The sequence below is a fragment of the Wolffia australiana genome, chromosome 4, assembly GCF_029677425.1.
Source record: "Wolffia australiana isolate 7733 chromosome 4, ASM2967742v1".
Taxonomy (NCBI): domain Eukaryota; kingdom Viridiplantae; phylum Streptophyta; class Magnoliopsida; order Alismatales; family Araceae; genus Wolffia; species Wolffia australiana.
Genome location: NC_135838.1, coordinates 17101080 through 17245258, shown reverse-complemented (window position 1 = coordinate 17245258; position 144179 = coordinate 17101080). Strand labels below are relative to the sequence as shown.

Here is a 144179-nt window from a genome sequence, read left to right as displayed (position 1 = left end):
CTTGCCAAGTAGCATAGACGTAATAGGTGTGAGAACGTATTGCATAGTTGCTGAGGGCATATGTTGTTTTATTAACCTCTTGCAGTTGGTGGTGAATGCTCATGAGGCGCATGTGATACTACGTGATGTCTCGCCATACACATTGGAGATGCCACTGGGAACATGAGCTTGCACAGAGCATATAGACTAAGAACTGTGAGTCTGATTCTATGACAATACCTTGAAGGTTTAACTCCTCACAGAGGAGCAAGCCATCATGTATTACCATAGCCTCGGCTAATGTGTTAGTCTGAACTCCATAGAAATGCGAGAAACCAAACATGATGCTCCCTGTGTGGTCTTGAAGAAGGCTACCTCCACCAGTTGCGCATGGGTTCCCTTTGGTCACACCATCCACATTAAGCTTGAGCCAACCCATTGGCGGTGGGTGCCAATGGACAATATGTACTTGAGTGGTGATGCGGGTCAAGGATGCCCCCAGTGCGTTGTGTCACACGTAGGTAGTGAGTGTCGGGCAACATGTGGTACGAGGTGATTGGTTTGTTGTAGCTATATGCTTGACACGACTCATGACATCATGTGTGCTCAATGAGATTATTTGGTTTATTACTGAACACCACTTTTTTATAGGTTAAGATGGCCACATTTTCTAGTTTATTTTCATCAAATTGATTATATATGTGTGTTATCAAGCCCCAAATGAATAAATATATTTTAAAACATTTTTTAATTTTGTGAATTTTTAAGTATTATAAGGGAATTGTATAATATTATTGTCTGTAAGAAGATAACCTTTCGAGTCTGACTACAATTTTCATTGAATTGTTTGGCTTTATATTCATGAAGATTTGATTTTTGAAAGTCAGAAAATATATTTATGTATATTTAATTGAATATGAATTCATTATTTATGGGTTTTTTTATGTGCCATGTATCATCATTAGACTCATTATACGGCGACAAATAATTTATTATCATTAATTTTCAGCATCAACCAATCATTTAATCTTGTTATTGATTGGCATCATCCAATCGTTGAAAATATACTATTATGGTAAAACGTGGCACGATGGAAACCATAGATAGTGGATGATACAAGAGCATATGAGCCAATCATTGCATCTAATGTGATGCTAAAGACAAAAACCATAAAAATGATGTGATGGTGATAATGAGGATGAGGAGAGAGAAATATTTAGATTACATCAACCGCTAGGAATTGTCGTTGAAGAAGGCTGATGGAGCTGAAACTTTGAGGGAAACTTTATATTTTTCTTATCTGTCCATCCATACAAATGGATCTATAAATTGAGCCCCACATCATTGTAAAAAAATATTTGATATGACTTCCTGTTAGAGAGTCAAATAAAAAGAGAATGAGGTTTTTTAAGGTCCATCAAAGTTATCTTGATTGCTTGGAGGTGGTCAACAGAGAAAAGGAGGGGCTGATCTGCATCAGAAAATCTCCATGATTTTCACAGAATGTAGGGATCTAACGTCAAGTCCTGTGTCTTACTTCGTCTTTCTCCATCGCATACATTAGTAGGATCCATATTACCTACATCATCACCTCCACTAGAATTGATTATCATCCGTCACCATCCATAATCATCACGCATCTTCTACATCATCACAATCGCATCCCTTGTTCAATCCTCCATTTAATTCATAAACCTAAACCCGTATCTTCCTCTATTCCTCTTCTCATTCATCTCCTACGTAGACCATCTTTCCCCTGTCTTTATCTCGCTACCTCAATTCCTTTCAACCTATTCACAGCATCCTTCCTACTTCCTTTGTTAAGTATGGTCACACCGTAGTTAAATACTTAGTACCACCCTCTTACTCTTTACATATACCTTATCATCATACTTGAATCACTAACTAGAGATAGTCACATCCTAAAGATATGTTCCATGTAAAAACAAGCCATACTCATCCACTAGATAGAATCATTACATGAGTATTGGTTTAAAAAGTTTATTGATTAAACTCAAACTAACAATGACATAATTTTAACCCCAAATTTGAGTTTATCTACGACCTACATTATTTTGTGTAGTTTGAATGCACTTATTGTCTTATTTTTAAATAATGAGGTATGTATATGAGAAGATATTTTAGAAAAAGTCAAGGAGGCAGCATGAACGAAAATATGATACATTTGAGAAAGTTAATTACTATTTTTTTGGGTCGATAAACCATTTGAATTTATAATTCAAATGGTTATTCCCGAAGTGGGAAAAATTTCTTCTCTAAGATGAATATTCCAATCTGTATTATGGCTCATGTATAAATAAAATATAAATAATATTAAGATAAAATAAATTACGGTACATAGTTTAATAAAATGTCGTTGCTTTCTCTCACTGTTGGGAAGTTCATTCTCTATTGATCATACTCTTGCTTGCTCTAACGGATGATCTCCTTGCCTAGTATTATTTTTTCTCTCTTTTACAATCTGGATTTCTAAGCCATTCTCCCTGAAAGGTCTCTCTCTCTCTCTGCTATTTTTTTAATGACCTAGCTCTCCTTGTCTCTGTTAATCTTGAAATAATGATCTCTCTCAGTTATCCTTAAAAGAACGATCTCCCTCTATGCTATTCTTGAAAGACAGATTTATATAACTGCTATTGGATTTTTTTAACAGTCTAGATCTTTCTGAAACTCTTTGAAAGTCCTGCTGATTGGAAAAATAAAATCTTCCTAATTCTCTGTCTATCTCTATGACAATGTTCCTGAATGCTCGGCTGAACTCTACAAAAAATCTTTGTGAATTCTATGTTGGTTTCTCTGGAAATATTGTTGAACATTGATACGCCTAAAAACGCATGTAATTTTGTCGTTGATTTGACGTTCAGACTGATACAATAAAATTTATAATTTCCCTTAATCACTAAATATAGAGAATATAGAGCAAGCAAGGGGTCGAACTGGAGGCAAAAAATATGAATTTTAATCCAATTTTAATGAATTAATTCAAAAATGAATTAATTTTGGAATTTATAAACCCTAATTATATTTAATTGTGTTTTAATCAATCAAAATTAAGTAAAAACTTAATTTTGATTTTAAATATTTTCGGTTAACACATTCAAGATAGTAATATTTCAATTTTAAGATCAGACTAATTCGGATTATTAATTTTCCAATTATTATGAAATTTTAAGACAATTTTCATGAATTAAAATTGGGAATTAAATAATCAAGAAAGAGATTTTTAAATTGGACTTCAAGATGGATGAATTTTCGAATCAAATTTTATTTTTAGGTTTTTTTTATATAAAATTAAATTCCTAAATAATAAAAATCGAAATCTAGAGTGATAAGATAGACAAATTAACCTAGAGAGAGAAAGTGAAGAATTTTGGGAAAAGATGAAATCCGATCGTAAATTAAAAATCTAATGATGCATAAATATTCTAAATTGATGTAGAATTAGAGATTGAAAATCAGATCTTGAATCTGAATCAAAATGAAGTGCTAATTTCATTCAAAACAAACTTCTAGGGCATGTACATTTCGCCCATGCCTTGGCCTTTTAGAATCGTTGAAGAAGATGATTGAAATAAAAATCAGAGACTTACAAATTTGAGTGCAGAAGCAAGATCTGTCGACTTCAAGAACCCCTCCTGTGTCCTTCCTGGCCAAATGCTTGGGGAGAGCCTCCAAAAAGTGATTTTTCCCATTTCTAGACCTATATTTAAAGATCCAACCGTCTAGATTGTAGAGGGAGAAAAGACAAACCTACCCTCAAAATTTCAGCCCAATCCGACGTTTAGATCTCAAGATATCAAGGTTTTAGTGAGGATAAATCTAGGCCGTTGGATTGTTTTATTATCTAAAAAAAACCAATTTTTCTGATTGGCTAAGCATTCTTTATCATTTTCCCCCTTATCGGATCACGTGTCGACACATCGTTGTCCGCATCGCCTGCCCGCCATGATTGGAGAATGATTAGTCTCTTTGGATGGTTATGATGATGCCACATCGCCCCTTTCCTTTTATTTTTCTAAATAAAATAGAAAACTACAACTAGAGCCGCCATGTTTGACTGCGTCATCCTTTTAAAAAATAATAAAGGAGGTAAGCTTACCATCATTTTTTTTTATAAAAAAAGCTCACGCGGAATCAATTACCGCGTGAATTTAATGCACGCGGCGACTCGATTCCGCGTACGAGGAATATGCCTCGCCGCCCGTGCTGCGTAATATATATATATATATACATATATATAAATATTTCTATCTAATGATTGGCTTTTTATGGCATCGCGATTTGTGATTTAGCCAATAATAGTTATTATTCTCTCTCTCTTTATTATTTAATAATAAACATCCATTCATTCGCCCGACTTTCGGGCGAATGACGTGGGTGCCCCTTAAATATATATATAAATACATTATAAAATGCCAAATAAATTAAATATGTATTATTTAAATATATAAAAATCATTTCTTGGCTATATAATGGTCAAAAAATTATATAAAAAAATGGAAAAATTCCATAAAAATTAGAAAAGCTCTTACCAACCTTTAGCCAAATATTCAAGGCCCTGCAAAAAATATTTCTTCACTAAAATGAGGTTAAATTCCATGTGATAAATGATAAAAAATCAGAAATAATAATAAAAGGAAAGTGTAAGTGATTTATCTTTATTTTAATTTGATAATGTACAAATATAGTCATTAAAACACATAAATATAATGTAAAATTCATTAATTAATCATGTTAATTTCAAGTTATAAAACATACTGATGATATTTCTGGTATTGTTCTCGGACAACCCAAATGATATCTTATCATTCTTCTTGAACAACCAATATATCTCTAGAAGCTGCAAATCAATGCTTCATTGGTGATTCAAGATCACTTTTCCTGAGTGTAAAAACTTGACGTGTGATCTCTCTAGAGCCATCACATTCAACTTCTGAAATAAGTTCCTCCATCATTGGTTGATCCTGATATAATTCTTGCATTTTCAGTTCACAAACAAATTATTATCAGTGTGACTGTAACTCTTATTTTTTTGTATGGAATTTTGTAGAGATTCGTCGAAGTTTTTCAGTCCATAATTCAGAGTTCAAATCAGACTCTATACTCTGAAATTCTTGATTCGTGTTAGTCATTAATCAATCTTGACGAGTTAATATCTTGAAAAAACAAAAAAAAAATATATGAAACTTCCAAAACATCCTACACTAATAAACTTTTGAAAGTAGAAAACATTACTTACTTTTCTCTCTTACTATGTAATTTCCTACAGAAAATTACATTGAATCTCTCTACCCTTTTTCACAGCAGACAACATCAAAAATTTCAGCATGTAATTTCTTTAGCACCTGATACAATTTTTTTGAGATCTACATCTTTAATAGATCGAATCTATCTCTCTGAAAATTTTATACATTTATAAATATAAATATGATATTTCTCTGCAACTCATTCAGTTTTGAATTTACAATTTATTAAAAAATTTCTACTGTTGACACTCTTTATTTTCTCTTTACCAAAATTCTCTATAGTAGCTGATAATTTTTTCTAGAGATTTACAGCTTGAATAAATTGAATCACAATTTTCTGAAGCTATTATACAGAAGAGAATATTGAATAAATTTCTGAAACTTTAAACATCATTGAAATTAAATATTTCTTCAATATTGTAGTGTCGTAAACTTATGTGTTTCTATGTATCTTTATTCATCTTTGACTCAATAATTTTACTAGACTTGAGCTAGCACATTTGGAAAGGAACCTTTTGAAAAATCATAGGAGATCACTAAGATGGCTCTACCAAGTAACCACAGTACTAAAAATTCCATATTGAAACACTGAGGCTGGGAAGACCTATCTAAGAGAGTATCGGACAAAGTTTGGACGCATAAGATCTTCAGACACCTGTTAACATCTTGAGGAAGAAAATATAAGTTAAAGGTGCTAGTAGAAGAGTCCGAGGGAAGAGCTGAGGATGTCTCCTTGCTAGAGATATTCAGATAATATTGTGAGGTGAAAGTGCATAGAGTACGGATTAGAAATCTGTAATATAGATAATCTTTTGTCCTTCTGGTTAAGGACCATCCAAGGTCTTAGAGATTCTTTTTGGCTGGACCACAGAACCAAGTAGGTTGGTTCCTGAACCAGGGTAAATTTTTTTTCTGAGTGAGCAGACTAGTGAACATTAATCCAGGAATATAAAACTGAACTTAGAAAAATATAAGAGAGTATTTTCAAAACACCAATGCATACCCTTCTTAGTATTTCACTATCACTGGTTATTTTGTTATCTATTTTTTATCCTTTAGTTTGTAAGCGCAAACATAGAAAAATTCAATCAATAAATGATAAATTTAAATTATATATAAGAACTTTCATAAGTATTGTGTGCATAATTTCATTCATAGTTTTTTAGTTAATGAGATTTAAGTGAGATGGAAAAATTCAATGATATGATTATGTTAAAATCGTATGATTAGAAATATACAAAATGACAACAAGCATTATTTGTCTGTACTTATTTCACAAAAAGATGATGAATATGGAAAAAATGTACAATGCTATGCACGCTATTACACTGTCAATAATACATTCTTGAATATAATAATAAATGAAATTAGTTCACATGACATGGCTACTAAATGTTCACAGATAAAATTCTTTGAAATGAATATACCTAATTTTTACTTGTAGTTGAGTAAAAAAATTATTCTGATAGCTAATAGAATTTAAATAATTTAAATATCAAGCAAAAAAAATCATGCCAGAATAAATGTGCCTATAAGTATTTTGAAATTTTAGACATTTTTAACTTTCAATCGCTTGAAAAAAATTGGTCAATCCAGTTTAGCTAAGAAACAAAATAATTATTAGTTCTAATAAATGACATGTATATGCCCTTTAAAAATTTCATATTTTTCATTAGATACACTTTTAACTAGACACAATTTTGCTTATAAAATAACCTCATTTTTCGTAAAAAGTCAATATGTTAAGTTATAAGTTATGAAAGATTGAATTATGATGCCTGAATGTATATTTCTCTACATGTGGTATTTTTTCCTGACCATAACTATGTCACAACTATTGTATTGTTCTACCATGACCCAGAAATCAAAGCCAAAAGTGACTATTAATATATCACAACTTTATGGAGTCATAAGTGCACAGGCTGATATCTATTGTTTTATTTGCATGAAGGAAGTCTGCAACCTATAAGATTAGTGTTATATTATATGTTATGATTATAATTAATTACATTAATTCATCAAATTATATATTCATAAAAATGTCTACAGTTGCTTTCATGTGAAACCAGAGCTATTATGTTCATGACATCAATATGAACATGAAAAAGTTCACCATAAATCACCATACACTACTAAAGCTTTAAAATTATGATTTTATTAATTAAAAGCTTCATGATAAAATTATTAAACTTTTATTATAAAAAAATATAGACGTGGTATCACAAATAACACTGTTTATTACAAAGAATCAATGCCATGAACAGATAAATAACAACATAAAGTTATATTTTTATAGTGACTCATAATTTTGTGTAAAATAATTCAGTGTTCGGTAATTTTAAAAAATAAATTGTATCCATATGATGATTTAAGTTCCATTGTCTATAAGTGGTAAATTCCAATTATACCTTTGTTTGGAACTTTATTGATTTCATATTAAATTATTTTTCACATATGTAACTCTGGTTTAGATGATATTCACTGTTTAATTAAATATGTATTTTAATAGTTATGGAGTAGATATTTGAAATATCTACTCCATTCAAGGCCAAAGCATACATACTTTGAATTATTATACTTTTCATAATAATATATGGATGAGTTTTTTATTTCTCCATTTTTATAGTGACTCCATTTTTCATATTGGCAAATATTGTTTTAAATATATAAATTTACATTATGATATCATATATACTTTTTGAATTTCAAATTTATTGAACATTAATAGAGATATCACTTTTAAATAGTTGAATTGTTATATTTTCCAAAATCAAAGCATGCCGGCTTTTTTCATAAAGTATATCCATAATATCATGTCTATGCCTTCATTAAATTTCTCTTAGGTGTATCTATTTTCATATATCATACACAAAAAAATCATTAATTGTTTATGAATTCAATAGTTTTAATAATAAAGAAGGAAGATAAACCCTGTGTAACAAAATAGTGGGACATGTCAACATAAGAAGTATGCACAATGGTGTGGATCTTCCATTAATATCTATTTAATATTTTTTCCTGTTGGAATATTTATGGTATTTTGTCCTGATTGGAGATGTTTTTATATAGTGTGAGGTACTCATGAAGAGGAGTGATTTTTTTCACAAAACTCCACCCTACATTAAATGGAAGATTATTATCGGATATTGTTTGCAACTCACAAATATATAGGAGATAAAACCCTCCTTTAAAAAAAATACCACTTAAATTTAATAAATTTAGACCAAATGAAAACATTAAGCGGCATCCACTTTTTTAAGTTTTAGAATGGCAAAATAGTTTTTAATTACGATTGCTCATAAGTTAACATAAAGGTTGTATACCTCCATTTTTATCCATATAATTATTGATCAAATAAATACACAAAATAAGCAGCAAGACTTAATCAAAATTTAAGCAGTAGTTAAAATAAATCACATAGAGTATTGAAAATTTATAAATGTACTGAATAAGCACCAAACCGTTTGACCTATAATCTTTGTAGTAAATTTTCATGTAACATGGTTCAAATGACAAATTTATTATTATATACAAAATATTACATTTAATTCTCCTTAAGTTGAAATGTTATGCTATGTTTTCTCAATGCTTTATGGTTTTACAGAAAGTTTGCCAATAAAATGATTAATCAGATTCCACATGTAACTTTATATATAAAATAAAATCAAGGTATAAATAAAATATTCAAGAAAATTATCTTTTCAATCATTATTTAAATTAAAATCTGAAGTAAATCGGTGTTGTAACAAAAATATGAAATAATTAAAAGGAAATGTTATAAAATTTTAAAATATTGGATAATACAGGATGAAAGATATACTGAATAAAATACTGAACAAGTCATTGTGATAAATAAATTAATAAAATGACTACAAGATAATGTACCAAACTTGGGGAGAGACACGGGAGCAGAATCACTCAAATTAAAACATATAAATTTCTAGATCAAATTGAAGGTTTACAAAGAATTGAATAGTCACCAAGTAACTAATTCAAATATAAAAATACACACGCCACTTTATGGTTTATTTATAAAAAATTATTTTTTTAATAGCTAGGACTCTAATTAGTTTGTCATTTTAATTCTAACTTCATACTTTCAATGACCTATTTATTGAGGTAGGATAACATTCAGGGAATAAGTGGTTTTGTATTTGATTTGGAAAATTTTAATTTCTGAAATAAGAAAACAAATTATAGGATTATTAATAATTTTTGTTTAAAAAATTATATCCCAATTTAATCTCAATTTGGTAATACACTAAGATAACCTAAATTTTTATTCAAATATCATAATGTTGAGCACATAAGAAATTTGATTAGAGATCCTATATAAAGATATGAATAAAATTACAAAAAAATTCAAACAAAAAATTTAGCGTGACATATGGTGATATCGATTATAATCTCCAAAAATTCTCATCACTTTAGGTTTTCCAAGTTAAATTTCAGTCTTAAGTTGTGATTCAAATTATTTATCATTTTTTAGTTGAGATGAAAACTCTGATTGAATTTCCTAAATACATTAAATATAATTACAAAAACGAGCAGTCTAGAAATGCCGCATGACATAGATGAGCTTTTAAAACCTCAACTATGTCAGTAATCCATGATCCCAAGCACTCTTTCATAAATTCATGTCCGAAGCAAAGAAAACCCTTTTAGAGATTCCCACCATTCATTCTCGCAAAAGTTAAGGATAACTCATACAGTTTTTTTACCAAATTTCTTTAAGGAGATTTCAAAGTCTGCTACTTCACCACCGATCAAGCACAGAAGGAAATTCAAAGTAAGAATGATGAATGACCTTGGATTTCGTTTTTTTTATGATTTTACACTCTAGTAACATGTGTTAACCTTTTGTTTGCTAAAACTACAAAATTTTTCCACGTGTTAACACATGATATGGATATATGAAAGAGTACCATTGTTTTGAAATCAATCATACACAAGCCCAAAGACCCAAATAATTATGTATTCATGCATTGCAAAACATGTATTTAGCATCATCTCATAATATTATATAATCAAATGTTATGTAATTTCATATCATAACTTGTATATAAAAATATAAATTTTAGTGCATATGATTTGATATATTTAGTTTACCCAAGTTTTATTATATTTTTAACCTGAAATTTGGTTAGTGTTTAGACACTTTTTTCATTTCTTAAAATTCCAAATATTTAAGTCAACATTCATATTCAAATATCACTAACTTTTGCCTTATTTTCATATGAATAAGAAAAAAAATGGTTTGTGATAAGCTCAAGCAGTATGAGTTAAAGATAGCATTCGCCACTGCCCACACAAGTTGACAGGTCAGGCAAACCTAACCAAAGCCTGCAAAATGGGGCCCCTCAAACGATTTGTGGTGCCTTGCGGATATGCCAAACAGAGGACCTGGGCCCATCGCGTGCCTGCCTTACCATCTGGCCATGTGACTTTTAGATTACGTTTTCTTAGAGGACCAATATTTATAGTGCGATACACATTTCATTGATTTTTAAATGGGATTACTACATGGCTATAAAATAATACGGGTCAACCCCCTCGTGATTTCTGGGGTTTTCATACTCGACCCCAATGACAGACGATGGTTGGGAAGAAAATCTACAAAACCCCCTCCATGACTAATCACTAATGACAATTAAAAGTGGCACTAATTTTTTTCTTATATTTTTTTATCAATATTTTGAATTTATTGATATTTTTTAACATGGCTTAGTTATAAAATATACAATATAAACTAAATTTATTTAAATAATTTAAAATGAAATTAGTATTTATGTTTTGGAATGGAAGTAAACAGGCGTATTATTCATGAATTGAAACCCTCATAAACATAAATTATCCATATAAGTAACTTTTTTTCGTTTTCATTATAAACATATTTGTGGCATCATCACAACATTAATGTTATGAACATTGACATCATCATCCATTTTCAAGAAGGTTAATTTATAAAAATAAAAATAAATCAGAATATGGATTGAATGATTTGATTAGTGAATGCTTTGTTAGTCATAGTGCCAGCACATTCCCATTTTGGGTTACAAAAATAAATGTATTCTTTTTGGGGGTCAATAATAGAGATACTGGAATAACAAAACTACCCCAAAATCTAAGTTTAGTATTTTGAGAAATTCTCAGGCTTGGCTAATTTCTGTTCAGTTATATGGGATTTCCTTGGGTGAAACTACAGCAATTCATGCAATGTAGGGCTATGAATGGAATAATAATGATATTCAAGAAATATTTATCAAATTACATGTGCATGAATCAGATTTTTGGTTTCTTAGCTCCTAGACTGAGATGTGGTGATCCTCTACATGTATCCACCCTATCCTTAGCATCTTGGATCTCATCCATTTTGATGAGCTCTGTTCTCACTCCAACATATCTTTCTGTCATCCCGATAGAATGGGGAATGGAGAGGAGAAAAGAGGATAAGGAGAATGAAATTAGGGCCCTGAAAATTATGGACTGGGTGAATTTTTTTAGGGTCTTCCCATACTTATACAAAGTAGGAGCTTCTGTTGATCACCACCATAAGATAATCATGTCTTATTCATAATCACTAGAATAAACCAAGTATTAGTTTATACCCACATTATTTGAGTCATCCAAATCTATATCTCTACTCTCATGTCACCAATGTGTACTTCCCTAACTAGCAGCACCTGATACCCCCCCCCCCTCTTCTTCGATCCGGAATTCCCAGCAAATCCTTGGCTCCTCAATACAATGGGATTTAATATCATGGTCCCAAAACATCACTAGGTAACCTGTCATAACACTATGTCTTGTGAAATCCCTATGTTGATGTTCATTCCATAGGTGTAACACAGGATCTCAATGTGCCCACCATTAATGAAGCCTTCTAAAATTTTCATGCATCCTCTACCACTCCGAGTGGTAAGTTATATGTTGTCCAGATATCATAAGAACTTCAGAGGAAAGCTACCCATTCCCACGTGCTAGGAGACTTTTTCCGCATGACCTAATTCTTTATAATTTTAAGTAAAAATATTTAGGATATTAATTATCAGCCTCTCTATGCACCAGCCCTTACCATGAGTTTAATATAATGTATTATAGGCTAATTATGATCAAAATAATCACTAAAGTAACCCAAATAGGTTTTATCAGGCACCCATTAACCTCCTCTCACTTGCATACTAAGCCTATTAATCTTCTACACAACCTTGTACATAGTTTTGATAAACTTATTAATTATGAACTAATTAGAATCAAATAAATCATTTGTTTAGGAATTAATTAATACTGATAAGCCTAAAATTGATGTGTAATTACGTCATTGTTTGGGCTTTTAGACTTATACAATAAAATTTATAGTAACCCTTAATCACTAAATAATATATATATATAGAACAAGCAAGGGGTCGAACCACAAGGAGGCACTAAGCACTAATTTTTATCCAATTTCAATTCAATTAATTCAAGAATGAATTAATTTTGCATTTAATAGACCTTAATTATATTTATAATTAATCAAAATTAAGTAGAAACTTAATTTTGATTTTAATATTTTCGGTCAAGACACTTTGGATAGTATAGTATTGATTATTTTATCAGCTCAATTTGGATTACCAATTTCCCAATCAAAATAATTTTTATAAGACAACTTTTATATATTTAAAATTGGGAATTAATAAGCACAAAATGGGGTTTTCAAATTGGACTTGAAGATGGACGATTTTTTAATGAAATTTTAGATTTAGGTATTTTTGATGTTTAACTGAATTTCTAAACAATCAATTTTGAAATCTATAAAGAGAAAATAGGAGATATAACCTAGAGAGAGAGATTAGAAGAATTTGGGGAAAAAATTAAATTCAACCCTAATCTAAAGATCGAAAATTGCAGAATGGATCCAAATCAATGTAGAACTAAAGATTAAAAATAAAATCTCAAATCAAAATCAAAATGCAATGCTAATTTCATTTCCAAACAACTTCAAGGGCATGTACATTTCGCCCATGCCATGGCGTTTAAGAATCTTTCAAGAAGAAGTTCAAAATAAAAATTAGAAACTTACAAATTTCAATGATGAATCAGGAACTGTTGACTTCCAACGCAACTCATGTGTCCTTCCTGGCCAAATCCTTGGAAAGAGCTTCAAAAAGTGGATTTTTCCTTCTTCCTGACCTCTATATAAAAATCCAACCATCTAGATCGTAGAGAGGAAAATGACAAGCGCGCCCTCAAAATTTCAGCTCAATCAGACGCCTAGATCTCAAGATATCGCCATTTTATTGACGTTTAATCTCAACTGTTGGATTACTTTATTATTAAAGAAAAACAGATTTTCCTTATTGGCTGATGCCTCTTTTTCGTTGTTTTTTCCACCTTGGATCTCGTTCTGACACGTGTTTGAGCGCTTCCACAGGCCACAATCATTGGAAAAAAGGTACTTCATTTACGCGGAGGAGAATGCGCCAAGTCGCCCTGTTTTAAAAAAAATTGCAAAAGACAAAAGATGCTTTTTGTTAGAAATTATTACACACAGAGTCGATTGCCGCATGTAATAAATACAACGTGGATTCTCTTATTCTTTTTTTTTTTCCTTTTTAAACACATGTGTGTTGGTTGCCGCGCGCAACAAATGCACGCGGCTACCCAACTGTGCAAACAACGAATAATCATATGTCATAAATGCATGCGGAGATAAATTCTCTGCGTGCATTTATTACACAAAAAAATTAATAAGAAAAAAAACAAAAACGTACCTTTTTCCTCGCCGACCGCGCCACATAGCCTGCATGTATTTCTTTCGAAAACGATTGGCTTATTATGGCGCTTCCAATCATTCGCCCGAATTTTCGGGAAAATGACGTGGACGCCATAAATTTAATAAAAATCATATTTTAAAATATTAAAAAAATCATAAAATATAGTCTTTTAATTCTTAAACTCATTCTTGGCTAAATACTGGTAAGAAAATATTAAAAATATGGAAAATTTCTGAAAAATTAGTAAAACCCTTACCAACCTTTAGCCAAGTATTTTAAGCCCTGTAAAAAAATATTTCTTCAATGCAATGAGGTTAAATTCCATGTGAAAAATATTTTAAAAATTAGAAACAATAATAAAATCAAAGTGTAAGTCATTTATATCCATTTATATATGATAACATGCAAAATATGGCCATTAAAACACATAAACGTAATGTAATATACATCAATTTAACATTATAATTTGCAAGTTATAAAATACCCAGTGTTTTAAAATTGAAATTTAAAACATAAAAATAGATAAAAAAACAACTTTTGTCGATAAAAATATAAATACTTCTTCTGTGAGAAACCATATGAACTCCATAAATCAACTAATTTATAAAATGGTGACAAATGGTATTTAAATGTTTATTATCAAGTAACTTTCAGCTATTGCACACTGTTGGGATATATGGCATTGATTGCAAGGAAACTTAAATGATTTGTGCAGTGAAAGATGAATAACAAAGTCGTCACGACACTCCAAAACCTATGATTAGATCATTTGTGCATGACAGATCCACGATTTCTTGGTACCTTAAAATGAGACATGTTGAGATAATCATGTCTCCAACCTCTAGATGTAGCAATATCTTCCCTAACTCATCATGTGCTCAAGGGTAAATTATAAATTTTGTGTCATAGACGTTCCCTAGCAACGGTGCCAGTTGATGACCAAAATAAGGGTTAAAATATGTCGTTTAAGTCTTTGGGTTTATGCAACAATATTTATGATTATCCTTAGGAGCACAAGTTGAGCAAGGGTCGAATCTCCAAGGAGGAAATATTAAATGAGTGAATTTTATCTTTAATTTATATTTTTTATTCTACTTCTTTAAGGAATAGACGTTCCCTATCAACGGTGCCAGTTGATGACCAAAATAAGGGTTAAAATATGACGTTTAAGTCTTTGGGTTTATGCAACAATATTTATGACTATCCTTAGGAGCACAAGTTGAGAAAGGGTCGAATCTCCAAGGAGGAAATATTAAATGAGTGAATTTTATCTTTAATTTATATTTTGTATTCTACTTCTTTAAGGAATTAAATCTAATTTGATGAAATGAAAATAGTGAAAAGTAATTCAAAATAATGCAAATAAGCTCATACATTATTAATCCTATTTAGCCTAACCTATTCAAATTTACAGAATAATTTCAGAAATTTCATATAAATTTATAAATGATAGCACTAATAATTTAATTAAATACCTTAGCTTGTGCGTGGAGTCAAACAGATGAAAGAGATACCATGCTCGTTGTGGCAGAGATAATGACAGATATGTGTCGTCGAGCAGGGAAATTGCAGGTGGTGTGCGCTATAGAGGAAACCTAGGAAAAATGATGAAGACATGAGTTAGAAAAAGATGTAGATGATTCTAACGAAATCGTCGCCTGACCTACAGATGGAGTTCTGGTTTTCTTCACGTGTCTTCATCTAAACACCCTTCCTTCAATCCTTCACTCTTGGAATGCAAGAACAAACCCAAACGAGATTTTGAATGAGCAAATCACTCTGCTAATTTTAATTAGGAAAAAATCCAAAGGTGCATTTTTTACAATGATATGGGTTCTATTTTTAGATACTAGAAGCGGGAAAGATCGAACTACCCTCAAATTTCAGCCCAAAATTTTGTCCAGATGGTTAGATATCATCATCTCAATTTGGAGCAATGTAATCCATTTGATTTTCTTTCCTCTGATTGATGTGGCAGATTGCCAGTGTGGCACATACTTCTAGGACCAGAGAACTCAAAAAAAGTAATTAAAAATATTTAAATAAATTCAAATATTTAATTTTTTTAACATTTAGATTGCCAGTGTAACACATACTTCTAGGCTTGTATATTTTTTAATTTATGAATTTAATGTCTAAACGTCCATATAAATGCTAGAAAATCCATAAAGCAAGAATATCATTTTTAAAATATAACATACCTTTAATTTATTTAAGTAAATATAAATAAATATATTTTTTATTTTAAATTTATTGTATTCATGAAATTAATGCCAAAAAACTACGTCAAAATAGCATAAAAGCAAGAAAAATAGGAAATGTATTATAATAGTGCAAAAAGTCATTTTAAGCATTGATAACATGCCTTTACAATCATTTCTAGGAAAATAAGCACATGAAATACGTGAAATTATTACGAAATTAGTGTGATATTCATGATTATAAAATATCCCCAACTTAATCATTGCTAGGCCCGTAGAAATACATTTTATGTTCTCCTTAGGTTGTCCACCAACCTTGAAAAAATGAAGCTAATAATTATTTTATCCCCTAATACATTCTATTGGTTTTGGCCTTGGTCAAAATGCATGGTATTCAATTTTTCAACCCCCTTGCACTCTCCATCTTCATGATCATAAGTTCAACAAAAATAAAAAAAATTATGATGTTTTTATTCATTCTTTTAAATTCTAATTGATCATTAAGATATATCTGAATTTTATCTAGTTAAATTGATGAATTTTCTTTGAAATAACATTTCTCAGAGTTAATACATTCTTGAAATATTCTAGAGAGTAAAAAATGAATATCCTTCTCTGAACCTGTGATTTCAAAAAGAGACACTTCTTTCATGTTAACATCGATACTTTTAAGATATTTTCTACTCAAATTTTGAGTGACTGGACTTTAAAAAGACAACAGGACTTTTAAGTTTAGTTCTCACTCCAAAATAATCCTTTTTCATAATTCATCATTTTCAAAAGAATTTTCATGAAAATAAACTATGTTCTGAGTTGTTTTGATGACAAATTATGAGAGTGATAGTCATAATGATTTTCATAAAACTGTGTGGAAGAAACTTTCTATTGATAGGCTCATAATTAGAATGATTTTGCCCAAATGGCTATTGACGTGAAAAATAAGAATCATGATTTCCTGTGCTCGAAGATCATAGTATTTATAATTTCTTTGACTTAAACAAGAAATCATTGAATTTTAATAAAATAAAATAATTAAAGGACAAATTGTGTAGATATATCTCTGAGTTCCTCCATTAAAGAGTTTCTACACTCAGAAAAATGAGAATGAATAACGAAAATATAATTCACTAAGTTAATGACACTTGCTCCCCCAGAAACAACACCAATCGATGAACCATAAATTAGGGTTACAAATGTCTTTTAAGGCTTCTGTTTTATGAAACCATATTTATAATTTAACTGTGCTCACCCTGCGCTTGTAAGAAAAATTATAAATATTTTTGCATAAACCAGAAGCCTTGAACAAATTTTCCAGCCTTCATTTAAGTTTCATCATTCTCATCGTTCCACAATCTCATGATACGATGTCCTTAAAATTTCAACCTCTAAAAGTAACATTTGTGTGACGGTGACACTTGTTTTTGTTTGAAATTGTTACAGAGATACTATTGAAAATTTTAGTTCATAAATCAGATTGTACATTAAGCTATATAGTCTACTATTTTTATTCATGTCAGTCATCATTCAATCTTTAGGAGTTAATATCAATGCATTTCTTTACTAACCTAAAATTTCAAATCTCTGTAATTTTCAACTGTCATTCAACTGTTTTTGAAGGTTTCTACTCTATTAAACTTTTGGCAGTAGAGAATATTAAAATTCTCTCTCTCTGTATTTCCTATAGTAGAGTATATTGAACCTCTCTAACATTCTTCATAGCACATTAATATGCATTTCTCATTCTGCAGTTATCAACAGTACAAAAGCTGGAAACTTGAATTTCTCTGAAGTTTCTGTTGTTGTGATTCTTTATCATCCCTCTCTTTTAAAATTAGCTACACTACCGACTACATTTTTTTGTAAAGGACTACATAGTTTAAATATTGAATCTCTCTCTAAAAAAATGACAGTACTAAATCTTGATTCTGAGATCTCTCTGCAACTCACTTCATTTATTAGTCTAAAATTCCTTTGAATATTTCCACTTTTTATATTCTTTATTCTCTCTCTGAAAATTTGTGCTCTATCATATGCGAGTTTTTTGCTCAGAATTATAGTTTAATCAATTCAATCATAAGTTTCTGCAGCCGTTACACAAAAGCGAATGTTGAGTAACTTTATGAAACTCTAAAGAGCAGTGATATTAAATATTTTCTGAAAATTTAAAAATCAGTGATATTAAATAATTTCTGTAATTATTTAACTGCAATGAACTTAATTATTTTTTTCTGCAACTTTCTCCAGACTTGACTCTACATATTTTTCAGCAACTTTAAATTTCAGTAAAAATTTTTGACTATCTTGATGTAATTTTTCCTACAAAATTAACTCATAAATTTTACTGAAATTCAATTTTGAAAGAAACTAGGATAGCTGTAGCAAAGGGGCTATAATACTAACATTTATGGATGGAGCACCGAGGTTGGGACGACCTATCTAGGAGTGTCTTGGATGAAGATTGGATATGTATGATCATAAGATAATTTTAACATCATAATAAATAAAAAAGTAGTTAAAGGTGATATGGAAAAGACTGAAAGGAAGAGTTGAAGACAACTCAATCCTTGATATCTTTAGATAACATTGTGATACCAGAGTGCAAAGAGTACAGATTGGTTTTTTGCCAAACTATTAACAACTCTTTTTGTTTAGATAACAGATCCAAGTAGGTTGGATCTCTAACAAGGGTAAAAAGTTGTCTCGAAGTGAGAGGAATGACGAGTGTTAATCAAGAAACATAAAAATAAAACTTAGAAAAAGATAAAAAATAATATTTTAAAACACTAATTCAAAGATAAGAGGTAATGTTCCAACATTAACAAAGACATTAAAATTTTATAAATTTTGATGAGGTTGACAAGTTAATGTAAAAATTAAATTACAAAGTCAACTTGATGGTTATGTTCACAAATTTCCCTCCATCTGCCTGATAGGGTTTTAACTCGTCCTTGGTAGTTGAAATTATTCAATAAATATATAAACCTGTACTTAGTACTATTGAGCTAGTGATGGGTACTGATCATTTCCACAAGGAACGATGATTAAGGATTCAATAATCTTACTATAATGATTATTGAGACCAGAAGAGATAATGACGTAGGCGAGATGGTGATATTGAGTCAAAGATTGTATATAGTTATAATTCAGAACTTGAAGTGAACAAAGAAAAAGATAAATGAAAGTAGAATGATGCGAGGGGGGACAGGAGTTAGGTATAGAATGTTAGGTTACCTGGGTTCAACCATGAAAACATGGTTCTCATGATGCGAAAGCGTGTTATCGATTCAAAATCGATCTATGAAATCATCCATCGTGTGTACCTTATGGGGAATGATAACACCCAAAATTATGTGCTTAATTCCAGTAATTAGGACAATTTTATGCATTTAAAAAGTTTAAAATAGGGTTCTGATCATAGATTTACATGTTAATTAATATTCTATATAAATTCTGATTTTACCCTAATTTTCAGTAAATTTATAAATTGTATTTAATTTATTTAAGCTTGGAATAACTCTATTTGAGTGGAAGCTCCAAAGATGAATTTTAATGCTAATAAATGTAGCTATGAATTACTGAACTTTCTACATTTTTCTGGAATTTATTTGATTTTTTTGGGAATTTATTCAAATAAGAATTACAATTTTAGGTTGAAAAAGGATATAATTATAAATAAAATAGTATTTTAAATCAATTTCTAAAGGCAGAGGGATTTTTCTGAAATTTTGATTGCAAATATGCCCTTAAAATTGCTCTCGTTCGTGGATTGCAGGCATAAAAATTTAATAAAAACATTTTCAGGATTTCACTGACTTTTTTCTATGATTTTTCTATGGTTTTTTTAGAGAAATATGAAGGAGAGAAAGCGGAGGGGTATATCGCCAATTGTTTTTGGGCGGTGTCCGTTTGCGTGTGGGAATTCAAACAGGGATTTTTGTGAAAAAAATAAAGAAATTGAATTATGGGGCCACGTGGCCAAATCTCGGCCATCAGAAGAGAATCTGACGGCTTAAATGTGACTGGTAGAGGCATCGTTGGAGGGTGGTAAGTGCACCGCCCATGTTGTGCATAAAAAGATACACACATAGGAGGTTATGTGGCGTCATCTGACTGGGGCCGGCAATATAAACGTACAGGTCAGTGTAAATAGTCACGCATTATATTTTATTCTCTTATTTCCAGGATGGGATACGTGCTGCACCAAGAATGATCCCGCCAAAACAGTTATAATCATTTATTAATAAATTTTAATCCTGAAGTCAGGTTAAGCTCAAATTTTATGGGTTTGCTAGTCTCGACTTCTCTTTCGATCTATATGGTTGGATCAAGCAGATCGGCCAACATTGATGGATAAAAAATAATTATTTATTGGGTATAAAATGGTATTTTTATCATTTAATCTAAGTATAAAATCAAATATTCAAGTTGAGGAGGTTATTCTGGAAGGGGCTCTTTCACTGTTGCGAGGCAAAGAGGAGAACTAGCCTAGATCATATGAATCTGGTATTTTTACTTCATTGTAATTGTATTTGAATTTTAGTGCAATTTGGATTGTGTTAGTGAATTTCTTTGTTATTCTTCTTGATCTTAGTCTGAAACTCTAAATCACTTGGCTTGAACGGCATTTAAAATCCCTTACAAAGGTTAAAAGGAGTGATTGTTGAATTCATCTAACCATTCCACTTGTGATTTAAGAACAATAAAATAAAATAAAACTAAAAAAGGAAGTTTAATTTCAAGTAGATTGTGTTTATGAGATAGTAGTGAGTAAATTTGGATACCCAATTCCCCCCAAAAAAACTGAAACCAACTTTTCTTCTTAACCCCTATACTTGAATCCTTTGATCCTTTTTATTGGATCAATGAAGTCAATTTAGAGATCCCTAATTCTTCCATTCTTCCCATCTCTTCTACCATCCTTTCTAAATTCTTAATCTGATTGGGGTGATTTTATCTTAATTAAAGGTGAAATTAACTCTAATTAGGGTTAAATATTCAAGTAGATCACTAATTGAAGTGCCTTACTAGCTTCCCTTGGACAATACCCATACTTATCACTATACATCTTAAGTTAGGGTTTTGTAAATTTTATTGTATAAGCTAAAATTAACGACGATAAGGGATTTCCATTGGATAATTCACCCCTATTGTTGGCTTATCAGGGAACTTGTTCTTGGATCGTCCACTTTGAGATCATTTTGCAGGTGTTCACATACCCGACCTCTAGAGGTATCCGCGAGATCACATTGCTCTTGGATCTCCACGTCTTCTTCTTCAACTCTCCTCGAAAATCCTGAAGATTTTCTCACCATGAAGACTCTATCCTTCACAGAGTACAGAAGAGAGCAGAGTGGAGAAATGGGGGCTCTCAATTCTGGTTGGTCTAGGTGCTTGAAATGAGTGTCCCTTCACTATTTATATTTTACTTAAGTTTTTTTCTCAAAAACCCTACAAAGTAAAATATTCACCAATGCCTCTATGATCTAATATGTGTGACCCTCTAGGCCCATGTATCATTCTAGTTAATAACTTTAGTGGCCCAATAAAAATTATTGGCCAACCTTATTAATTAACTATATTGACATATAGATTAACTAATAGGGATCGATTTAAGTGAACTGATTGGTTAAGTTTTCAGCCCCTAGTGTGCCAAGCTACACCTCATGCTCTAGAAGATACTGAGTAATGTTTGAGCTCTCTAATGGAACCTTTACCATCATCGGTTACTGTGTATGTATAATCCATCATCTGCGTGAGACTCTCGAAAGACTTAGGGTATGGTTTATCGTCAAACCCTAATTCGTCATTGATAACATGCAAATTAATATACTTAATTACTGAATTATACATTCTATTTATGTGTTTTAATGGTCATATTTGCATGTTATCATGATAAAATACATTGAAATCAGTTAACATGTCGTTTTTCTATTATTTCATATTTTTTATCATTTTTTACATGGAATTTGACATTGTTTCAGTGAAGAAATATTTTTACATGATTTTATTTGCTTGGTTTAAGGTCAGTAAATCATCTCCTGATTTTTCTGAATTTTTCCCATATTTTTATGAATTTTTCTGAATTTTTCTGACCATTATTTAGGCAAGAAATGATTTTTATTTAATTAAATAATATATTGATTATTTATTTTGCATTTTAAATGCATTTTAAATGAATATCCACGTCATTCGCCCGAAATTCGGGCGAATGAAGGGATATATTAATTAAATAAGAAAGGAGAGAAGAGAGGAGAGAGATAGGAAAAGTCAAATAGAGTGATTAAAAGAGAGAGAGAAAAGCGGAAATCGACGCCGACCATTGGCGTTTATTTAAAACAATGATTTTTTTCTTTTTCTCTCTCTCTCTCTTCTAACCAAGCGAAAAAAGCACTATTTTGTCCTTTTCTGTTTTCTTAAAAAGCAGCGAAAAAGTGCGGCCCACGCGGACAACGAGGGTGCACGTGTCCCGAAACACAGAAAGCGAGAAAATCAAGCCCAGCCAATAGGAAATTCCGATTTTTTAGAGAAAATAAAAGAGATCCAACGGCCCACATTTGATCTCACTAAAACTGCGATATCTTGAGATCTACAACTTCGATTGGGCTGAAATTTTGAGGGCAGGTTCGTCTTTTCCTCCTCTACAATCTGGACGGTTGGATCTTTAAATAGAGGTCAGAAAAAAGGCGAAATTCACTTTTGGAGGCTCTCCTCAAGCAATTGGCCAGGAAGGACACAGGAGGCATTCTGGAAGTCGTCAAATCTGGATCTCTTTATCAAATTTGTAAGTTTCTGAATTGTATTTGATCATCTTCTAGAACGATTCAAAAACGCCTTGGCATGGGTGAAATGTACATGCCCTAGATTCATGTTTTGAATGCATCAGCACTTCTTTTTAAAAAAATATTTGATCATCTTCTAGAACGATTCGAAAACGCCTTGGCATGGGCGAAATGTACATGCCCTAGATTCATGTTTTGAATGCATCAGCACTTCTTTTTGATTTGGATTCGAGATCTGACTTTTGATAATTAATTCTTAATCATTTTAGGACATTTCTGCTTCATTACATTTTTAATTTAGGGTCGAAATTGGGGCTTTCCCCAATTTCTTCACTTTCTCTCTCTAGGTTAATTTGATTTGTTTCTCTCTCTAGATTTTGGCTTTTATTGTTTAGGAATTTAATTTAATATATGAAAAACCCAAAAATAAAATTTGAACCGAAAATTCATCCATTTTGAACTCCAATTCAAAAATCACTTTCTTGATTATTAATTTCCCAATTTTAATTCTGAAAATTATTATAAATTTTATTAAATTGGGAAATTAATAATTTATATTTTTATGAGCTTAAAATAATAATAATATTCTTATCTGGAATTATCTGACCGAAATCAAAATTAAGTTTTACTTAATTTGATTATTTTAAGAATATTATTTAATATTAATTGAATTAAATATTGCAAAATTCAAAATTACTTGACTTGATTCATAAAAATTGTTTGAAAATTCTGAATTGTTGCCTCCTTGCGGATCGACCCCTTGCTTGCTCTATATTCTTATTTAGTAATTAAGGGAATTATAAATTTATTGCATAAGTCTAAAAAGCGCAACGACCACGTAATTTTACGTGATTTTTCGGCTTATCAGTCATTCGATTAATACTGATGTGTAACGGGGAACGTTGGAGAACGCCTTATCCAATATCCTCACTACCTTGTCCAGGGATTTTTTGCATTGTCTTCCTTGAGTCAATCTCCTCTTAAACCAAGGGCGGGTGATCCACTCTTGACCACACAATCACCTTCGTGAGCTCCTTACTACACCCGAGCTCTAACTTGTTTAAATCCCATGATTAGAGGCCCGTAAGTCATAGTCAAATTGTAGTCATCCATTCACGAGAAGTCCTTGGTATCTCAAGTCAATGGATCACATATATAATCATGACATGAGTCAACATGATTGACGTTTAGGTATGATACCATTTACTGAACTCTTTCTCCAAATAGAAACCACTATATATCCTTTGTGTTGCCACACTAATATCCACGATCAGTTATACTTATCGTATAAGTAGGACTAGTTAGTGATATTTTGTACGGATAATCCGATGTCCATCTCAAATATCCATCAAATAGGAATATTTAGAATACATGTTTGACGACTAGGGATCGATGTATTATGATCTCACCATAATTCACTAGGTCATTGCATGTATTCATGGACTTCATAATAAACATCACACTAGAATAATAATGAACGTAATATATAATCCAATGAACTTAAATAATATGGTGGTGTTCTTTGGCATGATGGCCACATAATATCTATCGAAGAATGTGTCAGATACGATAATGATTTAGTAAGTGAACAATATGATGATATAGAGATGAGATATGGGGATGTATAGGGGTGGCGTGACAGTAAAAGATGATCGTAGAATTGAATTATGCTATCGACGGTGTCGGCAAGAGCAATGTAAGGCGAAGACAATTACCATAGATCCTTATGATCCATCAGGATCACGATGATTTATGAGTGACATCAAGCTCACTGTGTTCTCTAATGCTTCTTCCCACACACCCAAGCCACCATGAACACACTTGATGGATCTCACAAACTCGCTATCTTTCAATCACCCACATGAGTAGGAAAAAAAATTCAGGATGATTCTCACAGTGATCCACATCTCTAATTATAGATCAGAGGGTATGGATTGAAAGAGGAGGTAGAGATGAAGCAACCCTGAGAATTTCAGCTCAATCAGACTTGTGCATTATCAAATATCGCGATTTGAATTTGGAGCAATCCTAGCCCTCATTTTTTTCTCTCTCATCATCATTGACGTTGATGCTTCATCTTTTTTCTGTTTCAGTTGAGCTGTCAAATCATCTATATTCCACATCACCTCATCTTTCGTGCTCATGCCCTTCAATGCCGCCGCGTCGACATGTAGGGGAAAAAGACAAAAAATCCTTTTTGATTGTTAATCGATTATTTCATGACATGATGTCACAATACCACGTGCCACATCATAGAATATTCTCTTTTTATCTTTTTAAGTGAATGACGTGCTGACATGCATCATTCATGTTAGAGAAAAAGGGAAGATTCCCTTGTAAGTATCTGACGTTGCACATATTTCTGTGTATCTCGTCAGCATTTTTTGTCTTTTTCTCTTTTTTAATGATTTGCATCGATACACATGGTGCACACGCCATGTGTATTGCCACAAATTTTGACTTTTCTTTTCTTCTTTTTGTATCTTTTTATTTTCTCAATTTTTTGATAGCATTTATTTCAACTTGGCAAATCATGATGACAAAAATCATGTCAGCTAATGACTCTTAGAACCAATCATTGGACGAAAAGTTTAAAATTTAATCATAACATGTGGTGGAGTTACATAACTAGGGTTGGGCATTTAGAATTTTTGTCGCCACCTGTGCAAAAAATGTCAATGTGTTAGATAATGATTGGCACATTATGGCATCGTGATCCATGATGCCATAATTGCGTCTATTCGCAATGATTACCGCAGATAATCATTACAGAAGTCTGTGATTGGTCACCATTTGACGAATTGAATGCCGACACGAGGTAGGTGCATTTTAAATTTGAAAAAATTTAATAAATTCTTTTAAATAATTCTAAGTCATAAAAATATAATAAATAGATATTTCAGCTTAGAAAATTGTTATCTCTTTGAATATACACCCAACAATTTTGTAAAAAATATATTCTGCATTATAAAATAAAATTATTTCAGAATATGATGTTGTAAAAATCCTCAAATTATACTTTAATCCACAAAAAATCATAATATTTCTCTTAAATTAGATTTAAGTCTCTTAAGCTTGATAACACACATGTTTAATTATTTTAATGCATAAAACATGGAAATATCATAGAATTAAAACTTTACTTTGTGTGTTATCACCCTCGCTATCTCACTCCCTAGGTCTTTCTCCCTCCATATCTCTTTTTCTTCGTGGAGAAGTGTCAGAGTGAATAAAGTAGGAAGAAGTGTTCAATAGAGGAAGATGTTGCAATGGGCTCACCTTCATTAATAGCCAATAGTTTATTTCTGGTTCCGGTCATGTTGGACCCTTGGACCTAAACTTGCTAGACCAACCAATTCAAACCATTTTGACAGGCCCTAGATCCTAAATGCCCAACCCTAGTTATGTAACTCCACCAAATGTCATAATTAAATTTTAAAATTTTCGTCCAATGATTGGTTCTAAGAGTCATTAGCTGACATGATTTTTGTCATCATGATTTGCCAAGTTGAAATGACCAATCAAGACCGATTGTTATCTATTAAGGATGCAGAGACACATGTGGACAGGAGTAAATTAAGTGCAAAATGTTAGATTCATATTTTTTATATACTACAATAGAGAATTTTGTGCCTTTTGTGTAATAAATACACATGGAGCACTGATGATCTAGTGTGATAAAGAAAATCATAATTATTTTTTCATAAATGTAGGTCAGCCCTCGATGATGTGGATCAATCATAAAAACGAGAGGGATATTTAACCGTATTTACTGAAGATTCAAATGTTAAGGTCACTAAACTATGTGGGGTAATGTGATTGGAGAGAAAGATAACTCTATTTAGTTATCTAACAGCCATTAATTACGGTCCAACTACACAAGGACATTCATATGTATGGATTTATGCCAACATGACAAAGTTGAATTTGTTTGTCAATCAAGGCATGTCTTTTGGGAAAATCAAATGCAAACCTGGCTAGTTGGTGGTGGCATAGAGGAGATATCTAACAATTTGACCTGAAATATTAAGGGTAACTCCATATTTTTTCCCTCTTTCCATTCATGGAGAATTGTCTTAGGCTTAATGGAAAATGGGAAATTTTACTTCGGAACTTGCACCATTATTAGATGTCCTGGAAACGACACCAAAGAGCTTATGAAGTTAAATTTTGTGGGATTTCTTGGATTAGCCTTGTGATTTTATTCTTGTTTTCTTAATATATTTTTTATTTCTGTTGGCCATGAAAACATATTGCTCTTTAATTTAATAGATATACCCTAAAGTATATGTAACTGTGTATATATCCGCATCTTCCTTTTTACCATTGTATCTATAAATAATAAAAACACAGATTACCCTTGCAGGTAGTGGATCCAACCATAATGTATAAAGTTAGGGCTTTAACCCAGGAAATAACATGTCACGCTTTTTCTTCATATCTACTTTTCTCTTCAAGCTTTTCTGTGCAAGATCCCTAATGCTGGTTCAATTTTAAGTAAGCCTGCTACATCGATACTCATTTTTTAGATGTGGCACACTTAAATATTTGTGTCTCCAAAAAGCCAAGCATGTTCAAAATGTACATGCACCAGCATAGGGTAATTTATCAAGAGAATCATAATCTTCTAAGAGTGCAAAAAACTCTTTAAAAAATGTAGGTACTTATGTTGAAATATTAGTCCTTAAAGATTTAGAATTTTTATCCCTGATTTCCTGTCCTTTTTGCATTTCTGGTATATTTCTCTCTAGAGGAGCAAGATCAAGAAGATCCAACTCTCTCATCCTCATCTTCCTCTGCTAGATCTTGATATGCCAAGGAAGATCCATGTCTCGACACCCCATCTATTTTATTTTTCATTTCAGGTTTACCTAGGTCCTTCAAAATAACATTGGAATTAGTTCAAGATTCCCATATTAAATTGTACTCACTATCATATTCTCAATCACTCTATATTCCTTCTAAATTACTATCACACAGGCACTCACTCTTTTACTCTTAGGTCTACATTTTGGACTTTACACATCCTACTTCCTGTGCATCAACCCCTTTCACATCCAATATTTTCTTTAATTTTAATAGGGAAATTTTAAATAGTATTGCATGTCTAAAATATGACACCTTTAATTCACATACAATTGAACCCATTTTAGTCTTATCTCTTGTCAACCCTTTGTCAACATCATTTGATATCGATCAACTCATGATCTGAAATGGGTATTTCAAAAAAAATACAAACACGTAATCTCATATAATTGAGACAATTTTATATATTTAACATGAATAAAATTATGTTTAGTATCATTCTTCTAAGGTATAGACATGTATAAATGTTAATAGCAGCTGTGACGCATCAATCAAAATTTCAATTCACAGATTGTTTAGACCTAGTGCATTAGCATGATTTCCTTCCTACTTTTATAAGATACAGGACTTAGAATGAAGCCGCTGTTGATTGTATTGATTATTTAATCAAGTCACCCAATAATTTCCTGGAAATCCATGCGAAATTAGAAGTATCTCCATATGTATGAAGGTACTTGATATTTAAATATACTTAATCAAGTTTGAAATTAAAATTTATGTGATGCGAAGTTAAATGCGTATGACTAAATTTATGTGTATTTATTAAATATAGTATATTATTGAAATACACCAATGACTAAAATAATACTGTATTATTAAAAATACACCTATGACTATAAAAAAAACACCTATGACTTTAATACTGTATTATTTTTTTAATACGCCTATGACTATAAATAATACTGTGTTATTTTTTTTATACACCTATGACAATAAATAATACTGTATTATTTAAAACCTACAACTATAAAATACTGTATTACTTTGAAAATTACACCTATTACTATAATACCCTTCTATTTGAAGTCATAGGTGTATTTTTTATAAACTAATTGCGGTAAGAGTGTCTGGTCAATAGAGCCCATTCGCTCATTCAAACTGCAAAGTTGATTATCATGGTCATAATTATATATTTATTTATCAAAGAATAATTCTTTCAAAATCAATATTAAGAAAAAAGCACATTATTTTGTTCATTTATGAACAAGTATTTGTATATTTTGGTTACTAGAAACTCAAAAACACTTGCTTGGCATGGATGCATTTAAATTATCAAGATTTTATCTTTCACGTTTTTTTTTTACTTAAGAAAAAAATTCAGTGACATAAAAATATCTTTTAGCCATTTAATACTGTGTTGAACATATACATAAAGTTAGGATTTGATGTATGCATATAATTAGTACGAGTTTGCCCCACTTAGTAAATAAGATATATTAATGCAGACCCAGGAGAAATCACCCCCTTAGTCCCTTACGCACATGCCCACTTCATCATATTTCTCTTCATTTAAAATCCACCAATAAAAAACACCAGAATGGAGGAACTGAAATGAAAATTCATCAACATCCACTTTCAACGGTCGAGCGATTCCGTTGACTTTGTCAACCATCTGTCTATGGACGGCAGGTGTCAGAATGCAGAAGTGGACAACGGTCACACATCACTTCTTAAAAGCGAAGCCGCCGACCGTCAAAACGACAACGTCATCTTGATCGGACGGCTCAGAACAAACGACCCAAATGAGAGAAGCAACACCCTCCAACAAACGTCACACTCACGACACGTGCCAGACAAACGTCATATCTTCCCACCGTACACTGCGTCATCGACTGAGATATCGACACGTGTCATGCCAGGTCTGTCCGGCCACTATATAAATCTACTCCCTTTCTGAAGTTGGATGATTCCAAGCCGTTGATTAATGGAGCAGATCGATCTCAGCCTCGGGCTGTCGCTCGGCGACCTGCAGCGGTCGTGCTCGTTGCCGACGAAGAAGAGGAGGCCGGCGAATTGTTGCAGCAGCGACGACTCGTCGTGGTCGTCAGAGCGGGGATTCGGGTGCGAGTTTACGAGGGAGATGATGGCGGAGATGCCTTGCGTGTCGGTCGTGGGGGCTGGGGGGAGGAGAATAGAAGGGTTCCTGTACAAGTTTGGGAAGGATGAAGGGGTGAGAATAGTGTGCCTCTGCCATGGTCGATTTCTCTCTCCTGCAGAGTTTGTAAGGCATGCCGGTGGCGGTGACGTCAGCCACCCTCTTAGGCATATAATTGTTGGGTCGGCTTGTCGGGGCTTCTCTTGAAGGGAAGTTTTTTTTGTAAGTTTGCATGGTTTTCTCATGTCTTTTTCCTCATGTAAGAGAGAGAGATGAAGAAAAGGAAGAAAATGTAGAGAGTATGCGATAGAGGGAGGAGAGAGAGATGGAGAAAAGGAAGAAGATGGAGGGGAGAGAGGTAAAGAAGGATAGGGAGTTTTCTGTGAATATTGATGGTTTCTGCGTTAGGATTTGGGTAGGTTTCTGAGGTTTTTTCCTTTTATTGGGAACAGAATAGGAGAGAGAGAGAGATAGTGAAGAGAGAGGGATGATGGGGTTGAGGAGGAAGAAGTAGATATAAATGGAGAGAATGCCATCGAGGGAGGGAAAGAGGGATGGAATCATGGAAAATAAGACAATGAAAATGAGGAGAGAGAGATAGAGAGGACAGGAAGAGAGATAAATTCCTTTCTTGGGGAGACAGAACGCTATAATCAAACTGGAACATGACGAAACATCCTGACTAAAGACGAGAAGATAATGAGGTATTTATTTTAAAGGAATACTTTATGTCGATAAAAACATTCCTAACAAATTTAATACGTTCTCAGGGGATTTTTTTTACTGTCTTGGGTTTAGGACGCCGTCCTGTCTTAAGCCGAGAAGATAATGAGGTATCTAATATAAGGGAATACTTCATAATGATAAAAACATTCCTAATAAATTTAATACGTTATCAGGGGATTATTTTACTTTCATGGGTTAAGGCAAAGTAACTAATTGGCGTAGTTTTAGCGCATATCGACAAGCTGATAACTAATCGACATATGCGATTAGTATTTTTAATTCGAACCATGAGAATAATTCGATGTTTTGAGTTAAATACACTTAAATATTCATCGTAGTAAGTAGTTATTGTACAAATAATTGATCTACCAAACTCCGTAGTGACCTACTATGTAAGGTAAATAAGTACTGAAAAATTATAAGTAAATCTTATGTGCCAGCTACTAAATATGGAAGACGTGAAAGAAGCGTCAGTCACGTGATCTTTTCTTAGTTTTTTTCTAATATAACACAGCTTCAATAATCATACCTTATCAGCATTTTAAGGTTCCGAATCCTCAACTGTGGGAATAAAGTTGTTTACAACGTATGTGATGAACGACAACTATAAATATTATTAAAATCCAGATTGCTTTGGGAGGTTCCATGTGCATTCCAACAGAGGCTCTTTAAAAAAAATGAAGTTTTTATACTTAACATAGTATCAATGGCTTAAACTCTTTTCATGGCATCCTTAAGATAAAAATGAACTAATACAACAAAGCAAGGCATGGCCGTGAAAAAATATTCCAGACATAATCGATATTTATTTACTGTTTTTCATAAGAGTCGTGAGACATTGTAGCTACCAGAGCATCAAAATTACAGCTTAAGTATTTTTTGAGACATTATTTTTCATATATTTGGGACGATGAACGTATGAATTTTAAAATCATAGAATAATGATTAAATGTGCTTAATATATTTTTCATATAGGTTTTGGTATCTATGCATTTTTCTAATTTTTCTGTGCCATTTTTTGTTTTTGTAGAATTATTTATGCAGGAATCAAGAGTGAACTCAGTTCCAAAAACTAAGCACAAATGGTGAAAATGTTTAGGCCACATGTAGTTATGTGGGCCAACTGTGCACAGACTAGTTGGTCAACTATAGCACCCAGATACAGCCTATGCAGAGTGAGAAGATTGCTTTAAAGTTAATTATACCTTAATACCTTTATACATACGCCAATATTATTTTATTCTCACATATGTGACTGTATTTTATCTCAAGTTCTTAGGGATTGGTCCCTTTTAAATGACGGCATCGCTTTAAAAGTATTTCATCTGCTTTTGACATGTTTTCAAAGGTCTCATGTTTCAATTCATGTCAGGAAGACTTTTATATTATCTTTTCTACAGGAGATTCTTCCAGTTTTCTCTGGAGTGAAGTATTCTTCTTTGCAATAATAAACCATCATTTTAACATCATACTTTGCAATAATAGATCGCGATTATCAATGACTGACGGATGGATGGATAGACAGAGGACGGGCGGAAGGAGGGAGACAGGTACTGACAGACAGCACAGCGAAAAGACAAAGGGACGGGTAACCGGATGGACAGACGGATATAGTTCAGGGACATGAACATGATGATTTTTTCGTCCCGGGACGAAAAAATCGTCCCGCCTGACAAATTTTGGGACGAAAATTTGTCCCGGGGACCACCGGACGAGACGGTTTTTATCCTGTGGGACGAAAAAACTGTCCGTCCAGAGGTCTCAGACGATGAACGGACGGATGTGGGCGAGAAACCGCCAGATTCACATCCGACGACTGAGATCTCGCCATGTGGCATCAAGGTCCTTGTGTTTTTTCACACGTGCAACCTCACGCCACTCAGAATTAATTGTACATATGTCCATTTGCATTCTCTCTCCTCCATATTTCCCTTAAAATACTTAGAAAAATCTATATTAATATATAAAAAATATAAAATGGGTTTTTTTGTCCAGGACAAATTTCGAGGCGAAAATTTGTCCCAGGACGACTGGACAGAACAAAAAACTGCCCCGAGATTATTGGACAGGACGGTTTTCTTGTAAGTGGACGAAAAACCATCCCGTCCTTCATCCCTGAGCTAACGTCGGACGTAGGACAAGATGAAATTCGTCCTGTCCCGTCCTTCGTCCACATCCGGGATGATCCAGAACTATACAGCCGGATGGATAGAATATTAAGTGAGAAAAGGATGATAAAGTGAATAAACCTCAGTTCTCTATACACAGAAGGTGAGTCACAGATGTGAACAAAAAGAGGCAAAACTGCAGGCACTCGAAACCGACCTCGCACGGCATCATCAATCAGTAACCAACCTTCTCACTGAAACACCAGATTAACACAGCATCAACAATTAGAGACCAACCTTGTCACTGTTCAGCAATCCCTTGGGCAGCTCCACTACATTTTGACGTACTTGTCCACATACCCCTGAAACAGTCAAACCAGGCCGGCTAAGCACATACCAAGGGAAGTTAGATACTAAGAAGAGTTGGCATACCATCACAAGCTTGGTCAACTTTCTCCGGGATGACTCCACGTAATGGTCTATCTTGGCCTGAGTCCTGGGAAGATGGCGACCGGACACCGAGCCCGAGACCTTGTCCACGGTCTTCTTAACAATGGTCTTGAAGGCCTCCTTGCTCATCGTCCCCTGCCGCCACGATGGCTTCAGAATCTCCTTCACAAAGTTGGCCAGAGCAAGTCTCAGAAGCTTCATTGCCCGCTCCGAGTCCTTGCTCTTCTTCCCATTCCCTGGGGATCCCGCCAAGTCAACCGGGCTCCCTGGGCTGTTGTTCTCCACCGCACCCACCTCCGCCTCTCCCGCAGCCGCCTCGCCAATCTCGTCGTTTCCTGCAGCCGCTGCCTTCTCCGTCTTCTGTTCGATGCTGTCGAAGAGAGGGTCATATTGGTCGCTGGGCGGCGGCCCCAGTGGCTTGTTCATAGACGAAGACGCTGTATTAGGTAGACTTTGAGTGTGGGAGAAAGAAGAGTCGTAGTAATGGGCTGGCAGTGGAAGCTCAGGTAAGCGAGGACGCAGCTCGGTCTCTGCAATACCCTTGATCGGCAAGAAGCTATCACTCGCTTGGGGTTGGTAGTACGTCAAACCCACTGACGAAGCACCGATGTCATCTCTGGCAGAGCCGAATGGCAGAACTTGAGGAGATAAATTATGAGGGACGGGTGGAAGGGTTGACTTTGGCTGATCCACACCGGTGATAAAGTTTCCAATGAAGGGTGCAGGCCTTTGTGAGAAGTCATTAATGGGGTACTGCTCGTCAGCAAGACGAGGCACTTGCCGGTGCTCGAAGATCAAATCACTGCGACTGGAAACCACTGTTCTGTTCTGCTGGGTATGTGAGAGAGGAGCTGTAGCCCAGAGATTATCAACAGATACCGGCTTCGGAGGGACCGCAGCAGGACGATAATCGATTGGTCCAAAGCCAGGATGTCCGGTAGTGGGAGGAGGCTGAGGCAGAATATCCGCTCTTGGTGCTTGCCAAGAGCTCTCCAAAGCTGGTCGTGGGCCATGCAAGTATGAAAACTGAGGACCATATCCCACTGGCGGGAAGTACGGTGGCGGGTTTCCTTGATACGGCGGTGCTGGAATCTGAGGTTGATGAACACTCAGGCCTCCGGTCATAAAACTCGGAGATGGAACTGACGGAGGCGGGATCAAATGGCTTTGTTGGTTTAACTGAGATGAGATTACTGGGCCTGGATCAGGATGTGTATACACAGGTCCAGTAGGTGGTACCTCCGCAACGAGGGGTTGACTGGTATTTGATGGAACAGCAGGTGCTTCCACGACAAGGGGTTGAGCAGTAACCATTGGACTCTGAGAATGTGATATCTCCTGGGAAGAGAAGACCTTTGGAGGTTCTGAGACAATCGGTAGAGCAGATATAGCTGATTGAGTATCCACTGGAAATTGGGGATCGGCTTGAGCTTCTTCATGTTGGGGCTTCTCTCTTTCAGGCGCTGGCGAATCTTGTTCTCTTAAGTCAACAACTGGAGTTCCCTCCAATTCTACCGGTTTTGACCCAGGCGACAGGTCCATCACCTTCTGAGGGGCCTCATTATTCTCGTTTACTTCACCACTTGACAAAGTATCATGCCCTTCGCCGTCCTTCACGGAATCCATACTGCTTTCCCGACTTAGACTTCCACCTTTAATACTAATGCTTGAAGTTAAATCTGCTTTCTGCTTCACCATTGAATCCGTTCTCCTCCTCCTATCAGGCGGAAATCTCTCGCTCCTGGGATTCCATTCCCCTCGAATCTGCCGGGAATCATGGGAGATGTTTCTGAAGTCTGGCTGTCTATTCTTCATACGCCCCAGGTCATGGTGACTATACCGGCATGATGCACCACGAAAACACCTGCCCCGGAGGAAGTGGAAGCATGGCGGTGGTGGCTGCCCGCGGCCTGGACCTCCTCGTCTTTGAAGATCCCAGGTTCTGCTGTGCCCTCTGGGCGACCAGCTGAAAGAGATTTAGGCCACTGAGAACTTGCTCATGGTGAACTAACAAACCAAAAATTGAGGAATCCGAATATTATCAACTCTGTACCTCGGGGATCGGCTTCGTCTTTCCCTCTGCCACCGAGGACTTTGCGTTCTTTGCCTCCTCTCTGGGGGTGACTGGCTCCGGCTCCAGCTCCTATCTCTCCTCACGTACCGTCTTTCGTGGTACGTCTCTTCAGACCCACTGCTACTTGCATCATCTTTGACCCTCCTCCCAAACTCATCCACTTTTAATGGAGAATCTCTAGTCATGTGTTTTCTCGGCGAAGATTCGCCATCCTGGTCATTACGATGATCTTTATCCTCTTCATCTGTATCACTAAAATGAGAAGCTTCCCGCTCTCGTCTCCTATCAATTTGCAAAGGACGTGTATTCAACTCCTTTTTGTCGTCGGATACAGAGTCATCAGATCCATATTCTTCTACCAAACCATGAGGGCTTCCGCTTTTGATGTCAACACCAGACTTTTCAAAGTTGGCCGAATAAACATCTTCAGAGGGCGGAGTAGACCTTTTCTGCAGGCCCTCACTTGGGATTGTTGAAATGTGATGACCCGGGGATCTTCCAACATCTGGAAAGCAGTAATCTTACGTTATAAGAGATGAAGGTGAAGAACCACTAGCTGATGAATCTTTTGCTATCACAATTTAAAACAGGCAGTCCTGGAATGCTATAATTTGGACATGAAAACAGCTTTCCAAGCTGTGATGCTATAAAACAGTAACTATGAAGTATTTTCTTGCAAAATTAAAACTCTCATACGAGTATGAGAACATAAATTCGTGTATGAGTATGCAAATCATTCTCGTACGAGTTCTCCGCTCAAAAAATGATGATATTTGAATTTCATGTCCCAGAGCACCATTCTATCAAGAGAATCAGTCTTATGAAAGTCCACACCAGCCAAACGAAACCAGATATACGAGCACCAGCTATTACTGAGAATACCACTAAAACAAAACAACAGTATAAGAATCTGGAGGTAATGTTAATCTTAGGAAGCTACTGATACGATTTCCAAACCTATATGGGGTCTATGTTATTCCAGCCCACTAGACGTACATTGGATCTGTTCACTTCCTCTGTGTTTATGTTTAAATAGGGTAGTTCTACCTTCAGGAAAGCAGCCACGAAAAAACAAAAGTTTAAGTGGTCATTCCGGTTCCCCTATCTTTCTTCGCCAGTAAAGCCCATTCTTCACGGATCCCTTCTGAGGCAAAGTCCATTCCGCCACAATTAACTCACCCAGTTATGTTCATTCATGCAGGTTCCCCCTTCACTCTTCCCTTTTCTCTCTTCAGTTATTCCTCAACTTCTGATAAAAAACTCCTAGGTTCTGATCAGTGGTATCAGAAAATTTTTCTAAAAGATATCAGTGGTATCACATACTCACTGAACTGCCACAACACATTGGAAGCCCAAAGGTTTCACTTGGGCTCAGATGCAACGACAAACTAGGTCCGAAAAAAAATTAGGAATAAATATCGAGAGACGATAGATAACTGGAAAGAGAGAGAGAGGGAGGGAAGGGAGGGTGGGAGGAGAACAGGGAGAATGAACATCGCTGGGTGAAGGAATAACAGCAGGATGGACTTTACGGGTGATGGGTTCGTATGGCTTTGATGTGGAAGAGAGATAAGGTAATGCGGATGACAATTTCAACTTATGATTATTTCAAGGCTGCTCTCCTGGAAGGGGTCCCTATTAAACAGAAAAAAGTGAGAAAGGAAAAGACCTTAAATGCTCCCCTGGCGGGCTGAAATAGTAGAAACATCCCTAACAGGGGTTGGGAATCATCTGTCAAATGAAGTTTCCACCGCTGTCTTCCAAAAGAAGACAAAACGGCTTGCACATAGCTAGTTATGAGTAAATTATTATCTCATTAACATAACGAGAATACATGCAAATAAGATTTAAAAATATGAGATTGTGTAAAAATAGTCCAATCATTACCGTGTTTTTGTCGATTAGGAGAAGAATTCGGACCAAACGGAGAGCCACGAAAAGGCTTCTCGGGTATTTCTCGATTAATTTTAGTGGGCGCACATGACTGGTCTCTTGACTCGTGTTTTCTGGCGACTTCTTTCAGTGATTCCTTTTCCCGATCAGAAAATTCTAGCCCCGTCTCAGGTTGGCTTGCATCATCTATTCTCACAAAAAATGAAAATAATTAGATTAACATTGTTCTATGAAACACAGATGCAAGAAAACAAAGAGCATCGGTCATCAGTGATTCAAATGACCGACTATGCTTGAGCCCTTAAATAACTTGTTTCCATTCACAGGAAAAAAAGATGGGCAAATCGATGTTAAGTGCTAAAGCCAAGTTGAGAAAAAGAACCGATGAGATCAAGCAAAATAAAATAGAAGAAAAGATGAAAACTTCAGGATTCATAGAAAACTTAGAATCAACACTACACACCGATGTTTCTTGTGGTTAGGAGACCATAATGCTCTCATCGCTGGCATCGGAAATCGAGCACTCGTTACAGAAAATTGGAGATTGAGGTAAATAAGTTTAAACTGAAGAAATATAGGAGAAATTTGACGGGAAAATACGTGAACTATTAAATCGTAACTGCTTCTTCGGCGAGCAAAAAAACTGTGGCTACAAGGATGAAAGATAGATTCTCAAACTCTCTCCTATTTGTGAATTAGCTCTCGCCCAGAAGGGTTGTGCCTCGGGCAGTAAAGCTTGCCGCACTGAATATGAACCAGTTAACTCGTCTTGAATGTAAAAGCACTAGAAAAGAAAATGTTTCACATAAAACGCACACAAAAATTGCCAACGTGCAGGATGTTGCACTCCTCTCTTGCAGCAACTCCTCCTTCCATCCACTGTAGGGCGAAGATCTCTCTCGAATAACTCATCTCAGCGGCATGATATTCCAAAGAGGTAATATATCTAAACACTGGATATAATTTACTATTCCGACGGGAGCTTAAATTCAGAAGAAGTCATTTTTAGGCTGTAAATCTGATGGTTTGATGGAAACACCGCATACGATGGAACTGGAGAATGTACTTAACAATGTAACTTAGCGACGGTTATCTTAAGTGAGCACAGAAATTGAGTTCAACTCATAAAAAATGATGAATGTGTATGACATGCATCAAGAACCTCATTAACTGATAAAAATACATATCATCGATAATCAGAAATCCTCGAATTTATATTCTACCAGTTCAGAGCAAAAATGATGCGATAGTTAACTCATACCATCCATATCCATGTCAGATTCTGATGGCGTCAACGGTTCCATTTCATCAGGATAAGAGCTCACCGGCTGTTCAGACATTTGAAATGAAGGTTCAAGAGCGGAAGGATAAGATTCCAACTGATGCTGTTTTTTCGCCTGCGAACGTTCTGCATAAGCTTCTTCAACTCGTTCATCGGCAAACGGAGCACAACCATCCAGACTGCCTTCTCTTCCTTGTTCAAGAACGGTACAAACATCTGGCTTCTGGGTCTTCACAGTTTCTTCGTTTTGCATTTCCCGAGGTTCAATTGACAGATGTTCTTCCAATTTCGAATTCGATGTAGGTGAAGGAGAAGAAGGGGGAGGAGAAGGAGGTGGTGGGGGAGGCGGAGGAGGTGAATCCGGAGGCAATGAAGGCAAAGGTGGCTCGTTGACTGAACTATGTAAAGTAGGCTCGAAAGTAGAACTTGATGAGACAAAATTAGATGGGGGAGGGGGAACTGGAGGATGTGCATGATATACTCCTGAAGGGGGTATCTGGGGATTCCTGTACATAAACTGGCCCGGAATAGATCCTCCAAATGGTGGCAATAATCTAGGGGGAGGATAAGCAGATGGTGGGATGATATGGGCATGTATGTTTCCTGTCTGATTATGACCAAAATTTGAAGTTGAAGCGTTCAAATGCACCGAAGGGTGTCCCATGTCGATCATTCCAGTGGGTACTTGGCGGGTTTCTTGAGGAGGTGGAAGGGGTTGAGAGTACATTCCTGATTGAGGCATCATTCGAAGATGTTGGCTTGATGTCGGGTGTAAAAGACTTGGTTGAACAGGAGGTTGCGCTCTCACTGGAGGGCCTGGCTGGAACGGAGGCTGTGGTGATGCTGCTGGAGGAAGATATGGCGGTCTGAATTGAGACCCATGATTACCTGGTCCATACATCTTGTTCCAGATTTAGGGTTTCAAGAACTCGCTGCAATTGAACCGCCGAATATTAAGTTAGCATTTCACTGAACAGCAATCAAATTATTTCCAGATAACGGATCATCGGACGCAGCCAAAAACACAAGAGAAACGCAACTTGACGATTACCGTGAATAGAAGCTAAACCGAAAGATAAAACGCAGTAATCAGAAGCGAAATAAAAATGGCCAACAGGAAGAGAGAATCAGCGATTATGGGATTTGAACAAGCAGTACGCTGTGAGCGAAGAAACAGATTGAAACCTTCATGTCGGGATGAGATTTCTACCTTCCTTGGGACAGCAATTGGCAGAATCAAGCTTCTCCGGGCACCTCGACGTTCTCAAGCAGCGAAGAAATCGCAGAATCCAAACCCTAGAAATTGCTGTACTTCTTCCTGCGAACAATATCAGACTATACATTTATAATTTCACAGTTTATTTGCACTTATATCAACGAACCGCGAGCTTAGAGAGAGAAGGGGGGCCACTACTCGATCGAACGGCTGAAAATCCGAGATAGAGAAGAAGCTGATCGTGACCGTCCGATTAAGATCTGGCGCCAACTGATCTGTCGTGGTTTAATGGGCCTCTTGTGATTTAATGGGCCGGCCCGGTTCATTGTAGCTGACCCATTAGTAATAACAAATAAATAACAAAATGAAGCGAGACCCTAATAGAGAGAGATTATGGTTGACCCATTAGTAATACCAAATAAATAACAAAATAAAAAGAGACCCTTATGGACAGAGATACTGTGGTTGACCCATTTGTAATCCCAATGAAATAACACAATGAAGTGAGTTCATATAGAAAGAGATATATTGCGGTTGACACGTAATAAAAAAAAAGAAGTAACAAATAATGGGGTGAAACCTTGAGAGATAGAGATTGTGGTTGATCATTGATAATACTAGTAAAATAATAATAAAAAGTGAGACCACAAGATAGAGAAAGATTGTGGATGACCCATTTTGTTATGGTTCATGTTGTCCTGACAATAGCATATCCCTAAGTGAGAGAGAGATGCATACAGACAGATGGAGAGAAAAATAAAGGAAGACAGAGATAGATCCTATTGAATTGTTAGACGTCCCCTGGATATAAATATACCTTAAAGATAGGCAACTCAACTTAAGAGAGAGTGTGTGTGGTTGACCCATCTGACAACATATACCATAAACCATGTGAGAGAGAGAGAAAAAAACATATAGACAGACAGACATACAAACAGATAGACAGACTGACATAGGGAGGCAGATATATAGGGACAGAAAGAGATCCCATTGATTTTTTTATCCCCCAGATATAATTATACCCTGCGTATACATAAGTAACTTTACTTTTTTGACCAAATTCCCAGGGGTGGTAATTTGGTCAAAAAGTAAACTTTCTTTGATATTTCTCTCTATCTGGTGTTTGTTGTGTCTCTCTCTTGTTGCTCGTCTCTCTATTATCTCTCTCTTTTGTTTCTCGTATCTCTCTTTCTCTCGCATTCCTCGTTGCTCTCATATATATGTCCCTCACGAATCGCTCATCTTTCTTGTCTCTCTCCCTTGTTGCTCATTTATCAATTGTCGATCTCTAATTTGGTGCTCATCTATATTTCATTTGTTGTCTCCCTATCTCTATATATTATCTCACTCTCATTACTTTACTGTCTTTAATCATCTCCCCTCGTCTTATCTCTATTTCCCTCGTTATTATCTATCTCGTGTTGTTTCTCTCCTTATCTCTTTCGCATATCGTCTGTCTATATGACATTGTTAAAGTCTCTCTTGTTTATTGTATGTCTCTCTCTCTGTTCATTTATCTCTCTTATTGATCATCCCTCTCACAGATTTATGTATTCATCTGGATATCCATTTTATATATCTCTTCCATCTGGCATCATCTTGCCAATTGAGAGATGCGTAATTTTAAAATCTCAATCCATATAAACCATCACTGGTCTAACCTTTTTAAAGAATAAGATTTTGAGAAATACCCTTGTAATAACATGGCATACACATCATTAATAAACTTATATGATAAATAATAAATGAGAATAATATTTTCATTTTTTGGAATATTTAATAAAAAATAAAATTCATGATTTAATGGGGGAGTGGTTGCTTTGAGCAGATGATAAGTTTTAAAATAGTAATCAAAATGGCCGAATGGCTTGAATCTTAAACATTATTTTAAAAAATATGTATTCTTAAAATCATTAATCATTTAACCTTGTTGAACGCCATATTGGCCGTTATAAGTATTAATTGGAATGGGCTGAGAGCTGAGACTGAGACATTTCAACTTGTATGATTTACTATTATGGGGGGGGGAGGACGAACCCATGATGACATGCAAATTATTGGGTTATTTCTATGCAAGTAGTTAACGGTATTTCCAAATTATTGGGTTATTTCCATTTTGATATTTTTGTATTTAACGGTATTTTATAGGCTTTTATTATGAAATAAATTATTTTCAGGCTCGTAATATATTTTTATGAATTCATTGACGTTTTATTTGAGGATACAATGCTCTTTCTAATTGTTGAAAATTAAATTTATTGTTTTTAATGACCTAATATTTATTTTATAAGAATTAATTATATTTTCCCCATCTTAAAATGACATCCACACACTAGTCTACATTCGATTCAACCTAGTACCAGCTAATCAAAAGCTTCTTCAATGATTAGATGCATATATCACGGTGAGAAGGTACAATTGTGGTATCACAACTCGTAATGCTGCAATTCCCAATCATTGATTGACAGTTTTTCTTGATTTTTTCGTTGGGGTGACATGGACCAATAAAAAAATATCAGATTTAAAACATTATGAATATGATTCTATTATCATGAGAATAAATAAAAGGCCCAATAAATTAATAATTGAAAACTCAAAAGTTACACGGACCCAGTGGTACCCACTTGTCCTGATGCAGTTGGTTAAAAGTTAGAATGAATGTGTGATGTGGTGCACGCATAGGTGTCGCCATGTTACACATTCAATGGGCATCTCTTGTTTATTTTGGGAATCAAATGGTGTGTGTCTAAATGTAATTTAATAATAAAAATGAAAATAAAGGAGAAATGAGTGATGTGACACGTGTTGACTCGTCACCACATCACAACATGATTAAATAATAAAAGAGACTTTTGTCCTCTTCGCCTACACTGGGACACACGTCCGCCTCATAGTTGGTATTTGTGAGAGATGAACGATCCATGCCAATTATTGAATAAAGTACTATTTAAGATTATAACTACGTGGAAACTGAGGAGGCGACATCACTGACGATGTTGATAGATAAAGAATACACGAACAATGGTTCTCCAATTTCAAAATTTGATTTCTGACAACTAGAAGGTCGATCATGCTGAAATTGTGAGAGTCACTTTGTCTTTAAAAAGCTGATCTATAAAATAGATGTATGGAGCTCTGTGAAATTTATCATTGCTTCATGTGGACTGATTGCAAGTCAATGAGTTTCTGATATCCATCAAACTTGTTATTTGTATATTTGGGTACATGAGAAGAGGCAGCCAATAAGAAGGGGAGCTCGTGTGCACTTGCAAATCACTGTGATCACGAGCATTGCATGGTTTATTTTTAAAATCATCATTAGCTTGGTTCACTTTCATCTTTCCCTTCTACCATAAGTTATAGTCTTTGCACCTTCAATCATGTTTTGTGTGTCACCATCTCTTCATCGTTTGACTCTTCATCCCTCTTTTACGACTCATTAAAGAATATTAAATCCTTAACTACAGTTCCTCGTGGAGACGATCCGCACTCATCACTGGCTGAATTTGCTTAAGCGACTACATGTTTATAATTTTATTGATTAAATTTTAAAATACCAGCAATGAATTAAAACCTTAATGTTGAGTTTATCAACCCATGAACCTGAATTAGAATGCTATGGTTTCTATCACAGTCTATTCTTCTTACTACTTAAGTAGGCTTATTTGCGAGGGGTGAAACCTTCGGGGTATCATCATAGAATCAGACTCACCGTTCTTAGTTGATATGCTCAGTGCAGTCTCATGCTCTCAGTGGCATCTCCATGGTGTACGGCGAGACATCACGCGGTGTCGCACACACCACACCAGTATTCACAATCAATTGCGAGAGGGGAATCAAACTACAGATGCCCTCGTCAATAATGCCGTATGCTCTCGCACCCATTCCTTTTGTACTACTTGGCAAGATCTTCCACAAGAGGCCCGAGGCAGCCATCACGTTGAGAGACTCGGCCTGCCAGCTCTCCGCACACGCCTGATTCTTGTGTCCGACGACCCCACAAGTGGCGTATCATGTGGAATGTTGGACGCATGAATGCACAACATCCCGCCTAGACGTTGTACCCTTTGCGGATCTCCAAGATGATACCTGATGAGTGCGAACATAACACCTGATCCACGCATGGCCAATATGATACTTGATGAGCAAGATGATATCTAATGCAGGGTATCACGATTGTATCTTTTTCGATTGTTCCATTGGTGTGGGCGAGTGGGGTCTGTGTGTAATTGAGATGTTTACGCTCGATCCACACCTATAAACTCTTCTAAACATTCAATCTTACATATATAAAATCCTCCCTATAGCATCTATGACACGGTTCGATTGGTCTACGAGCACAACCCTTAGGTTGGTCATACCCGGCACCATGTTTTTGCTAATAAAAAAGTGGGCTTCTTAGTGGCTCTTGCTTGCCCGATGGTCTGATGCCCCTGCCCTTCTATCTTTCTTTCTTTTTCTATATATCCTCTCTCTAGTTTTCTCTCTATCTCTACCTATTTCGTCATCTTTTTTTCTCTCTTTCTCCATCTCCCTTACTCTTCTATCTTCCTATTCTGTCTCCCCCTCTTTTTCTTTCTCTCTTTCTGTCTCTCTCCCAATTTTTCTCTCTCTATCTATATCTCCTTATATTTATTTTACCCACTATCTCCCTCTCTCTCACTCATATTTTTTCTTGCTCTTCTGTCTCTCTATTCTCTCTCTCTCTCCCTCTCTCTCTATCTCTCCACATATATTTTTCTCTCTAATTGTCTCTCTATCCCTATCTCCATATATTTCTTTGTTTACCCACCCTCTCTCTCTCTCTCTACATTTCTCTCTGCTTCCCACTGTCTTTTTTCTCTATATCTCCCTCTCTTATTCTCTCTGTATCTCTCTGCTTCCCTCTCTCTTTTTTTACTCTTTCTATCTCTTTCCTCTTTTTTATCTCTCTGCTTCCCTTTCTCTCTCTATCTTTCCTCCCTTTCTCTCTTTTTCTCTCTCTATATTTTTCTCTTTCCCTGTCTCTCTTTCTCTCTTTTTTTCTTTCTTTTTCTCTCTCTTTCCCTTTCTCTCTATCTCCCTCTTTGTTTTTTCTCTTACTCTACCTCTCTCTCTCTCTTTATTTTTTCTCTCTCTATCTTTCTCTATTACCTTTTCCCTCTCTCTTATTTCTCTCGCTGTCTTTGCTTTTTCCTCTCTTTTTATTCTCTCTCTCTCTCTCTCTTCCTCCATCTCTCTCTCTAGCTCATAGGGGGAGCGGAAAGGCGAGGTGGGTCGCGCCGTAGTTCCATTTTTCTCTTCGATCGGCGGGCATTTACTGTAAGTTCTCGAGATTTTTCTGGTTTCCTTAAAGCCCACGGCACTCCGGTCGAATTTCAAATTCATCGACCCGTCTCGGCAAAGTTGTGATTTTTCCGAGTTTCTCCGGCGAAAAAGTTGTGCTTCCCGCAGGAAAACCTGGTGAGATTATACAGATCTGTTGACTACTGGTTTAGATGTTTAGTTTTTCGTCAGCGGACCGGCTTTGATGTTTTCCCGTGTAATATTTTGAATAACAATGCTTGACGATCTCGGTTCTTTCCCACAGATCCGAAACAAAGCATGTTAATTTTCCTGGATTTATCGGTTAATTTGGATGCGGTGACCATTTTTCATTGATGAGCATTTCCCGTCTCTTGCCTCCTGATCAATGAAATTGCAAAATATTCACGCTTAGCTGTCGGATTTAGGTTTAAGGCCTTCGGGTCCATCACTTGGTTTTGTAGTTCTTCCGCTTCTCCTCTTTATTTACAGTTTCCTCCAGTCCTGATTGAATCTGTAGCTGCTTTTAAACTATATTCGGGAAGATCAAGAAAACAAAAATTTTAGTCCCATCGTTTTAATAATATTCCTGCTATGATAATGCATATATCTCCTTCGTCCTGTCGCATAGATTCCTATCAGTTGACATGCGCATGATTTCATTCTTATTGTGAAAATATTGCTGCAAATAATGAGGAAAACTGTCCGACAAAATTCATAGCGTCATCAAATTGTCAGCGCTCAATCTCCCGATGTTTCATCACAATGCACATGCATTCTTCCTCTTCTTCCACTGGATATTTTATCGGTTGTTACTCTTACATATATTGAATCATCGTCGAAACAAATCATTGAAATGAGTCCAATGATAAGGAAATGTTAATAAGTTTGTGAGTAAACTGACAAACTTATTAACATATTAACTTCGTGAGTCTGAACAAGAAAAATCCCTACTATTACTGTTCGTCGGTCGGAGTGAATTATTCAACAGAATCGACACTGATGTCGAAAATTCATTTCCTTGTCGATTTTTTTTCGTCTGTAAATTCATCTGTTCTTATTTATTTGCCAAGTTGAACATATTCTTCTCTGTTCTAGACCAGGGAATATGGGTCGTGGCGTTAGCAGTGGAGGCGGTCAGAGCTCGCTTGGATACTTATTTGGTTCTGAAGAACAATCCCCCAAACCTCGTCCTGCTGAAGCAGAAAATCAAGTAATTGCCCAGAAGCCCGCCACACCTCCGGCGCCAATTAAGGAGATTCCAGCTGGCATTCAAGGAAATAATGTGAACAATTACTTCCGCGCTGAGGGCCAGAACACCGGCAACTTTATCACGGTCTGAAATCCAAAAACTTGATCTTTTTCATTTATTTTATTGCAGTGCAGAAAACTCGTATTTGGTGGAAAGTGTACTGCTTTTTGCTCCTTTATTTTTATTTTTTTTACGATGTTATGATCATGGCTTGCAGGATCGGCCTTCGACTAAGGTGCACGCTGCCCCGGGGGGCGGATCTTCTCTGGGTTATCTCTTTGGCGATGGTGGGAAGTGAGCTTTTTCATCGTTTCTGGTTAATGCCATGTGTATGATGGAAAACCCTAGATTTCATGAAATGTGATCTATTATGCTCTGCTTGACCTCTGTTTGATCAGATATGCTTCTAATGGGAATTGTGTAGATTGGGTTATTCTATGTTCGCTGCTACTCTTTTGTAGTCCAATTTTCTTAACCCATGCCAACTTCCAAGGTTCAACTTTCTTACCAACGACATAGTTGACTTCGCTACCGTCATCATCGTCATTGTCATCAATGTCAACCAGAGTTCAATAGTCTGCTGGAGTAACCAATCCATGTCTATGAGGGACGATGACGTTGATTGGTGCCGAACCCAACAAACTATAATAAAATTTGCATCATCGATGCCATGAATTAAGATCATAACACTCCTCACATGCTGAACAAGTCTTTTGCAAGTAGCGGCCATGAGATCTTCATTTTTTTTTTACCTTTACAGCATTTAAGTACTCACAACAATAATCCTCTACAAGGAGATGCTTCGGCTCTTGATAGAGTCACTATCCCGTCCAAAACTTTATTGTACTGGCTCATCCACCAAGTCAGCAATCCCTTCTGAAACAGTATCTGATGCAAGAAAATGATAAAAAAGTTAGCCAAAATAAAGCCGAGAGTAACTTAGTTGCCATTGTTGTCAATTGGACACCTTGACATGGTGGCCAATATTTAGCCAAGAGTAATTTATTTGACATTGTTGTCAATTGAACACCTTGACATGGTAGCATGTGATGGGCCTGTTCAGAAATAAGAGGGCTCTTCTTGAGATCTTCTTCCTCGGTGGGTAGTGTCTCAATGTAGCAATGACTTTCAGGCGAGGGCGACCCCAGTCCCAGTTTCTAGCCAGGAAAAAATGAATTTTTATTTTACTTGGGAAAATAGAAAATTTTACCTTTGGCTCTCCCAAATAAGAAAATCTTACGGTCTTGGAGTGAAGACCAATGTTGGCCAACTGACGGTCTCGGGCATTTCTGGCTGCCTTTGATTTAAGGCGGCGGCGCTCGACGTTTGATCTGGCATGATTATTTACTCCCGTTTCCCTGAAAAAAACAGGCTGTAAATGGAATAGTTCCTTCCTAAGAGAAGAGAAAAAACAGTCAAATAAAAAACCCCACTTGTTCTCGTTGACAAGGAGAAATCTGTCAGAGTCAAAGTCAGCGCTGCAGGACAAAAGAACACCTCGAAGGGGTTGACCGTTTATGCTGGTTTCCACAGCATACCCATTGGGAAGTCTATTCACAACTCTTGCCTGAAAAGTTCTCTTTTCGGCTGAGTTCTGGTGAAGATTCAACATCCCTGTAGTTTCAAAGGCAAAGGAAGTTAACCAAAATACTCAATAGAATAGTTTTTTAAGAAAAAAGTCAGAGAAAATTACCAGCCTGCAGAGCCACAATCGTAGGAGCAATCTCATCGCTACCTTCTTGACTCTTCCTCTTTAGTTCCTTGAAAGACAACTTCTCATCCTTTCTGTCAGGAAGATCCTCATTTCCCACCAATATATCTACCGAGAAAGAAGAAACTTTCGAATGAGCAGGATAAGGCTTGGAAATTTTAGTTAATCACACATCAAAATCAAAATACTGTACCAGTGTACAAATAGTACATGTCGTCGAGGGCCTCCAGACTTCCATTACACCCACCGATTAGAACAAGAATACCACTTCTCGCATCTACACAGTCTCCTGCCGCAGAAAACCGAGCTGATGGGCCCTCATTTACATTTGTCACTCTGTTCCAAATACCATTATCTACACAAACCTTATGAATTTGAGAATTGGGTGAAAGACATAAGAAAACTATGAAAGGGAGTAGATGAACACAGTAAGATTACTGACCCATATTCAGCACATGAAGGTCGTCATAAAGATTCCTGTGATCTGTGAATCCACCAAAAACAAAAAGGTTTTTTCCAAGAGCCATGGCGCAATGGCCGGCCCGGGGCGCCAGCATCTGGCCCGACGTGCTAAGCTCTTTCCAGACCATCGAGTCTGTCAGCACAAGAAAAAAAAGTTATCCAAAAAGTCCAAAGTTTTCAGCTAGGAAGAATATTGATTTTATTTTAACCAGTTGATTTTTCAGATGCAGTAGGCAGAAGTAAGAATATGAATGGATCAGCCTGTATGATGGGCTTATTCCACGGATACCTGTGTCAAGAACGAAAACATCGGAAAGATAATAGTCAGATGCATCTTCTCCACCAAGCACAATGAGTTTATTTCTCCACGATGCACATGTGTGGCTGTCGCGTGCAGATGGTGGGGTACCCGCAGCGCTGGCTCGTTCCCAGACGAAGTTCTCTGATGATTGAGATATGTCATGTGCAAAAGAACATGAACACATTAGTAAATCAGCGAAACCCATGATAACGTTATTACTTATTACATGAGAAGGATAACACATGTTGCTTTTCTATTTGAAAAAACACAAAAGTATGCCCTTACATTAAAATTTACAGGGAACAAGCAGCAACCCAAAATGAAAATGAGATCAAATCGGTGTCTCCATCGACTGAATGTAAGATCGTCGAGGAAATGTGTGAGATCAGAACTGTAAGGTTTCAACTTGAACTGGTTATGATGGGAAGAGACAATGCCAGAGTGGAGCATTGCAGATGGGGAAGAGTTTGAAAGCAAGCAAAGAATGATAGAGGAAACGAAGAAGCTCGCAGGTGCGCTTCCAGCGTACCGCCAAGTTAGGCACGACTGCCAAATCAGCAATGTTTGTAACTGAATCTTGAATACTTGAGTTCTCGCCCTTGCTTGTATTTATTGGTTCCTCAGCATGTCTTCCGGTGCACATGGGCTTCTGCTAGCCTGGCAGTCCTTACTTTCTTCCTTTGATAAGTTCTTTTAAATAACTTATCAGAAAACCAATAATATTATCTTCATACGCATTTTTAAAAGAAATGTTAAACTGCTAAATTCCTCAACAATCTTAGTCTACAATTTGAACTATGTATCCAAGCGCAATTATGACCAGTATGAACACCCTCTAATCCAGACATAACCTTCATAAATGTTGACAAAGTCCTGGCGTCATCTATTCTTTACTGACAGAACTGGACTGGAAAAGACCATACTCCAGTGCTACCTAAATCCTGGTGAAAAAAATTACTAAGTTAGATCGGCCTATGTCCAGTTTTCTTTCTGATGATAGGAATTTTAACAAGAACAAAGCTTGAGAGGATGAATTCTGCGGAGCGTTTGAGCCTCATGATCCACTTCAAAAAATGGGATAATCGACACCAAATCAAAGTCTAATACATAACGAGGAGTGTATCACCAAAGACTTCTATTTTTCTATGTCTTTATAAGCAGGATGTAAGTGAAGACGCCATCCATCTCCTGCTCCTTCCCACTCTCGGTTTTCTGTCTACCTAACATTTATAGTTCATCTTGCTTCAGAGGTCCATTGAAAGTTTAATCTTGATTTTCCGTTAAGGTTGGAGTTGGTTGACGTTATGATCTACTCCCTCTAGTAAGCCCTCCAGGGGCATTATCGTCTTTCCCTTTTATCTTGGATTTCCCTTATCATATGTAGCCCTCCTCGTTGGAGAGCAGGACATGAATTTCCAAGTTAGTGTTTCCTCTTGGTGGCTCCTCTTACTCTCGACGACGTCCACTCCGTCAAGCCCATTCCCTCTGGTGACACCCACTCCGCCACTGCCCTCGTCTCCTCTGCGTCACCCATTCTGCCAGGGCCAGCGCCTTCACAATACGATCCCCGGCTGGGATCGTATCAGTTGATAAACTATCAAGCACTTCCTAAAGCTACCACAGCTTATACCAAGTATAACAGCTGTAAGTTGTAATATCCATTTCTTGGAGAAAAATATTGTAACTTCAACAAGTTGAAAGCTAGCGCAAAGATTAAAACACAGTTCAATGCAGACGTTGAGGTTCTTGTTTCCCTGCTCTATAAGTACGGGTGGTGCTATCTCCCAAAAAAAATAGAATGCAGTTCACAAAGAATTCGGGAGATTATTACGACTCACAAGCAGAAAGGGCAAATTGGTCATCATTGGATATGCGTCTAGATTCTATTAGTTCTGAGGAAGTCTTGGGATGAATCTTGTGTCATTTCTCCCTCTCCCATCCTTCTGAATTTCTACACTGCGCTCCCCTTAAGGATCAAGAATCCTACTAATTGTTATACAGGGGTAATCGATGGTATCAGACAATAATATTCGCGCAAAAATGGAGCTTTCTGGTGGAGAAGAGATGGATAAACCGGACACAAGATAGGTGAACTGGATGGCTTGGCTGGAGTAACCTGACATCAGGCCAGCTCGGATAACCGTTACCCCGGTTCTTGATTTGCGGAAGGGTATAAAAAAACACAGAATATGGAATATCAGAAGGAATTTTGATATCATTGTCTGTTCAGGGAAAGCTGCATTCAGCTTCTTGGACAGGATTTCTACACTGGTAGTCCTGGGTTGTTCTTCGTCTTCCTGTTTTGTTCTTGTTCATGCCTTCTCTATTTCTCTGCTCCATCTTTCTCCATTGTTCGTACTGCAGGGTCCTCTAACTTCCATCATTGGCATCTCTTTGATCATTCTATTTCGCATGGCTCTCTCACTCCATACCTTCGGCCATTCTTGTTTACCCTTAGTCTTCATCTTCTGAGAAGGGAATTATATCAATTGGTATCAGAGCCCTGCTGCTTTGCATTCATATGAGTAGTGGCCATGTCATCAAGGAAGCAGGACGGGTCCAACGCTCAAGAGAGGATGAATTTCCATGAAGCTGTATTGGAGCGGCTCCGCCAGAAAATGGACTAGTTATCAGAACATGTGCAGAGTTTTCCTGGAGAGCATTCACAATTGGGGCCGCCGATCAAGCACAAGATCCTTTGCTGATGGACAACGACTCAGAAAATAAGAGGGAATGCAATCGGAAAGCACACTTTCTGTTGGTTTGACATTCCAACCTTCGTAGACGACAATTTGGAAACCTGGCAAAACAAGGCTTGACACCCGAGCTTGGAAAGACAAAACACAACATAGTGGCCAATCACTCTACAACCGCTTTGGACTGGTTTCTATACACGGAAGAACGATTTCCTTTCCACGATTGACATATGTATAAGAATCATCAGGATGCAAGGTTTGATTATGATACGAACCTGCTGGTTTATATCGAGGAGAAGACGAGAAGGGAGGGAGAAGACGCCGGGATGGTCGTCGGTGTGCCGGAATGGACTACGGCAGGATCAGGGCAGGCGGAATGGACGTCACCTACGAGAGGGGTCTGGCGGAATGGATGTCGCCGGAGGGAGCCAGACACATCTTTGTGATACTTCTTGGTTACCCTCCTCAAGGAGGGCTGCTCTATTTAAAGGGATTACAAAAGGTCCAATTGACCTAAATGCCCCTATTGGGCTGAATGATGAAAGACCCTAGATACGTTGGGGTCGTATCAGATTAATCCTCCAACAACAGTCCATACCACCAACTGTTTAATCTGCAGCAATCCGGAAAGTCATAGATTACCAAAACAACTTCAAGTGACTCGTCCTGTATAAATCGGATATTTCGAGGGAAATATTTGAACACGTTTATCTGAAGGTCTAAAGCCAGAGATCTGGTCTGTGCTTATACTCTAACGGCCATTAGGCTTCATAGAGGTTTTGGGTGATTTGGTTCGGGCAGATTTCCATCCGAAAAAACTACGACAAGCCTGGGGAATTGGCTGGACGCTACATAGTTCACCAGCAATCACCCTGACGACATATTTAAAGCAGCGTCAAACTTCTCCTGAAGGTGAATCTATCCTTGTCAATCTTGGGGAATTGTCCTCAGAGGCGTCAACTCCAACTAATTGAGGCAGAAATTCAATCGCATGGGAAAAAAAACTTCTCAGACGATCACTACGGCTGGAAGGAGTTAATTATATTTGGTCATGCACCTACAAAGATGATGGAGATCGAAGAACCTGAGACTCACGAAGAGGTACGGGAGGAAGAAGTCTGCCCACTGGAGACTGCCATAATTTCATTATACCCTCTTAGGTGTTCCACAGCCATGCATCTTGAAGATTCAGGGAAACATCTGTCAGCGTCATTTCAACATATTGGACTTTCAAGATCAGACGGATCGGACTACAGTATCTAAAGATGGAACCTCCTTCCAGCCCGATGACTTCCCCCCACCCTATTTTTCATCATAGAAAATCAAAATGGGCATGTACCCAACCCAGAGTTCTCAGTGCCCAAGCCCAAGATGACATCCATGTTGCCTTATGCATCAGAAAAGAATGCATCTGAATCACCATATACTTGCAAATTCCTGGCCCTTAAAACAGATGATCATTTCCCATTATAGTGGAATAGCTATTTCACAGAGCAGTCAACAATTACCGTCGATTAGACATCTTATCTAATAAGAAAATGTGAGTGGCTATCATTGGTAACATTGGTAACTGATTTCTCAAAGGATCTGACCGTCCCGAAGCCCTTATGCCAGTTCGGCTACACTGGTAAGAAATAGCAATAACTGTAGGAGGTTCTATGAAGACTCTTTTTGAATGCAACAATTTCCGGACAAATTTCCCATTCTTGTTTTCAACAACCTCTTCAAAGAGTTATATGGTCGCAAATATTTTCCTAGCTTCACCTCTAATCGGCCTATCATCAAATTTGGATGAGGGAATCTAATATTTGAGGAATGATGTTCAAAACCCTTGGCGGCCACTATGAAATCACCATTATTCCTCTTGGATTGATACCACACCAGAAACCTTCCTGGTGCTGTGCTAATGACCTTCATCTTCTGGCCCCATTTGCAAAGCTCTTGGTTTTCGTTGACGATATATTTAATTACAGATGGAACTTGGAGGAACATGGAGAGCACCCTGGCAATGTCTATTATAGAAAATCAAAAATTCAACTCAACATTAGGGACAAGAAGGTCAATTTTGGCAAGCCAAATTGCAGAACCTAGTTCACAGGATATTCGGGTGGCCATCATTCTCGGCTGCACTGCTCCAAAGGATGTCCAGAAACCTTGGAGCTTCCTGGGAGTCCACTTTTGGCTGATTGGAGGAGTGATATAAGAGACAGGGAGACAGGAGGAGCCCATCGCCCTGGGAGCAGGGAAATAAACTTTAAAAATCCAGTACAAAGGCTTAATGTCATCCAGGTTCTATCAGCCTTAAATAGGCAGACGGACTACACTTATAAATAAAGCTAGCAAATAAATTAGGGAGCAACATTTTAACCCTGTATTTGATCTCTGGGTGTGATGAGGTATTCTTGGCGGTTAGTTAACAGTAATGTCACCATCAAGTGGTCAGAGAAAAGTTTCTAAAGAGAAGGATTTCACCTGGCCGGAAAACGAAAATTCAGCATTTGAAAGTCATAAATAGTCCCTTCCCACAGCGTCAGTTCTTGCATGGCATATTTCTCTGAGGGATTCATGGTTGAGACTGAACTTTGGAATATGGCGTCGAGGCTGTTTTACTTCAGATGGAAAATTTAATTGCCTCCTTCAGTCACAGCCTTCCTTCGCCAGAGTGCATGAAATCTGCCTATGACATGGAGCTTGTGGATGTCGTTCCCTTGATGCAGAAATGTAGACAGTACCTTTTCTTCTAGCCCTTCACAATTAGAACCCATCATTTGCGTGTGGAGCAATACTGATCATTGCTCTACATTAGTCTCTTATCCCTTGTACTCTACTCATGAGGAAGAGGGATCAAGGAAGGAGAGATGGGAGAAAATGACAGAATTGTTTTGCCTAAGGGTGTTCCTAAGGTTTCTAACAGAACCTCCTTTTCCAAACTGGGAAAATGATTTGTATTCTCGTAATGGTAATGAGTTATTTAAATAAAAAACTGACTAAATGAAAAACCTTGATAAAAGGAAAGATAATTTTGTTGTAATAAACATTTGAAGGATTGAGAACAAAAATGCAATATTCTTTGGACTTTCATGGTGAACAATACCTGTGTCTAGTATAAACAGATCGTCGTAGTAGACTTCCTCAAAGTTGCTTTCAGATTTTCCACATCCCCCAAAAATAAAAAGTCTCGTGCCCACCAAGGCAGCACTATGCCCTTCTCGTGCATCTGGTCTCTTTCCACATACACTAGGAAGCATCCAAGTATTTGATGCTGCACCAAAGCAAGAAAAGGATATTATCCTTTGGAGAATTCAGCGATCAGATGCCATACTGAGTTTTTTAATAGCATGTCATCATGATAACCATCACCGTCTTCAAACTAGCCATTGTCTTTTATCATTTCAATGAGACATCAAAGAGCCAAACAGAAACAAATTAGGACAACAGAAAATTAAACTTATTTTAAGAATAGAGAATTAAAAAGAGAAAATTATTTATCTCACAAAGCTACTACGAGGTTTCAACATTTTTTCCATTGTGCAGGAAAAGAAAAAATGAAGTGCAAGGCATACATGTGTCAAGAACATAAAGATCCTTCAATGGGTTTTTCCCATCCGTCCCACCAAATACAAAGAGTTTATTTCCGACCGTTGTGCAGGTGTGGCTGTCCCTTGGAGAGGGAGGAGTGCCCTTCATCATAGGTTTGCTCCACGTCTGCTTTGCTACAAAACATTTAATCAAAGCTTTAGTAAATAAAACGACATTTTTTTCTGAAATGAGAGCGTTGTGAAAGAAAGACATTCCAAGGAAAGCCACAGTTAATCTTTGATGATACTAATCATAAAACAGATATACCGTAACAAAAAGTAGAAAAACGTAATTTCAAATTCCTAAAAAAAGATGGTACAGAACAGAACAGAAACTTTCCGTTCATTCCGGCAATAAAAACATTGAGACCGACAGCAAAAACAGATCTATCAAACGGCATTCAGTGAAATCGAGGATTAGAGTAAGCATGAGTAATTTGATTCATCAGCTGTGAAAGTTGCGTGAAGTGATCTTTCTGTCCTGGGAACTAAGTAAAAAAAAAAAAATCCGAGGAATCCCAAGTCCTTAAGAACAATGCGAAAACAATGCGGCCAGCAAGAAATCGATCAGAAATAACTATTCCAAGAACCATTCAGCCTCATCTTCGGCCGAAATTGAAGAATCGAAAGAAGACATCACCAGAGGGCTTCCCACTCACCAGTATCGAAGACGTGAACATCATTAGTCTGGCAATTATCCTCGCCATAGCCGCCAAATACATAGAGAAATCTACCACCTTTGACAGCATTGCAAGTGTGCCCCCACCTCCTCCCTGGCCCAAAAACCCCTCCTTTTCTTCCCACCGACTTCTTCCCCTCCCCCGTCTCTCTTATCTTCGCGTTCACGAGCACCCTCTCCCACCTCATCTCCCCAATTCGCAACTCTAACGTCAGAAACCAAGAACAATGCCACCGAGAAGAAGAGCCATGAAGAGAAATCGAGCGAGCAAACCTCACTGGTTCGAACTTTTAGGGTTCGTGCCAGGTGGGTTTCGGAATCCCGACAATTTCAGCAATGGGTCGTTGATTTTTCGCTCGATCAACGCTCCCCTTCACTTCTTCTCCTGCCGCGTGGCTTTCAAAAATCTGCGGAGGTGGGCCGGCGCTCGTGGGCAGAGGACAACAGTGGTAGAGCAGGCAGCCTGCAGAGCCATAATTATGCGCTTTTATAGCCTTGGATCCAGCACGAGGGTACAGAATTTCGGCTAGAACATAAAAAAAAGTTATAAAAAAGGATCAACTTTATGATAACCACGAATTCTCTCAATCGTGAACGAGCAAAACTTGTTGAGCCCATCAAGCATTATTCCTGGACCAAGGTTATCGGCAGTAATCTTCGGTTTTTAAATGTAGATGGAGATTAAACTTGGGTTGAATCAACAGTAAAAGTAAAAAAATGAAGCGACTTTACGGCCACCCAGTTATCATCCGCCCCCTTTTCCTTCCTATCTCTAAATCTTGGGTTGAATTAGCAGAAAAAATTAAAAAATGAAGCAACTTTATGACAACCCAGTCATTATCGGCCTCCATTTTCCCTGCCTTTATCTCAATCTTGGGTTGAATCAGCAGAAAAGTATCAAAATGAAGCAACTTTATGGCAACCCAGTTATCATTGGCCCCCATTTTCCCTGCCCATCTCTCGATCTTGGGTTGAATAAGCAGTAAAGTGAAGAAAGGAAGCAACTTTACGGCAACCCAGTTATCGTCGGGCCCCATTTTCCCTGCCTATATATCTCAATCTTAGGTTAAATCAGCAGAAAAACCGAACAAATGAACAGTTTCTGTTGAATCAGCAGAATTTAAGAGCGATTGTACACAGAGAGGCCATCAAATAGAAGACCTGGGCCAAGGTTAACGGGTTCTCCCTCTATTTTTCTTCCCTGTATAAATACTATCTCTCTCAAATATATGTATATATATGTAGAGAGAGAGAGAGAGATAATGGAAGATTGAAGGTGAAGCGGTAGTAGAGCGGCTGAGGATGGAGAAGTATTTCGGAAATCCTTACAGGGGAGACCCAGGAGTTCCTCACGCCAATCCTGATAGTTTCGTCAACATATGGATTGGATCCTTTGCCTTCTCCGCACTCACTTGGAATAGCCCTTATCTTTGGCAGCTCTCCAACCAGTTCAAGTGAGATGTTCATCCTCCTCCTCACTTTTTTCTTCATGTTCTTCCGAAATTTGTGTTTTTCCCGTCGTTCAAGCCAGATTCTGGGCTTACCCAGTAATTCTAGGATTTTTTCTTCATCGTAGTCGACTGGGTTTCATTGAGGGATTCTTTTGGGGACGATCCTCTTCGTGATTTTCATTGAACTGAAACTTGTTTTAGGTCAGTCATAACGTGAATCGATCGTATTTCTGAAACCATTGCGGAAGTGAAATCCTTCCATTGGGGTTTTATTTTCTTCTTTAGATTCTATTCCTGCACGATTGTTCTGATGTTGTGATTCCTATTCGGCACTAATTGCGATTTCTCTAAGCAGGAAAATGAGTTTTTGTTGTGGAACTCTTGCGCAGATTCGTATTTTTTTCATTGCGCCACTGTTGTTTTCCTCATTAGCTTGATTGCCCAATTTGCTCCTCTTGTTGTTGTAGCTCAATTTCAACCTGGAGAAATCAAGTTTAGCTTTGATTATATAATTCTGACGAAAGGAAAGGGAAAAGAAACTTGACTTTAGTTCTTCTGGGCTGCATATTCTATAGCTTCATGACTGAATCCTGGGTCATCAATCTTGCATAAACTATGATTCTTATAATTCTATTCATCGATCGGTTTTTCATGAGATTTTAAAGCAACAGGCTTTAGCTAATTTCTCATAATTTCCAGTATCCAGCGTTTGGGAAAAGAAACTAGGTAGGATGATCTTAATTGAGTTTTGGTATGTGTCATATATAAAACATGCTTATTCCTCATGATTGCTTTTAGTCTCACTTATGAACGGAAAATATGTTATTACCATCAGATTAATGTCGAGATGCCTCAAATTTTTTGACTGTGTGCAGCTGGCATGATCGGGCCATGATGTTTGAACATCACCACTGGAAGAAAGCCATGCAGAAGAAGCAACCCTACGATTTTAAGGCAATTTTCTTTCTTCCCTTCTTTAAATTTATCTTTTATTTTCTGTTTATATTGTCTTACTATTGTTCTTCTATTTTTCTTTTTCTCTTATAGTGGAACAAGCATATGGACAGACCCACGCGCGAGTCTTATTACTACAACTGGCCTGTCTACTTCGCATAGTGACGTTTAGTTGTATCCTTCCCTCAGAAAATAATCTTTGTTTGTCATAGAATTTGGGGATAGTACTCATGGGTTGGGTTATTCCAGCTAATGTTTTTTAAATCTTTGGTTTTGCAGACAGTCTCAGTTTAATTTGTTGACCAATTATTTCTGGGCTAGAGAGTTAGAGGTAGGGATGGTCCAAACCGTGCGAGCGATTCGCGCTCATGCGGTTGTGCAAACCGCACGCAAAATTCGCACACCGCACCGCACACCGCCCAAGGGTCGGTGCGGTGCGGATGTGCGAATTTTTTGAAGGTGCCACCTCCCCAAACCTCTCTCCAGCTCCCCTCTGCCTGCGCCCCATCCTCCTCCCCCCGCCGCCGCCACCCCCCGCGCTCCTCCCCCGGCCGCCGTTCTGTCTCCGCCCTCCACCTTCAGCCCCCCTTCCCTGGGCTGCCCGCGCCCACACACCCCCAAACCAGCAGCTTTGCACCCCCCTGCCCTCCCCACCGCTGCACCCCCTCCGCAGCCTCTCCCGCCCCCTCCCCTGCCCGCGGCCCACTGCCCCCTGCCCTCGCTCGCTGACGACCGTCGTCGGCGGCCTCGCCTTCCTACTCACCGTCGATGACTGCGCCCCCCCACCCTCTACAACGGTGTGCGAATAAGTGCGTTGTGCGGCGCGAATTTCCGCATGAAACTGCACCGCACATTGCACAGGCCCTTTTGTGCGTGCAAAAATTTGCACACTCGGTGCGAATTTGCGCACCGCACCGCACGACAAACTCTAGTTAGAGGTCTATGCAATGTGTTTTATCTCACGAAGTGGGGTAACACATCTATTTGATTGAACACTTTAGGTGGTGATATACTTGATAACTCAATTAAAGTGATTCAGCAAAAGTTTGTTATTGAGGCGTTGTTCTTGAGGTTATGGGAATAATTGTGCATAGAAACCCGGTGAAGTTACACATGTTGTGATGGGTTCAATCACATTTTGCAAAGTCTATGTTTGCATTATCTGGTAGAGAAATTGTTTTGAGTGCACCATTTGGTTCTAGAGATGACATTGTGTTCTACACAATTAAGAAATAATTACCCATTCAATGATCTCTTCAGATAAATCAATACTTTTATCTAGGTTGCGTAGGTAACCGGGTAGCTGAAGTGCCACTACGGGTTATATCAAGTAATTATGTGCATTATATTCTTGAGAATTCTTGTTGATCCAGACTGAAACAAGAATTTGTTCAAACTTAATCCGTACTTAGCTTGTCTACTGTTAGTATTGAGCTGATATTCTCTGTACTAAGATGAACATATTTCCAAAGTAACCTTTTGTCTCTAAAATTGTCCATTGCAAATAATAACACAGCTATGTGCGTATTGTTTGTGTGGAAAGTAAGAGTCTAGACAAAGAATTTGTACATTTGTGATGGTAATAGTGAGTTTTGATTATATTCTCTTAGGTCTCTTCATTTGAGTTTTCCCTGGGCCATGAAGTGATTCTTTTGTGAGGTTTCTGTATTTGTTTAGCCTCAATTCTTTAATAAATGTAAGCATAACTTTTAATTTCAATATGATGAGCAATAACAGGAAAAAATTAAAGTGAGAGGAATTGGTGGGCCGTTGTCCAGATGATATTGTCTTCGGCTGTGCTTTAAACAATCCAAAACTATAAAAATTCATCTTTATTTGAGTAAAAGGGGGATTTAAAAAATAGAGAAGTCCACATTGCACCAGTTGATGGCCAGGAAGAGTACTAATGTAAAATACTTGAGAGATATATAGTTCTTGAGGAAGCAGCTTGGACTTAATTTCTTATTCACGAATTTGAATATAGGAACTATAAAGAAATTTGAGCTGCGATATGTACTATTATGTATCTCCATTGTTATAGTAGGTATAAGTGCAGAGTCAATGCAAGGAAGTGATGGAGTGCTCCCAAACGACATTGACGGAACGTCATCGCAGCCATCCGTGCCGTTCACAACATCACTGTCAGTCCATGTCCAGCCGGACTAGCACGTTAAAGCATCTGTGAAGATGCCCCAGGTTTAAATACCCCGGGTAATGCATGTCCGCGCATGTGCTCGTGTTTTAATTCTCCGTTTCGTTCGTTTGATTTCATGTTTCATGTTCGTCACGGCTCTCGGTGGTCCGTATCGTTATGTTTTTCCGGGTCCGTATCCATTCGCATCGTTTATTTTCGTATCCTTTTAATTTCACTAGTTCTATCTATGTTGTAAAAGAGGGGGTCATCTAATGGGCCTCCTTAATGGACTCCTTGTAAGGGGCCCATCATGGCCCTATATAAGGCCATGATGGGCACCACATTCTTTTTTAGATCTGTAATTTCTTTGTGGCAGTTATCATTGTCGTCCAGGTCTCACCCCAAGAAGAAGAAGAGCAGGGAGGAGGAGGTAGAGAAGAGGAAGAAGACAGAAGATGCAGAGTAGAAGATATAGTGAGAGATCTGAATAGTGCCTTGTCCAGTAACGCCTCTGTCGGCTCTTCTCGCACAAAGCAACTCTGCCGTGAACAAGACAGGCCGTCTTCTCTTAATAAGAACCTATGAGAATCACTGGTCGACAGCATAAAGCCATAAAGTAATGCCTAAGTGAGGGATCTCAATCGCGCACCAGCGATTCGACAAGGTGGTTGATCCTTCCTTCCCCACCTCACAGTGTTCGACGATCGTGCTGCGACTCACTGCCGAATTTCATGTGAAGTCTCTCTCTGCGGGCAAATAGATTCTTGGTCTGCCCATTAGCGTTTACTGACTGTGCGGCGCCCTTCTACCCGACGTACAGTGTACTTGAGGGGTGTGAACTTTGCCCACTCTCTTCTACGACCATGCAACCCTTTGTGTGCAATCTCAGAAAATCTGAGGACAACTCGCAAGCATTGCCTCAGACGTTTTCTGGCTCTCGATGGTCTTCTCCAATGACCGGCTGCTACAACGCACCCGCGGCGATTAGTTGACCCCCGAACTGACCGGCAGTACGTGGCCCCCAAGGAACGATGTCGATCAGGTCTGATCGAGACCAGGCACCCCTGAACACCGCCGTGCATCTCCAATATGAAATATGTCTGTTGATTGTTTTACAACCATTCAGTTTCTTGCCCGAGCATTGTCATTGATGAGCCGGTCTTCTTAATGCTGTCGATATCAACCCACACATTGAGTGAACACTCATCTGTACAAGACTCCTCTGCACGATTGTCTTTGCTTGATCAGTTGTGTTGGCGCTGTCATTGCTCGTCTCTACCACCCACCAGAAAGTAATCAACCGTCGTGCCATCGCTCGTCTCTCGCCACCGACGTTCGCTCAGTCAGTCCTGACTTCCTCTAGAGCCAAGCTCGCTGAGGTCAACCAACGCACGAGTCATGTGGATGTCGGTCGTCTCTATTTCCTTGTCTCCGCCTGAATACCGCTCCTGAACTGCATTGCCGTCGCAAGTTTAGCCAAGCTGTGTCTGTCCTTGGCATGCCTTTGCCTATCGGCCCGTATCAAGCTGTGCATAGACGAAGACATCGACGAAGAGGACCACTACCAATGAGGTATGTCGTTCCCCTTACTCGCTCGTTAAATTACGTTTTTTAGTATATTTTTGGCTGCACTCTACCGTACTCGGGTTAGATTAGGTGAGAGAATCTTATTGAGAGAAGATTACAAATTGAGTGTTTCCCTAGACACGGGCCAAGCTCGTTCGTTATGTGCGAGCCCCTACGAAATTATTCTGTTTGGCGCCGTAGTCACCTTCGTCACTCCGACGAGGGTCAGAAGGTCACCATCATCATCATCGGTCGCCCGCCCAGAGCTCGGAGCTTGGCGAATTCCAACAAGTCAAACCTGCACTTCCACCCCACCTAGGGTTTACTCGCATCACTTAGTTACATTCATGGCAGTGAATTACCTGTCGGACGACGCCGTCGACGACGTCTGACATCAGGAAGTATATTTTATAAATTTCATACTCATATTAGCTCAAAGTTCTACATATGGAACTGTTGGAATAATTTACAATATAAAATAAATATCACCTTTTTTCCAAAAAGGGAAGCTCGAGGACAAAGGAAATTTCAACGGTCACCAGATTCTATTGTCTCACTTAAAAGGAAGCATCATGAAGAAATGTATGTTTTTTAGCAATAATGGAGGATAATAAGAAGAAAAATGTGATATATTTATTTGAACAATATTGTGGTAAATTTCTGACTATTTTATAGCGTCATTACTAAAAAATATATGATGGGATTTCATTGCTACTAATTAAGTGTATTAGTAGAGAGGTACCTAAATCCTCTTAGGGAAAGGAAAGATTATGTATTCATCACTTGAGGTGATTATGTAAATATATAATCCCATTTGTTTTTTTAGTCATAGTATCATTTGTACCATCATTTGCACAAAACTTGATATACAATAAATTTAAAATATAGGGCCAATAGATCCAAAATTTTAACCATGTATGATAACTTTTAAATACAAATGAATATATTTGTTTATTTTGAGGAAGTAAGTAAAGTAAAATTCAAATTTAAGTTCACTAACTTCTATTTACCTGATACTATGTCTTATTCAGCAAAAAATGAATAAGCTTTCTTAGATCAACACATACCTCTTTGAGAAGTAAATTGAAAAGTAGGTTCCTATTCATGCCATGATAAAACTCCTTGTGAGCGTTGGACGTGTAAAAACTGTTGGGTTCTAGAGGCCTAGATCTGGATGAACAAAACAAAATGATGCTGAGCGGAAGACTTTTGCAAATCAAATGGCATCAACCAAAAACATTAAACAAAGTACCTTTGCATGAGTCTCATTCCTGATTTCTTTGATCTTGGAGTGAGACGAGTCGAGCTGCTCAAGTGTGCAGTCTCTAGACGTATCCACGCGATCCTCGGCACTTCGGATCTCCTCCTCCTTGTTGACGAGCTCCGTCTTTCTCCGTCGGCATCGCTACGTCGTCTTGATCACATCAGGGATGGAGAGGGGGTGTGGGGAGAGTGGAGAAGAAGGGGAAAGGCCCCTGAACAATTCTGGCCTGGGTGAATTTTGTTAAGGGCCTTCCCCTATTTATACTAAGTGGATATTTTTCATAAAACCCCCAAAACATAAGTATATCTTCTAACATCCAAAAGACCATTTGTGTGTGACCCTCTAGGCCCATGTATCAGTCTAATTAACGACTCCAGCGGCCCAATAACCTTTATTGGCCATCCAAATTAATTAACTATATCATCATATTGATTAATTAACGTCGAATCGATTTAACCCAATCGATAGGTCGAGACTCTGACACGTGGGGTGCCAAGCTACACCTCGTGTCCTAGAAGATACAAAGGAGTGTGTGTCAACTTACTCATGGAACTTGCTCATCATCGGTTACCGTGTATGTATAATCCCTCATCCACTTGATGCTCCTTGGACGACTTAGGGTATGGTCAACTGTCAAACCCTAATCGATCATCCGAGTTAGTACTGATGCATTCGAAAATCATCGGAGAACTCGTCTCCGATATTTCACTACCTTGGCCAAGGACTTTGTTGCATCGTCTTCCTTGAGCTGTCACCTCTTATACCAAGGGTGGACGATCCCATCTTGACCACTCAATCTCCTTCGTGTACTTCTTGATGCACCCGAACTAAGACCGTTTAGAATCCCATGATTAGAGACTCGTTGGCCATAGCCAAAGTACAACCGTCCGTCCACAAGACATCTTTGGTGTCTCAGGTCTAAGGACCACTTACACAACCATGACGTGAATCAACCTGACTGACAGTTCGGTATAATACCATTCAGGGATTCGTACGGATCAATTCCGTGAACTCTTTCCACTAAAGAGCACCCACTATCTATCCTTAGTGTTGCCACACTAATGGCTACGGGACCAGCCATACTCATCATATGAGTGAGGCTAGTTAGTGCTATTCTATCCGAATACTTCGATGTCCTTCTCGCGTATCCTTCGAATAGGAATGTTTAGAACACATGCTTTAAGACTAGTGATCTCCGCATTACGATCTCATCATAATTCTCTAAGTCCGATCATGTATTCATTGATGGGGGACATCCGCAAGCCGAAGCACAAGGTCAACCCCTGGCGACACGTCAGCAACCACGTCACGACGCCCGAGCTGACGAGAAGGACCCAGAGTTCAAATACACGACGTGACGAGGAGGCTTCTCCAATTTATTTTCCTTGCGTTTTCTTGAACTTTCTCGTTGTGTTTTTTTTTTTGGGAGGGCCACCGTGTTTTGGCTCTTCCGTCGCACTTTGAACCATGTTTTACAGCTCGATTAGGGGTTTTCCTTAATTACGGGTCAACCCCTAGGGTTTCCTCTCTCCCCCTATAAAAGGAGAAGAGATGCCCTAGAGGAGACGGAGAAGTTTGAATTGTGTTTTGTAGTTTTTTAGAAGGAGAGACCCCTTGAAGGAGAAGAGGAAGCCGCCGCCGGAGCTCGCCGCCGCCGCCACCGAGACGCCATACCTCCGCCGCCGCGACTGCCGACTCCAGCGCCCTACAGCCACTGTCGACGCCCAACCCGGGTGCCCGCCGCCGCGGCCTGTCTGACGTCTTCAGGCATCGCCGCCAGATCCCGTAGGCGCCCTTGTGCCCTTGTGCCCGCTCCGATCGCCACCACCCTTCAGCAAGCGGCCGCCAAGGTGTCCGCCACCGCCGTTCGGCCCCGGCCTCCCGTGCGCCTGCCGGCCCAGCGGGTAGTTGGTCCGTTTGTGGGCGTCTGCCCGTCTGCCGCCGGGCGTCACCCCTCGGCGCGTCCGCCCTCCAACCGAGGGGGAACAGCTCCACCCCAAAGCCCTCACCGGTTCCCCCAATCGGCACCGCCGAGCACCGCCCGCGACCTGGCCTCGGACGCCCGCCCGCCCTCCAACTGAGGGGGAATAGTTCCGCCCCGAAGCCCTCAATGGTTCCCCCCCTTGACCGGCGCCGACGAACACCGCCGGCGATCCGGCCTCGAACGCCCGTCCACCCTCCACAAGACCCGCGCCATGGCCGGCTGAATCAGTTCGCCCGATTGGCGCCCCTGAGCGCCGCCAGCGATCTGACCCCCGGCGCTCGTTCGCCTTCCGTGAGGGTCATGCCCTTGCCTCGATCCGTGGCCTCCTGCCCTTGCTTTCTGATGCTCCCCAAGCCGCCGCTGCTTCATGGTGGACGGCTCTCCAGGAATCGCCTGCCCCCTTCGGCGGCCAACGCCGCCCGCCGCCGGTTGCGCTCCTCAACGCCACCTCTGCCCAACCACGGTGCCACCTCATGCGAGCCGAGCTTGCGCCGGACGCCCGCCCAAAGTCCTCCGAGCTGAACCGGGCGTCGCCGACGCTACTGCCCCTCGTCGCTCTGACGTCATCGGCCGACCACCTCAACTCGTCTTTCGTCTCGCCGCGCCGGACCACCACGCCAATTAAAACTCAGCTTCGACCGCCGCGACTACCGAACCTTAGTCCGCTGGTCACAACGTTAACCCCTCTCTTGCGTATTATTACCTCTTGCAATATTTTCTCACGTGCTCCGCCATCGGGCTTCGCCTTTCGCCGTTTCTTGTACGTTGGGTCTTGGGTAGCTACCTTCCGTCGTTATCCTGTCCATTACTATTTCCGGGGATAGATAGTTGGATCGAGGATACCCGCCTGATGGAGGACCATCCAGCGGACACCAAACCCGGACGTCTCCAACCACGACGAGCTGCTCGCGTCGATGCTCGCGACCCGGAGTTTCCGCGTAAAGCATCTTATCTTCCCTTTTATTTGTTTGTTTTGTCTTTTTCGTTCTTGCATTTCATGAACTGGGCCGGTGTTGGGCCTTGTCTTTGTCCTGTTTCTTTATTTTCATTTTATTTTCAATTGTAAGAAGAGGCCGAACCACATCTTGCGATGGTTCATCCTCCCCCATGTTCTCACTTGGCACCTATCCTCATTATATAAGGGGATAGCATGCCCAAGTGAAGGTTTGAGTCATTTGTTGAAGAAATTTTCCAACTCTTGTCTCCACCATATCGTAGTTAGCGTGTAGAGAGGGTTGGCTAGCCTTGCCCACGTCGAGATTACTCCGTGGTTAGAGCTCGCGTCGTCACGTTGAGATCACTCCATGGCGTCGTGTTTCAACGACCCGTCGAGATCACTCCGGGTTGCTTAAAGATTCAAGAAGCAGTTCTTTTCTTGAAGCCAAGTAGCCCTCCGTCGAGAACACTCCGAAGGGTCTCAAGGATTCAAGAAAGCGTTATCAAGGGAGAAGCGTCGTCAACCGTCACCGTAGAGATCACTTCGGGTACGCGTCGCCGTCGTTCCTCCCCAAGATTCCACCAACCGCCTCCAAGAACCACCCCTCTGCAGACCAAGAACGCCCTCTCCTTGGGAATCTTGGGTCGTTTGGCCCCAAGAAATGTCCAAGAAACCTCTTCTTGGAGGCTATCGTCCCCGCCGCCATCGTCGTCCACAACCGCGATCGGCCTCCACCAAGATCCAGCCAAGATTCGCCCAGAACTCTCCAAGATCCCTCCAAGAAGATCAAGAAACGCCCCTCTATCACAATCTTCTTGGGTGGTTATTTTCAAGAAACCTCTTCTTGGAGGCTATCGTCCCTGCTGTCGCCGTCGTTCGCCGCCGCCATCGCCCTCCGCCAAGATCCATCAAAGATTCGTCCAGCACTCTCCAAGATCCCTCCAAGAAGATCAAGAAACGCCCCTCTATCACAGTCTTCTTGGGTGGTTATTTTCAAGAAACCTCTTCTTGGAGGCTATCGTCCCCGCTGCCGCCGTCGTTCGCCGCCGCCATCGCCCTCCACCAAGATCCATCCAAGATTCGTCCAGCACTCTCCAAGAGCCCTCCAAGAAGATCAAGAAACGCCCCTCTATCACAGTCTTCTTGGGTGGTTATTTTCAAGAAACCTTCCACTCGGAGGTCTTGCACCATCCGCCGCCGCCGCAGTCGTCCGCCACGATCGTGCTGTCGACTCACCTTCGTCCACCGGTCAACTACCCTGCTTCCCACGCCATGGACTATCGTCAAATCAGGTACCTCTTCTTCTCCCCTCCATTACTTCCAGTATTATTACCTTTCTCCAGTGCCGTCTTCCGTTATCTCTTCCTCTGCCCTGCTTTATTCCGACAATCATTATAGGATAGCCACCATCATCGAGAGATAGGTTTCTTCTTTGTGGTTGAAGATTAATCGTTGATCCTTAGGCGTCGAACATCTACGGGCCGTCAAACGCCCCTCGCTCGTTAGACGTCTTAGTTGGTCCAACGGGTCATTGGGAGTTTAATCCGGATCAATATCTCATTTAGTCATTGGTATCGACTTCCATCCCTGTCCGTGTTGTCCGAATATTGCTCATTTAAGGAGAACTCTCTCAACTTGACATCCATTCATTTAACTACGAAACCACTCATCGTCTTTTTTTCCTGTGACGTAATACGAGCTGATCGATCCCGCCCGTCGTCGTATTACATCACCGCCCCTACGGCAACCTTCGATTGATCTATTGGGTCATTGGGAGTCGGATTGTACGTGACACGTACGGGAACTCTTCCAGGGCGCCACCCTATTTCGGTTATTGCCGTACTTCTCGTTATCTTTACAAACGTGCATTCCCGCATTACATACCGACTTTCACGCTCATTCGTCTCCGCCCTGTGTTGCAACGCGCGCCTTCGATCCCAGCCGTACGTGTTGCATCATTCATGGACTTCATTATATGCATCACACGTGCACTATAATGAATATGTTCTATTAATGAACATGGAACAAGATGTGGAATGTGTGATTGGCTTGCCGGCCACATATATTTCCATCAAAAACCCTATTAAGATGGATTTTTAAGTCTGGGGTTCTCCAAAAGAATCAAGAAATTATAAAGAAAAAATTATTAAATTTGGGATCTTCAAAATTAATTTCCCATTCTACTTGATTTCATAAAAGGTTGTTGACTGATGCCATCAATGACCTTGGTCTAAAGATTACCATTTGGAGATTTCTGCTCCATAATCATCATCCCATATGATGCAACGTTGAAGAAGCTATGAGGGGGACAATGCTGGACTCTAAGAAGGATTAAATCGACATCAGCATACAAGAGGAGATAGGGGTACCAAGAAGGGAAGAAGTATCATAGGAACACCAATCAATGGAAAAAGGTGAATGAGGAGAACAATGCAAGGGAAACCAACAAATATTTTTATTTTTTAACAAATTAAACAGGTTGTAGAAAGAGAAAAAGATAAGCAGAGATAAAGTGATCCTACTGGAAGGCAATATAGGGAAAATGAGTAGAAGATGGATAAAAGGAATGAAGACGATGGAGACGGATCAGATTTATGTTCTTAAGATTTGGATGGTCGTCTCTTGGCCTCTCAATGTCTCCCTTTCAACTTGGATCCCTATATTTTCTATGATCAGAAAATTTTCACATAAAGGAAAAGGTGACCAATGAGAAATCAATTAAAAATATTTACATTAACCAGGTTTACACCAGTCCAAATTCAAGGTATTGGTAGTTGTTGTGTTAATTCATACTTAGCCAACAACTCATTGTATTAAAGTTTGTGAAAATGTGAAAATGCATTAGCTCTGACTAGTTCATGAGTAACCAAAGTTTGACCAAGTCAATAAGGGGTTCCCTTTGGACTTGTGGGCCCATCACTGAACCCCACACAGTCCAGTGGGCAGATCACTACACACGATCAGGTTCTGTTATAGGTTCCTACAGTCCACATAAGCACATGTGGTAGCGGCTGACGGTGTGACGCTAATTTTCATTTATTTTTCAGAGAGAAACTAATATACAGGAGGGAGTTCCTACAGTCCACATAAGCACAGGTGGTAGCGGCTGACGGTGTGACGCTATTTTTCATTTATTTTTCAGAGAGAAACTAATATGCAGGAGGGAGTTCTAAAGATAGAGGGGCAAAAATTATAAATTGATGTAGTGGGGACAAATAAAAGATACTGTAAAAACATAAATAAGTAATGAAGGCAATGTAGATGGAGTTTGGCAATGCAAATAATCATTTTTTTTTGACATTATAGGGATCTAAACCAGGGATAGGGGTAAGGTTGAGAGAGAAAAATAGGAAATTCTAGAGAGGTAAGAAACTGTTAATATAATGTAATGAAGGATACATGGATGGAAAAGAAAATGAAAACATAGAGGCGAGTTTCCAAAACAGTCAATGATCATATCTCGAGCCCGTACATTTTCTCAATTCTGGATCATTACACTTAACCATGATCAATGGCTTTCAATGTCAGCGAGATAATAGATTGAAGGCAAACGTCAGAAAACTGACTTTTAGAAAGTTGAACAACCTGGATCCTAGAGAGCATTCTGCTGCTCGCCAATGTCTCCCGATGTATGCTTAAACAAATGGAAAAGAGATGGCTATAATATATGTAAAAAATGAATAATGCCTCTAAAAAACCAGACATTAGTGTTAAATATGTCATTAAAGTCTTCTGGTTTAGACAACAATATTTATAATTTTTTTTATGAGCATAGGGAAAGTACGGGTTGAATCCAATATATCAAGTATTGAATAACTGGATTTTATCTCTAATTTCTATTTGTTGATTTTTAAATATTCATTTTGATTAATTTAAGCTAAATTAATTAAAAAAACTAGAGTAATTAAATTCAAAATAATTCTAAGATGATTATAAAAATATATTCCTAATTAACATACTTTAGATTTTATGGAATAAATTTGATAATTTTAGTATAATTTTATAGTTTAAAAATACTAATAAATTCTAAATACCATATTTTAATTTTAGTATAATTTTAAATACCTCAGCCAGCACTTTGGGAGCGCCGGGTGATGGTAGACGGAGATGGAAATGAGTGGAGTAGAGCGAATGAAAGAGATACCATGCTGGTTGCAACGGAGATGATAGTGGAAACATTCAAAGGAGCAGCAGATCAGGGGCGAGTGATGACAACTATACTTTTTGTGGTGCGATGGAGATAGACACTGATACGTGCTGATGAGAGACAGAGTTGAAGGTGGTGTGCGTGATAGTGGAAACCTAAGCTACCGGTGATGATAACATATTAAAAATGACGAGAGGTGAGTTAGAAAAAGATGAAGATCATACTAACCACGTTGTCATGCACCCAAGGAGCATAGCGGTGTTTTCTCTTTATGTGTCTTAATCTCAACACCACTCCTTCAATCCTTCGCTCGTGGAGTACAATAACGAACCCAAATAAGAATTTGAATAAGCAAATCACTCTGCTAATCGCAATTAGGAAACACATCTAAGGGTGCCTTTTTTTACAATGATGGGAGGGTCTACTTATAGATCCTACATGATGGATTAAATATTTTTGAGTTATAAAATTATTTTCTTTATGAATTAAACTTCAAAAAAATTCAAAAAATACTAGAAAATAAAAATAAATCAGATAAAATTTTTAAATTATAATAAAACTCTTAAAATATTTAAATAAATATAATTACATATTTTATGAATTGTAAAATTATTTTATTCATGACATTAATGCCATAAAATTATGTTAAAATACCATAATTTAAGAAGTACTGTAAATTCATTTTAACAATTAATAACATGCATTTAGGATCACTTCAATGAAAATAAGCATAAGAAATGCACGAAGTTATTATTAAAAGTAGCATTATATTTGTGGTTATCAATCTTTGCTTGACACTATTTGATAACTTCTCCTTTTAATTTGCATGTGCAACTTATTAGGAAGTATTTGTGAGCTAAATTCTTATGTCTTCTCAGGACCTAGACTCCTTTCATTACCCCTTTGAAATCAAAAATTTGTATTTGATCCCTTTTACTTTATCTAATAATTTATCTCCCAATAGATACTAATTGCGCATTGATAAGTCTTGTTTGAATAATTTGTACACACATTAAGCTAAAATGTATTTTTCAATTATAAATTTTATTGATTTAAAAGAAGAAGGGTTAATTAAAAATGTCCAAAATTTGCAGACATTAAAAATTATAAGTAAAGTGTAAGCATTCTAAATCAACACAATTAAAGGGGAAAACTTTAACATAAAAAATAGAGCACATGCCATAGCACTCTTGGATATCAGGTTGAATAAAACTAGGAACGTTAAGAACATATCATTTCATAGGATATGCATGAACATCTGAAGTGGATATTGTCGAGGGTTAATAAAATGAGAAAGGTTATTAAGGCATGTGACATATGGTTGAATGCACCGAAGTCTCTGATTCATCAAATCAATGATTATGTATTCTATATTCATCAGTCTGTATATATGAATACCTATTTCCTATAATTAATTATTAAAATAAGGTACACGTATTATAAATTAAGAGTTAATTTATTCACTTTATTGATTTATGAGACTCACACCACTGGAGTTCCCTCTAATCAATTGGATTATTCTTAATGTTTTGTTTTTTCTGTGATAACACCCTAATTTCTGTCTTTATTTCATGTTATTAGCATGATTTTATGCATTTAAAGAGCTTAAAATGAGGTTGTTATCATATATTTACTTGAAAATAGTGTTTTCTAGTGATTTCTGATTTTTCCCTAATTTTCTGTTAATTCTATGAATTTTAAAGGATTTATTGAAGCTCAAAATAATTATTTTTGAATGAAAATGGCATATTTAATATTTTATTTCAACATTTATCAGCATGGGAATGAATCAGTGAATTTTTTAGAATTTTTTACGAATTTTTAGGATTTTTCTGAGATTTATTTGAAGAGGAAATGTATTTACTTCAAGGAAAAAAAGTATATTTATAATAGAAAAAGAAGTATTTTTATTATTTTTGAACATTCAAGGGCTTTTTGCGAACTTTCGTTGCAAAAAGACCCTGAAAACAGCTCTCGATCGCCACTGCAGGCGTAAAGATCCAATTTAAAATTTTACAGGGTTTTATTGCAATTTTTAATATATATATTTCTAATGCTTTTAGGAGAAATTGGAGGAGAGAGAGTGCGTCAGGGGCATATACGCAATTACTTTTGGGCGGCGTCCAAAAGCAATTCCAGGCTTTTTAAGGACTTTTCTGCAAAAAAGAGGATTCAAAATGCGCCAGCGAATGAGAGAGCAACACGTCATTGCGCGTTTAAAAACGAAATTAATAAATAAATAAATTTTAAATCCAATGGATTAAATTGGTTTAAAATTGATTTATTAATAACTTTTGATCCTGAAGTCTGATTGAGATGATTTTTTATTGATTTGTTCGTCTTGATCCCCTATTTCTATCTGTATAGTTGGATCATTCAGATCCAGACTACATTGATAGATAAATATTAAGTACTAAACGGGGGTAAAATGGTGATTTTTACCATATAACCTAAGTATAAAAGCTAAATTTCGAGAGGGGGAGCTCATTCTTGATGGTTCTCTATCACAGCTGCAAGACAGAGAGGAGTCCCACCCTGGATCAAGTTATCTGGTACTTTTTCCTTGATTGTATTTGGATTTGTGCATTTTGAATGAGATTAGTTCAATTTCTTGTTTCTTCTTCTTGGTTTTGATCTGAAATTCTAAATCGCTTGGCTTGAGCGGCATGTACAAGCCCTGATTAGGATTGAGAGGAGAATTTGAGGGATTCAACTAAGCATTCAACTGCATTCCAAAGAAAAACTCTAAAAAAATTAGTTTTAATTCTTAGGAGATTAAATTACCCCCATTTCAGTTCTGAATTATCAAAGTTGCAAAAACAAACCAAACTCAAATTAAAAATTCCCTTTTAACCTCTCTAATTGACCTCTTGGATCCTTTTATTAGGATCAAATAAGCCAATTTAGAGCTCCATATTTCTTCTATTCATCTCAACTCTTCTGCCCACCTTTCTAAATTCTCATCTAATTAGGGTGACTTGATCCTCATTGAAGATCAAATTCAGCTTAATCAGAGTAAAACGACCAATACAATCACCAAATCGAATTCCTTACTAGCTTCCCTTGGACGACACTCGTACTTATCACTATACGTCTTAAGTGGAGTTCTTATAAATTTTATTGCATAAGCCAAAATCCACAACGACAAGGGCTAAAAATTGCATAGTTTTTACCCCTATTTTCAATCTGTATTGAATTATTATATTAAAAAAAAGAATTTAAATTATAGGTGTAAATGGGAAATAAGAAAAAGCTGAAGCCACATTTTGAACCAGAAGAAAATGACAATACTCAGGGAGGAGTTAAAATCCAAATTAAACCCATCTTGAAGACCAAGTCAAAGGGAGTAGGCTTTGTGGAACTGGAATTACAATCCTTGTGAAACCCATATTGAAGACCAAGTCCAAGGGAGTTGATAACATGCATTCTTAGTAGGTTAATATGATGATATTTACATGTTTATTCATATTATATCAATTATGTACTCATGTTATCAAGATTAGAATGATTAATTTGGATGATCTAAAATAAAATAATTTTCTGAGTCAAAATCTGATTTTTCCTGAATTTTTGACATTATATTCATGAACATATAATTTTTATAAGTCAATATATATGGATTTATATTTTTTGGGCTTATATTTAAATTAGTATGAATTTCGGAATGTTTTTAAGCCTTTTATTTCTGCAATGCCATGAGCTGCCATTCAATTCGATGAATGGTGATCAAACCAGTTTAAGGTTAATGATTGGTGCGAGCCAATCATTCATCACAAAACATTATTGCATCATGATTCATGACGCCATAATGTCATAAAATACTTAATGGTTTTTCTTTAGCTTTTAAAACACAGGGGTGATGTGGTCCAATAAAAAGGTATTCTTTTTTTTTTCACAATAATTGCTACGTGGAGACCGAGGAGTAAAGACATACAAAATTATTTTTCTCTTTCTTGTCTGGTTAAAAGTTTTAACTTTCCTTCATGTCATGACACATGGTGCCTCGTATAAACATGGCACGAAGTGTACACGTGGCGCACACATGTACACGTGGCACACATGTGTCATTCTGTTAGTGGTTGTGAAAGAAAGCATGCTGAAGTGTTGCGTGCTGATGCACTGACACGTCAGATGCAAAAATAAGACTAATAAATATTATATTAAACAATTTATCTTTATTCCTTTTGTATTTTCTCTAGAATGCGAAACATGTTGCAATGGGATCCATCCATCGTGAATGATGAGGATGAATCTGAGCCAAGCATCACATTAAGTGTTACGATGAGGCAAAATCGTAACACAAAGATAAGATGATTCTGAAGAGGATGAGGAAGAGAAATCTTTTGATTAGGTCAATGACTAGGAATCATCTGACTTCTATACTTGATATCTGATTATCCACAACTTTGATTGACCTGAAATTTTAAGTGCAGATGCATCTTTCTTCCTTTAACCATCCAAATGGCTGGATCTATATATTGAGCTCCCAATCTTTGTAAAAATATAGTTAACTTCACTACTTCCTAGAGAGGTAAATTGAATGAAAATGAAGTTTTGAAGGTCCATCATGGTTGTTCTTTGTGTCTCTATTGCTTGGAGAGGGTCAACAAAGAAGTGGGGAGGTTGATCTGCATCAGAAAGATGCCTTGATTCTGGCGGAATATAGGGATCTTAGGTTGGCCTCTTGCCTTACATCGATTATTCTTCAACACATTTAGGTTGATCATTTACCACTCCCATCTATCACCCCATCCATTCTCATCCATCATCATCCCTATCTATCATCACGTACTGTCCACCTTGCGTATCACCTTCACTATTATGTTCTCGTCACATGTTCCTTCTTCTTTTGTTTAGGAAAACTAAATCAATCTCTCCCCCATTTCACTCCTCTACTCCTAGTTCACAACCTTCTGTGCATGTTTGTCGTATTTCACAATGTTTCCACTTTTTCTATATTCAGAATTTTGTGACATCATTATAACAGATTTTTAGGTAGCTCACTAATAACATGCATGTTTAACGCTTCAATAAGATTATATTTACATGTATATTTGCATTCAATAACTCATATTTGTATGTTATCAAGCTTAAAATGATTAAATCTATTTTTAGAATGATTTTCTGTATTTTATTTATTTTCTGAGATTTTTCTTACAATATATTCTAGAAGAATATAATTTTTGAGACAGAATATGATTTTTCTGGAATTTTTTGACATTAAATTTGGAAAGATATGAATTTTTTGAGTAAATATATATATATTTATATGTATTTTTTGCGCTTTTATTTTAATAAATATGAATTTGCGCCACCATGTGTCGCCGTTCGATTCATCGAACGACGACAAATAAGAATCGAATGATCAACGACAACCAATCATTTCATCACGCAATCATCGCTTTGCGATTCACGAAGCGATGATTGCAATTAATGCTAACAAATTACTTTTTGAAATTCTAACGCAGGAAGCGATGTGGACAAACGAGAAAAAGATGGGATTTTGGGTAATAAATGCTATGAAGACCGAGGCATAAAGGACAAAAAATCTCCTCTGATTCTGACATCGGCAATGTGGCGCGCGTGTCCACCAAATTTTTAGAAAAAAATCATATCACAGTGACGTGGCGTGCACTGAGGTGCCTCCATGTCAGCCACGAATCTTCTCTTTTCTTTTTATTTATTTGTTTTTTCTGCCTTTTCTTTCTCCTAGGTGCACGTGGCATGAAATACGACAAACATGCACAGAAGACAAAACGGCATGGAATCTCATGGGATTGGACTATTTAATGGAAATGGAAAATGATGACGATGATGAAGAGAGAGAAAATTTTAAGGGCTAGGATTTCTTCAACTTCAAACGGCCGTACCTGATGATCTATAGCTCCGATTGAGCTGAAATTTTCAGCTCTGCTTCGTCTCCCCCTCCTCTTTCCATCCATATCCATTGATTGTGAAATTCATCTTGAACTTTCTTCCTATTTGTGTGGGCTGATTGAAAGATAGTGAGTTTTGAGATCCATCAAGTGTGTTCTTGGTGTATTGGGTGTCTGGGAAGAAGCATAAGAGAAAAGGGGGAACTTACCGTCACTCGCAAATCACCGTGATCCTGACTGTTCATAAGGATCTAAGGTAAGTGTCTTCGCCTTACATTGTTTCTCTCCCGACATAAGCGTTATCATAATTATAGTTTTTTTATCAACTTTTCATTTATCATTTCACTTACTTAAATCCCCATTATCTCGTCTCTCTATCCTCTCCATTATACCACTCTACATCCAATCACTATCCTCGTTCATACCATCGACCATCCTCGTGTCCGTCGCGTTCGCTTACTCTTTTCTTTAATTTAAATTAACATATAACTTACATCTTTTTACTCGATATCACTACCTTGCCTAATCTATTCTCATATTTATCTCTTCTTATACTGATAATCACTATAGTGGTAAAATTAAATACTTAATCATCGTTCCCTGTGGAGACGATCTGTACTCCTCACTAAGTATTATTAAGTACAATTAAATATAATTTTTATTGAATAATCTCAATTAGCAACGACAAATTAAAGGCCTAAAATTGAGTTTATCACCCAACTATTATTAACATTTAGGGATATCTAAGAAATAAATTATTTTAACTTCCAATATCTTTTTGAAACAATAAAAGCCCACTTGAATGCATTGGCCAATGACAAAAGGTCAACACGGGCCATGTCAAGATGGACAAGGTGTTCGGTTCTGTGCATTGGTTCAACCATGGAAAAACTGGTTCATGATGTGAAAGCATGAATCACTTCTCAATCGATCTATAAAATCATACATCACATGAATATTATGGGGAACTTGTTACACCCTTGACCTGCTCTGAATCAGATCGTTCTGAAGCCGTTCACGTGTCCGGCCTCTACAAGTATCTACACGATCACATGGTGCTCGGATCTCCACCTCTTCTTCAACTCTTGTTGAAAATCTTGAAGATCTTCTCACCATGAAGACATTCTCCTTGGTTCAATGGAGAAGAGATCAGAGTCGAGAAATGGGGGGCTCTCAATTCTAGTTACCCTAGTGCTTGAAATGAGTGGCCCTTCCCTATTTATATTTTACTTTTCTCAAAAACCCACAAAGTAAGATTTATTCACCAATGCCCCAATGATCTTATGCGTGTAACACTCTAGGCCCATGTATCATTCTAGTTAATAACTTTAGTGGCCCAATAATCCATATTTGTCAACCTTATTGATTAACTATATTAACATATAGATTAATTAACTAAGGATTGAATTAAATAAATTGATAGGTTAAGTTTCAGCCCATGGGATGCCAAGCTACACCTTGTGCTCTAGAAGATACAAAGTAGTTTTGAACTCTCTCATGGAACCTTTACCGTCATCATATAAGTATAATTTATCATCTGCGTGAGATGCTCGAATGACTTCTGTGGGGTTGATCGTCAAACCCTACTCAGTCATTTGATTAGTACCGATGCCTTATGGTGATCAATGGAGAATACCTTCTCCAATATCCTCACTACCCTGGCCAGGGATTTGCGGCATCATCTTCCTTGAGTCAATCTAGTCTTGTACCAAGGGCGGATGATCCCCTCTTGACTACTCAATCACCTTTGTGAGCTCCTTACTACACCCGAGAAATGACTTGTTTAAATCCCATGATTAGAGGCTCGTAAGTCATAATCAAAATATAGTCATCCATTCACGAGATGTCATTGGTGTCTCACGTCAGTGGATCACTTATACAACCGTGACATGAATCAACCTGATTGCCATTTAGATATAATGCCATTCGGGTATTCACACAGATCAATTCAGTGAACTCTTTCTACAAAGTGCACCCACTAATTGTCCTTAGTGTCGTCACACTAATAGCCACATGATCATCTATACTTATCATATAAGTAGGATCAGTTAGTGCTATTCTTTCGGGATAATTCAATGCCATATTGACTATCCATGGAACATGAATATTTAGAATACATGTTCGAAGACTAGTGATCGCTGTATTATGATCTCATCATTATTCACTATGTAATTGCATGTATTCATGGATTTCATTATAAACATCCCATTAGAATAATAATGAACATAATATTTTATTCAATGAACTTAACTAAACATGGTGGTGTGGTTTGGCTTGAAGGCCACATAATATCCATCACACGGCTCACCTAAGCGGATCCATGTAGGCATATGTGGGCCTTACTAATGATGCGAAACTGAGGAATTTGGACAAGAGAAGGTCCTTTTGCACGACTGGTGCAATTTTGCTGCAATGTTTGGTGTAGTTCAAACTTCAAACGACACATCCCCCATCTGTTAGAATATTTGCACTGGACATTGCACATAGGCTTGGCAATACGAATGTGTGGTTGTGTGCAGAATGTTCTCTCACTCCTCTCTCTCTATTGAGCTTCTTTCTCACTCACTTCTCTCTCTCCCTCTCACATATTATATCTTTTATATCTCTCCCTCTCACTTCTATCACTCTTCTCTCTCTCTCTCTCTCTTGTTCTTCTTTCAATATTGCTTCTCTCTCACCCTCGCTCATTCCTCTCTTCTTCTTTCTTTCTCTCTCTCTCTCTCTCTCTCTCTCTCTCTCCCTATCGCCACTAGCACCCTCTCACTCTCGCTCGTTCCTCTCTCTCTCTCTCTATTGTTATTCTTTCTGCCTCTAGCACTCCTCTCATTCTCGTTCCTCTCTCTCTCTATTGCTATTCTTTATGCCTCTAGCACTCTTCTCACTCTTGCTCATTCCGCTCTCTGCCTTTCTCTCTCTCTCTCTCTCTGTCTATTGCTCTTCTTCTGCCTCTCGTGCTCCTCTCTCACTCTCACTCACTCTTCTCTCTCCCTCTTTCTCTCTCTATCTCTCTCTATTGCTCTTCTCTCTGCCTTTTGTGCTCACCCTCACTCTTGCTTGCTCCTCTCTCTCCCTCTCTCTCTCTCTCTATAGCTCTTGCTCTCTCTTTCGTGCCTTTCTCTCTCTCTCTCTCTATTGCTCTTGTCCCTCCCTTTCATGATCTTCTTTCTCTCTCACTCATTCCTCTCTCTCTCTCTGCCTCTCGTGCTCCTCCCTCACTCTCGCTCACTCCTCTCTCTCCCTCTTTCTCTCTCTCTCTCTCTCTCTCTCTCTTTATCACTCTTTTCCCTCCCTTTCGTGGCCTTCTTTCACTCTAATTCACTCCTCTCTATCTCTTCCCTCTCTCTAAACTGCTCTTCTCTCTCTGGCTCACTCTTCCCTCCATCTCGAGTATGTAGCTCACTCCTCTCTCCCTCTCTCTTTCTTTATCATTTTTTCTTGCTGTCTATTCTCTCTCTCTTGCAATCATTTGTGCAAATTTGTGCCATGTGCGATGCGAATTTCCCTGCAAATTTGCACCCAAAATGGCACACGAATTTTGGTGCAACCAAAAAATTTGCTCAAGTGTGCAAACTTTTGGACCGCACTGCATGAGCTTCTTTAATTGGGACATTGCCCTCCTTCCACAAGGCTGATACCTTGTGGATACACAGATCAACATAAATTAGACACCCAAGTTTTTTAAGTCACCTTTAACATTGGACTACACCTTTCAATTATGTTTTTTAAATTTTCCTGCAATACGAGACTCATCATTGGCATGAATAATCAACTATGGACAGAATAATAAAAATAAAGCAAATCGTACCTTTGGAAGAACCTAGAAATGTAAAATTTAATGGTTGTTACATCTTTTCTTATGAGATTGAACAGAGTTCAAATTAGGGCGAGGCTTGTGATGAGATGGATAATATCTTATACCATTCTGTATTTTGAAAATAGGGGTGATATTGAAAAAGTTTGAAGATCATGAAAAATGATCAAATTGAAGGTTAACTTTGTATTTTTATTGAAACTGCAAAATTTTTTTTTGAAAGAAAGTTGAAACTACAAAAAGCCCAAGTTGGTATTGTCAGGTGTTTATCAATGTACTACCAGTCAATATGTATATAATGCCTTATGAAGTGAATAACCAAGTTAATAGATCAGATTTATATTATCTTGAGACACATTTAGTTTTAGTATGCACATTAATACTTAACCATATGTTCACCACATCTAAAAGGTGTCTTAAGTAGAAAATGTTCATGAAATTAAGATAATTATATCTTGATGTCTTATTAAGATGCATAATCAGTTATAAAAATGTCACTGCAAGTATGTTGATTGGCTCAATTTTGACTAAATAATAAAATGTTAATAATTTTTACTCATATTTTTATTCCAGTGTAAACATATGCATGATTCTTAGAATATTGAGGAATTCATTCCGTGAGAAAATCATATTTTCCTAAAAAATTATATTTATGAATTCTAGGAAATAATATATCTATAAATTAAATTTATGCTATAAATTTCAGGTTGGACAACCTAGATCCTAGAGATGCCTATCCTGTTGTCCAGCCTCTACTGGAGGACTTCCAGATAAATGAAAATAAACAAAATATAGTATTTCTATAGGGGTTAATTATTGAAATTTGCTTTCTCAAATTTGTATTCTTGTTGATTTCCTTGTTTTCCTTCATTTTCTCATTTTTTTATAGGTTATCTGTATGAATTTCATCTGTCCTCTCTCAAGAGGCAGTGAAGGGCTAAATAAATAGGCCAGGTCGTGTCCCATACTCATCTGACTGGCACTTTGAAAGCCCCAAAACATCTTATATTCCTTTAAGCCCACTTGTCCAGTGGATTAGGTCTATGAAATACTACAACCTATCTAAAATCATCCCAAAATTTCTTGGAAGTGTTTTCACACATGGACTAGAAAACATTTATCACTATTAATTTCATCTAGATTATTAAATAAACACCTATGTTAAAAAATACTATATTATTATCTAAAAATTTTCAGGATTTTCAAATAAGCTAGTGGACAACATAATTAATCCAAGAGATACATGTCTGAAATCCAAATGAATTAATGTATTTTAAAGTAGATATATCATGTTATCCATGTCCAGTAACATTTTATTTATAATTCATTCATGAATTTTACTCTAGTGCCACATGTCCCTGAGCTGTTACAACAAAGGACATGCTACCTTACAAATAATGTCACGAGGTGACATTCATACAGCAACTCAATAATTGACATTTCTACATTCATTGGCCCACATAAGCATCATGAATAGTGTCTCCATAATGATAACTTATACACCAGCTGACAAGCACTTTTGGCCTCAGGATCTGGTGCCCATGCAACATACACTTTCAGGAAAAAGTGGGAACATATTGTGGAGGGATAAAAATGAAGATTAACCATGGTTGATAGAGAGAAAGTGGTCGATTATAGAGAGAGAATAGTATAAATGCAAGGATAGAGAAGCAAAGTGACAAAACATTAGGTAAAATTTATTGAAATGGTTGGGAAACAAATAGGAAGTAGACAAATCTACTTGATAACATGGTTTTCATTACAGGAAGAAGTTTTACAAAGAGTAAAAACTTCAAAGCACTTATATTATCCAGGATTAAAAGCCTAGATCCTAGAGAACTTTGTCCCGCTGGCCAACCTGTAATGGAGGGCGTCAATAATAAGGGAAACGAGAGAAAAATGAGTATTTACAAAAGGGATAAATTATGGAAATATTGTTTCTGAGTTCTCTATTCTCGTTGATCTCCATTTATGCTTTACTCTCTCACAGTTTCATCGCTATAGTAGGCCAATGATTGTACAAATTTCAATCATTCAATTATTTTATAAATATCACCTCGTGACGTGATTTACAAGGTGACAATTTATTTTTTTAAGAGGTTAGGGACATGTGGCACCAGCATAACATTCATGGATTAAATCTCCAATAAATGTGATTGGACACTGATAATATTGTAGATGTAATTAAATTTTTTCGCAATTCAGCAGTTTCGCAATTCAGCAGACGATTACAAAATGACACCTTCTATCACAATTCAGCAGCCGAATATGGGTTGCAGCCCTCTTGAAGTGGATCAAGACACTTGGAAGGGCAATGAACTCAAGATAAAAGCCAAAAAAAGATAAATGCATTCAAATAATACCCACAAGGTACGTTTTAAGAAAAATAATTTCTCATACAATGTGATGTAAAAAGCTTAAAAAAACCCAAAAAAATCAGCCAAACTATCAAGATTTTGGTTATGACCAAAGAGAGGGCACTGTGTACCCCGGCTTCTAAGCCCTTGTGGCCATCGGATCTGGTTCCCATGCAGCATATGATCGTAGGAAAAAATGGTAATAGATTGTGGAGGGCAAACATGGGAACTTTGGTTGTGTTTCAGAGAGAAAAGGTAGAGACTGAATATGGCTGATAAAGAGAGAGAGTGGTTGATTGTAGAAAGAGAGCGCTATAAATGTGGCAATAGAGAAGCAAAGTGAATAAAACTTAGGGAAAATTGATAGAAATCATTGGTAAAAAAATGGGAAACAGTCAGATCGACTTCATAACATGGGTTTCATTGTAAGAAGCAGGTGGAAAAAGAGTAAACACTTCAAAACACATACATAAACCGGGTCAAACAACCTTGAGCCTAGAGAGTCTTGTCTAGCTGGGCTACATCTACTAGAGCACATCCAGAATGAGGGAAATGAGAGAAAAATAGAGTATAAATATAAGGGGTTATATCACGGTGTGGCCCGAACTTTTTCGAAAATTCGAGTTACAGCCCTTACGTTTTTTTTGCCGCGACACAGCCCGAAGTCCCATTTGGTCCGCAGCTTGTGACGTGGAGTCTACGTGGCTGCCAGGTGGAGTTCCGGCAGAGTCCACCTAGGCGGAATCCACGTGGCAGCCGCGTGGATTCCACGTCACTGCGCGATTTGAAGAAAGAAAGATTTTAGCCCGCCCAATGTGAGTCACCCGGGAGAGAGCTGAGAAAGGTGACGAAGGAGAAGGAGACGGTGGAGAAGGAGGAAGAAAGGGCGCGAGGGAGAAGGGGCTTCCGCGCTGATCAACGTCGTTGGCGCCGGAATCGTTGCGAGCACGCCCTCACCCTCGCCCTCCTCGATCGGCTGAAGCGGCCGCCCTACACTGTCGCGTCGACGGTCCTCACCTACAACATCGTCATCAACGCCTGCTCTCGGGCCACGGAGGTGCCCTGGGATAAAGAGGAGATGGGCGAGCTAAATTCATGCTCTTCCATACCCATTCGTTCATTTGCGCTTGCTGTTCTAGGGTTCATTGAAATTTGATCTTCAATTCTTCTTCCTCGCCGATTCTTTTTTGCTTTGGAAAGAACACTGACTTCCGATAATGATGTCAAAGTGGCATCATCTGTTGATAATTTTGTTAGTAGCAGCGAAGAACCTAGAGAAATTTCAGAAATGACAAGGACATCATCTGACAAATCTGATCCCAAAGAGGGCAATGCTCCCCAACAAGATAAGGAGATCTATGACCAAGATAACTCAAATGTTGGCCAAGATAACTTGGAGGTGGATCAGGGGAAAAAAGAAAGCGTCTGGAAAGGGAAGGATAATGATCATGCATCTGAGCCGGTGGATACTTCAGGCACCAATAAGATACATGACCATAAAAGTGACAGAATGCCTGAGAAATTGCTTGAACAGCTTGACGAGGTTCGTTTATCTCTTTCCGTTTGTTGGCATTGGAATTTGAATGATTAAATGAATTCATGGATGATTCTAAAATGAACTTTAAATTGTATTTAAAATGCTGTTATTCGATTCTAGATTCAAAGCCAAATACTTTGGAAAATTGGCTTTGATTCACAAGAATCACTAGCATAGTTTTCTAACATTGTTTAGCACAGAATAAGAAACATTTTATCCAACGTATTGACTTTGATGAATTTGAGCCTTTTGCTGCTAAACAATGATTTTTCTTGTTGTCAGGCACAGTTTCTGGTAAAAGTGCAGTCTCTACTGGTCAATCAAAAGAAGCAAGACTAGCAAGGGTGAGTTGGCTGTGTACTCTTAACCTTTTATAGACTTGTTTCTTGTTTTCCCTTGTACATTTCTAGACTAAATCCAAAAATTTTCATTTGTTGGTTGAGTGTGCGTCCTCTACTTTTGATATCTTCTGTGCATAATATAATGCCAATGCCACCCAGCAGGGAACATTGCTGAAAAAATATCTTCAGTCTCAGCTCAGTTCTTTCTTTTATCTTCAGCATATTATTTTCCTATCCTCTTCCCCAAATTTTTGCACCTTATTTTAGGAGCCAACCCTTCGTTTTTACGTTCTGACCATAGTTATTTCCATTTATTTTATTCATTTAACGTCACAATGTCAGTCTTCTCACCTTGATGTCCTAACTAATGCTTGGAAACAGGTTTGTGCCGAGCTATCATCTCGGCTTCAGGAGTACAAGGCTGAGAACGCTCAATTGGAAGAACTCCTCATGAGAGAGGTAGATTCTTCAACGACGGATTTGCTTCCATACTTGCGCAAATGTAGATTCTTCAAATAACTTATTTTTACTTTTTATCTGCTGTTTATCAGCGAGGACGCAGTAGTTCATATGAAGCTTCCATCAAACAGCTAGAACAAGATTTATTATTGGCCCAAATGGAAATGAGTAAAGTGGAGTCAAGTATGGGTGATGCGCTGACCGCTAAAAATGCAGAAATCGAGAAGCTTGTTGGTTCTATAGACCCTTTCAAGAAACAAGCATCAACAGCAGAAGGAAAACTTGTGTCCTTACAGGTTTCCTGTCTTTACTCTTTTTCCTTTGTAGCTTATGAATTACATTTTAAGACGGCTCCACCATCCAAGAGACATCTATACTTTTTCTGTCAACTGCCTCCACAGGGTTTTGTGGAGCACTTTTGAATGAACTTTTCCCCATATTAAATATGAACCTCGGATGCAACATATGGACTCACTTGATAGAGTGCTCCTTGATATTAAACTAACTCCACTCTTAGATTACACTAGTGTCTCTCTTTGTAGGACTGTTCTTTGGCTTTGGCTCAACTGATTGAAACAATTATCGTTCATTTTAGTGCGTTCTTCTAATAATTCATGTAATGATTGGAAAAGATCTCATTTGCAGAACTTCCCATTTTGAACCAGGCAAATATGGATGCTTTGATGAGAGGTCGTGAACTTAGTGAGACAAGGGTGATCTGGTAGTTCACGCCTCTATTATTTTTAAACTATACTTGGGACTAACGATATTTTTGAACTGCAAAATATTCTTTGACTCTTCTGTTCGTCATATTTCTCGTCTTCTCTTTCTTCTCGACAATCTTATTTTATTCGCCAGCGGTAGCCGTGAAGAGCTCGCTGCAGTGAGCGCAGAGAGGATAGCGCATAATGCCACCAAGATGGTCTAAGCAGCATCTATGAGAATGTCTTCTGTTCACTTCTTTGTTTCTGTTTCTTGGTTTAATTTTACACATTTTATTTTTGAAGGCAGCCGTAGAAAGAGAAGTTGAATTGGAACACAGAGCTGTGGAGGCCTCAAATGCACTTGTAACAATGCAGGTACGTCGTTCTGATATTCCATTTGAAGGTATCTAGGTGTATGTGCTGATGAAGTGGCCACTGCTCTTGTATAATGTGAATTCTCTTTGGGTCATTCTGACCATTTTGCTCTGCGCATTCAAAATTCTTCCACGTCTCAATGTTTCTCTAGTGTGCCCATTGTAACTAGTAAGCAGTTAAGTTGACATAATAATTGATATTACAAGTTTCGAGAATGCCTAATATAAATATGCATTATAATATCTGTGATTATTGTGGTGCTTTACAGCCAGGTTATGCATATATGATCAATTATAATAAATTTACTGAAATTATAATGCACGTGATGCATTCATTGGGTCTGATTCAGCTAGAAGAAGGGGGGGGGAGGGGGAAGAATAAGCAGGAGAGATTGTGTAGAGGGCTGGCCAATATGGGAGAGGCTCCATATGCATGGGCCTAGTCAATACCGCAGAAGCTTCCTAGGAAGTATTCAGGCGTTGATACGGCCACTGCATTCTGTGCCAGGTGAGACGAACAACTATATTGCACCATGCGTTTATTATTAATAAACAGCATTTCAATAAAGTTAAACATTATTCTTGATTGGCAATTTGAATTTAAAATATGTTCTTGCTGGGGGAGAGGATGGGGCGGTGAAGGAGGCATTGAAATGACGGGAGCATGCAGCTTATCAGCTTATCAGAGAGCTAATGACGGGGAGCATGCAGCTCGACCATGCCTGGAGGTTGACCCAGCACGGACCGGAGGTGGCCCGGAGGTGGACTGCTTGGCTCGACCCTTCCCGCCCCCTTTGATGTGCCCCAGGCATTCAATGAGGCCATATCAATTTTGCCGACATCTCGCAAGCATGATGGATCACTTGTATCGAATTGTGAATGAGGACGTATCATTTTCGCAGACTTGTGAATTATATTCTGTTCTGTGACTCAATTTTGAGGTCGCGAGGAACATAATGAAATATGTTTTATTGGAAGACAATTTCTTGGTTTATTGGAGAATACGTACTATAAGTAGGCATGACACTGGCCGATTTAGTTCGTAAGAACCTATTGTTTTACTGTGAAAACATGGGCCACGACGAAGAAGAAGGGCGAACAGGAAGGACGAATAAGTACCGAAATGCATGGATTAATCAACGGCGATTCAGAACGGCGAACATGAACGAGAATTCTGTGGAATTGGATAACAAAGTTTGTATTATTAACCGAGAACTGAATCCTGTTCTACAAATGTTTGTTTAGGGCGAGCGATTAATAAGCTTGAGCGCGTTGTGTTTCATAGCCGAATTGCAACTTCATCGTCGATGGTCTTCGACAATTGGCAGCTATGTAGCTTCCTGAGATCCCTACATGATTAGTGAAACAAGTTAATTGGTTAACATTTGGAAAAAAACGATGACACATGTAAACAAAGTTAGACATAAAATTGAAACAGTACCTGGCCTCCAGCTTCCATTTTCGGTTGGGTACATGTCTTCCGATTATGCCCAACTTGGTGGCAGAGGGAGCACGTCATGTGCAGGCCTCTCCTCGACAATCTATGTACTGTGGGTTCTTTCTCAGCGACGTCAATCCTCCTCTTCAGCTTGGGCCTTCCAGGTTGTCTCCTCACAAGAGGAGGGAATACATAGCTCCCATCAACTTCACTCCATAGGTTTTTGCCATTCATTGGCGGGATACCATAAGTGTAAGCTAGTTGGTATACGTCTTTATTCAACCATTCACTGACAAAAATGACAGGGTCCTCCTTGACCCAATGAATGCAACATATAGCATGGGCGCATTGAATGCCCCTTAACTCCCAATATCTGCAACTACATGTTCTGTGAAGTACATCGACCACAAATCTGCTTCCCAAGTCTGTGACCTCGAATTGATACTTCCCTGCATGCCTAAGAGTGCATCTCCTGGACTTCTTCTTGTTCTCTTCGACCACCTCCCTTATCCGAGGGCATAACGTATCAGTTCTATTTGAAAATAACTCCCTTTTTTTTGCTACCCTCTGCATTATTGCACCTCTGACTTCCTCCAGCATGTCGATGATTGGCTTAGACCTGGCCTGCATGATGTAGTTGTTGAAGCACTCGCAAATGTTGTTGTCGATCACCTCACACCTTCTTTCCTCATTAATGTACGCCCTGCAAAACTTCTTTATACCTATATCTTCGAAGTCTTGAGCGGCTTGTGGGTTCACACTGCTCATCTCCCTCATCAGCCGTTGGAAATCTTCGTGCGTGGTGGCCTTCGCAGCTTTCCAGAATAAGTTCTTCAAAAATGCCGTGGAATGTCCTTTCTTCTTCCAATTCGCGTAGATATGCCGAGCACAATTCCTATGCTCCGCATTGGGCAATAAGGAGGACACTGCGTTCTCCAGTCCCTGCACAATGTTAGACGGTACGCATCTATTAATGTACTACACGTGTCTAACAGTAAGCGATAAGAGTCCAAAGAAATAAATTAAGTACCTTCTGCTGATCGCTAATAATCGTCCAGCCATTTCCGTCCACCATTCCTAGATCATTCATCAGTAGCTGAATAAACCACGTCCACGAAGATTGATTTTCACCTTCAACTACCGCCCAGGCGATGGGGAATATTTGATTATTCCCGTCCTTGCCGACAGCACTCAATAGTTGGCCTTTCAGTTCGGTCTTCAAAAAACATCCGTCCATTCCAATGACTCGTCTACAGCCTTCAAGGAACCCTCTTGCTATCGAATCGAAACATATGTAGAGCCTCTTAAACCTAACCAAGGAATCTGGGGTCGCTCTATCGAGAACCAACTCAAAAGTACCACGCCTATTTACCCTCTTTAACTCGGCAACATATGCGGGAAGCATGTGGTAATGGTCGTCCAATGTTCCTAGAAGCTTCGTGCGCGCCTCGGCTCTGGCTCTATAGCATGTTTGTTTTGAAACAGTGATTCCGAACAGATCATTTATTTCCCGCATCATATCTGTCACCTTCATATCCAAATTCATTCGAATTTTCTCCAATAAGTGTTTCGCAACCCAGTGATAATCAGCTTGGCTATTCCTCGGCGTCCTGCTGCACATATGAGTATCATTAAGCGTTTTCACAACAAATGCCTCTCTCCTAGCATCCAAACTAGCATATATCCTCCACGAACAGTTTCCCTTGCAGACGACCTCCACTTTCCGGTCACCGGACCTCAGAAAAGTGATGTTGAATCCGTTCCAAATAGCGTGGTCCTTCACAGCTGCCCTAAATTGCGACGCCGATTCAAACTTCATGCCCACTTGAAATATAAAACTCTCATTGGGGCATCTCGGATCATACGTATTGCCCCTATATCTGTACCTTCAATTTTCATCATCGTCATCGGTACTATCGGGGGGTTAACATATCATCCTCTGAATCGTCATACTCGCTATGATCTACCAATTCGTCATTCCATTCCTCACCGGAATATTCGTCTGGTGCACTTAAATACACGTCACTTTCCTCAACTTCCTTACAGATATCATATTCTGAGTCATCATCGCTATTATACTCAAAACCGAACACCTTGCACTCGTCATCGGCCCTGTTAAGTGACGGATGGTAAATAGTAATAGAACATGCATTAACACCATAAATTTTCGTCATGCAGGTTTAATAAAAAGATTATACAACCCACAGACATATTTATAACTCTGCAGAGAGTTCAACGCCAAAAAAAGTACATTACCAATTTTAAAAATAATTTGAATCATCAACGCGAAGAGGGTTAGTATTGCGATGTGCAAATATATCTCAAATAACATTGGAAATAATTAAAAATTAAAATTATAAGACGTGCAGGACAAATAGAGATAATAAAATCTTACATTACTTGAATCCAAGCGTCCACTGTCGAAGAAGAGAAGAACGCCTAAAAGCGCAAAAAATAGATGACTATGATGAGAAGAGGACAACTCTTCATATTTTTCATAACAGAAAGCAAAACAAATTCAAAATAAATTAAATAGGGATCACACTTCTTGTTCTCACCAATAAGTATGAGAAAGAAACACCATATCCTCCGTGATCAATAGAGAAACACCAACATCTTTGTCATGAAAATAATCTTATTCATCCAAGAGATATAAAGAGAGAGAGAGAGAATAATGATACACATAATAAGAGAGAATTGCACAAGTGAACTCAAAACATTTATACCAAGCGAGAGAAAGGAAATGCGGGAGAGATAACTTATACGAATGCAAGAGAGAGAACGACACAAATTTAAAAAATAAACATGGTAAGATGAAAGAGAGAGAAAGTTAACTTTTACACCGAGTCAAAAAACGCAGCTCACCGTAAACATCATTTATGGCAGAGAGGAACTGAAATTTTGAAATGCCATTGTATGAGATGTTTAAACTGATAGAGAAAGTTACATGAGTGGAGTGTGAAAGTTCTACATGAAGGCAAAAGTAACAGTCATAAATAATCTTCAATGAAGAGAGAGAGAGACTAAAATTATCCAAATGTCATTGAACAAGATGTCAAAACTGATAGAGAAATTTAAACGAATGTAGTCTGCAAGTTTTACACGGAGACAAAAAACAACAGCCCAAGCGAATCTTCATTTAAGAGAGAGACTGCAATTTCCCAATGTCTTGTTAATCAAAAGAGCAACTCAAGGAAATCTTCCTTTAAGAGAGAAAGAGATCGTAAAATTTTCAACTGTCATTAAACAAGATGTGAAAAATGAGAGAAAGCTGCAAGAATGGAGTTTGAAAGTTTTACATAGAGACAACCAAACAGCCCAAGGTAGTCTTCATTAAAGGGAGAGAGACTGCACAGCTTTCCAAATGTTACTGAACAGAATGCTAAAAATTAATAGCAGCCCTGGGTAATCTTTATTTAAGAGAGGGACAGAGAGAAGAACTTTAAAAAGTCATTGAACAAGATCTTAAAATTGACAGAGAAAGTTACATATGGGCTTCAAGAGAAAGAGAGAATATCATCGGTATTTTGAGAAGCGGCAATGCATGTCCATCTGGAGAGAGAGAAAGAAACCCACATGTAGCTAAAGAATGCGGTAAACCATGAAATCTAGAGGGAGACACAGAAAGTTACATGAATCGAAGAGAGAATGAGCTTCAAGATAAAGATAGAAGATCATCGGTATTTTGAGAAGCAGTAATGTATGTCCATCTAGAGAGAGAGAGAAAGCAACCCACACGTAGCTAAAAAAGCAGTAAACCATGAAATCTAGAGAGAGAGAGAAAGCAACCCACACGTAGCTAAAAAAGCAGTAAACCATGAAATCTAGAGAGAGATAGAGAAAGTTACACATAGCTAAAAAAGCAGTAAACCCTACCTCGTGGAACTCCCGTAGACAGGAAGAAGCTCGCAACGATTCCCGTACCCAAGAAGAAGCCCCTTCTCCCTCGCACCCTTTCTTCCTCCTTCTCCACCGTCTCCTTCTCCTTCATCGCCTTTCTCAGCTCTCTCCCGGGTGACTCACATTGGGCGGGCTAAAATCTTTCTTTCTTCAAATCGCGCAGTGATGTGGAATCCACGCGGCTGCCACGTGGATTCCGCCTAGGTGGACTCCGCCGGAACTCCACCTGGCAGCCACGTAGACTCCACGTCACAGGCTGCGGACCAAATGGGACTTCGGGCTGTGTCGCGGCAAAAAAAACGTAAGGGCTGTAACTCGAATTTTCGAAAAAGTTCGGACCACACCGTGATATAACCCCTAAATATAATGGATCTAATCGGGAAATGGTCTTTCATGCATGATTTCACTGAAGTCAATAAGGTTTAGTTTAAAATACCACGTGTGCAAAAGAAAAAAAACTGCAGTAAGAACAAATTTCAGGATTTTCCTAAATCACATGGTTAACAACATGATTAATCCAAGAGATATATGTCTAAATCCTACTAAATAAACAGAATTTATAGTAGATCTATTATGTTATCAGAGTCCAATAACATTTTATTGGAGATTTAATTCATGAATTTTACTCTACCGCCACCTGTCTCTCAGCTGTTCGGACAAATGAAAAAGCACCTATTGAATAACGTCACAACTGACATTTATATTAGGACTCTGCTACACGGGCAACCGGTTGCCCCCCGCGGGAAAAAAAAAGGCTCCCCTTTGCCCTTTTTTTCCCCTCTTTTCAAAAAAAAGTTGGCGCCCCTTTCACCTCTTTGTCGAGCTCTCTTCCGTGCGGCCCTCCGGCGATCCCCCCGGACGAGGACGGCAGCCCCCTCCTGGCTAAGCAGAGTCCTCTCGTGCGAGCTGGGTACGCCGTATTCTTCAGCAAGTCGAAGGTCCTTTGGGCAACCGTTGCTTCGCTTGCGGGCTTCAAACGTGTAGCAAGCTAGAACAGTGTGTTCGTTCAGATCTCCGTGAAGGGCAATGCGGTGGTACTTCGTTGCTTCGCTTCTCACATTTCTAACGAGCTCGCAGGTATGGACGCGATCATCAATCTCTTGATAATCTTCCGATTCATACGATATTCAGTAGCTTGCTGCTTTCTTGTTGATTATTCCGGGGCCAAGAATTTTTTTTTCCCCTTATTTTTTGAAATCTGGAACGGATTATACTACCCAGAAACGGGATGAAGCTCAGTAGAATTTTGTGTTGTGTAATTCTATCCCCCTCGAGAGCATTGAACCGATGTAAAGATGAGATTGGACGCCGACAGATGGGCATCTGCTAAAAGAAAAATTCAAAGATAATGGTTTGTACTTATTATTCGGTACAGTCTGCTTTCTTCTTGATAATTACCGGGAGAAGAATTCTGTTTTTCCCCCTTTTTCGGGAAATTGAAATTTGAGTAACAGATCACACTCCCCGTGTACGGTGTGAAACCAGTTTGAATTTTGTGTTGAATCAAACCCATGTAAATATCCGAATCCCGAACAACAAATACTCTAGGAATTCAAACAAGAATGTGAAATATCTTCGATGGTCCAACCGATCACACTTAGAGAATACCGATATGGAGTTCACGTGTTAGGATGAATCGTTCAAACAAGAACATACACCGGAGCGATTAGAGAAAATAGAAGACTCTCTTGGGATGGAGATAAATATCTGCCCACCGGATCGGTCGTGGCAGCCTGACGAGGAGAATCTCCGCCGACGATAGATGAGTGTTTTTTCATGCCCCTTGCCGCCTTCTCCTCCTATTTATAGAATGACGGCCTTGATTTGAATCGTTTAGTTCCCGCCTTATTTCAAAGCTCCTCACACGTGCTGGGTCCACGAGCCTTCTTTTCTTCTTTTGGTAATTTCTCAAGAGATCCATATCATTAGCATTCGGAAGGTGCTTATCAATACTTCCCTCCCCCGAAGACAAATTGTCCTCAATTTGAAACATAAGGAATAGCCTTTGTAGGACTGTATCATCTTCCCAGGTGGCTTCAAAATTAGGTAAAATATTCCACTTGATTAATATGTCGTATGTAGAGAATCTTTGTGAGGGGAATGCTTCAGGATAGATCATGGATTTTCTAGTGTCACATGCCTTGTATGTACCTCGAAATTGCCACGTGCAATTTAAGGCCTCCGAAGTGCTGCTGTTGGAATTATAGTTGCCTGATAATGAGTCTGGATTGGCTTTTATTTCATAAGGACGCCCCTTCCATAATATCATCAAAAATGGTGAGGCATCTTGGATAAAATCCTTTCCTTGTTAATTTATTTGGACACCCAAACATACACCCGTTGAGTACTGTGGAGTGCCATTTGACAGAAATACCTCAAACTATTCAGACTCGATCATGTCTAATGCCAGAGTTGTGATTATCCCAACATCAATCAGAATTTTTACTGGTAATCCCAGCATTTCTTCCCACAGCTTAAGTAATCTTGCTGATGTTCTTTGCGCCAACCAGAGATTAATGCGCGCAAGAAATATTGGACCTTCCCTACAGGGACCATCATCTGTTTGCCTTAAATCCTCCTCTTCCACTCCAGACTGTACTAGTGTTCTGTCAACTTCTCTGATCAAGATGAGGCTTAGATGTCCCATACCACCGTGTTTTGGTGTGAATCGGTTCTTGTAGTAGTAGCCAAGACCTTTATCCTCACTATGCAGATACTCAGAACCTGTCAGCTTCAGGTTTCTGCGCTGGTTGTTCTTATCAAATAGGGAAGATGCAGTTACATTGTGATCAATAGAAGATAACCCAACCTTATCGTTATGCTGATATTTGAACTGATTATGACCACTCTGTTCTGCTTGCATCATGTGAGGAATATTGTATTTTTGGCTTCTCATTTGAGGAGATTGATCTGCATGCGGAGGAGGCATTTTCTGTGCTCTGTAAAGGTTTCCCAAATCTGATTCAGCTCGGGTATAAAGCTCCATACTTTCTTTTAAACCATATGTCCTGTTATGCAAAATTTCTCTTCTGATGTTTGCTGTTGTTGAGGTTTTTGTGTTTTAATGTACACTAAATTACATTAATATCATGAATTTATAATTAAGAAACTAATTTATAATTAGAGCTTAAAATATTTTAAGATTATGTTTTTTAAATGTGTTAAAACTATAAAATAAACTAGAATAATCATAAAGTACTTGGGAGAATGAAAAATGTTTTTTAAAATTTCTGAAAATAGTTTTAAATTATTAAAATGTTATTTTAATACTTTAAAATATTTTAAAAGGTCATTTCATATTTAACGTATGTTGAAATTATTTTCAGAAGCCTTAGAAATATTTTTAAATACTTTAAAAATATTATAAATATTTTTCTGAATTTTTTAAACAATTAAAAGTATTTTAAATAGTGCAAAATTGACTTCTAAATAAATTTCTGGCATTTAGTTCATTTAAGAAGGGCCCAATAAGGCCTAAATGGGCGGAGCCCATTAGCCTTAGTGGCGGACCCGACGGGCGGATTTAACCAGTTAAATCCGAGGTCGGGTCCGCTACTAAAGATTTAATTAAAATATATATATATATATGGGGAGAACGAGATTTGAACCCAAGACCTCCGCCTCTGTAATGAAGCGATTTACCACTGCACCAGAAGTCATCTCTTAGTGTAGAAATAAATTATTTATATATAATGTACTTTAGACCCGAAAAATCGAATTAGGAAATTCCAAAGGTCGGGTCCGACGGTTGACTTTCCAAAATCATTTCTTATTTCTAAAAATTGTATTTTTTCCGACTTTTGAAATTCCTATATCAAACCTAACTACTTTAATTAGCATTAATTACTATAATTAATTTTTTAATTAAGGAAACTTTCTATAAAACTTTGAAAAATCATGAAAAATTATTTACAGCTCCTTTTGAGCTCGAATTTTTTTTGAAATTCTCATAAAATTACAATCTACCCCTCTACCCCTATAAATACCCCTTCAGAGCAAGGGTTGAGGTATCCCTTTTGAAAAACATCTCTCTTGTGCTACTCTTGAAGAAGAAAGTGCTGCTTCTTGTGAAGTTTCTCCCCTGCAATCAGTGTGGCTGTGCTTCTCCATTGATAAGGGAAGTTTTTAATTTTCATCATTCATTTATTTACTGAATAGGGGATAGTTTCCTCCACAATCATTGAGTTAGTGGTGATTTTTATGAGATTTTGTGAAGTATATTGAAGGGATTGATATTATTTTTGAAAGTGATTAAGAGGAATTGATTTGTTGATCTTGAAAGTACTTATGAAACAGGTTTTCAGAATTTATCTTGATATTACATTTGAATCTTAGTTTGTTTGATCATTTATACATCATTGAGAGCGGTGATTGACCTTTGACCAATCACGGGGAGCGGTATATCGTTTCTTCCACTAATCTGAACAGGTGACGAAGATCAAGAAGGCAGGGAGGTGACGTTGGTGGCACCAAGGACGTGACGGTGATGAGGGAAGTGGACGTACGAGGAAGAGTTCGTGACGGTCTACCCGAAGGCGGTTCGGGGTTGAAGCTCGTGCACCAAAGAACGTGACGTGCCATCGGAAGACTCCTTTGCAGAAGCAACTCTGTAAGTTGGGTTAGGATACCTTACAAGGGAGGATCCTTAGTAAGATTATCCTGAGTCCTAATTTGGACTCGAAGGGGGGCCTTGGATTGACTCGATCACTAAGCGGATCGAGGAACCAAGTAAATCTAAGTGTTCGAGAGAAAGAAGGTGAGTGTCAAATCAAGGAATCTTAAAAGCTAACTAGGTAAACAAAAAGAAGATAAGCTAATTCACCCCCTCTTAGCTTCCAACAGCTGTAAATCCCTCTAGATAAGGTGTTTCTTCGATTCCGAGGGTATATTTGCTGTAAGTCCCTTCAAGGCGTGCCTTAAAATTCTGCCCCTTAGTCATGGAAAAATTGTCTTCAGTGTCGATGGACCTGATCAGCTCAAAATCATCCAAATGTACCGCAATAGGATGAAGCTTATCCTTGTCCAACATAACGTCTATACGATAAAATATTTTGACGCATTCTAGCCATGATTTTGGTTGATTGAAAAAGTATTGTGACAATGTCCTAAAGTTAGTGAAACTTTCAAGTTCTTGATGGTATTTTAAAACTATTCCTTTCTGCTGGAAATGGAGTAAAATTCGACAATGATTGCTCGTGATGAAAGGCTTAAAACAAGCTGCATACTTAATGATGTGTTTCCACTCATACAGAGGAATGTTGATCACGTTGTAAAATGGCTGGGCCCTAACCATAACTGATAAATCACTCTGAAAAACATTAAGGCAACCCCCTTCCTGTGTTGGATATAAGCTGATGTAGTCTTTACTGAGCTTCAACCACTCATTTAAATTATCATGAGCAGAAACTTGGAAATCTTGATACAATTCCTGTGTGCAATAATAAGGTTGATGGCGCATAGGGGAACTGAGGTATGCCTCCCGCAATGTATTATGTGATTTCTTAATCTGATGTATGAACATAACGATGTTAAGTTGTTGAAACAATAGTCCTTTCAACTGGGGCCTTTCATAAACCAAGTAACCCTGTCTGTATTTTTGTCCCCCAAAATTTCCAACTGTAATGAGTGATATTGGAAGCATTAATAAAAGTTGACATAAATTCATAAGGTACTGAATATCTGGTGGCCATGTGAGAAAATTATGCCAAACACGCAGGTTAGTGTGCCATGCTGTTGACTTAAGTAATATTGTATCAGCCCAGCATATCTTCCAAAATCTAGGGAACATTGATTTTGAATGGACGTTTAGGAATGACAATGTAGTTGATACCTCATATTTTTGGCTTTGGTTTTCTTTTTGAATGATGATAAAGGTTTACCGTTCAGCAAATTCTATCTTATGACTCTGCATATGACTCTCCTTGCCTTCCCTTGTCTGTTAATGCATGATTCTGGTGGAAACATATCCAGGCAGAATTTCCATTCCTTTGATATCATGGTTGCTCAAGTCTTGTTTGTCAGATGTGCAGTCTGAAAATAAGAGCTTCGGCGAGGACGTCAGCGGGGTGAAGGGCAGCGCCCCTTCCAAAATTTTTTTGATGGTTTTACATTCCTTTTGCCATGGAGGAACTTCGCATTTTTCATTATTAGCCCTCTCATTGTGCCCTCGATCTAGGCTTGAGAATTCGTGGATTTTTTCTACTTCCTTGATCCTTTCAGGAATTTGATCACCTTGTCCACATACGTTGTCAGTGTTCGGTGGTCGATGAGTATAATACGGAGAACATTGTCTTGCTTGCCAGAAGTCCCATAGAGTATATTCAATTCGGACTGATAGATACATAAGTTTTTGCATGCCAAATGGTCTGTTCCTCAAAACCTCCATCCTAATTTCTGATTTCGCCTTGAGAGTTACTATCTGCTTCATTATACGGTCTAGCACATCTGCCACTCGTCCTTGTTCTTGCCTGAGTTGGTCAAAGTTGGAACAATAATCTGCCATGAAAGATTCAGAGGATTTCTGGCTTCACCTTACCAAATTGTTAGGGTTCCGAATCCTGAACAACAAATACTCTAGGAATTCAAACAAGAATGTGAAATATCTTCAATGGTCCAACCGATCACACTTAGAGAATACCGATATGGAGTTCACGAGTTAGGAATAATCGTTCAAACAAGAACATACACCGGAGCGATGAGAGAAAATATCATTAGCATTCGGAAGGTGCTAATCAATACTTCTCCTCCTTCTATTTTGTTCTATTTTCTGATCTTAATTTCATTCTATTTTCCCGTTTCCATTCTATATGCGCATATCTGTTTCGTACCCTTTTCTGTATCTTCTTTTCTGTTAGCGAATGTTTATTCTTGTTCAGTAATAATGACTTTTTTTCTGAAGTTATTTTTCACTGATAAGGATCGTTTCAGTGTGTCGAATGCATGCCTGATTTCCACCGATGCCATGCTACGTGATCTGTATTGATAGTCAGGAAGTTTTGTAACATATAGAACATGGATCAACGTTGTTCCGTTTGGCCTGCATCATCCAGTGGTGTTCCAAGAAGTTTGAACAGCAATAGAGACTTGATTTTGGCTTCGGTAGAAACTCAGGCAGGATCTGTTGGAGATGTCTTTGACACACTCGAGCAAGCATGAGAGAAGTGTGCCGAGTATGCCAAATGCCCCCTTGGTCAGAAGAGTTCCAAGCACCTGAAATTCATTAGGTTTCTTTGTTTTCGCGGTGGTCAGGCACCGACGAAACAATCCTCAGTTTCTATAGAGTTCCAAAGAGAGAGGAGGACATTGAAATGTCAGTGTCCATTCGTAATTAAGCTGCATTTAAATAAAGTATTGGGTGTCTATGAAGTGTATCAGATAAACAATCAGCGCAATCACGATCTTTTTACTGAAGTTGAATTGGCCCAAATGCAGCAAAATCGCTTCATTCCGGAGAAAGTGAAAACAAAAATGCTGGAGTTGCTCTCAAATCAAGACATTGATAGAGCAGGAGCATTTTCCAGATGTCGCAGTTACGTGGACAACCAGAGCCATTCAGAATTTGTTGCAAAAAAACTTCTAGTGGAGCTCACGAGACTAACGAATTTGTCAAATTATTGAAAGAGAAGTCCAATCACGGTTGGTCCTTCAATTTCCAATTGAACAATGACACACTTCGCTTGGAGAGAGTTTTTGTGGATTTCACCTAGCGGCAAAGAGAAGTATGTGCAGTTCAACGATGTTTTAGAAATCGATGCTACATACAAGACGAATCGCTTTGGCATGCCTTTGGTGTTGTTCACAGTGATCGATAACCACGGTTTAACAGTTTTGACTGCTGGTTCTCTTTTGTCCAATGAGCAATTTGAGTCATACTCTTGGGCTCTTCAACAATTTTGATCATACACGAATCTCGATCCCATCGTCTTGTTTATAGATGGCGATGTGGAATTGGCCCAAGCTATTAAGGACATTTGGCCAAGTGCAATCCACCTACTGTGCAGATTCCACATTTCCCAGAATATCACTCGTGCTCTAGCTAGCTCTTTGAGGGCCGATCTCAGCGGATTCATGAATGATTTCTGGAGGGTCGGCTCCATTGAAGATGTTGATGAGTTCGAGATGGAATTTTCAATATTGAAGTCGAAATGGCAAGCGGCAGAATCATATCTTCGAGTTCTCGAGGGAAAAAAGAAGCAGTGGGCATTTGCATACACCCATGACCACTTCGTCGTAGGTGTGTCTTCTACGCAACGCCAGGAGATGGTCAATTGTCAAATCAAATCTGCGTTACTGTCGAATTCGTGTCTATTACGCATTATTGATGGTTTCGATGTAGTCGAAACAAGTTCGCGAGAGAAGTTGTCCCAAGCTAGGCTTTCCACCAAGTTCGCCCCATCATCAATGGATCCTCTAATTAATGACGTCCTTCCTACACTGACAAATTATGCCCAGGATCTTCTCAAAAATGAATCAGGAATGTCGCTTTCATATACCTGCGTTGCAGATGATTCCAACGGTGAGGGATACTTCCTGATCAGTCACAAAGATTTTCCAAACAAATTTCGTGTTGTGAGGATATCCATTGGCTCCGTTGAGCAAAGTACGTGCTCCTGTAGGAGGGCGATTTGGCTCGGTATAGTATGCAGGCACGTGCTGCGTTGTTTACACCACAATAACATATTATCATGCCCTGTATCAATGTTTAATCGTCGCTGGAAAACTGTCTGTGAAATAGTGGATGTTCAGTCTGCCTTCATCGATACTGCACTGGCTATGCGACCCAGCTCTGAAGTCAAGGGTACACAAGGAATGTCCGAAGATCAACGTCTGTCTAAACTAACAGCTCTGACGAAGCCCATTTTACACCGTTCAATAGGAACCGAGAGCACATTTCAGCTGTACAAGGCATCAATGATTGTTTTGGGTGAAACTATTAAAAATAACCTACATACCTCACATCGTGCGTCATTTGATTTAGAGGAAGATATTGTTAGAAATCCGTTGAGAGCTCGGTGCAAAGGACGACCCAAAATAGGGAACAAGCGCTACGTAAGCATGGCAGAGCAGCTGCAAAGCAAAACGAAGCAGAGGGGTGTCCCTTGCTCTAGCTGCGGGCAGAAAGGGTACAACACCAGAACGTGTAAAAGAGTATGATTGTCTCCTGGTCAACTCCGTCATCACCTATTACGCAGGTACTGTTTGTTATTTTTCTATTTCTTCGTCCATCTTATTGCATAAATGCAGTGCAAAACATGGGGGTTCGGTGCGATTCGTCGTTTTCAAGCGATTTTATATTGGGAAACAACTAGCCAAATCTTGGGTTTTTATTGCAATGTTCATAATTTTCACAGATTTTCGCCTTCACTTGCTCATATATATGTTTACGGCGTTGATAGACTTTTGACAGGCACGATCACCGAAACGTCAGATTTCAGATGATATATTTGTCCTGGACGATCAGTTTATCTTCGTTTTGATAAAATTCTGGAGTTCTTTGTGGTTCGTCATTTTCAAGCAATTTTATATTGGGAAACAGCAAACTTAATCTTAGGTTTTTCTTGGAGTGTACATATTTCTTGCAGTTTTTTTTCGTCACTGTCTTTCAGTTTAAATGTGCATGCAGTACGCCACATTTCTCTTCTACATGCCGTCGGTTTTCGACTCCACCATCTCTCAGTTAAATCTGCAAGCATTCTGTCGTTTATAAATGATAGATAATTCCTAATTTCAAGATAATTGCCCGCTTTTTTTACATTATGGTCTAACCCTTTATTAACAAATTGCGCAGGCTCAACATTTTCATGTCTTCAAGCCGAGAATCAAAGTCTAGAAGAATTTGACAACCATCAGAATCTATGCAATCGTAGGCTCAACTTTGTCGCGACAACGCTGGCAGCATGCAAAGTCGGCCTGGCGGCGTCGATCGAGGACACCAAGTCTCTTCATCGCCAAAGGAAGAGGAGCCAAGATAGCACACCGAGTCTCCTTCTCCCACTAGCTCGACCACCATTATTGTAATAACTGTATGTTCTGTATTTTCGCGTGTTATAAGATCAAAAAATGATTTCTCTTTCTCATTTTGAGTGGGACTAGTTGAGGGGAGAGTGGAGACTTCTTTAAAGAACAATTATTTATAGAGTTAACAAGGTTAGCCCCACGGGCCGGCATCGAATTACATAAATAAAGTGAGCCTTGGTCTCTATCAGCTTTGCTTGAAGGCGAACCCTTGTCCGGCCTGCCGCCGCCTCCTCCTCGGCGCCCCTAGCCTTCGCCTTCGCCTTCGCCTTCACCTTCGCCTTCGTCTTATGTCTTCCATCTATGGATACATGCACCTTTAATTAAATTCTGTTGGCCGCTTGACAGTAGCTTCAATTGTTTTTAACATCAGGAAACCAATCATACCTGAAGAAAGAAATCCAAGTAACTTTTGAACACTCCAACCCCAAAATCAAAATTTTGTTACAAACTATTTAGTACACCGTGTAGCAGAGTCCAAGCAATATAAATATTTAGTACACCGTTTGTTAGAAACTGATTCTTTACCAGAGCCAACTGTAGTTGACGCCTCAAGGAAGAAGCCAGCATCGCTCAAACACTTCACAGTTGATGCCTCCGAGAGAAGTCTTCTGAACTTGTCGCAGTGAATGAACGTCGCCAGGCCTCCAGCGGAACAGCCAGAAAGCAAAGCCTGGTAAGAGAAGAATTCCAAAGATCAACACTTCTCATCAAAGATTTCTAGTGTTCTGAGTCTTGAGCAGGTAACCAGTCACCTTCTCTGCCACGCGCAGTCCCTTGGGAATGAGGTCTGCAACAATGGCTTCCCAGATCCTTTGTCCTCTAAAGTGGAGCTCCAAACTCTGGAGAATCAGTGGAATTTGGAAGAGAAGCATGGCAAGAAGATGAGCAAAAACAACTAGAGAGGGCGTGTACAAGCAGAGAGAGAGTGTGTGTGAGAGAGAAGGGTCTGCTAGAGAGGGCGCATGAAGAGCTGACATTACTTTAACACTCACTCCCTCTCTCTTTTGTCTCTCTCTCCTATATCTGTCTCTCTCTCTCTTTCTCTTCTCTTGACCATCATCTCTCTTCCATTTTATCTTCTCATTGCTTCTATAGGCAGTCCATAGAAGCTTCAATTTAAATTGCATGAGAAAAAGAAAGTTCCACTTTTGGAGGAATAAAACCAATATTCCTAGAAATCATCCTTAGTAAGATTCGATGGATTACAAAATCAGGAAAAACACAGAAGACATGGAAAAAAATGATATATTAAAGAAGTCAACTTTTCTCCATCATTTTAAGAAAATATGTATAATTATGATGCAAAACAATGATGATGTAATTCTCAAGAACAGAATTAAAGAGACAAGTATGTCTAGCGCTACACAGTATTAAACTCTAATATTAAACAAGTACATCTAGAGCTACCCAGTAACTCTCTAACATTAAACACATCTACATTACATTATTACCCAGCATTATTAAGTTCAAAAAATATTAACGTGGAATTCCATGTGATATAAAAATTTGTACCCACCATCCAAACTGTTCGCATATGATTTCGTTGAAATTAAACATAATAAAAAACTCACTACCCAGCATTCAACCAGAGAGGGGCACATTTTTAGCCAAAGTCATCAATTGTAAATAAAACATACCATTATAGCAGGGTTCTGTAAGCATCTTCGAAAGTAGCTGGATTGGGAGCAGAAGAGATCAGGATTGAGTGTAGAACGAGAGGGAAGGGAGTAGAGAGAAGGAAGAAAGGGGGTTTGAACAAAGAAGGGAATTTGAATCAAGAAGAGAAGAGATAGAGAGAGAGATCAAAGACCCGTCAGAATATGAATTTCTAAAGAATTATTTAATGCGGAGCGTGACGATCCTCGTCTGTATCAGTTCAGTCGTCAGACAATTCCTTCGGATGTTTGTTGACGAATTTGAAAATCTACAGGGGACGAGTGCGATGACACCGCATCATTAACATCCAGCAAAGCACTCGCCATTTAAAGGAAAAAATCTCAAAATGTCTTCTTCCAAAACCCACGAAAAAACACGAACGAAATGAAGGCAAACGGACCTTCGACTTGGGCGAGCTCTGGCCTGTTCTTGGCGCAAAGACGGCGTATCAAAGGATTGTTAAGCGGAGGACTCTCAAATAAATCTATTTACCCAGTAAAGACTCTGGCACCAACCATGCATCTATGATAATCAAGAGTCTTAGCGAAATTTCACGTACAAATTGCGGGTAAAGAAAGGAATTGCGCGCCATTTCAACATCCATAATCGCAAAAAAACAGCTGGGAAATCAAGAATTTGACACCCGTTTCTACCGAGCCGAGCATTCGAAGAGATGCAACGAACTGGAATGTGTCGTAAATTATATCAAGAGAAAAAAGGTAGAAATAAGGAGGAGGTAAGGGTAAGGCAGAAGGCTATCTAGAATTGAGATTGGGGGGACTAAATTTCGGGTAAATAATGGAATTGCGAGCCATTTCACACGAACCCAACATCCATAATCGCAAAAAAACAGCAGGGAAATCAACAATTCGACACTCCCATTTCATCCGAGCCAAGCATTTAAAGAGATGGAAGCAACGGTAAGAGAGAAGACTCTAGGATTGAGATTGGGGGGAACACAATTGGGCAAAACTAAAAGAGTTCCGACCCATTTCTTACGAACCCAACATCCATAATCGCAAAAAAACAGCATGAAAAGCAAGAAATTGACACTCCCATTTCTTCCGAGCCAAGCATTTAAAGAGATGGAAGAAGAGAGGGCGAAGAGTGATACCGCGTTTGACGGATACTGAAGCAGTGCTCAGTGTAATGGGCAAACGGGGAGAGCGTCTGGGCTTGGAGCTGAAGAAGAAGGCGTACCCAGCTCGAACGAGAGGACTCTGCCTAGCCAGGAGGGGGCTGCCGTCCTCGTCCGGGAGGATCGCCGGAGGGCCGCACGGCATCTCTCCCTGCTTCCTCCTCCACTAATCTCTTGATACCTGACTGCGGCATCTCTTCGAACAAATTATCCAGTACTGAGCATATTACCATTTGAAGGTGCATATTGTCAAGTTTACATTCGATCAATGTTCTCAAGGCTGGCAAAATTACTCAACTCAAAATTCTACGAAGCTTCGTCCTGATAATGGGGAATCCAAAATTACGTATGGACATATGACCACATGACGGTGTACATTATCATACTTACATGGGTTTGATTCAACACAAAATTCAAACTGGTTTCACACCGTACACGGGGAGTGTGATCTGTTACTCAAATTTCAATTTCCCGAAAAAGGGGGAAAAACAGAATTCTTCTCCCGGTAATTATCAAGAAGAAAGCAGACTGTACCGAATAATAAGTACAAACCATTATCTTTGAATTTTTCTTTTAGCAGATGCCCATCTGTCGGCGTCCAATCTCATCTTTACATCGGTTCAATGCTCTCGAGGGGGATAGAATTACACAACACAAAATTCTACTGAGCTTCATCCCGTTTCTGGGTAGTATAATCCGTTCCAGATTTCAAAAAATAAGGGGAAAAAAAAATTCTTGGCCCCGGAATAATCAACAAGAAAGCAGCAAGCTACTGAATATCGTGCGGAATCCGGAAGATTATCAAGAGATTGATGATCGCGTCCATACCTGCGAGCTCGTTAGAAATGTGAGAAGCGAAGCAACGAAGTACCACCGCATTGCCCTTCACGGAGATCTGAACGAACACACTGTTCTAGCTTGCTACACGTTTGAAGCCCGCAAGCGAAGCAACGGTTGCCCAAAGGACCTTCGACTTGCTGAAGAATACGGCGTACCCAGCTCGCACGAGAGGACTCTGCTTAGCCAGGAGGGGGCTGCCGTCCTCGTCCGGGGGGATCGCCGGAGGGCCGCACGGAAGAGAGCTCGACAAAGAGGTGAAAGGGGCGCCAACTTTTTTTTGAAAAGAGGGGAAAAAAAGGGCAAAGGGGAGCCTTTTTTTTTCCCGCGGGGGGCAACCGGTTGCCCGTGTAGCAGAGTCCTTTATATTATACTCAATAATTGATATTTCTACGTTCATTTGCCCAGTATGCCGACGTCAAAAGCGACGCCATAATATCACTCTCTATAATAATTGAGTGGCCAATCATTGGTCGTAATCTTCTTAAATCAGATCAAGACACTTAAAGGGACATTAGTCCCTAGGCATTTTAAATAACAATCAATAGTTAAACTCTTAGAAAAATATCTCAATGACTCTGATATCCCAAACTTAAAAAAATCCAAAAATCCAAAAAATTCAAAGTATTCTTGTAAAAGTAAAATTTTAATAATGTAAGTCCTCATAACCCAGCGCTACAATCATTTAACCACGCAAATATCAATGATATGATGGCAATTACTGGCGTAAGTATTATCAGGCTGTCGACTAAACTATCCAGTAGTGTTCTTCGTTCAACAGGAATGCCGACCCGTATCTCATCGGTTCCATGCGTAAGCATGTTTCTTGTTTAGAATAGTGATAGCATTCCACGCGTAAATATTTTCACTTGCTTAGAGTAGTGTTCAGCAAACAGGAACACCCTACGACGGCATCTTAATCTTGCGGATCACACCAGCGGGGAGCAGCGAGATGTCCGAGGATCCCACATTGCCGGCAACAAGTACCGGCGCCCCGATAGTCCGTTGGCGTTGTAGCTGCCGCCGGTGGCGCCGTCGACGAGCAGCTTCCCGGGATAGCCTGGGTAGGCTTCGGCGCCGAAGATACCCTGGCACGCAGACGCGGCTTCCAGCGGCGCCTCTTTGGCGCCCTGGAAGTAGCCGTTGCCGAAGGGGTTTGTCGCCGTCCCCGCCAGCAACGCGGCCAGGTTGATCACCATCCCGTCCGCGCCGACGTCGCCGTTGGGCGCCACCAGCGGCGGCGTCAGCGGCCCGTAGATGGGCTGGTGGAAGGGCCACGCGCACTGCCCGGGGCACTGAGTCTCCGAGTTACCCACCCAGATAAGCGGCGAGCCGTGGCGCCTCTGTCCGTGCGTCCCGCACCGGCTCATGCAGAACCCTTCCACCGCCACGTCCGCCGAGGTGAGCACCACGGCGACGCCCGAGCTCGGGCCGGCCTTCCCCGCCAGACTCACCAGGTCGGCGGACTTGAGAGACTTGCCCAGAGAGTAGTTGTCGTCGTCGACTTGGCTGCCCAGCGAGATGACCGCCGTCCCCCCGCTTCCGTAGGCGCCGGTGGTGCTCCACCAGGAGGACACCGAAGGGCTGGAGACCGGCGTCCCCGTGAAAGAGCGCAGAAAGTCGACGATGATGGCGCGCTGCGAGGCCGAGAATCGCCCGTACCAGACCAGGTCGACGGTGACTACGCCCTTGAGGAGAGGACCGGACTGGTACTTGAGAGTCAGAGGCGGCTCCTTAACGAGGGCGGTGAGCTTGCGCGGCAACGCCGTAGCAGGAAAGAGACACGCGGACAGGAATACCAGAGCGAGGATGGAGGACAGAAGACGAGAAGACGCTTTCCTTGACGCCATGGAAAGTGTAATTTCGCCTTGCCGAATCGCCAAAGAGGGGGAAATAGGGGCTGCTGTATTCCTTGCTCCTTAGTGATGATGGAGGATAGTGCAAGAGCAACTGTTATATATAGATGAGGAAGGACGCGTGTTAGCGAAGATAGATTTATTCAAACTCAGACTGTGGAGCGAAGTGGGCCAATGATCGCAGAGTAGACGATAGGAACGAAGGAGGCAAGATCAAGGTGTTTTGACCAAGTGGGGGAGGGGACAGCTGGAGGGATATAGACGCCTTGAAGTTCTAGCTGACGGCGACCGTCAATTAGATTTCTCATAAACTAATGGATAATTCCAAGGAGAGGGCCTGAAGTTATCTTTCGGCGACTTGTCTGCTGGAATGGACAAGACTTGCGTGATGGATGGAAAACTTATGTCTTTGAATTCACAGCAGACTGAAATTCGGACGGTTAATCTTTGAATTCACAGCAGACTGAAATATAATATAGTTCATGATTGGTAGAACTTATGTTTTTCCAGGGAAATAATATTTTGCAAGGGCCGTATGCCCCCAAAACATCAGGCAGAAGTCAAAGAACTTAATAAAAATCTACCACCACATCCAGTCATCTTCCAAATTCATATCATCACATGACGAATATTCTAGTATAAAGTCGACTAAAAATATCTCTCGAGGTCGTAAAGCAACTCACGAGCCCTCAATAGACAAGTAGAAAACTCAAAATGAACGGATGCGAACCCATGGAAGTTTCTCTCCGTACGATGGAGCCATAATGCAGACCACCAAGTCTTATCCATGACGTGCATGCTGCATTCACATTTTCCATTTATCCGGGTCTACTTGTTGTTGGCTAATAAATCAAGGGAATCACGAAATAAATAGATATTTTTTCTAAAACTTGAGGAAATGCTTCATAGAAAAATATAAATAAATACAGACCTATTTAGGTAATGAGGATGGAAGATAGGAAATGACTGGATCCAGCCCAGTTGAGAGTAAGCCTTTTGAATCAGGAAAACGTAACTTCACAAGGCTATATCACATTCACTACCATAAGCGAACACTCTTTCTACCATCTTTCCACCTTCAACTTCCAAAACACCATTTACACAGGTTGATGTATCATCCTTCAAGTGTTCCATCCCCAAAGCCTTTCTGGAGAGCATCCTTACTATTTCAATCTGTGCAAAAAAAGTCCAAGAAGTAACACTACCAGTTAACTTCCATTTGCTCTCAGCACCTATTCACTATTTTAGTCTTTCTCACTATATATTCCACTCCGACCTCAAGTATAACGGTGGAAATTAAGTAAACCAAATCCCATATGCATAACTCAATACCAATTAGAGATAACGAGAATTCTGGGCCAGGCCATAGAGATAACGAGATAACGAGATAACGATGGTTCTTGACGATGTAGTCGTCGTTATGGGTGTTGTATTCCTTACCTCCAGGCCATTCTTACAGTCCAAACGTCACGTAAAAATTTTCTCCAGGCATCAAGATAAATGGTTGATTGTGATTGATACACAGACTTGTAGATCTTGAAAGAACAAAATAAAGACGCTATTCAATACACACTAACCTTGATGCCAGGGAAGTAAAGTTAGGAGAGCTGTCCTTCAAGGAGAGGTAGATCCATGAAGATCCACGAATCAAGATTGAGAGTTTGATGGATGGTCGACTGCAAGACAGGAATACAAGGGTTGATTTCTTCATAGATTCCCCCGGTTCTCCAAAATATATTTATACGATGTTTCTGTTCGAGTAAAAAATAAGATAAAACGCTTATTTTATTCTAGTTTGATGTCTTTTCTTCAGAGCCTTCTTTTTGCTATTCTTCCACAACCGAGTCTTTAATTGACAGCCCCACTCTTGCAAAGCATGAAGGTCCTGTATACTGTGCTCGCAAATAAATCTTGAAATTTGAACGCGTGCCAATCGTTGTTGGAACCTAGCTCTCTCACTTCAGCAACTCACACAGAGAAGGGAAGGACAGGCACTCACTCTCTTGATCTCACACAGAGAAAAAAGATTTAAATTTCACTCTCTTGATCTCACACAGAGAAACAAGATTTAAGTTCTCACTCTCTTGATCTCACAAAGAGAAACAAGAAGAAAGAACACTTTGAGAGAGGAAGGAACCTTGATGCAGACAGCATACTACAACAATGAAACCTCCTACATATTTATAGGCACTCCCCCATAACTGCCTATGGACTTAAACAAACCCTGACCACACACCTGTCCATGTGCTTGGTCTTCAAAGACACCAGTCTTTAGCTCCTCAAAATCAGCTCCTGCCTCCACATCTCCTTATGCCATGCTGACTTGGTTATTTCTTGACTTATTCAAAAATACTGACTTTAAAAATAACTGAGTCAAGATTAACTGTCCAACAATCGTCCTATACGAGATATATATCAATGCACATCTTCAGTTAGATTAACTGAGTAACTGAGTCAAGATTAACTGCACATCTTCAGTTATCTTGATGTATCGGGTGCAAGTAACTCAGTGTATCCTTTCTCTAATGAAATGTCAATGGATGTCCACATGTTTCGTTTGTTCATCTTGGACTGGATCATGCACGAGAATCGTTGGTGACATGATGTCACTCAAAAGTTTGATCTATACCAACGACTGTGAATTTTAATTCATTTATTACACCTTTAATTCAATTAGCTTCAGTATGTATAGTGGCTGTTACTCTAAGCTCAGCTTCAGCACTTCATCTTTACAATGTATAATAATTCTATTATTAAAAATTATATAACAATTATATTATGAACTTTTAATTCCGTATCCACCGGTACGTTTTACATACCTACGTATAGCTTTGATATTAGTGATTAAAAAGAATGCCTGCATTAACTTAATGTGTTAGAGGGAATTAAAAGTTCATCCCTAACATGATAGGCCTTAACTGATGTCTCAATCAATCGTTTGTAGATTATGCGATCTGCACGATCCATGCCTTATTTTTACATTCAATTTGCGATTTGGATGAATGGGAGTTCTAGTTGGTTGACTGCCCAAAAGACTAGTCTCTACTTAAAAATCAAGGGTATATTTTTTTTTAGAAAATAATAATAATTCAAAAGGACAACTAGGAACTTCAAATAGAAGAAGAAAATTGTAATAATTAAAATTTTGTATTAAGTCCTTTCTATATTATTTACTAATATTATAAATTCAAAACGATCATCACTACTTATTATTCTAACTAAACTAGCACCTCTAGATTTCCTCACCCCTGTTGTCTTATTACAATTTATACACTTGATTACTCTACTTAAAGCTGTATGTTCCTGTATTTTCCAAAATTTACACAACCATGGTTTTAAGGAACATTTTAGTTTGGAAATTATTTTCTTCACTGAAATAGGTTTTTCTTCAAATCATATTTATATCTATGTGTGAATTCAGCTTAAATTTACCCTTTAACTTTCCAACGTAAAAGTCTATTATAAACATGATATTGATTTGACATAAACCAAAATTTAATTGAAAGATGTAATGATATACATGTGGGAAAACCTATTAAGATGCTCTATAGATAAATTTGACAATAGTTGTTTCCGTCTATCTTAAAAATACTTGTATTTTGGCATTAGTTTTATCTTTTATACAAAACCCCTTCTATTTACCCATTCTAAGGTCTTATTTCCTTTTAGAAATCAAAATCTTATCCCAAGTATAATTTTAACTATGATGTCTAGCTAAACATTACAAGCCTTTCTTTATCTTAAATATTTTGACATTGCATGCACGATGTGAGATGGTAAATAGAGCTTTGTTAAACTTTAATACAAATTCATCTTTAAAGTTATTTCTAGAGGGATATTGTGCTTTATATGTCTTACTACTCCCTTGGATAATATCTACAAGAGTATCAGTAACATTTATTCAAAACTAGGTGTTTTTAGTTCACACCTCAAAACCAGTCGAGCATAATTGGATTTCAAGTTCATTTGTAATTTCATGATACTCATAATCATGACTGCTAAAATTTTACTGACTAAGTTCTGAATAATGCTCAGTTAAATGACTATATATTATTTATCTAATAAAAGGTACATAAAATCTTTACTTTCGTCATGCGATTTTCAACAATATCAATACCTCTTTAAAAATGAATTACCACTCCTGCATATACTCTTCCAGTATAAATTTTATTTCTGGAGAATATAATTAATACAACTTATTCAAAAGACATTATATGTAGGATGTGTAAGTAAATCAAATTAACTATGATAAAACTAAAATATTTTTGTCCTTGGGATTCATAATGCAACAGTTTTTATTCAAATCTGAATACTCAGTCCTCCAGTGCACCCTTCTCTTATAATTGATTGATATATCTCCTTTTCTCTTCTCCAATCATTGCCAATTCAAAAGTTGGATATCTGGGGAAAATGATGTAATCCATAAATTTTAGGGAAAAAAAGGGAGGCCTCTTGCCCTTGTAGAAGATAAAGGGATGCTTTAGAAGAAATGCAGATTATAAAATGCAACTAGTCCAGATATGCATGGAACTTGACCAATATGGAAAATGTTGAAGTTGTGGATGTTGCATCATCATTCATCAAGAATATGGATATCAAAACTTATGATCAATACTGATTCATTGAAAATTAAATTATGATCCACTCGGTAGATGTGTGAATATGTTAACAAGATACTCTAATGAAGAGACAACATGTGGAAATGTGATATAGCATTTTAGGACATTTTCATGTGCATAGTTATGATCCACAACATTGTGCTCCCTGCCCTTGTGGTAGATAGGGTTGCTTGTCATAAAAATAGCCACATGACATTCACAATACATTGGCATATGCAACTCCAATACAAATTCCCGAACAAGATATTAATCTGCATCATGTTGCATGCACAAGTAACACATTATGTTTCTTGCCCTGACAGGTGCCAATGCTCCCCAAAAGACAAGGACTTTAATTACATGAATACATTTCACTACCTTGATTACAAGTATACAAAATTTAAATGATCTTGAATGTTGATATTTCTTATTCTGATGATAAATACACCATATTTTTTATGCGTGTTTGAGATATCTTAAAATGCATGACTCCAAAATAGTGTCAGTTGTGGCACATGTAGAGACCAACTGAGAGTTTAGATGGTAAAAACAGTAGGCAAAGTAAGCATAGAAAATCAGCTTCCAAACCAACTATCATGGCTTTTACTAGGGGATCACCTGAAGGCCATCATCAATTTTATCCCAGAAGATTTTTTTCATTGATTAAATTGGATAACTTTTTAGTCTTGTAACCTAAAGACTAGTCTCTCTTAAGATATGGTGCATAATTCTAATCATTTAGCAGCATCCAACCTCAGTGATATGAAAAATTTATCCCCAATAATTAATGGATTGTGCACCAGATCATGTATAGATGATGCTAGATGATGCTACTAATTGATTATGGTAAATAAATACCAGCTTCATCACTCCCTCTAATGATAATTCATCCACATATACAAGAATAATAAGAGTTCGCATTAGTATCTTCTTTTGAAAGATATTTGTATCCTTAGTGATGGCGAGGACGCCAACACTTCAGCACCAAACACGTCACCACAGTCAACCAAAGTCAACATGCCACAATCGTTGACAAGCACGTCTCCACCCACTCACGTCCCTACGCGCGTCATGACACGACGCCAGAGGCAGATCCACAACTGCCCTTTGGCGTGACACGGCGCACGTCTTTATTTTCTCGTCATTTTCTCTTTCCTCCAAGGCCTATATGTAGGCCATTGTTTTCAAGAAACATCAGGCAGTCATTATTTCAAGAATTGAGTTTTGTTAACTCTTCTTGGAGGGCTGCCCAGCCTCCCCTGTCCCTCTTAACCCTAGCCTTCGTCTCCGCCGCCACCGCCACTTCCACCGCCGCCGACGCCTCGCGACGTCGGCCTCCCATCTCCTCTCCATTCTCTCTCTTTCTCTCTCTCTCTCTCTCTCTCTCTTTTTTTCTCCCTCTCACCCTCTCTCTCTCGCCCAAGGCTGCCCAGGTAGCCCGCCAAGGGGCCACCCAGGCTGCCCGCGCGCCCGCGCCGCCGCCGGTTGCGCGCGCCCGCGCGGTTGCGCGCCACCCGTCGCCGCCAGCGCGTTGCCCGCGGCGCCTCCGCGTTGCCCGCGCGCCCTACGCGCCGCCCGCACACCGACCGTGCGCGGCCTACGCGCCGCCCGCGCGCCCCTCGCGCCGCTCGCACACCGACCGTGCGCCGCCCGCGCGCCACCCGCGCGCCACCCGCGCCGCCCCGGCAGTCTTTGCCAGGGCCGCCCGGGGCCGCATTCCGGCTGCCCCTGTCCGGACGCCTTCGGCGCTTCAAATTGCGCGCGCTGCGCGTGCTCGGGTGCGCTCCGCCGCACTCCGCGCACTCTGCGCGCGCTGCTCTGTGCGCTCCGTGCGCTCCGCGCACCCTTCGCGCGCGCGGTTGTTCGCCCACGCTTTGACGTTGCGCCCATGACAACTGCACTCAACCAGGGCCGTTCAACGCTCGGAACGTCCAGCCTCGTCCTCGTCCAGTGGGCCGCTCAACGCCCGAATTCGCCCAGCTTCGTCACGATCAGAATTGCCCGCAACCTCTTCACGCACTACGGTGCCGAGGTACGCCTGAACTCTTTGGTGTCGAAGTGTTCCTCGTTCAGTGTTCTCCCGAGAAGTTTCCACCGCCGTCAGATTTAGATTTGGTTTGAGATTCTATCTCTTCTCTCCTCTTCTCGAGTATTCCCTTGCGACGTGAATTTGGGTATTGATTTCGGTGCTTAGGCATCGTCGCGGTGGGGGAAGACAGTACTCCCGCCCTCGAAAAGGGTCGGAGCTGCACCACCAGATTTTCATCAGTTTTTAAATCCGAATTCGATCGTGAATTTCTGTGGACTGTTTTATCCCTACCTATAATTCGCCTATTACCCATACCTGTCGTCAACCCATCCGTCCCCTCAGTCACCTTTTCCTTAGTTGTCCTACGTCACTTAGTGATGTGATAATCTGGCTGAACTGATTAAATCAGGCTACATGACTATACTTCTGACCATAAATGGCACATTTCTGGTGACAAGACCAAGAAATCTCCCCTAGAGCAGCACATCATATAGGCCGATCCTTTAGAACATGAGTGTTCATGTTACTATATATAAATGCGTTTGAGACATCCCATTGATGAAGCTACCATTCATGATTGATGGCTACAAATATGAGTACAAGGATGGAGTTTAGATAATGTCAGCATACAGAACACCATAATTTTGAGCGAAAGTCCATGCCAGTAGTCAAACTTTGTGATGCCGCGCAATAGCATCAGGGTTGTATCTGAAAGTAAATACACATCTGTATAAACATTAAGCTAAGTCAATTGCACCAAACTATGGTACTAATAACCATCAATGCCTAAATATGATGATCCACATTGGCATTGTTTTGAGTGAAAACCCCTCAGTTGAGGTACCTTCACAGTTCCACCATAAGATATTGGAATTTACCCACTGAAAATGAATAAGGTAAAAGCATGATATGAGGGCTGGAGAGAATAGTGAGATCCAAAATGAGAAAGTAATATATTGTGCAAGTGCCTTTAAATGATCAATGTACATTGGGAAGATGAATGCTGTCATGAAATAAGGCAATACAATCAAGGAATCAAGGATAAAGATAAAAGGTTTAATTTTATGAGTAGACGGAATAGCGGTCAACTGGACCATATAAACGAGAAATAAATATTATTTGAACTATAGCTTTAAGGATGGAGGGCACATCACTTCAAAGATAATTTGGAATAAAAAATTTAAGGAGAATAGTGCAAATGGCATCAAGCGTGACATGATGTTTATATTGTGAGGAACGATTATGTTTACCACGTGAGGAGAGGTCATTTTGAAACAATAATTCCAAGGGGATAAAAATAGCATGTTAACAAAAATTTAAAGGAATAAAGAGTATTATTACCATGAATCCTTAGAGTCAGTTAATATTTTGGTGGAGGTCTTTTGAAAGAATCTCCAAATACATTTCACAAGATGGGTATGACCTTTTAAGAGATATATCCATCACAGGCTAGAGTACAAATCAACAAACACTATAACAAGGTCATGTAATGGAAGTGGACTGTGAAGTCCCCACAAATAAAATGAGTTTAAGCAAATGGTTTGGTAATAGAAACAATACACAATAGACAAATAAAAAATGATCAGTGGGATGAACAAGGGAAAGTGTATAAGGACAAAACAAGGCACATGTTCTAGGACTAATATATAGACGATTGATTGGTGACTGATAACTTGAAAATTATGATGTTTAAATGATGAATATTACATTATATTTATGTGTTTTAATGACCATATTTTCATGTCATCAGATATAAATGGAGATAAATGATATACATTTTGAATTTATTTTTATTTCTAAATTTGTAGTATTTTTTACATGGTATTTAACCTCATTTCATTGAATAAATAGTTTTCCTAAACCCTAAACCCTAAACCCTAAACCCTAAACCCTAAACCCTAAACCCTAAACCCTAAACCCTAAACCCTAAACCCTAAACCCTAAACCCTAAACCCTAAACCCTAAACCCTAAACCCTAAACCCTAAACCCTAAACCCTAAACCCTAAACCCTAAACCCTAAACCCTAAACCCTAAATATATATATATATATATATTTCATGTGGCATCCACGTCATTCGCCCGAAATTTGGGCAAATAAGTGGATGCAATTTTTTAATAATAATAAAAGAGAAAGAGAGACATTATGATAAAATGATTGTTTCGACAATTACAACTGGTGCGGTCGGTGAGAAAAAAAGGTAGGGTTTGTCGTTTCTCTTTTATGCTTTTTCGTGCATTTATTAAAGGAGACTTTTGGCATTGAGTGAACATATAATCGTTGGCCGCGTGCATTAAATGCATGCAGAAATCGATTGCACGTATATTTAAGGATACCTCATACCACAGTCGGTTAGCCGCGTGAAATTAAATGCACGTGGCAACCGACACACGTGCATTTTTAAAAAAAATATGATCACACGCAAAAGTCAATTCGTCCTCTATGATCCATACGATTGGAGCTTTAAATAGAGGTCTGGAAAAAGGTGAAATTCACTTTTGGAAGCTCTCCCTAAGGATTTGGCCAGGAAGGACACATGAGTTGTTTTCTGAAGTTGACAAATCTTGATTCTTCACTCAAAATTGTAAGTTTCTGATTTGTATTTTGAACTTCTTCTTGAGATATTCTAAAACTCCTTAGCATGGGCGAACTGTACATGCTCTAGAAGTTATTTTGAATGAAATTAGCATTGCAATTTGATTTTTATTCGAGATCTAATTTTTATTCTTTAGTTTTAAATAGAATTGGAACAACTCCGCATTTTTAGATTTTAAAATTAGGGTTGGATTTCACTTTTCCCCAAAATTCTTCACTTTCTCTCTCTAGGTTAGTTCGTCTATTTTATCTCTCTAGATTTAGAAATTGATTGTTCTGAAATTTAATTCACTATATAAAAAATGTAAATATAAAATTTCATTAAAAAATTTGTCCATCTTGAAGTTCAATTTCAAAAACCCCTTCTTGATTATTAATTCCCAATTTTAATTCATAAAAATTGTCTCAAAGTTGTATAATAATTGGGAACATAATTAACATAATTAACAAAGTCCAATTTTGAATTAATCTGATCTTATAATTAAAATTATCTTATCTTGAGTGTTTTGACCAAAAATATTTAAAATCAAAATCAAGTTTTTACTTACTTTTGATTAATTAAAAACATAATTAAATATAATTAAGATTTATTAATTACAAAGTTAATTCATTCTTGAATTAATTTATTAAATATTGGTTAAAAATTCTTGCTTGTTGCCTCCCTGTGGTTCGATCCCTTGCTTGCTCTATACGCAGTATTTAGTGATTAAGGGTATTTATAAATTTTACTGCATAAGTCTAAAAGCCCAATGAATGATGTATTTACACATCAAATTTTAGGCTTATCAGTGACAAGCCCCAATTTGGATGCATTTATGTTACTTTATTGATTAAGAATTACTCTACATTTTTTAAAACAAATATTAATAAGTTGGACTATTTGAGATATAACACTAGTTAGGGGTTGATCTATAGGAAGACATAAGTTCAGTTTTAGAATTTTCTTAGCTTGAAAAGGGAAGAAAAAAATTAATAAATATGATTATTTATATATTACATATAATTTTTATAAAGTAATTAATAAAGTAAAGTAATTAATAGTACCTCAGCATAGGACACAAGAGTTGATGTGTGGGACATGGTTTGGTTTTCAATGGTGTGTAGTGGGAAGCAATTCAGCAAGATCAACAACCACTGTGGTTCCCAAACTGTTCTCTAGACTTAACTGAAAAGTTGGATTTTTTTTCTCTCTCCAATAAGCATGACAGTTGTAAGCCGATAAGCTTGCATGGACCAGAAATCAAACGATTAAGCCTACATATCAATGTGCACATACCATCTGATTGTGGGCTGGCAGTTGTACTACATACATCTTCAAGGAGAAATGGCAGGGGACTACAAAGGAAAAGGGGGGAACAACATAGATGTAATTTCATGGTTGAGTCATATTACTTTTAAAATTATGGTTACAGATGGAAACTAGAGATTTTCAGAGTAATTAAGATAGACAGTTTTAGATCTTGGGGCATAGAGATATAAATGAATAAATTAGGTAAATATGTCAAAAGCAAATACAACTAATTGGGAAAGGATCAAACACATGTCTTTTTCTTTTGAACCTTGAATGCCCTTCCAACGACTCAGGTGCTTCCAAGTTTCCTAAATCAGGCATTGTCTTAGTGCAATAAGAGAGAAAAAAAGTTTTTGAAGGCAACAGGGGGGGGGGGGGGCAGAGGTAAGTTTCCTTCAAATCAGGCCCTCTTTAGCGCATTAAGAGATAACCATGAACAATTCAAAACAAATTATTCAAAGTTTCTTGAAGGCAATAGGCGGGGGTGATTTATTGTGTCTGCTAGTGCCATTTGCACCATCATCGTCCCACACTCCCACCACCCCTATGCCAGCATCGCCACTGGGCTGCCATCGTGGGTGCGATGGTTGGGCTGCCATCCCTTATGCTGCCGTTGTCCCACTGCCATTGCCTGTACTAGTGTTGGCCACACTACCATTGCTCTATACCACTGTCGCTTGTCGCACCGTTGCATAATAATGACATGGTGGATGATGAGGTGGTATAATGATGATAGGTCAGAGATTATGATGTGTCAATGAATCTTAATGTGCGTAAAACCATAGGTCGAACAACAATGGGGTAAATATAAAACACAAAAGGGGTTTGAAGTAAGGTGCCACTGCTTTTGATTTGGTCCAAAAATCTAAATTGACACATAACCCAAAAATGACAAGTAATGCAAAAATAGAAAAGACACCATGGCATGTAACAGGCTGGATTGACCTGGATGTTATGACTGGATACAATCCTAGGTCCACATGAATCCTGAGGTGGCACACTGACATGTATCCCATGGTAATGTGGAGCATCTTTCAGCATTAACCCTCTAGAGACCTGATGGAATGACAAATGGTGTGGAAAAAATGTCACATGCCACATCTCGTTGAGAATTAATTAATTCAGAAACATATTTCATATTATGCATGTGTGATGCATCTAACCCAAATAAAAGTGAATGAGCAAAAAGCTTCTCTCTCCTTTGATTTTGGTGATTTTACCATAACTTTTGCTACAGACTTCAGATTGAGCTGATTTTCATTTCATTGGATTTGAAAGGCCTCAATCTATAGGTTTCGCCGGAACGTCACAAGCGGAGTCCTATACTCGGATTCAAGGCCATTGAATCCTAGAAGTAATTTATATAGCTCGGATTTAAGTTTTCTACCTGAATTTTAATTTAAAAAACTCTCATGATTCGGATGCGATAACTATATTAAATTTATATTTAAATTTTTTGTCTCAACAAGACGCAGCTATCTGTATCACTCGTCGCATATAAATTTCAAGTTTTATTTAGAAAATTTTACTTCAAAGTTCTCTTTACCATCAAAGGCAACTCGCAGCCTGCAGTCCAATGCGGGCTACAGAGTCACCTGGGTGCCAAGGTCAGCCGCTTGACATGGCTGCCATGTCACTGGGGATGTCAACCCTGGCAGCCCAGCTGGAGGTGGAAATCGGGTCCACTACTGCCACAATGAGCCAAATTCTGCCCATGTCAACCATCAGAAGCACCCATGGCGTCGGATCCGACAGCTTGGATGCATTTGACGGCTCCCTTAAAATAGAAAAAGACAAAAAATGAATTAAAACTTAAAAAACAAAGAAAGAGAATCGCGACAGCATTAAATGCTGCCAGACAAGTGGTCCACAAGCCCATCAAGACCGTCGCAATGCCCACGTGTTGCGATTCTGAGGGTCGGTGGGATGGACTCATGGACCTCAGCTCCAATGGTCCAAAAAATGAGCCGTTGGCATTAAATGCTAATGGCTCATTAAATAATCCTTTTTGCCTAGAAGTCGCCAACCCTGCCACGTCAGATCCCACTACAGGGATTGATTGCTCGAGTTTGATAGATCCTTTATCTGTCGTTGGATGCGCCATGCCAGCTGCCACTTGTACCAACTTTTTGAATGCCGACAAATGCTTTAAATGCAATGTCGGGCAAATCGCCCATCACGCCGCCCACTAATATTGACTATTCCACATCATGGGCATCGTTGGATTATCCATCGGAGCACCAATCGGATGGCAAAAGTAGTATGGACCCCAGCCAACTCAACAGGACTCACACGCTGGCTTAGCAGCGTTGGGTTGAGCTAGCATGGCTGACTTGGCCAAGTCTGGTCGCGTTAGCTTGGGCATCTCCGAGTCGGATCGACCTGGCCGACTTGGCCAGACTCGATGTGATTGACCCGGTCCGGCTTGAAATGGTCAACCCAACCGATACCAACTGCGTCGACCAGATTGATCAGGTCAGATCCGACCCGATCGACCTGGCCATGTCTGACCCGGTCGACCCGCCAACCCGGCCGCGACTATCTTGGTCAACTAGGCCGGATCTGACCTGGTCAAACCGGCCGATACAAGTCGGGTGGACCTGGTCAAACTGGTAGAGTATGACCGGTTGGTACCAGTTGACTTGGCCAAATTCGACTAGTCCGACCTGATCGACTCAATCGAGTCAATCTAGGCCAAACAGGTGATGACTCTCAAATATGTCATCAAATAATCAAGTTCTCAAGCTTAAATTCATCACAATTATCTTGTGAATTCATGCTAAGTTCATGCATATATATATTGTTTTATGAAATTACTAACCCCACTTGATTCTTTGAATCAAGTGGAATATATTTAACATTTTATGGCTAGTGAACATTCAGAAACAGGTTAAGAAGATCAAGGAAGAGAGGAGGATCAAGAGAAGTGGGCAAAAATTCGAAGTGGCAAAAATTTGAAGTGGCAAAAATTATGAAAATGCCCCTGGGCATGACTTAAGAGAAACCCTATAAATACTCTCTTGAGAGAGGAGGCCAGGTTGTTCAGAATTTTCTCTAAGGAAACTAGGGCTTGGAGAAGAGGATTTCTGCACCCTCCAGGAGCTGATGAGCTTTTGGAGTTGGAGAGGAAGAACAGACTGAAGATAGCTTGGATTGAAGAACCACGCCTCGCCGCAAGGACGTGACACCCGACGTGGGGAAATCTCAAGATTCAGCCTTGTAATCCCTCTCTTCTCAGAAAATTTTGGTTGGGTTGGAAGAGTCACAAGATCTTCCAATGTTTTCCAACTGAGGATTGTTTCGTTTTAGATTTGATTTCAGTTTAAACTTTGTTCCTTTTTTTGTTCAAATCGTCTTCCCCAAATCTTCCAAAAGAACAGAACTCCTTCGGTTTTTTTGCACAAGCAGCGTGCAGCAGCAGCAGCCACACGCAGCGGAGCCGCCGTGTGCAGCAAAGCGCCAGCGGCGCTCGGCCGTACCTGGCGCACGCAGCACGTGGCGCGTGCACCCGGCGTCTGGCTGTCGCGCGCACACGGCAGCGTGCGGCGCGCGCGCAGCCGAGAAGTGCAGCGCGCAGCCGCGCGCACGGGCAGCGCGCTGCTGCGCCGCGGCGCCGCGCGGCCAGCGTGCGGCGCGCAGCAGCGCACTGCTGCGCTGGCCGCTGCGGCCGCGTGCAGCACGCCGCAGCGCGCAGCGCTGCGCGCACAGCCGCAGCGCGCGCCGTCGCAGCCGCAGCGCGCAGCCGCGCAGCGCGCGCAGCGCGCGATTGCGTGCAGGCATTCCGCGTATAGGCAGCCACCGCGACTGCATAGTCAGCGCGAGAGGCCGCCAAACACGCAACACCTTGCGCGCAGGTTATCCCTGCACGCAAGGTGTTCGATCCTTTGCCCCAAAGGGCAAAGGATCTGTCTACAGAGAAATTCTCTGTAGACGGCTTGATTAAGTTGCACTTTAATGTAATTAAGATAAGATAAGAGAGATTTTCTTTGCTGAATTAAAAATTAAAGAACGGTTTTGAGAGTTTCCCTGAAGATTATTTAGCATGATTAAATACTTCTGTAAAGTGGAAAAGTAACATATCTATTGACTGAAAAGGAATTTCCTGCTGTTTTCTTTTGCTCCCTGTGGATCGACCCTCACTCGCCCTAACTTGTGAGGTTTATAAATTCGTTGAATAAGCTTAATCCTCACACATGTTACTGATAAATAACCAGTAAAAAAAACACAGTAAAATTGAGCTTATCAATAGGTCAATTCATCTTTAGTTGACAAAGTCAAACACACTGAGTCAACCTAGCCCGACATGGTTGACTTGACTGATCCTGATTGGATTGACCCGAACGAATTGGTAGGGTCAGAACGTGTCGCTTCGGTGGACCCGACCAACTTGGACCAACCCCCATAGTTGTTGGTCCCACCCTGGCAGAGCCGGTCAAACCTGACTAGGTAGACACAGTCGGTTTGGCTAGCCTTGCCCTAGACGATATGATCGACCGAGATGCTTTGCCCATACTGGGAACTATTGGCGCGGACGCACAGAACTCACAAGACGGGTTGCGAGGAGCAACACCCAATGCGAACTTATCCGATGGGCCACCCCCAATGACTTGGGTGGCTAGAGTGGCAGGAACTTCACAACTGGCTACCCTCCAACCACTCCCCAAGACTACACTTCCCCCAATTTATGATGTTATGACCCTGAAGAGTGATTATACTAACTCTGAGGGAACACGAGTAGTTGCATTCTCTAAAGAGGAGGTCTTGCGAATGGCAGCACCATTCGCTTACACCTTGGCAGGGAGATTTTCTACGAAGCGTCCCCTTATTGATGACATCATGAGGGTATACTTAACGCCAGGGCACTTCCTCGGTCCGGTGGTTATTAGAGCACGCAACCATCAGAGTCATTTCATTTGCTTCCAACTAGAAGCCGACTATAGAAAGGCTTGGAGCTGCACCACTTGGACGAACAATGGCTCCATTATGCACACCTATTGATGGATGGCCGAGAAGATGAGCAGCTCACGAGATCACTGCCCCCGCTTTGTCCCAGTATGGATAGGTTTCCTTGGACTACGACCACATCTCTTCACGCCACTGCTTTGGAATCCTTAGCTAGTGTTGTTGGCACATTTATACTTCTTGACAAAGATGTACATCTGTTCAACCGCCCAGTATATGTCAGGGTATGTGTAGAGATAGATCTACTTGAGCTTATCCATCGTATGATACTCATTCATGATGTAGGACATCATCGATGACGTCCTACGCCAGGGGTGGTCCACTCATCCTTCTTGGGGACGATCGTTTGGGCTTGCACGTCCTGCTCAGGGGTGTCCTAGAAAGGTCCTGCGAAGGGCCTCAGTTCGATGAAGCCGAAGGTGATGTAGTCTCCACATGGCCTGCGCCCACGTGGTCTTTGTCGAGGCGCTGGCAGGCCCCGACGACGGGAGGGCGGGTAAGTCTACTGCCAGGATGACGACACGACGGCAAATGGTAACGTGGTAGGCGTCGAGAAAGCAATCTGTGGCAGCGCGTTGTCAGTAGCAACAGCGATGACGACGTCGACGACGGCGGTGACAAAGATGACGACAGCGTTGGTGATGATGGCGGCTTCGACGAGGGCCGCAAGGTAGCGGCAATGACGGTGGCGATGGCAGTGGCATGGGGCTCGGGTGCAACGGCCGTGGGCAGCGGCAGGCGGCGGCATGTGGCGGCCAAGGGCGGCGACGTGCGGCGGCTGAGTGCGGCGGCGATGCGCGGCGAGGGCAGCGGCGTGCGCGGCCTAGGCGAAAGCGGCGGCGGCATGCGGCGGCTGGATGCAGTGGCGTGTGGTGGCCGAGGGCGATGACGTGCGGCGTTCGAGGGCGGCGACATGCGGCGGCCGAGGGTGGCCACGGGTAGTGGTGCGCGGCAGCCGAGGGCGGCGATGTGCGGCGGCCGAGGGCAGCGATGTGCGGCGGCCGAGGGTGGCGGCGTGTGGCGGCCAAGGGTAGCGGCGTGTGACGGTCGAGGGCGGCGTGGTAGCGGCCGGTTGATGGCGGTCGGCGAAAGGTGGCGCCATGGCCACGGTTGGGCCGGTGGGCGGCCGTGGCTTGGCCGATGGACGGCTGCGGTCTGGGCCGCGATCAGTTGCGGACTGGGGCGTGGTCCCAGGTGGGTCGGCGCAGAGGGAGATCCGGGCCAGCACCGCCTCGGGCGGCATGTAGGGTGCCCAAAATGGCACCTCGGGGTGCGTGCATGGGCGGCCAGGGCATATGCAGTGCCTCGGGGCACGTGCATGAGTGGCTAGGGCTGACGCGATGCCTCGATGAGCGGGTTGCAGCGCCTTGGTGCGCCGGTTGTGGCGCCTCGGGGAGCGGGTGTCCAGGCCGGTAGGCTGGGCCGATTGGGCCTGGCTGGTTGGCGCTGGCCCAATGGGTGGGGCTGTCCCACTGGGTTGGCCGGTTGAGCCACCCTGGCCCGACTAGACTGGGCTGGGCCAGACCGGACCAGAATGGGCGGCCTCGGTCAGCAGGTACCTGGGCCGCAATCGAGCACGACGCAGCCATTGGTTGGGTCGCGGTTGGCCGGTGGCTTGGGCGGCCAGTACAACGGGTCTTGGTAGTAGCAGCGGTGCGGCTCAGACTGGGTAGGTGCGTGGCGGTAGTCTCAGGGGCGCGCATGGCGGCGGCCTCAGAGGCGCGTGCGGCGGCGGCCTCAGGGGCGTGCGGCGGCAGCTTTGTGGGTGCGCGGGGGCACGGCTCAGGGCGTGCGGTGGCGGCCAGGTGTCGCGGCGGCGCGGCAGGTGCTGGCGGCAGCTTCCGCGCGTAGCGACAGCGCGGCTGGGCGCTGCGACAACAGTTTCAGGCGCCTGGCGATGGCGAGAGAGGCGGCGACGGTGGCGGGCCGCCTTCTTCACGTGCTCTCTCTAACTTTCTCTTGTTCCAAAAATTTGTGTCTCAAAAAAAAAAGACTTCTTCTCTTCACTTCTTAACCTAGGGGTCCTATATATAGGCCCCATGAGGAACACGGGAAACCCTAACTGATGGGGGACCATTCGGACGATGCCGGGACGGGGTGAGTCCAACCACACCGGGCTGCTCGCGCCGACGATCGCCATCCAGGGTTCAAGTACACCGCGTAAGTAACATTACATTTTGCGCCTTATTTTGTTTGGTTATTTTCGTTTTATGGACTTTACGGACCGGGCCGGTGTTTGGGCCTTGTCTATGTTATTTTTCAATTCTCCTTTGTAACCGTTGAATAGAGGACGAACCACGTCTCGCGACGATTCCTCCTTTAGAGACGTCACTTGACACCTATCCTCCCTATATAAGGGGATAACATGCCCTAAGTGAGATAAGGATTTGTTGAATTGAAAATTGTGTCTTCTTTTCTACCTTAGTGTTTAGAGAGATATAGATAGATAGAAGTTGGATAGTCGTGGGAACGTGGTTGCCCGCCCACCTCACGTCGAGACCAATCCGTGAGCCGTCGACACGACCTCGTCGAGATCACTCCGAGGACACGTCGACGTCATTGGGGATGATCTGCCTTGTTTGGTTAGTTTATTGAAGAATCAAGATCTCGTAAGTTTGGGACGCGCTCTCGCCTTCGTTGAGATCACTCTGAGGGTGCATTGTCGTCGCCTTCCGACATCGGTGACTCTGTCTCTTGGATGGTCGTTCTTGCTGATAAAGATTCAGGAATCAAGATTGGTTTAACCAACTCTTGTAAATCTTGGAAGACCTCCCGCTCCACCTCCCTGCCAAGAAGCGCCGTCTCTCATCCATTCGAGATCGCGCTCGCACGTCTGGCTCCCTGCCCGCACACCCCGGCTCAACGTACTCTCATTGGGACCACTCATGACCATGTTATTTGGATGCTTACCCTCGATGGGTCTTACTCTTGTAGATCATCTTGGGAGCATTTTCGTGAGAAATCCCCCATTCAGCCGTAGGGTCACCACATCTGGCATTCAATGATCATTACTCGCATCTCCTTCTTTCTTTGGAGACCCTTGCATCATGGTCTCCCGACTGATGATCGAGTGACCTGTATCAGTCACTCCGTTAGTGCAATTGTTGCCCTGCATCTCCCCAAGCTGAGACTATGGAGTACCTTTTCTTCCATAGTGAGGCAGCCCTAGACTGTTGGCACCAAATGACACACCATTGGCATCAACTCCTCGGTAGCTCCTCTACTTTCACACCATTAGAGTGTTTTGGCAAGATGTATCTCTCACGAACACGCTCTAAATGGAGCCCCTTCCTCGACATCATCATAGCTTATTTACTATGGAAGATATGGAAAGGGCAAAATTTTTATTGTTTTGAAGGAACTTACATGCGCGCCTTGGATACCACGCAATGAGTCAAGCAATGGATACAACGCACCCACCATCTTTTACCACTTCGCGCCCATAGCTCAGCCCTCACAAGCGGCCTCCTTCGCTCTTGGGGCATTTTGGTGACCCTCGCCTCCATTTGCATTCGGCTACAGGTTGATCGTTGGCATCCACCACCAATCAGCACCTTCAAACTGAATGTGGATGGTGTAGCCAAAGGGAACCCGGTGCCAACCGGGGGAGGTGGTTTCGTCTGTAACCATACATGGAGTATTATCTTTGCATTTTTGTCTTTGTATGGCAATCAGACTAATACAATAGCCGAGGTTACGGTGATACGTGATGGTTTACTCCTCTACGAGGAACAAAACCTTCATAATATTATCGTAGAATCAGACTCACATGTATTAGTTGACATGCTTTGTATAGGTACTCCCAATGGCAGCTTCAATGCGTATGGGAGGACATCATGTGGTGCCGCCCTTACACAACTAGTGTTCGTCACTAGTTACGCGAGGGAAATCAAACAGCAGATGCCCTTGCCAACCGAACCCCTACCTCCTTTTTCTTTTATTGGCAGGAACTCCCTCCATTTGCTCGTGGATGCTATCGCGTTGAACGCCTTGGTTTGCCGGCTCTTTGCATGCATTGCACATTGTCGAAGGAGAGGTCGCGAGAGTGACGGATTGCATGGAGTATTGGCGGCGGGCGAGCTCACCCTCTTGGTTAATAGTCCCATTTGTCATGCACCTCAAAGCTGACATCTGCAGCCGGTGGATTGGCCTTCACTTCGTGCTTCACATCTGCTATGCCGACTCCCCATTCTTTTGATGGAAGGTTTACCCACACTCCGCGAGACGATGGCACAAGCGACCTTCTCCGAGCACCTACCAGGTATCACTTATGTATCTTTTCCCTTTCTTGCGCATGGCGTGGATGAGTGGGATCCGAGTGTAATTGGGATATTTATGCTCACTCCACGCCTACAAACACTTATAAGTAATCTATTTCATCTATAAAATACCCCTTGGGTGGCGTCCAGGGTACGGCTGAATTGGTCTACGGGCACAACCGCAGGGTTGGACGTTCTCGGCACCATGGCAAAATCATGTCTGATGCATGTCTGATGCTAACTTGCATGGTCAAGTGAGGCAGTGTGTTACAGAGGTTTTCTGGGAAGGGGGATGGGCAGATGAAAATTCAACTACATTGTAAGTTAGTGGTGGTTTAAGTGGGAAGCCATCCCCTTGAGTGGTTTGAGTTAGCGTGCCAAAACCTAAATGGTGACCACGATAGGCAAAGGGCACATGCAATGTGCTGAGGGTTGGAGGCAGTGCAAAGAGAGTGGAGATAAGGGATAGAAAGCAAAGGTAGCATAAAGAGCAAGAAGACAATGCACAAAGGGCATAGATGTGAAGTGAAACCAAGGAAAAAACATCACAAAGGATGGGGGATGGCACTACACAATGTAATAGTGTGACACAACAAAATAATGTGGTGCATACGATATAGGTACACAAGAGGAAATGCTCCCTCTTAGCGGTGGCCATGGTAGTGACATTAGTAGAGAGAAGAAAATTGAATCCTAAAGTTATCCATTAGTGCAGGATCATTTATAATCCTCGTTAGACAAAGGAAAACATTTTGAATTAATAAAATTCAGAAATCAAATTTTTATGATATAGAAATTCAGATTCCAGATCAGATGTTTACTTTGACTTGGGTTATGCCCCATCGTCAACGTGCCCGGCCTTGAGTCATACTATCCCATGTCACCTCTTTTCTCCATCGTAAAGCTGTGCCCTTCTGGCCCCAGTAGTCTACATTTAATTGTGAGTGAGTTTTCCAGTCCACCTTTCCCATTTTGCACGCCACTTAGGCATGAGAGCGTAGAGGAGGTAATGTGGGAAATAATTAACGTTGCAGGGAAAGACAGCACACGATGACCGCCACAACTGTTCCTTATTCGATGGGAGGGTCGCCCCCCTCCACCACCCCCCACCCTCCAGGACGAAGCACTCATGGATACAAAAGACGGGCTCCAACGGCCCCTCCGGCGTTGGCTACCCCCTCGACATGATGTAGTTGGTCTCAAGCTCGACACTATGGAGCTTTCCTCATGCTAGGAGGATGATGGGGGACCATCCAACTTCAAAGACCATGTCGAACCAGTTCGTCGAGCAAGGGTTCATGCACGAGACCCAGCCTTCGGAGTACCCGGCCTACTCAACGGGCCACAAAGGTTTAACATTTTCTTTCCTTATATTTTCCTTGTTTAGTAGGCCTTGTATATCAGCCGCGTATGTATTTGGTTTTGTTTGTTTGCACGTGTTTGGACCGTTGTATGGACCTACACATTTGTGCGTGTGTGAGCCCATGTGCTTGCATGTTAGGGATCTATCTCTCCTATTGGGGGACCCTAATTAATCTTAATTGGGCCTTCTCCCCTTTATTTCTAAGGGAGAAGGCCCATATTTGCCCCTATAAAAGGTGAGGCCGCCCATAGGAGAGAGGAAGAGAAGAAAATATTGAAGAAAATGTGATTTTCAAGGAGGTTTCCTATTGTTAGTGTTATTTTTATTTTCCCCTAAATTACAAAAATGCCACTGAAAAATTGAGGGTTAGAAGCCTTAACCACCATTGCAGAATTGAGGGTCAAAATTGAGGTCCTCTTGGCTCGCCCGTGCTGCTCCCGCTGTCTCCCTCAGCGCTAGTTGCGACCGTTGCTGTCTATTGGAGCCACGGCCGCAGGTGCAGCCGCCGCAAGCCACTGCCATGGCTACAACCTGTGACCGCTGCCGCCAGCCACTGCCATGTATGCAAGCCGCAGCGATAGCCACAATCGTGATCGCCAACCATAGCGACAGCCGTAACAGCGGGCGCAAGTCGCACCCACGATCGCACTCGCAATTGTGGTCACCATCAGCAATTGCAAACGCTGTTGCGGCCACAACCGTAGCTGAGGCCGCAACCACTACAGCGGCCGCCCGCCACCACCACGGCTATGAGCTGCCCGTCGCCGCCACGGCCGCGGCCACCGTCGCGGCCGCAATCGCCAACCGTGACTATAACCCTTGCCGCTGCCATGCCGCCGTGCCTCGCCGCCTCTATGCCCACGTCCTTGCTATTGTCCTGCCTCGTCGCGTCGTGTCGCCAAGCCTCTTTGCCACCGCACCATCGCCACCATTGGAACCCCATGCCACCTCTACCGTTCCACTGCATTGGCATGCCCAACCGCCACATTCGCTATCGGCATGCCTTGCCAACGTGCTGCACAACCGCACCCTGTCTTTCATGTCGTTGCACCACCGCAACCTGCCACTATTGTACCCTTGTCGTGACCATTGCTGCATTTGTTGTCATGCCCGCCGTCGCGTGTACTCGTGTCGCACGTCTTTTCACACTTCTACATCTACCTGAACCCTCATCCTGCCTACATGGGGCTCGTAGTCCACTACTGTCGAATCAGACATTGTCGTTTTCTGCTACCAGTATGCTCAAAACTCCCTCTCAGCATTGTATTATTTCTTTCAGTGCTTCTGAATGTTTTCTCCAACGTCGGGGGTTAGATTAATGATAGATAGGATTTTGTTTCTGAAGGGTTAGGATTTTAATAGGTAGTCCTGGGTTGGGACCGTCGAGGGCGTGCGCATTAGAGGCAATAGCCGAGCTCACACCATCGGTCTTCGACCTGATGTCTGGATCATCAAGAGCCTAGTGGCATTCCCTCGTCTTACTTACTATGACTTAGTGTTCGTTGGTGTTTGTCTACGTGGGGTGACTTACTTCTCATCAATTTCATCATTACATCATCACTTGCATTAATCCATGTAAGTCATCTCCACTACATGACATGACTGCCCTCGCCCTCCCTGTGATGTAACATGAGCCATTTAATCCCGATAGCCCTTCGTGTTACATCAGTGTGCTTCTAACTTCTGGTAACATCACTTATAGTCTCTTCATTATGAATCCATCTAGATCCTTTACATCACAAATACTCAAGAAATGATAGTGTGTGTATAACTCTCAGAGCATACATCTATTGGGTTCTGGTGCCCTCATTAAATGATAGAAACACTTTTCTATGCAACAAAATCATTGATTGATTAAAAATTCATCTCTAAAGGATAATACATTATAAGTATCTTTTAGGGAACTTAATCCACCCTTGACTTGCTCCCTTTGAGGTTGTTCTGAAGCCGTTTGTGTGCATGGCCTCTAGAAGAATCCACACGATCAAGTTGCTCTTGGACCTTCACTTCTTCGCCAACTCTTCTTGAAAACCTAGCATACATTTTCATCATGAAGAATCTCTTCTTAGATGAGTGGAAAAAGCTCATAAGGAAGAAAGGAGGGTGGGGGGGCCTGGTTCTGGCTGGTCTAGGTGCCTTAAATGGATGCCCCTTCTCCTATTCATATTTTACTTATGATTTTTCATAAAAAACCCATGAAGTAAAATATATTCACTAATGCCCCTATGGTCTTATGCGTGTGACCCTCTAGGCCCATTTATCATTCTAGTTAATTAATTAACAGTCCAAATAAAAATTAATAGCTAACCATATTAATTAATTAGAGTGACATATAGATGAATTAACTAAGGATCGATTGGACTAAATCGATAGATTATGTTTCCAGCCCATGGAGGACCAAGCTACACCTCTTCCTCTAGAGTAACGTTTGAACTCTCTAATGGAACCTTCACTGCCATCGGTTTTTGTATATGTACAATCCTTCATCCGTGAGAGACTCTTGAACCACATAGGGTATGGTTTATCGTCAAATCATAATTCATCATTTGGTTAGAACTAATGCGTAATGGGGATCATTGGAAAATGCCTTCTCCAATATCCTCACGACCATTTCCAGGGATTTATCTACATCGTCTTCCTTAAGTCAATCTCCTCGTATGCAGAGGGTGGATGATCCTGCCTTGACCACTTAATCATCTCTATGGCCTTCTTCCTATATTTGATCTGTGACTTATTTGATCCCATGGTTAGAGACTCCTAAATCATATTTAAAACATACTTGTCATTCATGAGATGCCCTCGGTGTCTCAGGTCAATGGACCACTTACACAAGTGTGACATGAATCAACCTGATTGACGTTTATGCATAATACCATTATGGGTTTTTATTCCGATAAATTTAGTGAACTCTTTCTCAAAAGACCCCCACTATCTGTCCTTAGTGTCACTACACTAATAACCATCAGATCAACTACACTTATCATATAAGTAGGATCAGATAGTGCTATTATATCTAGATAATTTGATGTCCATCTGAACTATCCATCCAAATATAAATATTTAGAATACATATTTAAAGACTGGGGATCATTGTATTATGATCTCAGCATAATTCACTAGTTCATTGCACATATACATGGACTTCATTATAAACATCATACTTGAATAATAATGAACGAATATTTCATTCAATGAACTTTAAGTAAAATGCGGTAGTGTGATTTGGCTTGACAACTACTTAATATCCATCAATATCGATATGATTTAAACTAAATAAATGAAGTGCACACTCTAAAGTAGTTAAATTTTGTTGCAAAAGTATCATCTCCTAATAACATTCAATTGTTTTGATTCAAACTGAAGGTTGACTTTGACTTAGTGTTGATTTTGACTTAGTTGACCTCAGCTTTGGTTGACTTCAATGAACATTTGACTTTGACTTTAGTTAACTTAGAATTTGGCTGACCTTGACTTGGATTGACATAAACTTGGTTTATCCTTGACCTGGATTTTCTCGAATAGAGTTGACCTCAACTAAAGTTCCCCTAGACTTAGGTTAACCCTGACATGGGTTGACCATGAATGGGGTTAACCTTGACTTCTTTTATTGTGACTAGTCTGACCTTGATTTGTTTGACCATGATTGGGTTGACTAGTACTAGGTTAACAGTAACTTAGTCACCAATAATTAATCTCATTCGGGATGCAAAACGCTGACCAAAAATGCATAAATATCAGGACAGTTTAATTTCAGATTATATTGCTCTGATAATCTAATGAACTATTTGTTAAGGGATATACCAAATACCGACTTTTATTTGATAGCACAATAAGAACGATTGAAAAATTAAATCAGGGAATGGGTGAACTTTATCTTTGAAATATATACAAAAAAATCAAAATTCTAGAACTAAGTGCAAGTCTTAGATACCCAACAAAAATGTTTGCAAAAATATGCGAAAAGCAAAAAAATGGACAACAAATGATTAGGAATTTGATAGATAGCCTTTAGATTGATATGCATCTATAAATAATCAAGTAGATATTTTTAAACTAGTGATAAAGCAGATTACAGATTCACAAAAGATAGATATTGAAGCTTATGGTGAAAAATGTCTTCAGTTTCACTAGAAAACCACCGATAAATGGATCAAATCTATATCTTCTTCAACAAGAAGAAAACTCACAAATTCAGTAATGGCTAAGCTTCCTTATGATTGAATAAAAGGGAGAGAATAAAAAAGAACATACATCTTTCAAAACAACTAATGATCATCATAAATATAAGTTAACGAACAAGCCTTTGCCAAACCCCCAATGATGAATACCAATAGACAAAAACAACTAGAGAACTCTTTCAAAACAACTAATGATCAAGCGATATATAAAATATCTTAACTTATTTAAAACACTAAGCAATACATAAAAATTGAAGTGAGTATCCAAGATAAATATCATTAAAACACTCTGAGAAACCTTAATACATAGATGAATGACTGAACTGAGGAACCTTAAACTGAGCGTAGACATCAGGGATAAGTCTTTTTGGAACTCATGATCCTGTGCAGCTGTGGAAGAGAGCTTAATGGGAAAGCTTATAAGATCTTGAAGAGGTGAAGAACCAGAGAGGTCGGTATGCATAGGGAACTTGGGTTTTCTTTCTAAGTCGTGATGTTTCATATTTTCATTTTATCATTCTGGTTTTCACATTGAAACTGCCATCAAAACTGTTACTCAAATTAGAGATTAAATAAAAAAACAGGAAAACATTCTGTCATATATAATATATAAACAAAACATATTTTCACATCTATATTTTAAGATAAATAATGTATTATAAGTGTTAATTAATACTTAAGATAAATAATGTTAGTGCATAATATTTATCAAGCGACAAATCTAATTCTTAGATGAGCACAAATTTAACCTTTATTTCATAAGAAAAAGGCTTTGTTAATAACATTTAACCCTGGTATAAATGGAGATAGCTCAAGGAAGATATACAATGATATCCTTGGCCAAGGCAATCTAAATGTTAGAGAAAGAGTTCTTCGATTAATTCACTATGCATTTCGCCTCAATAGGATGACCAATTGCAGTTTTTAAATTCACCATATTCTAAGTTGTCTTGTGAGAATTATGCAGATAAGTGCTCATCTAAGAATTAGATTGATGAAGCCCTTCTATCTTCTGGAGCATGTGGCATAGCATGGCACAATGAATTCACAACTTGGTTTATTGACTAGTGAATTGACAATACAAATTTAAATATTAAATAATTGAACTATATGGTTCAAAAAGTCAACTAAATTAGTTTAATATAATAAAATTTAATTATTTGTGTAGAGTCCTCAGTTAGACGTCTCCATGGCCAAAAAAGTCATCCAGATAAGGTCTTATGAAATTTCAAGTATATACTTAAAGTATCGGGGTTTTAATGAAATACTCATGTCAATTATTTAGCTGCAAAAAATATTTACTTGTGATGGTTGGGAAATTATTCCAGAGTGATTACTGTGGTTGTCAAGTTGAAGTCAAGGAGGTTCAATATATTGAGGACTTTGTGGATAGCTCTTTAGGTCGGACACTTTTGTGTCCTGTGATAACTCATTTATGGAACTGACACGACACATTATCTTACTCCCCACATGTTTATTTTAAAAATCATTTTTTTTCTACATTAAAGATATGTTACAGTTATGATTTTATTTCTGCCTGGCGAATCATCTTCAAATTGTCAATTACAGCAGTACAATCCAAAGATACCTCCATACCACATGGATAGGATTCTGAATAGGAATTATACGAATGTCGTACATGGACAGTGTGAGATTCATGGATATCATGTCAGCATATTTAAGCTCATGGACAAGAATATAGTTGTAGTTGACATATAATTTCCTTATTTTTTAGAGTAAATTGATTTTAAATATTTTAGTTTTAATTTTCACATTGAAATTGGTTTTACTTCTTGGCTTTATATTTTTTTCTTAAACAAGTAAAGGTGAAATACTAAATTATAATAACTTTTATTTTGTTTTTGTTTTGCTCATATTCCATTTTTTCTTTACTTGGTTTAGCATCAATGTCCTTCTGGTGTTTTTATAGAGTGATAAGTAAAATGATGAAATTTGATAAATAAAGAATAAGGGAATCGATTAAATTTATGATTCTTATTGTATTTAAAATCTCTAATATAAATTTTTATTTTTTCTTGTGAGTTTATTGAATGAATCATGTGGATAAGTTCATAAGAATTAAAGTGCATGAAATTAAATCCAACATTATTCTAAAATTTCCGTGTGTCATTATGGTCTTCATAAACTTTGGAAATGTATAAACGCACAGAGTATAACTTTCAAAAAGACACTATTAACATTGGGTTTATAAATAAAATTATTTTTTTGTTTATTTGTGTCTTCTAACCTATCAGATTTGTGAATTGGGTCATGAGGGCGAGCTATAATGCTTATGGGTCACATCACCAGGTCACTAGTTTTGTGGGTTGGGGGAGCAACTAAAAGGATAAATGATCAATTATAGAGGCATGGTTTTATTGAGGCGCACTCAGCAGAGTTCACTCACTCAAGACTGAATTAATCAAAATAAAAGAATTTGGGGGGTGATTGTTCCATTTTCTAGCTCTCATCATTCAAAACATTTCAATAGTTCATTGAATCCTTCTCAATCTAATTCTCTGGTCTGCACCCATTAATGCTCTCTGTTGGCGCGTCAACTTTTCATTTGGTGAAAGCAAGTACACCTCTCTCTCTCTCTCCTCTTTTGAAGGTGGATTACTTTGATTTGCACAAATGTTGTGCGCAATATATATCAGAGCGGTTTCTATACTTGTGAGTCATCAAATTCAGACAATAATGCAATAAGTGGAAAAGGCAGAACATGATAATGACAATTGCCTTTGTGAATAAAAGATGAATAAATCATGCAATCATAGATATACTCCTTACACGAGTAGAGAAAATTAGGATTAAAGGATCTTGAGGGAAACATAGGACTACAATAGAACAAGAGAATATGGATCCATTTACATAACAAATGGCACAAAGTCACAAGAAGCATGGATCCCATCATCCAAATGGAATCCCATTACATACCATTGTGTTAGAGTTTATTCATTCTTTAATTAGATATAGTATTTTTATTTGATTTATACTTCACATACTCACTTGTTGATGTAACATGAAATGCCGGGAATCGAGCAGCTCGTGTCACGCCACATAGAGGGGACGATATGCACGATGCAAACAGAAACATGATGTGTTCATTTGAAGAAATTCAACGAGATGTATGACAGAAGACCATGAACCCGGGCCAGCAGTCTAGATAGTCGACACGAGGGGTCATGGCAACGGTCAAGCTCCTAATGACCCGGATGATCAGATCAAAGGCCGACGGGTTGGGGGACGATCGTGGTCCGTGATCGAAGCCATTAAATCAAATTGAATGTTGGCCCACTAATAACGTCCGCATAAATGAGGCTTTTGCAGCAATTGAGTAGTTGGTACTTCTATATTCAATAATTGAGTGCCCACTATAGGATTGTGGATTGCGACGAAATAATGACCCTTTTTACAATAATTTAGTGGCCAGTGACTGTTATTTAAGCAATACAACACCCATAACGTCGAGTACGCCGTTAAAACCCACTTGGATGATGGCGCAACTGTTCGGCAGTAGTGGTGAGTTTGAATGAGCGTCCAAACCTCCTCGAATCCATTTAAAGAGATTGATCTTTCATAATAAAAATGAAAGATGAAAATAGACTATCCTACGGAAGTATCTCGCACTTAGTTATCATTTAAACCACCGGCGAGCAGGGAGACGAGCGGGGATCGCACAGTCCGCCAACAGATACCGTCGTCCAGTCAGCCCGTTGGCGTTGTAGCCGCCGCCGACGGCGCCGCCCGCGAGCACCTTTCCGCAATAGCCGGAATTCTTGTTCTCTCTAATGGGTATTGAGTTATGCATAATATGAAATCGAATTTACTTCATTTCAACTGTGTTATACTTAAGATCGGAGCTGGAATCCATATTGGCAGAGAGTAAAATAACGAATAAGTGATGAGATAAAATTGCAGTTGACTGGTCGTCTTAATTCTTGGAAAAAATTTTCCACCGATCGAAATCCTAAGAATGCTCTCCACAAAGGCTTGGGTGCTGGAGCATTCGAAGGAGGATGCATCAACCTGAGTAGATGACGATTTGAAAGCCACAGGTGGAAAGATGTCCAGCCCAGGTAAGCCCAAGCCTTTTGAACCAGGAAAACGTAACTACACATGGCTATATCACATTCACGAGCTGGTGGTCGTGAATGTGATATAGCCATGTGTAGTTACGTTTTCCTGGTTCAAAAGGCTTGGGCTTACCTGGGCTGGACACTTGATGGGGTGATAGATCGACAATTGGAGTACGGGATCGGAGAACACCAAACACAGCTATGCGGATGTATCTCACCTGGTAATTTCATATCTTTCCTCTCGATTTCCTGGATAGGTCTACATTTATTTAATTGCTCTTCGGCGAGCCCATACTCGAGATGAGAGCAACAAAACTACAAAGAACCCCTTCTTTTGCGGTTCCCAGGATGCCCAACCCAAGAATAAGTGGACCCCGTTTGGGGAACTGTGCCTATAGCGACTACATTACTCGCCGAGATATTTTGGTTGTTCGCGACATGGCAGGTCGTTGGGGAGAAAGTTTTAAGCCTTCGCATTCATTCATTTTGGAGATGTCAACTTGCTTTGAGAGTGCCCATGAGTTTCATTGCGACCTCTGGGGAGACTGTTGGCGGACTGCGTAATAGAATATTAGAAGGTCAACCCCTAAAACGCGGCGTCCTATCCTTCAAATCGTCATACGAAGACGTGAATTCTAGATATAAATGGATCTGACGGTGAATTTGTACTTCCACAAAAGAACATAAGTTCCATCTCTCGTGAGTCAATTCTCTTGGGCAGTGTATATCAGCGTGCTTGGTAGTCACTTTATAGCCGTATCCCTTTCACGGCGACGGAAGCGCGCCTGACTTGTGTTTTCCTTGTATACTCGGGCTTCGATCGGGCGGAGTCTTGTCCGCTCCGGCAGACCATTTGCCGAAAGAGAACTGTAGGCCCCCTTCTCGGAATTATCCGATACTTTACGAGGGTACAAATCAAAAGGTCGCCGTCGGCTAGAACTTAAAGCCGTCTATATCTCTCCAGCTGTCCCCCCAGACCCTTCATTGGGTCAGACGACTTTGATCTTGCCGACATCGTTTCTATCTTCTTCTCGGCGGGCATTGGCCCTCCTCGCTCCGTAGTCTGCGTCCGAGTGCAGTTAGCCTCTTCGTGCGCGCGCGGTTTCGGCGTATATATATATTAGCCTACAAAGTTGGCTCTTGCACCATCATTCCTCCTCCACTAAGCAGTAACTAGTACAGCATCCTTGGTTTCTTCCTCCACGGCCCTCTCCTCGGTGCTGCGCCAACGCGAAATTACGCTTTCCATGGCGTCGAGACTAGCACCTTCTCCTCTTCTCCCCTCCGCCCTCGCTCTGATATTCCTGTCCTCGTGTCTCTTCCCGGCCGAAGCCGTGCCTCGCAAGCTCTCCGCCCTCGTCAAGGGGCCGGCTCTGACTCTCAAGTACCAGTCCGGTCCTCTCCTCAAGGGCGTCATCACCGTCGACCTGGTCTGGTACGGGCGATTCTCGGCCTCGCAGCGCGCCATCATCGTGGACTTTCTGCTCTCTTTCACGGGGACGTCGGTCTCCAACCCCTCGGTGGCCTCCTGGTGGAGCACCACCGGCGCCTACGGAAGCGGGGGGACGGCGGTCATCTCGCTGGGCAGCCAAGTCGACGACGACAACTACTCTCTGGGCAAGTCTCTCAAGTCCGCCGACCTGGTGAGTCTGGCAGGGAAGACCGGCCCGAGCGGGGGCGTCGCCGTGGTGCTCACCTCGGCGGACGTGGCGGTGGAAGGGTTCTGCATGAGCCGGTGCGGGACGCACGGACAGAGGCGCCCCGGTTCGCCCTTCGTCTGGGTGGGTAACTCGGAGACTCAGTGCCCCGGGCAGTGCGCGTGGCCCTTCCGCCAGCCGCTTTACGGGCCCCAGACGCCGCCGCTGGTGGCGCCCAACGGCGACGTCGGCGCGGACGGGATGGTGATCAACCTGGCCGCGTTGCTGGCGGGGACGGCGACCAACCCCTTCGGCAACGGCTACTTCCAGGGCGCCAAAGAGGCGCCGCAGGAAGCCGCGTCTGCGTGCCAGGGTATCTTCGGCGCCGAAGCCTACCCAGGCTATCCTGGGAAGCTGCTCGTCGACGGCGCCACCGGCGGCAGCTACAACGCCAACGGACTATCGGGACGCCGGTATTTGTTGCCGGCAGTGTGGGATCCTCGGACATCTCGCTGCTCCCCGCTAGAGTGAACGGCCGGTGCAAGGTACCGCCGCCGTCGGCTGTGTCTGTTTGGTGACTCAATCTAAAAATAAGAAACCTACTTGCACCTGATACCGATGAGAGATTCCGTAGCTTGTTCCCCCTGAAGGAATCATGCTGTATAGGTTTAAAGGATAGTGTTGAAACTCGCTGAAGAAAACAACGACCCAAGACGCTATGGTAGAAATGCGGAATCTACCCGGACGAGATAAATGTCGACGTATAGGGACAGATAACAAGAACCGCTTTACGTCACTTGCGTGTCGTCAACGTGAAGGGCTCTCGGTGCTAGGGTTTGACGGTCCCGTTCCAGTCCGGACCGAAATGGGACCGAAAAGAGACCGGACAGGAAGTGGACCAAACTTTAGGTAACGTTTAGGCCCTGTCCATGCCATAAAACCGGACTGGAACGGGACCGTCAAACCCTAGCACCGGGACCGTCCGGTGGGTCGTTGTTGGGTCCGGTTCTTGGGTCGTTGTTTTCTTCAGCGAGTTTCAACACTATCCTTTAAACCTATACAGCATGATTCCTTCAGGGGGAACAAGCTACGGAATCTCTCATCGGTATCAGGTGCAAGTAGGTTTCTTATTTTTAGATTGAGTCACCAAACAGACACAGCCGACGGCGGCGGTACCTTGCACCGGCCGTTCACTCTAGCGGGGAGCAGCGAGATGTCCGAGGATCCCACACTGCCGGCAACAAATACCGGCGTCCCGATAGTCCGTTGGCGTTGTAGCTGCCGCCGGTGGCGCCGTCGACGAGCAGCTTCCCAGGATAGCCTGGGTAGGCTTCGGCGCCGAAGATACCCTGGCACGCAGACGCGGCTTCCTGCGGCGCCTCTTTGGCGCCCTGGAAGTAGCCGTTGCCGAAGGGGTTGGTCGCCGTCCCCGCCAGCAACGCGGCCAGGTTGATCACCATCCCGTCCGCGCCGACGTCGCCGTTGGGCGCCACCAGCGGCGGCGTCTGGGGCCCGTAAAGCGGCTGGCGGAAGGGCCACGCGCACTGCCCGGGGCACTGAGTCTCCGAGTTACCCACCCAGACGAAGGGCGAACCGGGGCGCCTCTGTCCGTGCGTCCCGCACCGGCTCATGCAGAACCCTTCCACCGCCACGTCCGCCGAGGTGAGCACCACGGCGACGCCCCCGCTCGGGCCGGTCTTCCCTGCCAGACTCACCAGGTCGGCGGACTTGAGAGACTTGCCCAGAGAGTAGTTGTCGTCGTCGACTTGGCTGCCCAGCGAGATGACCGCCGTCCCCCCGCTTCCGTAGGCGCCGGTGGTGCTCCACCAGGAGGCCACCGAGGGGTTGGAGACCGACGTCCCCGTGAAAGAGAGCAGAAAGTCCACGATGATGGCGCGCTGCGAGGCCGAGAATCGCCCGTACCAGACCAGGTCGACGGTGATGACGCCCTTGAGGAGAGGACCGGACTGGTACTTGAGAGTCAGAGCCGGCCCCTTGACGAGGGCGGAGAGCTTGCGAGGCACGGCTTCGGCCGGGAAGAGACACGAGGACAGGAATATCAGAGCGAGGGCGGAGGGAGAAGAGGAGAAGGTGCTAGTCTCGACGCCATGGAAAGCGTAATTTCGCGTTGGCGCAGCACCGAGGAGAGGGCCGTGGAGGAAGAAACCAAGGATGCTGTACTAGTTACTGCTAGTGGAGGAGGAATGATGGTGCAAGAGCCAACTTTGTAGGCTAATATATATACGCCGAAACCGCGCGCGCACGAAGAGGCTAACTGCACTCGGACGCAGACTACGGAGCGAGGAGGGCCAATGCCCGCCGAGAAGAAGATAGAAACGATGTCGGCAAGATCAAAGTCGTCTGACCCAATGAAGGGTCTGGGGGGACAGCTGGAGAGATATAGACGGCTTTAAGTTCTAGCCGACGGCGACCTTTTGATTTGTACCCTCGTAAAGTATCGGATAATTCCGAGAAGGGGGCCTACAGTTCTCTTTCGGCAAATGGTCTGCCGGAGCGGACAAGACTCCGCCCGATCGAAGCCCGAGTATACAAGGAAAACACAAGTCAGGCGCGCTTCCGTCGCCGTGAAAGGGATACGGCTATCCAGTGACTTCGCGGCGCGCTTAAATATTCTGCGTTTCTGCCCAGCTCAAGATCGATAGAACTTACGTTCTTATGTGGAAGTAAAATTCCACTCTGAAAAGCAACTCATGAGCACTCTGAAAAACAAGTTGACATCTCCAAAATGACTGAATGCACATGCTTAAAAGTCTTTTTCCATACGACCTGCCATCTCGCGAACCACCAAAAAATCTCGCCGAGTAATGTCCTCGCCAGATGCACATTTTTCCCCAAACGGCTTCCATTTATTCTTGGCTTTGACATCTTGGGAATCGCAAAAGAAGGGGTTCTTCGTAGTTTTGTCACTCTCATCTCGAGTACGAGCACGTTACAGAACTATCGAATCAATATAGACCTATCGATGGTGTCAAGAAGAAAGATATGAAATTACCGTGTTCAGATGTATCCGCAATACTGTGTTTGGTAATCTCCTATCCCGTAGTCCAATTGGGGATCCATGTCCCCATCAAGTGTCTAGCCCAGTTGAGCCCAAGCCTTCTGAACCAGGAAAACGTAACTTCACATGACTATATCACATTCACGACCATCAGGGAACACTCTTTCCAACATCTTTCCACCAGCGAACACTCTTTCCAACATCTTTCCAAATCGTCATCTACTCAGATTGATGCATCCTCCTTGGAATGCTCCTCCCCCAAGCCTTTGTGGAGAGCATTCTTACGATTTGGATCGGTGGAAAAAAAATTCCAACAATTAAGACGACTAGTTAACTTCAATTTGATCTCATCAATTGTTTGCTATTTTACTCTCTGTCAATATCGATTCCAGCTCCGACCTTAAGTATAGCGGTTGAAATTAAGTCAATCCAATCCCAGAATATGCGTAACTTAATACCCATTAGAGATAAGGAGAATTCCGGCTATTGCGGAAAGGTGCTCGCTGGCGGCGCCATCGGCGGCGGCTACAACGCCAACGGACTGGCTGGACGACGGTACCTGTTGGCGGACTGTGCGATACCCGCTGGTCTCCCTGCTCGCCGCTGGTTTCAATGATAATTAATTGAAAGATACTGCGTAGGATATTTTATTTATGGCACTTGAGTTTTATAACAGCAAATCAAATTTTTAGCATAGACTCGATGAGCTTTGGGTCCTCATTCCAATTGCACCAATAGTGCGGAACAGTTGCGCCAACACCCAAGCGGTTCTTAAGGGCATTGACGTCGTTATGGGTGTCGTATTCCATACCGCCCAGCCATTCTCGCAGTCTAAACGTCAAGTAGAATTTTCCTCCAAGCACCAAGATATATTGCGGATTGCGATCGATACAAAGACTTGTAGAGCTAGAAAGAACAAAATCAAGACGCTATTCGATATGCACTGAGCTTGATCCCGCGGAAGCAAAGTCAGGAGAGGTTTCCTGCAAGGAGCGGCAGATCCACCAAGATCTAAGAATCAAGAGTGAGAGTTTGACTTATGGTCGACTGCAAGAAAGGAATACAATTATTTATTTCTTCATACATGCCACCCGATTCCCCATAATATATTTTTTCAATGTTTGCGGTGGACTCAAAAATGAGATAAATTTATTGCAATTTGGTGTCCTTTCGTCCGAGCCTTCTTCTTGAGACTCTCCCTTAACCGAGTCTTCTAATTGACAACCACTCTCTTGCAAAGTATGCATGTCCTGCATAATGAGCTTCCAAATAGATCTTGAAATTCCAACGCGTGCCAATCGTCCTATACTATATATATATATCCGCACATCTCCGGCCATCATTATGCATCGGACGGTAGTAACTGGGTCTATCCTTTCTCTAACGAAATGTCAATCAATGTTCGCGTGTTTCGTTTGTTCATCTAGGATTGGATCATGCGCCAGCATAGTTGGCGACGGATATCCCTTCGAAGTTCGATGGGTACTTGCGACTGTAAGTTTTAATTCAGTTATTACACCTTTAGTTCTATTAGTTCCGGTATGTACGGTGGCTATTGCTCTAAGCTCAGCTTCACCACTTCATCTTCACAATGTGTAATGCTTTTTAAAATTTGTGGATGAGAGCAAAATTTCCCCCGGAAATTAGACGCGCCTGTGATAGACCTCGGATCTACTAATGAACTTAACAGCCCACATTAACGCGTACAGTCGAACCCTAATAATCTCTATCGTTGATAGTTATTCCGCATCCACCGTTAACTTTTAGATCCCTAAGTACAGCTTTAATATTAGTGGTATCAATAGAATGCCTGAAGTAACGCGATGTGTTGAGGGCATCAAAAAGCTCGTACCTACCACGATAGGTTTTACTGTTGTCCCAATCAATGGTTTGTCGGTTAAGGCGAATCCTAATTCTCACCGTTATTAAAAAAATTTCCGCATGCCTGAATAAACTTAATACCTGAATAAGTGTTAGTGATATTAATAGAATGCCAGGATATACTTAATGTGTTACAGGCATTTAAAAGTTTCTCCCTTGTCTTACTGTTCCCTTGTACAATATTGACAAGGGTATCAGTCACATGTATTCGAAAGTATGTGTTTTTTATTCAAACTTAGAATACAATACTGAATCATTCATAAGTAATATCGGGGGGTGGGGATTGATACCGGTGAAGCAGGGCTTAGTTTCTTACGTTATCCATGTTTAAATTAGAAACGTAGGGTCACATTAATATATATATATATATATATATATATATATATATATATATTTGGTTTTTCAATATTTTTATTCGAATCAATGTGAGGGAAAACTCTGAGGTGTTGAAAGTAAGAGTATTTTGTAAGGGCATACCAAGATATTTACACCATTGTTCGACATAGAATATTTTATACACCTAGAAGATGTGGCGCCCATTATCACACCCTGGGCGTCAACTTTTTGTTATTTGGCAGGGCAGATCACGCGCACAGTCAATAGTAATAGGTTCAAGTTAATTCTATAAAACTGTGCGTTCATGCATTATTTTTGGTTGCTTTTATGGTTTATCATGCATTATTCATAACAAAATGTTTAACTCAGAAGGTCCTAAACTAGTTTATTAAAATATATTTTCACGCACGCCATCGATTTCTGGGACCAACCCCACGTGACTCTTTAAAGTCAAGTGGAATCTCTTCGCATATTGTTAGAGTCGTATTTGAGATGACGTACATATGTATTAGATTGTGATTTATGGTTTAAAAAACTTGAGTAAAACACAAGCCCATGCTACGATCGGGACTCGAGGAGGTAATCCCAACATCATATTGGATATGAAAGAGAGGCCGAGTACACAAGAAGACCACTCTAAGTGCACCCTTATGCCCCTTCATGACCATATTCGAATAAAGGCCACAATGATGGGACCAACAGAAAATGTGAGTAAGGAAAATATATTTTCAAATATGGGTAATAGGTACGTGTATTCATGAATTATTTCGCTGCATCACAGACCAGGGCATCCTAATTAAAAATGCGTCCACTGAAATTCTGTATCCCCTTGATTTTGATTCCTAGAAAATATCCAAAAATCATGAAAATGTTTTATAAATATCTTAAGATACCTTTAAAAAAAATGTAATTTTGACTTCCTCGATAGTTACCTGCTTCCTATGGTTTCCCTCGTTGAATAGTTCTACACTCAATACATAGATTTCTGGTCCAGTTGGTGACCCTGTGTTGAAAATGTCAAACCCCCCCATCCCTATAATTCAGGATAGTGGGGGTTGACTTGGTACATCCTAGAAAGTAGGATGACTTGGTACCTCCTAGAAAGCAGGTTGACCTAGCACATCGTTGAGAATAGGATCATGCCTAGTTTTTAGGGGGTGTTTAGGCCTTGGGTTATGCCTATCAAAGGCCCCCATCTCCCCTGTTTTCTTTATCCCCAAAACCCTTGATGTATTCTCTTTTCTCCCTGTGAGATGAGTAGAGTTTCTTGAAAATTCTTTTGAATGAGAAGTCTCTTCCTCCTTCCCTCCCTCTTGGAGTTGGTGCTCTCTTGACTGTGATGACGCGGGGACGTGACGAGGCTAACGACTATGCCTCGGTGTTTCTCCTCGTATCGTCTTGGGATCTTCCTTGACATCTTCTGCATTGGTTCACGTCCAAGTACGCTTCCGCGAGTGTTTGCACCCAACAAGTTGTCAGAGCTACGTGTTTGAGGGGACGTGTTACGGTTTATGAAATGGCAACTTCCATTATTTCTAGATACGACATTGAGAAATTGAGCAGC

At 40.0% G+C, this 144179-nt stretch overlaps 9 protein-coding genes and 1 long non-coding RNA gene across 21 annotated transcripts; 4 read left to right on the top strand and 6 right to left on the bottom strand.

The window, feature by feature from the left end:
* Positions 1-32882: 32882 nt before the first annotated feature.
* LOC144702139 (uncharacterized) lies at positions 32883-39822 on the bottom strand. Its single transcript, XM_078574039.1, has 6 exons — positions 39684-39822; positions 38453-39405; positions 37186-37377; positions 35278-35803; positions 33207-35190; positions 32883-33136 (listed from the first exon to the last, which is right to left on the bottom strand). The coding sequence occupies exons 2-6, from the start codon at positions 39372-39374 to the stop codon at positions 33107-33109; spliced, it is 3654 nt and encodes a 1217-aa protein (XP_078430165.1). The 5' UTR covers positions 39375-39405; positions 39684-39822; the 3' UTR covers positions 32883-33106.
* A 5008-nt stretch (positions 39823-44830) lies between these two features.
* Positions 44831-46662, top strand: LOC144702138 (protein SPIRAL1-like 2). Of its 4 annotated transcripts, none has more exons than XM_078574036.1 (3): positions 44831-44990; positions 46071-46308; positions 46442-46662. In XM_078574036.1, exons 2-3 carry the CDS (start codon positions 46081-46083, stop codon positions 46520-46522), a joined length of 309 nt encoding a protein of 102 aa, XP_078430162.1. In that variant the 5' UTR covers positions 44831-44990; positions 46071-46080; the 3' UTR covers positions 46523-46662. The 4 variants fall into 4 exon arrangements, with proteins under 4 accessions (XP_078430162.1, XP_078430164.1, XP_078430163.1 ...); XM_078574038.1 differs by having other exon boundaries at positions 44848-44990; positions 46076-46308; XM_078574037.1 differs by having other exon boundaries at positions 44865-45131; positions 46076-46308.
* Positions 46663-46846: 184 nt separating this feature from the next.
* LOC144702137 (uncharacterized) lies at positions 46847-56161 on the bottom strand. 2 transcript variants are annotated; one of them, XM_078574033.1, is made up of 11 exons: positions 55632-56161; positions 54958-55107; positions 54489-54656; positions 48687-48839; positions 48378-48530; positions 48129-48290; positions 47918-48043; positions 47658-47838; positions 47465-47582; positions 47192-47381; positions 46847-47112 (listed from the first exon to the last, which is right to left on the bottom strand). In XM_078574033.1, exons 1-11 carry the CDS (start codon positions 55837-55839, stop codon positions 47063-47065), a joined length of 1659 nt encoding a protein of 552 aa, XP_078430159.1. In that variant the 5' UTR covers positions 55840-56161; the 3' UTR covers positions 46847-47062. The 2 variants fall into 2 exon arrangements, with proteins under 2 accessions (XP_078430159.1, XP_078430160.1); XM_078574034.1 differs by having other exon boundaries at positions 47255-47381; positions 55632-56147.
* Positions 56162-56816: 655 nt separating this feature from the next.
* On the top strand, positions 56817-58338 carry LOC144702136 (actin T1-like protein). The gene is made up of 3 exons (XM_078574031.1): positions 56817-57105; positions 57978-58056; positions 58150-58338. The coding sequence occupies exons 1-3, from the start codon at positions 56954-56956 to the stop codon at positions 58216-58218; spliced, it is 300 nt and encodes a 99-aa protein (XP_078430157.1). The 5' UTR covers positions 56817-56953; the 3' UTR covers positions 58219-58338.
* A 435-nt stretch (positions 58339-58773) lies between these two features.
* LOC144702135 (uncharacterized) lies at positions 58774-61882 on the top strand. Its single transcript, XR_013581197.1, has 2 exons — positions 58774-60267; positions 60567-61882. It is a non-coding gene; the product is annotated as an uncharacterized LOC144702135 (long non-coding RNA).
* A 19724-nt stretch (positions 61883-81606) lies between these two features.
* LOC144702543 (uncharacterized) lies at positions 81607-88501 on the bottom strand. The gene is made up of 5 exons (XM_078574592.1): positions 88358-88501; positions 87231-87963; positions 83342-83403; positions 82957-83019; positions 81607-81633 (listed from the first exon to the last, which is right to left on the bottom strand). Exons 1-5 carry the CDS (start codon positions 88499-88501, stop codon positions 81607-81609), a joined length of 1029 nt encoding a protein of 342 aa, XP_078430718.1.
* A 12476-nt stretch (positions 88502-100977) lies between these two features.
* Positions 100978-104851, bottom strand: LOC144702133 (pectin acetylesterase 3-like). Of its 8 annotated transcripts, XM_078574030.1 has the most exons (5): positions 103673-104840; positions 102540-102576; positions 101655-101741; positions 101428-101572; positions 100978-101200 (listed from the first exon to the last, which is right to left on the bottom strand). In XM_078574030.1, the coding sequence occupies exons 2-5, from the start codon at positions 102540-102542 to the stop codon at positions 101016-101018; spliced, it is 420 nt and encodes a 139-aa protein (XP_078430156.1). In that variant the 5' UTR covers positions 102543-102576; positions 103673-104840; the 3' UTR covers positions 100978-101015. The 8 variants fall into 8 exon arrangements, 2 of the variants coding, with proteins under 2 accessions (XP_078430156.1, XP_078430155.1); XR_013581193.1 differs by having other exon boundaries at positions 100978-101286; positions 101655-103913; positions 104525-104851; XR_013581192.1 differs by having other exon boundaries at positions 100978-101286; positions 101655-103892; positions 104525-104851.
* Positions 104852-105142: 291 nt separating this feature from the next.
* Positions 105143-106474, bottom strand: LOC144702132 (protein EXORDIUM-like 2). The gene has a single exon (XM_078574028.1). It carries the CDS (start codon positions 106381-106383, stop codon positions 105463-105465), a length of 921 nt encoding a protein of 306 aa, XP_078430154.1. The 5' UTR covers positions 106384-106474; the 3' UTR covers positions 105143-105462.
* A 30303-nt stretch (positions 106475-136777) lies between these two features.
* On the top strand, positions 136778-137992 carry LOC144702131 (protein EXORDIUM-like 2). The gene has a single exon (XM_078574026.1). The coding sequence runs from the start codon at positions 136990-136992 to the stop codon at positions 137908-137910; it is 921 nt and encodes a 306-aa protein (XP_078430152.1). The 5' UTR covers positions 136778-136989; the 3' UTR covers positions 137911-137992.
* A 495-nt stretch (positions 137993-138487) lies between these two features.
* Positions 138488-140313, bottom strand: LOC144702542 (protein EXORDIUM-like 2). The gene is made up of 3 exons (XM_078574591.1): positions 140167-140313; positions 139865-140020; positions 138488-139559 (listed from the first exon to the last, which is right to left on the bottom strand). Exons 1-3 carry the CDS (start codon positions 140311-140313, stop codon positions 138570-138572), a joined length of 1293 nt encoding a protein of 430 aa, XP_078430717.1. The 3' UTR covers positions 138488-138569.
* Between the last annotated feature and the right edge of the window lie 3866 nt (positions 140314-144179).

Excerpts from the sequence above, each read along its gene's own strand:
- LOC144702139 (XM_078574039.1), bottom strand. The coding sequence starts at position 39,374 with ATGTATGGACCAGGTAATCATGGGTCTCAATTCAGACCGCCATATCTT. Across the intron at positions 37,378-38,452 it reads ATCTGACATGGATATGGATG|ATGATGCAAGCCAACCTGAG; the intron begins GTATGAGTTAAC and ends TTGTGAGAATAG. Across the intron at positions 35,191-35,277 it reads AGACGAAGCCGATCCCCGAG|CTGGTCGCCCAGAGGGCACA; the intron begins GTACAGAGTTGA and ends AATCTCTTTCAG.
- LOC144702132 (XM_078574028.1), bottom strand. The coding sequence starts at position 106,383 with ATGGCGTCAAGGAAAGCGTCTTCTCGTCTTCTGTCCTCCATCCTCGCT.
- LOC144702136 (XM_078574031.1), top strand. The coding sequence starts at position 56,954 with ATGGAGAAGTATTTCGGAAATCCTTACAGGGGAGACCCAGGAGTTCCT. Across the intron at positions 57,106-57,977 it reads CAGCTCTCCAACCAGTTCAA|CTGGCATGATCGGGCCATGA; the intron begins GTGAGATGTTCA and ends GACTGTGTGCAG. Across the intron at positions 58,057-58,149 it reads AGCAACCCTACGATTTTAAG|TGGAACAAGCATATGGACAG; the intron begins GCAATTTTCTTT and ends TTTCTCTTATAG.
- LOC144702137 (XM_078574033.1), bottom strand. The coding sequence starts at position 55,839 with ATGAGGTGGGAGAGGGTGCTCGTGAACGCGAAGATAAGAGAGACGGGG. Across the intron at positions 48,531-48,686 it reads TGTTTTCGTTCTTGACACAG|ACTCGATGGTCTGGAAAGAG; the intron begins GTATCCGTGGAA and ends TTGTGCTGACAG. Across the intron at positions 47,583-47,657 it reads CTCCTTGTCAACGAGAACAA|GGAAACGGGAGTAAATAATC; the intron begins GTGGGGTTTTTT and ends TGTTTTTTTCAG.
- LOC144702542 (XM_078574591.1), bottom strand. The coding sequence starts at position 140,313 with ATGAGAGTGACAAAACTACGAAGAACCCCTTCTTTTGCGATTCCCAAG. Across the intron at positions 140,021-140,166 it reads GGTGGTTCGCGAGATGGCAG|AAACGCAGAATATTTAAGCG; the intron begins GTCGTATGGAAA and ends TGAGCTGGGCAG. Across the intron at positions 139,560-139,864 it reads CCATTTGCCGAAAGAGAACT|TACAGCATCCTTGGTTTCTT; the intron begins GTAGGCCCCCTT and ends AGCAGTAACTAG.
- LOC144702543 (XM_078574592.1), bottom strand. The coding sequence starts at position 88,501 with ATGCGGGAAATAAATGATCTGTTCGGAATCACTGTTTCAAAACAAACA. Across the intron at positions 83,020-83,341 it reads CTTTGACATCATTATCGGAA|CCCTTTCTTCCTCCTTCTCC; the intron begins GTCAGTGTTCTT and ends TTCTCCCTCGCG. Across the intron at positions 81,634-82,956 it reads CTTTCTCAGCTCTCTCCCGG|GTTGGCCAGCGGGACAAAGT; the intron begins GTGACTCACATT and ends CCTCCATTACAG.
- LOC144702138 (XM_078574036.1), top strand. The coding sequence starts at position 46,081 with ATGGGTCGTGGCGTTAGCAGTGGAGGCGGTCAGAGCTCGCTTGGATAC. Across the intron at positions 46,309-46,441 it reads ACACCGGCAACTTTATCACG|GATCGGCCTTCGACTAAGGT; the intron begins GTCTGAAATCCA and ends CATGGCTTGCAG.
- LOC144702133 (XM_078574029.1), bottom strand. Across the intron at positions 101,573-101,654 it reads GACTGCGCGTGGCAGAGAAG|GCTTTGCTTTCTGGCTGTTC; the intron begins GTGACTGGTTAC and ends TTCTCTTACCAG. Across the intron at positions 101,201-101,427 it reads GTCAACTACAGTTGGCTCTG|ATGGAAGACATAAGACGAAG; the intron begins GTAAAGAATCAG and ends ATGTATCCATAG.
- LOC144702131 (XM_078574026.1), top strand. The coding sequence starts at position 136,990 with ATGGCGTCGAGACTAGCACCTTCTCCTCTTCTCCCCTCCGCCCTCGCT.